Source organism: Drosophila sechellia, chromosome X, assembly GCF_004382195.2.
Source record: "Drosophila sechellia strain sech25 chromosome X, ASM438219v1, whole genome shotgun sequence".
Classification (NCBI taxonomy): Eukaryota; Metazoa; Arthropoda; class Insecta; order Diptera; family Drosophilidae; genus Drosophila; species Drosophila sechellia.
The window spans coordinates 2,442,254-2,559,768 of NC_045954.1; the positions used below are offsets into that span (position 1 = coordinate 2,442,254).

At 46.6% G+C, this 117,515-nt stretch overlaps 15 protein-coding genes and 3 long non-coding RNA genes across 31 annotated transcripts; 9 read left to right on the forward strand and 9 right to left on the reverse strand.

Annotated features, from left to right (window-relative positions):
* Positions 1–303: 303 nt before the first annotated feature.
* Positions 304–25,554, forward strand: LOC6616158 (PDF receptor). 2 transcript variants are annotated; one of them, XM_032725462.1, is made up of 11 exons: positions 304–383; positions 2,308–2,574; positions 19,811–20,267; positions 20,336–20,446; positions 21,349–21,500; positions 21,731–21,988; positions 22,050–22,346; positions 22,413–22,676; positions 22,770–22,930; positions 22,995–23,262; positions 24,494–25,554. In XM_032725462.1, exons 3-11 carry the CDS (start codon positions 19,838–19,840, stop codon positions 24,722–24,724), a joined length of 2,172 nt encoding a protein of 723 aa, XP_032581353.1. In that variant the 5' UTR covers positions 304–383; positions 2,308–2,574; positions 19,811–19,837; the 3' UTR covers positions 24,725–25,554. The 2 variants fall into 2 exon arrangements, with proteins under 2 accessions (XP_032581353.1, XP_032581354.1); XM_032725463.1 differs by lacking the exon at positions 304–383 and having other exon boundaries at positions 2,222–2,574; positions 22,995–23,300; positions 24,494–24,606.
* A 352-nt stretch (positions 25,555–25,906) lies between these two features.
* On the reverse strand, positions 25,907–27,404 carry LOC6616159 (probable V-type proton ATPase subunit D 2). Its single transcript, XM_032725200.1, has 4 exons — positions 27,004–27,404; positions 26,826–26,943; positions 26,398–26,761; positions 25,907–26,341 (listed from the first exon to the last, which is right to left on the reverse strand). The coding sequence occupies exons 1-4, from the start codon at positions 27,042–27,044 to the stop codon at positions 26,115–26,117; spliced, it is 750 nt and encodes a 249-aa protein (XP_032581091.1). The 5' UTR covers positions 27,045–27,404; the 3' UTR covers positions 25,907–26,114.
* A 192-nt stretch (positions 27,405–27,596) lies between these two features.
* LOC6616160 (dopamine N-acetyltransferase) lies at positions 27,597–30,608 on the forward strand. 4 transcript variants are annotated; one of them, XM_032725197.1, is made up of 2 exons: positions 27,597–27,904; positions 29,799–30,608. In XM_032725197.1, exons 1-2 carry the CDS (start codon positions 27,824–27,826, stop codon positions 30,534–30,536), a joined length of 819 nt encoding a protein of 272 aa, XP_032581088.1. In that variant the 5' UTR covers positions 27,597–27,823; the 3' UTR covers positions 30,537–30,608. The 4 variants fall into 4 exon arrangements, with proteins under 4 accessions (XP_032581088.1, XP_002040525.1, XP_032581089.1 ...); XM_002040489.2 differs by lacking the exon at positions 27,597–27,904 and adding an exon at positions 29,222–29,642; XM_032725198.1 differs by lacking the exon at positions 27,597–27,904 and adding an exon at positions 29,222–29,357 and having other exon boundaries at positions 29,787–30,608.
* Positions 30,559–32,252, reverse strand: LOC116802090 (protein GUCD1). Of its 2 annotated transcripts, none has more exons than XM_032725201.1 (4): positions 31,849–32,252; positions 31,527–31,795; positions 31,308–31,447; positions 30,559–31,240 (listed from the first exon to the last, which is right to left on the reverse strand). In XM_032725201.1, the coding sequence occupies exons 1-4, from the start codon at positions 32,056–32,058 to the stop codon at positions 31,137–31,139; spliced, it is 723 nt and encodes a 240-aa protein (XP_032581092.1). In that variant the 5' UTR covers positions 32,059–32,252; the 3' UTR covers positions 30,559–31,136. The 2 variants fall into 2 exon arrangements, with proteins under 2 accessions (XP_032581092.1, XP_032581093.1); XM_032725202.1 differs by having other exon boundaries at positions 31,308–31,393; positions 31,849–32,250.
* Positions 32,253–32,824: 572 nt separating this feature from the next.
* Positions 32,825–35,003, forward strand: LOC6616161 (protein will die slowly). The gene is made up of 3 exons (XM_002040490.2): positions 32,825–33,397; positions 33,624–34,249; positions 34,312–35,003. The coding sequence occupies exons 1-3, from the start codon at positions 33,127–33,129 to the stop codon at positions 34,498–34,500; spliced, it is 1,086 nt and encodes a 361-aa protein (XP_002040526.1). The 5' UTR covers positions 32,825–33,126; the 3' UTR covers positions 34,501–35,003.
* Positions 35,004–35,330: 327 nt separating this feature from the next.
* LOC6616162 (beta-1,4-mannosyltransferase egh) lies at positions 35,331–45,022 on the forward strand. 3 transcript variants are annotated; one of them, XM_002040491.2, is made up of 3 exons: positions 35,331–36,302; positions 42,129–43,424; positions 43,736–45,022. In XM_002040491.2, exons 2-3 carry the CDS (start codon positions 42,624–42,626, stop codon positions 44,306–44,308), a joined length of 1,374 nt encoding a protein of 457 aa, XP_002040527.1. In that variant the 5' UTR covers positions 35,331–36,302; positions 42,129–42,623; the 3' UTR covers positions 44,309–45,022. The 3 variants fall into 3 exon arrangements, with proteins under 3 accessions (XP_002040527.1, XP_032581086.1, XP_032581087.1); XM_032725195.1 differs by lacking the exon at positions 35,331–36,302 and adding an exon at positions 38,562–38,977; XM_032725196.1 differs by lacking the exon at positions 35,331–36,302 and adding an exon at positions 39,270–39,678.
* Positions 45,023–45,545: 523 nt separating this feature from the next.
* Positions 45,546–50,583, reverse strand: LOC6616163 (chromosome-associated kinesin KIF4). Its single transcript, XM_002040492.2, has 6 exons — positions 50,202–50,583; positions 49,455–50,134; positions 49,233–49,384; positions 46,910–49,173; positions 46,325–46,839; positions 45,546–46,264 (listed from the first exon to the last, which is right to left on the reverse strand). Exons 2-6 carry the CDS (start codon positions 50,132–50,134, stop codon positions 46,219–46,221), a joined length of 3,657 nt encoding a protein of 1,218 aa, XP_002040528.1. The 5' UTR covers positions 50,202–50,583; the 3' UTR covers positions 45,546–46,218.
* Positions 50,584–50,729: 146 nt separating this feature from the next.
* Positions 50,730–53,366, forward strand: LOC6616164 (centromere/kinetochore protein zw10). Its single transcript, XM_002040493.2, has 2 exons — positions 50,730–52,194; positions 52,254–53,366. Exons 1-2 carry the CDS (start codon positions 50,845–50,847, stop codon positions 53,067–53,069), a joined length of 2,166 nt encoding a protein of 721 aa, XP_002040529.1. The 5' UTR covers positions 50,730–50,844; the 3' UTR covers positions 53,070–53,366.
* LOC6616165 (histone-lysine N-methyltransferase SMYD3) lies at positions 53,223–55,362 on the reverse strand. The gene is made up of 5 exons (XM_002040494.2): positions 55,013–55,362; positions 54,713–54,954; positions 54,512–54,645; positions 53,804–54,266; positions 53,223–53,737 (listed from the first exon to the last, which is right to left on the reverse strand). Exons 1-5 carry the CDS (start codon positions 55,201–55,203, stop codon positions 53,367–53,369), a joined length of 1,401 nt encoding a protein of 466 aa, XP_002040530.1. The 5' UTR covers positions 55,204–55,362; the 3' UTR covers positions 53,223–53,366.
* Positions 55,363–55,436: 74 nt separating this feature from the next.
* Positions 55,437–55,889, forward strand: LOC116802091. The gene is made up of 2 exons (XR_004362464.1): positions 55,437–55,498; positions 55,597–55,889. It is a non-coding gene; the product is annotated as an uncharacterized LOC116802091 (long non-coding RNA).
* Positions 55,764–56,875, reverse strand: LOC6616166 (eukaryotic translation initiation factor 3 subunit G-1). Its single transcript, XM_002040495.2, has 2 exons — positions 56,767–56,875; positions 55,764–56,703 (listed from the first exon to the last, which is right to left on the reverse strand). The coding sequence occupies exon 2, from the start codon at positions 56,701–56,703 to the stop codon at positions 55,894–55,896; it is 810 nt and encodes a 269-aa protein (XP_002040531.1). The 5' UTR covers positions 56,767–56,875; the 3' UTR covers positions 55,764–55,893.
* A 302-nt stretch (positions 56,876–57,177) lies between these two features.
* Positions 57,178–59,280, reverse strand: LOC6616167 (tetraspanin-33). The gene is made up of 3 exons (XM_002040496.2): positions 58,554–59,280; positions 58,290–58,460; positions 57,178–58,182 (listed from the first exon to the last, which is right to left on the reverse strand). Exons 1-3 carry the CDS (start codon positions 58,969–58,971, stop codon positions 57,857–57,859), a joined length of 915 nt encoding a protein of 304 aa, XP_002040532.1. The 5' UTR covers positions 58,972–59,280; the 3' UTR covers positions 57,178–57,856.
* Positions 59,281–59,282: 2 nt separating this feature from the next.
* On the forward strand, positions 59,283–61,594 carry LOC6616168 (seipin). Its single transcript, XM_032725100.1, has 3 exons — positions 59,283–60,008; positions 60,232–60,719; positions 60,793–61,594. Exons 1-3 carry the CDS (start codon positions 59,725–59,727, stop codon positions 61,131–61,133), a joined length of 1,113 nt encoding a protein of 370 aa, XP_032580991.1. The 5' UTR covers positions 59,283–59,724; the 3' UTR covers positions 61,134–61,594.
* LOC6616169 (polycystic kidney disease 2-like 1 protein) lies at positions 61,579–64,070 on the reverse strand. Its single transcript, XM_002040498.2, has 2 exons — positions 62,994–64,070; positions 61,579–62,942 (listed from the first exon to the last, which is right to left on the reverse strand). Exons 1-2 carry the CDS (start codon positions 63,921–63,923, stop codon positions 61,647–61,649), a joined length of 2,226 nt encoding a protein of 741 aa, XP_002040534.1. The 5' UTR covers positions 63,924–64,070; the 3' UTR covers positions 61,579–61,646.
* A 169-nt stretch (positions 64,071–64,239) lies between these two features.
* LOC6616170 (phosphatidylinositol 4-kinase alpha) lies at positions 64,240–73,072 on the forward strand. Of its 2 annotated transcripts, XM_032725080.1 has the most exons (11): positions 64,240–64,497; positions 64,955–65,168; positions 65,246–66,307; positions 66,813–66,872; positions 67,238–67,739; positions 67,805–68,791; positions 68,880–70,684; positions 70,746–71,662; positions 71,725–71,913; positions 71,991–72,237; positions 72,297–73,072. In XM_032725080.1, the coding sequence occupies exons 1-11, from the start codon at positions 64,402–64,404 to the stop codon at positions 72,680–72,682; spliced, it is 6,465 nt and encodes a 2,154-aa protein (XP_032580971.1). In that variant the 5' UTR covers positions 64,240–64,401; the 3' UTR covers positions 72,683–73,072. The 2 variants fall into 2 exon arrangements, with proteins under 2 accessions (XP_032580971.1, XP_032580972.1); XM_032725081.1 differs by lacking the exon at positions 66,813–66,872.
* Positions 73,073–73,400: 328 nt separating this feature from the next.
* LOC6620798 (protein kinase shaggy) lies at positions 73,401–116,156 on the forward strand. Of its 6 annotated transcripts, XM_032725086.1 has the most exons (11): positions 74,275–74,380; positions 80,277–80,507; positions 80,743–81,222; positions 106,970–107,160; positions 107,230–107,313; positions 108,192–108,302; positions 108,371–108,608; positions 108,669–108,862; positions 109,898–110,087; positions 110,158–110,589; positions 114,044–116,156. In XM_032725086.1, the coding sequence occupies exons 3-11, from the start codon at positions 81,138–81,140 to the stop codon at positions 114,232–114,234; spliced, it is 1,716 nt and encodes a 571-aa protein (XP_032580977.1). In that variant the 5' UTR covers positions 74,275–74,380; positions 80,277–80,507; positions 80,743–81,137; the 3' UTR covers positions 114,235–116,156. The 6 variants fall into 6 exon arrangements, with proteins under 6 accessions (XP_032580976.1, XP_032580977.1, XP_032580978.1 ...); XM_032725085.1 differs by lacking the exons at positions 74,275–74,380; positions 80,277–80,507 and adding an exon at positions 73,401–73,543; XM_032725083.1 differs by lacking the exons at positions 74,275–74,380; positions 80,277–80,507; positions 80,743–81,222 and adding exons at positions 85,938–86,013; positions 97,887–99,780.
* LOC116802049 lies at positions 81,220–82,016 on the reverse strand. Its single transcript, XR_004362444.1, has 3 exons — positions 81,809–82,016; positions 81,371–81,534; positions 81,220–81,312 (listed from the first exon to the last, which is right to left on the reverse strand). It is a non-coding gene; the product is annotated as an uncharacterized LOC116802049 (long non-coding RNA).
* LOC116802050 lies at positions 88,092–89,206 on the reverse strand. The gene is made up of 2 exons (XR_004362445.1): positions 88,815–89,206; positions 88,092–88,573 (listed from the first exon to the last, which is right to left on the reverse strand). It is a non-coding gene; the product is annotated as an uncharacterized LOC116802050 (long non-coding RNA).
* Positions 116,157–117,515: the final 1,359 nt, after the last annotated feature.

Sequence of the window (117,515 nt, forward strand, 5' to 3'; positions counted from 1 at the left end):
CGGGCTGCTGTTGCACATTTGAATTTAAATTTATATGGCACTTGCAGGCGTTGCCGCTGTTGTTTTAAATTCCGCATTTGTTGCATCTTTTGTGCTCATTAGCATTGTGTTCCCCTTGCTGTTTTCCATACTCTTCCTGGTGATCCCCGCCTTTGACAGCCGCTTCAGCCGCTCATTATGGCTGCATGTGTGTAGCAAATAGCTTATAGCTTATAGCTCATAGCTTATAGCTCATAGCTCATTTAATATAGTAAATAGCAGTGGCTGATACTCGAGACAAGTTGCAGTCAGTTCCGATTGCGCCCCCAGTCGCCGGTCGCCCGTCAACGCCGCTTGATCGTCGGACCAAGTCGGTGCCAAGTTCATTCCGCAAATCCCATTCCGTAAGATTACCTACCGTTTGGCGGGCAGGCGGCACAGATTAGACGCCTAATCGGAATCGCCTAGGTGCCGGAGTTCAGGGACAGCTCGCAAGCGCCTGCTACTATTGCTCGCCCAGATTTCGCCTTCTAAACCCAACAGCCGAAACATTTGATTGCATTCAACAAGAGTGCTGCCGCACTATCGCCCATCGATTTCCCATACTCGTTTTTTTTTTTGCTCATTTACGATCTCGGAAAACAAACTTCATCTGAGCCGGGCAAACAAACATCTGCTGGCCCTTCGAGTTATTGTTGCCTGATTTATGAATTCTGCACATTTTTTGTTTGGCCCAAACAAACACCAGTGTTCCATATGCGTGTGTGTGTGTGTGAATCTGTGTGTGCGGCGGCATTTGATTTATGAACGTGTGGAGCACAAGCGTTGCATTTGACCGCATTTCATGCAAAATGGGTCAGTCAGTCAGTCAGTCAGTCAGCCAGTCAGTCAGTCAGTCAGTCAGCCAGATAGTCAGTAGTCATTCATCCCACTAGTCAGTGACTATAATTAAACATAGGCCGACCGATGCTGGCACAGTTTTGCCACAATTTTTCTCCAGCTTTTTGTGCATCTTTTCGTTTGTCCAGTGCAAATTGAAAAGCCAGTGTTGCGGCGGCCATGGCAGGAGTCGCAGTCGGATTACCCTGTAAATAGCTACTGATAACATTCGCATGAATGCGACTAGTCGACTAGTTTAACCCGCACTCGCTTCTTTGAAAGGAGCGGGTATAAACGATTGAGGAGCGAATCAAAACGTGACTAGGCCAATGTTGACGTCGTTGCTGCTGCTACTAATGTTGTTGCTGCTGTTGCTGTTGCTGCTGCTAATGTCGCTGATGCTGCTGCGTGCCTGCAACAGTTGCTGCCGCGGCGCGTTGACGTGGGCGCATCGCCTCGCATCGCTTTTTGCTTGCGACAGCGATTCGAGGCGCACATATGTATGCCTATATATAGCGCCTCATATGTGCCGCCTTGCCCGAGCTGGTCACGTGCTCCGCCGGAGGCATCAGTTGCATGCAGCGTGTAGCTAGTTGCAGCTGCAGCCACAGTCGTGGTGCAGCAGACAAGGATGCAACTGTATGTTGCCTACTTCGCAGCGCGCTGCTCGAGTGGCCTACACTTTGGCGCCTAATAAATCCATTTGCAGGGCATCCATCATTCGTTGTCACACTCGTTTTGCCACGCCAATCATCATTACGGGGCAGAAATTGTCACGGGAATTCGAAATTCATAGACAACCAGGCCAAAATGAATGGAAGTCCGTCGCAATTGTGGCCATTTCATAGTTTAACAGCCATCAGGAAGTAATTAATTTGCTCTTGGCAATTACAAATTTCACATAAATAGGTTACGCCCAGATTTGACATTGTTTTCGCCTTCCGTTTTCCAATTTGATAGTTTGTTTTTGGGACTTGTCAATGCGTGTCGCGGAACCGGAAGTGTCGCTTTCTCCGGCTTCTTGTTGTCACTATTTGGTGTAAATAGCCATTACTTTTGAATGTGTTTGTTGCCGGCAGCGGAGATTTATGCTCACTCACTTTTTTCACGCCCAGGCAGGCAAAAGCGGGAAAGCGGCAAAAGCGGGAAAAGCGACAGAGGCAGCAGTAACAGTAAACAGTAAACAGTAAACAAACAGGCAAACAAACAACAGTGAAACTTGCAGTGCAAATGAGAGGAAAGAGCGAAAGATTTCCCGATTTTCCCTGCACTTGCACACACACACAAACACACACACACTGAGTAAATGACCGAGAGCCGAGCGGCATTCGTGCATTGGCTTTTCCGCTCGGCTTTTTCCGCTTTTCCGTTAAGGATAAGTTGCTCGGCAGCTAGCCAGATTCTGTCATAACGGCTTCGGCACTCGTGGCGTTCGTTTCGCTTTTTCAGCAAAAATTAGCAGAGGCAATCGCCCCATTGATTTCAACCCGCTTTCGAAAACGTTTTTCAAGTTCATACTCCCACATTTTTTTTGCTGTGCTTTCAACGCGAGTTTGAAATAAACAAAAAAAATTAATAAAATTAAAGCAAAGATTTAACACCCAAAAAAAAAACTCGAAAACGCCAAGAAAATACAACACACATTTGAATCGAGTCCGGAACCCCCAAAAAAAAAAAAAGAATTACCACCAGCAGTAGCAGCAGCGAAACCGGCGGGTGAGTGTTAATTGGTTAACAAACACGCTTTCAGCGGGTTAAATGCCACTCGGTGATAAAAAACTTCTTCTATTTGTGCGCTGTTTGCCGGCCTTTTTGTATTCATTCATTATTTGAGCGGATTGTTTGTTTGCTTTAATCTTGGCCCAACGGCTTCATTACGAACTCACAAAGCCAAATGATATAATTGTGGAAAATTATCATATCATTTGGGCGGACGGTGCGGCATCCAACTATTTACTTATTTATTACCAATATTTGCAAGGTCTATAATCCAAAGTAAATGTGAAATAAATATATTATAACACAGAGGTAACTATTTTATTAAAAAACAAGAACAGTACACTTGCAACGAAAACAAAGTTCAAAGATATTTTGTGCAAAACTCATAGAACTTCTTTGTTTAATGAACTCTATTCATCTCAGAAGTATTTGTTTAAAAAGTTATAGTACCACTGACTTTGCTGGTTCAAAATGATGACCAACTTTGGGTTTTATTAAGTTCAAAGATGCGATTTTTGTAAGGAAGCTTTGTTTCGATTTCCGCAGATTTTGACATTTTTTCGAGCTCGTTGCGCATTCTGCAAATGGTTTGCGCAAATGGAAGCTGTGCACCTGCCATATTCTGGTATAAATATTTATGAACCCAAGCGGTGCAGATCCCTCCACTCATACTGAAACATATATCTATCTATCTATCTTTGTATCTATCTATCTATCTATATCAAATCGCCAGCGGTCAAAGTGTTTACACATGTCATACTTTTGATATAACTTCGTTATTGTCTGCTAAACAAGCTGTCCGCCCGCCACTCCATTTCACGTTTTCACATTTCGCAGAAACTTTGGGATGCATTCTCTGCATCTTTGCATCTTTGTATCTTTCTATCTTCGCATCTTTGCATCTTGAAGAGTGTGCACTGCTACACACTCGTACACGAGTATATAGCACCCACAGTATGTATGTATGTAGGTGCATCCATGTTATGTGGACGAGGTGGTAGCTCGTTAGCATTGTACAAAGTGCCGCGTGAAGTGTTTTTGTGTGCCGTGGAGGAGACTTTAAATGTCCTTCACTCGCTCTCTAATGAACTGGGAAAGGAACTGAGTTGGGCGGCGATTCCCAATGGGAGCACCTGTCCATGTGCAACCAGCCCGCCTGCCCACCTGCCCACCTCATTATCGGAACCGGCATCCTGTGGCCAACTTAAACGTTCTTGTAATCAAATTGTGCCACTTGCGGCACAGCCGTCCCCATCTCGACCACATCTGTCCACTTCACCACTTTGTTGCACTTCGAGAAAGTTTCCAAATTGTTGAGTCAATTAAATTGCAAGTTCGCAAGACCTTCATACTGCAGCTAAGTTATAAGCCGCAGGTAAAAGTTTGTGGGCCACCTTTTGCGCTGCTCGGCGAAATTAAATCGCTAATGCAACGCTGCATATTTTTGAAAGTTTAAATAAGTTGCAGCGCGTTCTTATTCCCAGATTTCGTTATGTAATTTTGTCTCATTAATATGCAGTTCGGAGTCATGATAGCTTTGCAACGCCATAATCAGTTGAATGCTTTAACGGCCCAATTTATTGTGAGATGATGTAATTTTCCGCGAATTTTCGCAGTGCAGCCAAAAACCCTTTCCTCGTCTGTCAAGTGCTTCGACCATTTCCCATTTTCCGCCGCCTTTCGCACGACAATAGTTCCTTTCGCTGGAACTGTGTCAATTGTTTTTTTTTTTTCTGTTTTTCGGGAGACAATTGCGCAATGTTTGGACGCGGATGCGAAGGCGAAGGCGAATTTCGATGGGATTTGTATGGGTGGGCATGGAGCTGGGATGCGCTCGGTGGCGTATGCGTAATGTGCAAATAGTGCCAGCGCCGAAAATTTGTTTATCAGCTGCGAGTTTGCCAGCAAGTGTCTAAACAAAAGAGGCAAGCGTAAACAAATGGGTCTATTTCGGAGAGCGATTCTCGGCCGCCGTCGACCGGCTACAGTGAATACAGTGAAGCCCCCCGGCGCGTGGACGGTGGCCCAGAAAAACCGTAAAGGAAACCAAGTTAAGGGCCCTTCATCTAATTATAAGCCCCTGCCGTCTTAACCTGGCCCATAAGCCACTTACGAACCAACCGGTCAATATAAACGCAGAGAGAAGAGATCTGGGCCAAATCACAAGAAATATTCTGTATTCTCTTTCAACATTGCGGTAAAGATATAGAATTGGTGAACACTGAAATATGACTAATTTGCACTCAGATAAGATAATGAAAATAGGAAGATACATCTTTTAAATCTACTTTTTTAGGGTGGATAGAATTCACAATATCCAAAAATCCTTGATTTATTCTCTACATACCATATGTACCTATGAACAATCCAGTGCAAATAATTTTCATATCAAGTTGTAAATATTTGTTCAATTTGCATTTATTTCACCCACGGAAATCAAAAATTCCATAGTGTAATATTTCGCTGAACTCGAGTGCAGCAGGGAGTTGAAATGAAATCGAATAGGCCACGACTTTGAAAAGGGAGTTAAGATGAGCCGGGCACTTCAAAGCTGGATCGCGTGGTATCAAATGGGCTTTCAGGACCTGCAAGATTGATTGAACACGTAAGTCCGAATTTGAGTGGCGAATTTTCGTTAAATCCGATGTGGCAGATACTTTCATCGCTGCGCACTCGTTACAATGTCAAATCATCCGGTTTGCCAGTCATAATTGTCGCGAGTGCTCAAATATCAATTGTTACGTAAGGCAAGTGAATCCGTTTCCAGCGCAACTAATTAATCACTCTTGGCTTCCCATTTAGCTCAGCTGAGCTTTCTGATGTTACGGGCTTATGGGGGCGGCGGCAAGTGAAAAAGGGGGCGTGGCGGATTGTGGAAAATTCTACATTTTGTTTGGCACAAAATGTGATTGAAATGTAACCCTGAGATACAGAAGGGGAAACCAATTAATATCTGCCCTTCACATTGCAGGACCAACAACCGATGTATCTAAAAATGCACATTTATTAATTACTTTATTGTGTAATTTTATTTATTCCTCTTTCTTTCCTCTGACCTCCAAATTGAAATCAAATTGCCCTCGCTTTTCCACTACGTGAAAATCGTGGAAAACGTTTGGCTCTTCGGCGTTCTGAAAGCGCACCAAATACCCTTTCAAAATCATGCAAGAAATTCGGATTTTGAATGAAGCAAAACCTTGTAGATTTTAACAATAATAAGGATAAACATTAGTTGACTTCGACTTGCCAAATCAATTACAATTCCCAAATATTTTGAAACAGAGTAGGCATTATATCGCCTTACTAAAATCACCATAAGCCCATGAAAATCGTGTTTTGGCCGTTGATCCCGAGGAAAAACAAGCGGTTTTCCCTTCTTGTTGCCGCGTGCATTTAACGCTGAATTTAATACATGTGAAAAACAATTTATTGGCATCAGCGAACGAAATCGCATAAAAACAGCCGATGGCGGTGAATTACGGGGGCACAAAAGGGATGTTGTTGAAACAATAAAAAAAACTTCGAAAGTAAGTGAGCACCGAGACCGATCCATGCTAAGTTTATTTTTAATCAGTCGAAAGGAAAGAGGGAATCCATCGATTGACGTCAGTGGGGAAATGTTTCAAATGTTTGACGACGATGCAGTCTGATAATCGAAAAAGCGGCATGAAAAACGCTGCACGAAAATGTAGAAAAAAATTTGGGGGAACCGGAAGTGATTTTCCAACGGAAGCCGGCAGCCATAAAATATAAAATGGAAACCTTCAATCTCACTTGTCCAGTTCGCTGTGACAATCGGTGAAGTAAATAACAAAAACATTATTAAATATAAGTATTCAATATAAAGAAATCAACGGAAAAATGCTTACAAATGATGTAAGAAGTCTGAAGAATGGCATCTATTTGTGTGCTTTACAGTTTATTTATGTTTAAAACGTACTAAATCAATATTATGCAGAAACTCAATGGTTACACAATTGTTTATTCTTGGACTTCAGCGCTTCTTCTTGCAAACACTTAATTATTTGTTTATGTGAACGCCTTCGAAATTGATTTACTTGCATGTTTGGGCATCACTGAATATGGGATAATAAAAACTAAAATTTGCCCACGCCTGTTTTATGGCAACTAGGATGCGCAAATAGTTCTGGGCTTAGTTGCCACTAAAAGCATTTGCTCGAATTATGTCCTGCGGATTAAGGACCCTGTGTGTGGAGATCGCACGACAAAACGCGACTTCGTTCTGCCGAAATTCTGAAATCCCTCAAGTGCGAATTGTAAGAGTTAACTGTCAATGGGCGGTAACCCATACACCCATACACCCATACACAGACATACACACTCGCACCAAAGGATGCCAGGATGTGTTCCGTGTAGTCGTTGTTGCGGCAGTACTTTAAGCTAAATCGGCTTAGTGAAAGACAGACAGACACACACACACACACCGACACACCGATGATAAAGTGGGCGTGGCAATGAAGCGTCACCTCTTAAATTTATTTGCGCATTTGAGCGCATTTAAAACGGAATTCGACGCCCTAGGAAATTGTGTGTGTGTGCAAGAGTGCAAGAGTATGTGTGGGATCCTTGCACCTACGACTAGTCTACGTGACTTTCATAATCCTTCCACTTGCACTGTGAAAATCACACAACCGAATAAACAATATTCCAAGGCTTTACCAACAGCAAAAACAAAAAACTTTTAATTCGGCATATCATATGAAACAGATACAACAATTGTTGTATTCGACATCAAATTTTATTCTGCCAATTTCGAAATATTAAGCGGTGACTTAATAGTTTGAATGGCAACCACAACTCTTGGTGCAACGAAATGCATGTCCATGCAACCGCAAGCCACAAATGCTTTTCATTGCAATTTCAATTTCAGTTACTGCCAATTAGGCCAGCATTCCTTATACACCTAATCAAAGCACAATTAGGTGAAGGAATCACATGTCATTTGGAGATAAATTTCCACATTTCGGCCAGTGCATGCCAAACTGTGATAGAGTCTGTCACGTTACGCGCCATTTTTCCCCCCTTTTTTGAAGATTTTGTTATTGATTTTCGCCCACGTACATCCACACGACATGTAACACATTATTATGCCATACTTTTATTTTTCATTTCACTTTTTTTCCTTTTTTTTTTTTTGGGCCAGCAACTGCATTTGCCTTAGGCCAACAATGAGGGGAAGAAGCAGAGCAAGATGCAGTGAAAACAGAAGAAGAAGGAAAAAGCCAAAGGAGCGCTTCTTCTTCCTCATGTGACATTACATTGCTTGGCTTTGTGTACGCCTGTGGGCATATAAATACAGTCAAGCACACGCCAACATTGGTGTGGCTGCACAGCGAGAAGTTGGGGGTAATGTCGCAGTGTGACCCTGCTAGCGACAGCATGTCGAAAAGTAGGGCAATCCAATGCGTAACTTAGGAACTTAGGAGTGATGTAAATACCCATTTACTGGGTTATGGAACCTAAAAAACCGATCGTAAAGAAATCTAATCAAGCAATTTGCACAGTACGGACTATTTCGTTATGTGTTTAAAGGCCCTAGCGTTGACTTGTTGTCAATTTCATTTGGCTGCCATGGCAATTATACCCCGAGACTTTCTAATTGAATCGACGCCATTAGAGCAGCGACTGTCCCCCACTTTCACCCACTTACAACCCCATTTGTGATCCTTAATTTATGCACATCTCAGTTGGCCTTGCCCAAGTCATGCAGCACATAATTTGCAAATTGCAATTTCCAGGACCACAAAGACGGCGACCGAGTAATGTCAAATGAAAGTTGCTGCCACGACCACTAGTCCTGCTCCGGGTACCAAAGACCCGACCCCCTTTTCTGCTCTTCTTTGAAATTCCCCTTGGTAAAATAAGCTAAGAAGGCAATTAGTCACTCAATGCATTGACAGCAAAATTTAAAGAGTGGCAGAATCTGGAAATCAACAATATGCGAACCCAGTCAACACATAGGGCCATCCGACTGCTACACCCGGGAATAACAGTAAGTCTTAAAGCACATTAATGAAAATTACACACGGATTTGAATAAGGATTGTGGGCAAATTCCGGGAGGAATACGAGAGCTTGGGGCCCACAAAACAGGCAGGGAAGGACATGACTTTTGGGCGGCCCAAGCCGCTAATTTCACTTAACTCGGTGGAAATTTGCATACGCCAGGTGCCGCATGAAACACTCCTGTAGTTGTAAGGCACTTTAGCCCACTCATAACCAATTCCCTTTCGGCCGCAACTATAAACTGACTCTTCAACTTAATTTGGCAACATATTTAAGGGCCAAAGCCCAAAGCAGAGCCAAAGCCAATGGAAGAATGCCAAAAATTCTCTATTCGCCAGGATTTGTTTTAAACTTTTGTACTCAACACTCTTGTTGGCCACTTGACCTTATGGTACTTTAAGCTCAAAATTAATAAAAGTTGCAACAATTGCGTAGGAAAGAGCCCACAAATCGTTTCAATATTTCATAACTTCTTTACAACCTACGTTATATAAACGGATTCTGTGGTCACGCCGCCAAGGGTTCAACGAACTGAAGAAAAAAAAATGTTGAAATCAGAAAATATAACAAAAATGTTTTTTGGTTCCTTTGTTAATAAATAAAGCATTACAAATCTTTACAGAAAATCCCCTTTACATTAAGAATAAAATAAACTTAACCATTTTAAAAATGTGTCCTTTAAAATTCCATCTTCCCATTTATCCACACATGATTGTGAAAGGAGGTAAAGAGCTTGCGAAGAATTATCCTTAATTTATTCTTACATTATAAGGGATGTGCTCTGTAAATTTTTATAGTCTGGAATAAGGGAAACGGCGGAAGAAGAGGGAGAAATCCGCGCAAACCGAGAAAGTTAATTAAATGCCAAAAGGCGAATGGCTTAAGGGACACACACACCATTACATGACGCGGTCAGCGTCCACATCTGTGTGCAGGCAGCATTTATAGTTTTTTTTTACCAAACAAGTGGCAAGGTCAGCCGTGAATTTTGATGGCAGGCCTAGTCGTCGTCGTCTGTTGCAAAATGAGAGGAGATGGCCCCAAAAAAGGGGTGAAATAGAAAAATAGGAGAGCAAACAAGCACAAAAATCACAGCAAGGACAACAAGGAAACTCGGCCAGCGCCATTGGTCATTTTGGCGGCCATTCGCCGGCGTACGAAAAAATACAAACAATAATTAAAAACTTTCCCACAGTAAAATAGAGGAAAATATCTGAGAATAGCTGCTAAGAGAATGCCTCTTTTCGAGTTCAGCTCGCCAAACTTTCCCCACTTCTCGCAAACTTTTCAATTGGTCGAGATTCACAGCTGAATTCCCATCGATGTCCAAGTGGACTTGGAAAAAAGGCATATTTGAAAATAAATGGCAAAGTAATAGGATCCAATAAAGGCGATTCAATTATTGGCAACCATTTCAGAGAAACCACGAAAAGGGAAAAGGTAGTGGAAAGATAGAAATGGCGACGCGGAAAACGAATGCAAATAACAAGGAATCTGCGGAATGCAATTATTAGTCAGCTTAACTTTTCTTCAAAGCTATACTTAAAGCTATTTACTTAACCTTTAAATGCTGGAAAATGGATTAGCAAACACTAGGATAAATTGATATATTCATTTCCTTTGTGCGGAAAAACGATACCACATCAAGATCAAGGTCACACTGCATCTTGCCACACTCAAACGCACACATGGCCACACTCAAACACACATGCTACGTTTTTTACAGCAACTCATTTATAAGTAGAACAAGTGATGCATGGCAGTCGCCGCAGCTTTATATGCAAATCTTTGATAGCCCTACCATCTCTCCCCCTCTTGCACACCCATCTCTTTACCGGGGCAAGTGGAACATTTTAAGCATGTGCAAACACACACAAACACATCGTATCGTGTTTGAGCTCGTTTCCCTCGCTTGCTGTCCTGCTCTGCTGATTAACATAAATGGCAGGCCAAACTGAGGGGACACAACACCCAAAACTAGGGGAAAAATCACAAAAATTAACAGTGAATCGAGATCAATTAAAGTACATTTTCAATGATAGGAAAGTAAATTTATCCCTATTACTTAAACTTAAATTTATTCTTTAGTCATTTGAATTCGAACTCTATAACAGTTAAGCTATAAATAATTTACTACTGATCTGGAAATTTACAAATGTATGCATTCAAAGGATATTTTTGTAGTAATGTTCCAAGTACCGTCTACATTCGTTTCGGAACTTGATATTGTTCGAAAACATTTCATAATCCCAATGTGGTTTTTCATCCACTGTTGCAAGACAAGAAGACTTGAGATATTGCGATTACAGTGGTCTCTGGGTATAACATTTCATTGCCGCATTGTTTGCCTCTCCCCTGCCACGCCCATGCCCCGCGAACTGTGGGCAGTAAAAAAACGTGGCATGTGCCCCGGCTTTTGTTTTGTGTTTTGTGTGTGTGTGCGTTCGTTTATTTTTCCCTTTTTCTCCAAGCGTGTTTTGTGCCGGAACAATGCAACAGTTTTTGGCCTGGCCAACCAAGTCTGGCAAACAAAGCCAGCCATAATAAAAATAACAACAATAATACACATAATACATAATAAGAAGAAAGCCTCCGTTCTACCACCGCCCGCCCCACATGGAACAACCTCTTAGCGTTGTCTGATATTTCGGGCTCTTTTGTCTTCGGCGAAAGTGTGTAGAATGTAGAATGTGAAAAGTGCAGAGCGCAGCAGATAGCTAAAGACTTAAGCATCCGCCCCCCTTGTGGGCGGGGCGGGGCCACGCCCAGTGCGAAGGAAGTTCGGCGATTTTGGCGATTAGCGAAGAAAAAGTCAATCGACAGTTCGATTGGGGAATACAAATTTGTACAAATTAGAAATATGTTAACTGGACTATTTGCTAAGCGTTAAAAGCAAGGCCAAATAAAAACTTATCAAAGAAAATGGGCATAAATTAACATTTCTTTGATTTTTCTTTGAACATTAGGGAGCAGAAATTCCACAAAGTTAACCATGTAGAAATGGAAGTGAAATAAATTGAATACCAGGGAAAACATCCGAAACAAAGCAGAATTAAAAGTCGGTCGTGCAATCAATAAGCACGTAGCATTACGCAATCGAAATCAATTAACCGAAAAATGAGAAGAGATTCTAGTTTAATGGGAGCAGAGCAGAGATTTCGATTTCCCATCGAAGGAATTCGAAATTCAGGCGTAATTGATAATCTAATTGCTGAAAGCGATATGGCATCTCATTTGTGTCCTTTTTCATCGAACGCAAGGCGATATAAATTATTTGATTAACTGATATGTTATTCCGGCTTATATAATTGTTTTTCATTTGATTTCAGGCATGTGTGTGTGTGTGTGTGTGAGCAATCGATTGGTTGTGGCGCCCGCATTGTTTTGCGGTCGCCGTTGCGTATGCGTAATGAATTTTACGACCCATATTAATCATACGCCATGTGTACGGGCTTTTAGTTGTTCTTGTTGTTGTTATCGCCGCGCACTAACTGCACTCGATTCAATTAGTATGCGAAATTAACCGAAGCGCGAATTACTGGACTCCAGCCAAGTCCAATTAGCCGGGAAGTCCGACGAGTCGTCATCCGAATCGCAAGCCCAATCGCAATCCCTTTGACATTGTTGCCAACGGACGCTTATTGTAGTAACTCTAATCAGACAGCGAGTCCTGCTGTCCCGGTTTTCAGGGACATCCTTGCCAGCATTTATCGCCCTGGCAACAGCGCTCTCCAAGGTCTTTCGCGAAGTCAGGTTAGATTTCTGCTTAACACCACGGATTCTTCAAAAAAAAAATAGTTGCACAATTAAAAAACATGGCCATTTTCGAAATTCATAGCCCCATTTGCGCAATAGAGATTTAAATACTATTTAATTGATTCAATTATAGTGAAATTATCACCTATGGTGATGCAATGAGTCAAGCTAGCCGAATTCTGCACTTTAATCCAGCGATATTTTCCTTGCACCGTTTTGCCATATTTTTGTTAACCAAGCAAAAAACAGTGTTTCCATCTTGTCTGTGGTTTTGCCGAAATCCAACCAGCTTCAAACTTATGCTAATCCAAAGTACACTTTCAAAAATAAAGTGTGCTAAAAGTCCCTTGTGGAGATGTTCATTTAATAGCTGAAATATGAAGTGCCACATTTTCGTGCCATTTCACCACCAGTGTAGCAGTGTCCATGCGATTCCTGTAAAAACAAGGCCAAAGGGAAACTTTCGAGGCCAGTTTTTTTTAAGTGTGGAACACGGAAAACTGGGCATCCAAACGGAAACCCAGAACGCCGAAAAACAGAACGCAGGAAACATAACTGCAAAGCGCAGCAAAGTATGCTACATAATGTTTTGCAGCACGATAAACTCGTATATGGCGTAAATGGTGGATGCGGGGGCATCTAGTGGATCTAGTGGGGCAGTAAGCTGCTTGGCCGGCTCAAAGCTCACAAAGGGAATGCCCAAGAAGGCGGTGGCGGTTAAAAGTGGGCGTGGCCACATACTGACTGCCACATGTATGCGAATTGTGTGAATAGTAAAATGCGAAACGCAAAATGCAAAATGCGAAATGCTAAGTGGAAAATGCAAAATGCAAAATGCAAAAAGTGAAATGTGAGCGGAAAAAAGGTGGCGAAAAGCGGCGGTAGGTGGGCGGGCAATTAACCAACCGCAGTCAGCTGTTAGCGGATGACCCTTGACCTGGCTGCCACATCAACGACCCTCAATTAAGAGCCAGCCACCCAGGACACTCAACTCGATTGGCTTAATCCCCACCTGACAGCAAAGTCGAGTCCTTTTGATCCGTAATCCGTAGTCCGGATTCCGCCTCCCGGATTCCATTACAATTTCACATGGCAATCCTGGATGGCAGTGAGTGGGTTAACCTCGCTGCGCACTTTGACAGCGGCTGTCAGTGGGTTAAGTCCACCGAAAAAGTTAAACAATATGCAGCTCTTGGCTTTGACTTTCTCTCGCTCCCTCTCTCGTTCGCTCTCTCTCTTTCTCCTTCACTTCCTGCCTTGCTCGCTCGGCATTCTCCTCTTTCCACTTCCGGTTATTGACGGCAGTTCAGCTCCGACTTGGCCATTAACATTCAGCTGTAGTTATTTCGTATGCCATCTGCGCTGATTGAATTCGAACCGTCCAGTGGAATCACTGGAGAAAAACGGCAGTTGTTACGGCCCAAAAACTCGCTGCCCTCAATCAATGTTGACCCAGTTCTCAGGTGTTTCAGCCATCGTAGCTTTGAGCGAAGACTGAACCCGTTGATAGCTAAAGAAAAAAATTTTGAAATAACATTATTATGCATTATGAATAAAACATCGAAATGTTTTCGAGTGCCGACACGCAAGAACATGCCACTCGTTTCTTTCGCAGCCTTCGGTTTTGAAAGCGTCTTATTAATGGCGAAAAAAAAAAAAAAAATGTGGGAGCTTTTGATGCTGTTCGAAACTAGAAAGCATGTGGTTCACGGCGAAATTCCACTTTAAAAATAAAAGCACAGGTAGCGTTGCTCAATCGTGAGCTAAATAAGTGAACTTCCAAGGAAAGCCATTGCGAAAACACCTCTCGAAATCACTTCACTCACTTAAAACATCTGCTAGCCGGTATGGGATATCCCAACCCCATCCCATCCCATCCCATTCAGCTACATAACAAATCGAACCCTTGAAACCCCTTTCTTTCTGGACACCGATAGATAGGTCTAACAACATTCAATGACAATCACGGGGCAAATTTTCGATTGGTTTGCGAGCAACGGCGACATAGTTACGCGTAATTGTATTGCGAACAATTAGGGCGAATCATTATTATTTTCATGTCATTCGAAACGCAAATCAAAGCCGGCGAAGCAGTTAAACGAGCCGAGAGAACGGTGAAGATACATCTGCGGACGCCGCAGATGTATATATGTATGTAGATTCAGATTCACGGATAGTCGGCGATGCAGGAAGGCTAAAAAGCGGAGGAGCAGGAAGGCAGCGACCACAACAATCAGCCAGCGAACCAAAACGAGAGTTACGAGAATTATTCTGGCAGTCTGCCAAATATATTAAAAAAAAAAACAACAAAGCTGCACTGCGCGAAATGAAGGAGTTACCTTCTAATAGGGGAATATGTAAATCTTAAAAAATTCAGGTATTTAAGATAAGAAACAATGCTGATGGTTTTGGCAATGGCATTCACGCATACAAAACTTTTTTCGACGCCAATGTTGACTGACCCCCCATTTCTCCGAGTGTGCATACCTATGTGTGTGTGTGGTCCTGGGTGGGCAGAAAAGCGCCAGAGCAGCGCAGATCCTGTTGCCTCGTTGTCAAGGTCTGGCTGCGACTTGTGCCGGGCTAACGAGTAAAGAATTTCCTTCGTGGCCAGAGCTTAGTGGGATGGGTCGACCGGGAGTGGGTGGTGGATTACTGGCTGGTTGGCTGGTTATGTCGACTGGGTGGATTGTGGGATGCCAGGCAACCAATTTGGGGCCACTGCCAGTAGCCTGGGCCACAAAACGTCGAGGTGAACGAGAGCAAACAGCGAAGCAACGAACCTTGGACTACACTCTACACTACTCGAAAGATGTTTACTTATGCCGCAGGTTGCTTCCCAACCACTAGGCCTTTTTTTTTGAGTGTACGATGGGTGGGTAGGGTGGTTGGGCGACGGTCCATCAACAGGTGCCCGTTAAAGCCCTGCAAATTTGAATAAACATTATGTAACTAGCTTATTATTGTGCAACGCTGTAACGAATATTTCGAGCTCGTGTTTTATGCAAACTGTTTGCGTAAGTCCCACCCCGAATTAGGTTGGTCAGTGAACTCCTGCGGATGCTGCACGATTGCATAATGTGTCGGAGTTATAAATACATCGTGATCAATTATAAGGCGGCCTAACGAGTGACGCAAGATGTGGGCCATTGTTGGCCAAAAGATGGCATTTATTTAAAAACCCAATTCTGGATTAATACCAATCGTGCGCTTGGACAAGTCAACTACCAACGAAATGGGTTGGAAACCAATTCAAGGGAATTCATTTGGCACGACAACCACTCAAATTCAATTGACATTTAATGGTATTAAGAAGAATCACCAACCAATCGAGGCAAAACGGAGCGGCGATTAAACAAAGCAGTAAACTCTTTTGTGGCCTCGAGAATTGCGAACCCTCTGTCCATTTGGAAGACAGTAATCCATTGAGGATGCTTAATTCATCGATAGCCATGCCGAGCGTCTTTTGTCGGTGGCAATATTCCTGTGGCGTCTCGCATTGACACATTGCACCTGCCACCGGACGGCACAGTGAACACTCTGGCCCAGGTACGGGCTGCCACGGTCCGGGCTTCACTGTGGAGCACCATAGAGCACTGTAACTGTAACTGGCAGTGCCAACAAATGGCAGTAAGTGTTGCTGGGCCAGGCCAGCACGTTCTGTTCCGATGATATTGATTTATAGAGTGTCAATCTGGCAAATTGCACAGCAATAGCGTAATCAGTAATGCAACAGTTGCACACACTCAGCCATTCGCACACTCTGGCATTTTTCGGAATTTTCCAAAGGCGAGCAAAATCGGGGTAAAGCTGTACCGCATTCAACATGGGGCATGGGGCATGGGGCGCACAAAACAACTTGACGAGCTGTCAAAATCTGTTCGGTCTGTCAAACGGATTTCAATACAAAATATCAACATGGAAATCGGCGGAGCGAAATCGTGAGGCCCATTCATTAGAATTTCGCCCCCGGAATTTCCCCTTTTCGTTATGTTTTCTTCGCTTATTCAATTACAAGCCCGAGACCAAGACACTAGCATCGATCCAAGATGCGAAGCGTAACAAAACTGTGGAGAACAAAGAGCGCTCAGCAGCTAAATGCACTGAGCGAAATGGGTGTGAATGGAAATAACCAATGATTGGGTTTCTATGTGGCATACACGATTGTGGAGCCCAGATATTCTTTTTTTTCCAGTGTAGCCAACTGCAAACAGTGGCACTTTCAATGCCAAATTGTATAAGCAGCTGCCGTGGCTCAGCCAAGCGGCAAATGTCCTGCGGTGACAAAAGCAAAGCACCACCCACTTCGGGTATGCTGCAAGATTGTGGCCAAAAGGTGATGTAACCGTGACCCCCCGGCCTCGTCCCGGACTACCGAACTACCATCTACCATCTTCGCCAGAATAGGCTTTTAATGTGGCCACTTGTGTGGCCTCGTTCTTCCTGGGAAGTCCCTAGAATTTAAGATTCATTTGGCTGCTGCTTAAACATTTGGCCATCCAAACTCTCACTCAATTGGAAAACCCTTTGTGGCGACTTAATTGGCCCGGATCCACAGACTACAGTGCGTTTCGCAAACGAAGGGATGCAAATGTAAAGACCACGCTGCAAGATAAGTAATTCAGATTGGTTGCACTTGCAATTAGAAAATCATTTGTGCCGCCCCTAATTGGCACAAACACAAATGCAAGCCAACATTAATGAGCTGCCGACAACGGAGTATGACCAAAAGATTTAGTTTAAAGAGCGCTCTTGAGTATTTATAACTATTATTAAGTGACCCAATTGTTAGGTATTAATGTTTTAAAACATTTGCCGTTCACAATAATTAAAATAGGTTTGTGGAAAGCACTCGAAAGTTTCTTTCGTTTCGAATAAAACTTAATTAAGCCCTACACTCCCGAAACGCACTGTACTTGCTATGGCAACTCTGGGCTAAAGAAACCCCGCAGTGAAAAGTCTTTTGGCTTGTCAAATAGCGCGAAAACTTTTCAAATAGCGTCGCTAGCCGCCAAACCAAGCCCAACCAGTTTTTCGTGCACTTCCACCCGCTTTCCAAACGCTTTCCACCCGCTTTCCACACGCTTTTCCGTCACCCACTTCACCACTTGGCCCACTAGCCTTTTGTTAGCGAGCATTGGCCCATTCAATGCACTTCGTCTCGCTGAATGGCGGCTCTTGAGATTCATTTTCTTTCATTTTCCCCATAATTATGGCAAAGAAATATACGAAAAACACGACCCAACGCCTGCAGATGAGTGAGATTCCCCGTGGCTCTGCGATTTTTCCCGGCCTACCGTAAAGGAAAACACCAAGTCTCGAAACACCAAAAAACTTCGACTGCACTTGTGGGCCGATGAAAATGTTAAAACCATCGATCGGCGAAAGGGCACGCGCATTATTTAGGGCTCAATCAACCCAATTTTCAAGTCGGGCGACGTCAGCTGAAATTACTTTATAATCCTGTTGATTGCTGATTGCACTTATTGCACATTTAAAGCTCCGTCCGACTAACGAATTTAAATCCACATAAATCCTGATTGCCTGTCACTATCCACTGCGAGTAGCCACCATCAAGTGGAATTGACAAGCTATTTGGGGCATTGCAATGCGTGTTAAATAATTGAATTGCTGAGTGTTCAATAAGAAAGTTAATTAATTATTCAAACGGCCCAGCATGTTGGGTTTCGAAATTGTTGTAAACAATCGTTTAGCTTAATTACGAGCGCGAGCTGAGAATCGGTTCGCTGCGGCGATAAGCATCGATTGGCAAATAAGCGCAGAATTCAAGGTCTTAATTACTTAATAATATATCTTAAATATATATATATATATATATATATCGTTGGTTTTTTGCGCCGTGGGAGTGCTTAGTCGTTTTTGCTAATGCTGCACTTCGTCTGGCGCTGACGCTTATGCAACCAAAATACATATTGAGCAGTACAAAGCCAGAGGAATGCCCCCAGGGATGCGGAAATGAGGAAGATGCAGAGATGCACAGATGGTTAGCTGGGGGGAGTGCGGCCGTGTGGGCGGAGCATATCCTGCATGCATGCATTCGTGTGCAGCGACTACTGGCGAAATTGAAATTCTTATGAAATTATATAAAATGCACTCAAAGGCATTTTTGGGGCAGCTTAGCAACACAAGCAACATGGGCGAAATGTGCAACTTTGGCCACTTTGGACGACCGTCCTCCGCATGGCTTGTTTACGCAATTCCGGAAGTGAAAGAAAAAAAAAAACATAAAAAATAAAAAGTTGGGGCAAAAGCAGCGAATGGCAACGTGTTTCCTGTGCCATTCCGCCGCCATTTGCGAGGTGCCCAAGCTGCTGCTGCAGTGCAACCAAGACAGGAAGAAATCATAATTTGTCGTGTGAGATTGTCATTGAAGTAATTTACATTCCGTTTAGCCTTGGCCATAAATGGCGCAGAAGAAACTATGTGATGCCGTCATTAAAATGTGAAATCTTGTTTTTCACGAAACGTGGCACTAATGATAAACAATCTGTGTTTTTCATTGGGAATTACTTCATTTGATAAAAGCAAGATCTTTGGCCGCATCATCAGTAGTTTGCAGGACCTTGAGTACCTCATACAAAGTGTTAGCTGGCCATTTTAATCTGTTCCTTGTGCAGAGATTACACTTCTCCGAACAGAACCTACACGTAAATTGGAAAAGGGCCAGTGCAACTGTTGGAATCCATCACATAGCCAGGCCCGTAGTTCCTCCTCCTGCTGCACAGAAAGAAATTCGTATGTGGCGATCGTTGCCATGCCCGATGGAAACTTACATGGCGCCATGAAAAATATTTGAAATGGGTAAACAAACTCACTTGTTTTCTTTTCTGCGTGTATGCGCTCCTGGCCCTTTGCCATTTCGCCAGACATAATCCCGACAATCGGTGCGATGTGGGTGATACGAGTGCGAGTGCGAATGCGAATGCCAATGATATGTGTATGTACATATGGCGGCGTAGCGTGTGGGCGTGATGTTTGCACTCCGGTGCAGCGGGACTATAAATAAGCCGGGTATTTATTAGGGGCAATCATAAACTGCGTTAACGACGGGCACTCGCTCTGCCAACGAGAATAAGATCCGGTAAACAAAGGCGCCGGTCGACGTACGTCTCATTGTGCGATAAGCTTTCAATTAAATCTGACCCGGATAACGGGGCGCACGGGTGCGGGAAATCGGAAACGAAAACGAAAACGGAAGCGGAAATCGAAATCGAAATGGAAAGAGATCAATTTCCAATTGCAGCCCGTGCATGCATGTCCATGGGTCCAATGCTAATATCCAAAGACAAAGCTCCATGCTCTGGAGGTCGTGTTCGCCATGCAGACTCATTGGTTGGTTGGGTTTGGTCGGTTTGGATTTTGTCATAGAACGATCTAACTCGATATAATGCTGGTGCGTTAATAACAAGGTATCAATGTTCGTTTTGCAGCACATTTACTATGTGGTCGATGGCAAAATGACCCTCCTGTCGAACATCCTCGACTGCGGAGGCTGTATTTCCGACCAGCGCTTCACCCACCTGCTGCGCCAGTCCGGCTCATCGGGACCATCCCCATCTGCACCGGCGCCCGGAACATTTGAATCCAAATCCATGCTGGAGCCGACATCCCCGCACAGCCTGGCGACCGGACGCGTGCCACTCCTGCACGATTTCGATGCCTCGACAACGGAATCGCCGGGAACCTATGTCCTCGACGGTGTCGCCAGAGTGGCCCAATTGGCCCTGGAGCCCACCGTCATGGACGCACTGCCGGATCCGGACACGGAACAGGTCCTGGGTAATCTCAACAGCAGCGCGCCCTGGAATCTAACGCTTGCGTCGGCGGCGGCCACCAATTTCGAGAACTGCTCGGCGCTTTTTGTCAATTACACCCTACCACAAACAGGTACATAAGTCGTAAAATCTTTTAAAAAATTGAAATAGTAATGCAGTATATTTTTCTTGCTGGGACAGGACTCTACTGCAATTGGACCTGGGACACATTGCTCTGCTGGCCACCCACTCCGGCTGGAGTCCTTGCACGGATGAATTGTCCCGGCGGCTTTCATGGCGTAGATACGCGCAGTAAGTAACTGAAATACACTCTAAATATTTAGCAGCCGAAAAGAGAACACAACCAAAATGCGAGTACAATTAGCATAATTAATTGTTGAAGCTGTTTAGCAGCCACAAGCGATTATCTATTTGCCAGCTTTATGACTTTTGCCGGCTTGTTAGGAGTCAAAAGACATGTCCTGCGGTGTTTATCCCCATCCACACGGCACATCTGGCGGTCACAATCATACGGATCATTAGCTGGGAATCGGTTCAAGTGCTGCACGGCAAACAATTACTTGATTCCTTATTCATCGAAAGGATGTCAATATTTACATGCATGACTGGGGCGTCCACTCAACCGCACTCCCAGTCGGGGCCGCCGCCCCTCCTTGGCCCCCGAACAACCTACATATACAATATCCCGACGACGTCACCACGAAACTGGGACGAAAGTGGGCGTGGACATCGCCGGGGGCTGTCCAGGTGTTCCATGTGCACCCTCCGCCAGTTGAGCAAGGTTTAAAACACCAGCCAATCGATTGCTTAATTACGATCCTAAATGCTTGCTACCCCTCCGATGAATTAAACGTTCTGCAATCGGGAATTGCTATTTAATAACCATGGGCGAAATACACTCAGCGAAGAGATTCTAAGTAGCTGACTTGCCACCCAATATTTCACTAACTTTAAATGGGCGCTTGTGGTGCCAAATCTGGTTATATCGAACCATATCTGTTAGGAATTCTTCGAGTGCATTATTGAGCTATGGCCTCATTTCTCCGGGCCATGTCTTGATTTTTAGCCCCAATCTTTCCAACTGGACGAGGTCGTACGCCCATTCGATTGGCATAATTGCACTTGTCAGTCAGTGTGTCAAAGCTCGATTACTGTCATTAATCCGACCCAACCCCCTCTTTTTCGGTTCGCAGAATTCGCCAACCGAAAGTGCGAGCTGGATGGCCGATGGGGCAGCAGGCCAAATGCCACGGAGGTGAGTCCGCCGGGATGGACGGACTACGGGCCGTGTTACAAGCCTGAGATTATCCGACTCATGCAGCAGATGGGCAGCAAGGACTTCGATGTGAGTTGAATTCTTTCATTCCACACTACATAATGCCGGAATCATAACACCTGTTTCAGTTAAAAGTATTGTTTAAATCCCAACCCAAATTCCAAATCAAGGGTTTTGAAATTGCCTAATAAAGTTCTAGATTTTTCAGTAATTTCAAAGGCCTGGTTACATTTGTTGATAATAGTTTATAGTAGTAGTTTTAATTCCATTTCATCCAACTGGTTTGCGATATCCTTTAGGCCTACATAGACATTGCCAGGAGGACTCGGACCCTGGAGATCGTTGGCCTCTGCCTCTCCCTGTTCGCCCTGATAGTCTCCCTGCTGATCTTCTGCACATTTCGCTCGCTGCGAAACAATCGCACCAAGATCCACAAGAACCTCTTCGTCGCCATGGTGCTGCAGGTGATCATCCGCCTGACCTTGTACCTCGACCAGTTCCGACGGGGAAACAAGGAGGCGGCCACCAACACGAGTCTCTCCGTCATTGAGAACACGGTAGGCTTAACAAGAGATCCCAAAATGTGGGTGCTTAAGTTGGATATTATGTATTCTACAGCCCTATTTGTGCGAGGCATCCTATGTACTTCTGGAGTACGCTCGCACCGCCATGTTCATGTGGATGTTCATCGAGGGCCTTTACCTGCACAACATGGTCACGGTGGCCGTTTTCCAGGGCAGCTTTCCCCTCAAGTTCTTCTCGCGACTCGGCTGGTGTGTGCCCATTCTGATGACCACCGTGTGGGCGCGATGCACGGTCATGTATATGGACACCTCGCTGGGCGAGTGCTTGTGGAACTATAATCTCACGCCCTACTACTGGATCCTCGAGGGACCACGACTAGCGGTCATACTGGTGGGTAATATCAACTGTTGATCGCTGTAATCCCCTATTCACCCAACTTAAACCATCCGCATGCAGCTCAACTTCTGTTTCCTGGTGAACATTATCCGTGTGCTGGTGATGAAGCTGCGTCAATCGCAGGCCAGCGACATAGAACAGACTCGCAAGGCCGTTAGAGCGGCTATAGTCCTACTACCACTTTTGGGTATAACCAATCTCCTGCACCAGCTGGCTCCTCTGAAAACGGCCACGAACTTCGCGGTCTGGTCGTATGGCACCCACTTTCTCACCTCGTTTCAGGGATTTTTTATAGCGCTAATTTACTGCTTTCTAAATGGCGAGGTAAGTCCTCAAGTCACGAAGGTGTCTTAAGGTACAGCTTTCACTTTTTCTAAAACCCTTACTATTTCCAACAAAAAAATATACTTTTGTTAGGTTCGTGCCGTGCTACTGAAGAGTCTGGCCACCCAGCTGTCGGTGCGAGGTCACCCGGAGTGGGCGCCGAAAAGGGCATCTATGTACTCGGGTGCTTATAACACGGCGCCGGATACGGATGCAGTGCAGCCTGTAGGAGATCCATCGGCCACTGGAAAGCGGTAAGCCTCCGCTTGTGCACACCTCCGCTTTTTGAAACACCTTACATCAATTAAAAACTCCCAGAATATCACCGCCGAATAAAAGGCTGAATGGAAGGAAGCCGAGCAGTGCCAGCATCGTGATGATCCACGAGCCTCAACAGCGCCAGCGACTGATGCCCCGGATGCAAAACAAGGCGCGGGAAAAGGGCAAGGACCGGGTGGAGAAGACGGATGCGGAAGCGGAGCCGGATCCGGCCATATCCCGCATTCACAGCAAGGAGGCTGGCAGCGCGAGATCGCGGACTCGCGGCTCCAAGTGGATAATGGGCATCTGCTTCCGGGGTCAAAAGGTACTGAGAGTACCGTCAGCGTCATCCGTGCCACCCGAGTCAGTTGTATTTGAGTTGTCAGAGCAGTAGACCAAAACCTAGCCTAACTAGTAGATGTAGCCATAGCCGTAGCCAAATAGCCGTAGAAGTATCCAACGCCATGTAGCCACCACCACAGTAGCCAGCACCCACACATCGGACCGGAAATGCCCCCAAAGATAACCCAGAACCCGACTATTCCTGCATCTCCCATCGACCCACCAAGAAAGCCAGCTGGAAACAGCACATATGTAAATTACCCCAACAAAATATCGCAGTTCTAATCCCCAAGATCATTTCGAACAGAAAGTAAGCTCATTGTTTTGTAATTCTAATTAAACTAATAGACATTTTATTTCAATAGTTATATTCGCTTGCCTTCCTTCCATGCTCCCCTGTAATTATGTAAATACATACATACCTTTATTTGTGTAAGCCAGATCCAAACCCTTTCCAAAATCTAGAAACCCCCTATCCTCTCGAAACCGGCTAATCCTGCAAAAATTTAAATTTTCCCTACAAGTTTTACAAAATATTTTTGATGACAATAAATTTCCAATAGCGTCACCTTCTGTTCTGGACACGCAAATACACTCAAAAACACTCGCACACGGTTCTTACTCGATGAATTTTTCAGCAAAACTTCAGCGGCATGTTCTTTTACTTCTACTATTTATATTTAAATATTAGATTGAAATATTTAAGTGAATTAACACAAACTTGCGGTAACTGCGCAGTGTGGCCAGGCATTGTGAGACATTAGAACTTATTACATAACATAAGTGAATTAGTTTGCCCAAATTGTATTGACATTGTATAAAGAAACTCACCTTTAGTCAACTGGTAAACTTGTTGTTCATCGAATTCCGTTATTTATTTATTTGTTAACAGCTTTCTTATTGGTTGTACTTGTTTTTACTTTCTCTTTACCACATTGATTTGCGTACACTTTCCGTTCCTGAGCTGGTCACACTGCCAGCTACGATCTATCACGTTCACTGCAACTGCCTTGAATTTTGCTAGCTGCGCTTTGTTGTGCAACAAAAACTTTGCCACAATCGATATTTAACTAATGGGGTCCGCAATCGGAGACACATAAATGCAGTAAATATCTTTTTGGCCATTCTCTCCTCCTTGTTTCCCACTCAAAATGCGGCTCTCTTGGCGGACTCTTTTCGTCTTCTTTTTCTTCTTTCTCGCCTTTCGTTCGCAGGACAAATGTGTGATGCCGGGCTCGCAAAAGACGCAGCAAATATTCATGACGTCGCAAATGCCGCCGACGTCGACGCTGGCAGCGGTCGCAACAACAATTACCACAACAACAACCGCAGCGCCAGCCAAAACAACAATAGCATCCATTGCAACCATCGCGACGATAACAAAGTCGAAGGCGAAAGCCAAAGCGATTTCGAAGAGCCATCAAATACAAATGCCGAAAGCCTAGTGCATCTCGCTCTTTTTACCGCTCACACCAGCAACACACACCGAAACACAATATTCACGTCCAACCGCAGGCGCAACTGTTCTTAAACTAACTGAAATGCCACGAAGTATGCTCTCTTTGTGCAAGCAGCGAGTTCGATAAGTCGAATATCGATCGATACACGACACACACACACATATACATATATATTTTTGTATATTTACCAACAGCAGTTGGGCCACAGTTTTTTTTGCACTTGTGTAAGGGAGTGCGCTGATGAATGTAACTGTTAATCTTTTTTTTTCTAAATAAGCTCAATATACATAGATATAACGGTATTTACAAGAGCATAGATAAAGCATACATATTTACATACCTGTTATTTACACGGATGCAAGCAGAAGAGAAATGCCGGAGAGTAGTTCGTACATATAATACGAGTATATATGTACATAAGTACATACATATGTGCATTATGTATGTACACACATAACGAGAGTACAAAGCACATGGAATGGTAACGAGGAACAAACAGAAACAAACGGAAATTGAACGTATCACATCATCTGATCTGCGATCAGTGCGAATGTCGAATATTCATTACCCTAGCTTTAAGCTTACAGTGCATTTTAAGTGGAATATCTTGTGTGTGGAATCGTGTTTGTTTTCAGTTTTTAGTTTTGGTTTCCTACTCGCTTCACGCAATTTCGAAACTAAGAATTCAAGCCGAATTTAAAATGAGAGGAACCTAAGAACCAGATCCCAGTGGTCGTCAATGGCAAACTATTACGTGTATAAGGCTAGATGGAAAATGAATAAACATGATTTTATATGCATACATCTAAACTTCACTCGGCTGTCGTCTACTTTCTTCATCTGGATTTGGGATCGGGCTCGGGATCCATTAGGTGTGCCGTTTTTGGATAGGCACGTGCCGCTCGTGAATCCCCCAATTGGCATGGCTAAATTGGCAATTTCAGCCCAGAAGCAGCTTAGTCCGATGTTTTGATGGACTATCAAATGAATATTACGGGTCAGATAGTGTGTGCTGAGTATTCAACACACGAAGAGATGGGGATACCCTACTTTTGGTTCTCCGTTATGATTCGGATTTGATGACCACTCTAATTGCCTACCTTTTGAATACTTGTCGTCACCTTTACTGAATACTTGATATTTCTACAGATTTCACAAACACAATAGTTAGCTGGCGATAGAAACCACAAACATGGCGTCTACAAAGGTTACGATTACGGATTGTATTTCCAAGAACGACAAGTGGTACAACATCCGGATCACAACGAACGACAAAAATAACGAGTGGGAAGTGAGGTAGCAAAGTTGAGTGATGATTGGGTTGTCAGGTGGAGCACAGGATGGGTTGGTACACATGTGGGTGCTGTTCGTGTGTCTAGAAGAGCAGATCCTCGTCGCCGTCCTCGTCGAGGATATTCTGCACCTCCTGCGCTTCGGCCACTTGACCCAGGAGACGTTGCTCCGCTCGCAGCTTATCGGATGCCTTGCGAGCCTCGCGCTTCTTGTCCTGAATCTTCTTCAGTCGGTAGAACTCCTCGCGCTCCAACTCGTCCAGCTCGCTGATGATGTACTCTATGGTTCGGTTGATGCGGGGGATGATCACTGGATAGGAGAAGCATATCAGATGTGTATCGTTTCAAGCGATTTAGGGAACCCACCGTGCTCGATGGCGTTGACCCGCCGGTTGGTGACCTTGATGACATCGTCGAGGGTCACAAAGGAGGTCTGCAGGGAGGCCAGTTGGACAAGCAGGCGCACGGCGCTCTGGTAGTTCTTCTTGAGCTTGGCCAGCTGCTGGCCACCGCGTGCCAGGCCGGCCAACTCATAGGTGTCCACGCCATCCGTGTAGGGCTCGAAGATGGGCAGCGTTACCCCGGCCACATTGTCCTTCTTGGTGCGGATCTTGATCTGGGCCTTGGTCACGTTCTGCAGCACAATCTGATTGATGTCGCCGGTCGTAAACTTGACCTCGGCCAAGGAGAAGGCAGCCTCCTTCATCACCTGACCCATCAGGGTCTTGGTCTGGAAAACGCGTATGATTGGATAGTAGGCAGCATCTTCGCCACAGTTAGTTACACGCTCTCACCTCAATAATCTTGCCCAGAATCAGACGGAAGCGCATCTGCAGGGCATCCGCCTTTTTCTTTAGCAGACCATGTCCCTTGGTGGCGCCCGCCAAACGCGACTTCATCAGCGTTTGGGCCCTACAACATGGTGTATAGGTGTATAGGGTTGTGGGAGTTCAGCAAGGATTAACTACTCACCCGCGCGACGGGAAGATGGGCAAACGGTCTTTGGCTGCCATCGGAAATCAAACAATATATGCCACTCAAAAAAAAAAAAACAAGAGTACAACACGCACCACGCCAACCAAGTCAAAACTATAAATAACAACAACAAAATATTTACTAAATATACGCGACACAACGAAAATAAAATAGACGACAAAGTGGGCTACAGCGGACAGAACAGCACGACGACAAACTGGGCCAGCGAATGAAGACTCATCGAGCGACCTGGCGAGAGAACGGCGATCTTGGGTAGGCATCGCATCGGATCGGATCCGATTGGATGGTGTGGTGGGGGTAGGGGGATTTGGGGGCTCGGGACTCGATTCGGGCCCATCAGCTGTTCCGGAACAGCTGTCGCCCACAGCGAACGATGATGAGTATGGTATGTCCCCACCGCAAACACCTGTAACTCGGTGGTTCTTGAGGTTCGAGATATGAAACTTGGTATGCGCACTTGAGATACTAAAATATAATCAAATATATTACAAAGAGTATCTTCTGGTCGATGGGGTTCGAGCAACACACTCTCCGTGCTAGTGAACCAATGGAAAACTGTCAGTAGTAACAATTATTTAAGCCATTACGTGAACAAATTAATTATTCGCATTCATAACAGATACGCAGCAAACAATGAAAGGCAATAGTTCCAAAATGATGCCGATGGCATGGCTGGATGGATTCTCAACATGACAACATTGCTTTGTTCGGCACATAGTAAACTTTTTGAATCAAAATTGAATCAAAGATATACTAACTATCCCACTCAAAATTCCAAGTCTGCGCCATCAATAGAATGGGTTTCAAGAAGTTGGCCCGAAAGATCCTGAACCATCCTGGTTTCCGAGGTAGAGCCACTGGGATTCCCCGTTCCAAGGTCAGTTAGTGATGCCTTCCCTTCGATAGTCAATCGATATTGACCGTTAGGGCAGATTGATTTCAATTGAAACTGATTGCCATCAATGGATGGAAAACAAAGAGCAATAGCCACACGCAGCTAAACGCACTGCGTCACTGGCTATGAAATACCTTTGTACTCCGACGACAATTTGGACGTCTCCGGATCTCAGTCTCCGGTCATGGCTACATACCCTCCCGTCCATCCGGCGCAGAGCCACGCAATTTGAATACGGTTCTTGGTGTCGTCATGTGGCCCAATTTCAGCACTTTTGTGCAGAGCGAGAAAATTTAGAAGATTCAGTAATTCGACTATTTATTTGATGCATCGAATTGGTTTCGAGTTAAGAGCTCATGGCCGGCAGAAAGATTTGTTTCCAGTGCACTCTGGGCACGTGTCCGCCACAATTGGTCATAGCACACTGGCTATGGGACAACAGGGCTAATAATTAACGTAATGAATATGCATAGCAGGGAGTTAGTTACGCGGCGAGGAAGGTCAAAGTGGGCGGCACTTTGGGTCAAGCAACAGTTGGTGGCTGTCTAGACTCCACAATGAGGCAAGGTCATGCGGACTACCTATGAAATTCGTCTTCATACCATATGTATCTACTAGTTACCAGTTAAGTTATACTTAGGACGTGTTCAATCCCCTATTTTTGAGTCGTAAGCGACAACAAATATTCATCCCGCCTCTCATATAAGCAGAGGATAACACGGGCTTTCCCCCTCACTTAATGGTGCTAACGGCACGTCCTGGTCGTCGAGAGTCAAAATCTGTATATGAGTGCGGCTCACATTGTGCGGCGGAATCAACAGTTGGTGCGTATAAGCAAAGGGCGGCACTTCGCACGTATTTTCCATGGCAAATTGGGGCGGGGGGACACTCTCGATTTCACTGTGCTCCGGCACAAGTCACGAGCAGGCGGCAATCGCTCCCATTGCTCCAGTGTGCGTATGTTGCGTATACGCATGGCTGTCACTCGAAGGATACGACAACAACAAGGAGAACTCGGCACCCGCTCCATGCCCCACTTTACTTGCACCCCATCCCAGAGGACAAAATTTTTCTTATGCTTCGGCAATGAGGCAAACACGAGGGCGTACACGCAGCGAAAAGTTGGAGTCAATTGGAGTGGGTTGACCTACAAATAACCTGTGAAATAGTATTGATATTGAAAGCCAATCGTTTTCACTTACGTGCGTGCAAAGTAATTTCGATTTCCATTGGTTTGTAAGTTAGTCTGGGTATTTTCTCGATGTGTATTAACAGGAGGATGCTGGCGCTTCGCTTGGTCGGTCGGCTGCTCCAGCTGCTCCAGTCGCATTTCGCATCTGAAAGCGCCCGTAAGTAGGTTACACATTTTTTCGCCGAGCAAAACAAACAGTCCGCCGTCCATCTCATCCGATCCCATTGGCCACAGACGAACTGAGTAAGTGGAACTAACTTCCAAATCCAGCACCGAAATCGATTGGCCACAGGTGACACCGCTTTGGTCGCGGTGCCTGGGATTAGGTGGCCTAAAAAGTCGCGATTCTCGGAAAGGGGGCGGCATTCGTTGGGGGTGTGTCATTAGGCCAACACAAAGCATAGCGAAAGTGCAGTGGGAGCGAGCGAGAGGCAAGAGGTCGAGAGTTGAAAGGACAACCAGAGAGTTGCGACTAATTGTGTTATAGGAAAAGAGTCCCAACACATTCGACGAGCACCAAGCCCACATGTGTGTACCTAGACTTTTGCAAACGAAAATTAAAATTAAGAAATAAATAAATAGTGCTTAAATATACAGTAGGAGAAGAAAACCTTAGCTTATGCGCACTTACATCTTAAATCATCTAGATTTAATAGCAATAATATTTATAAGCTCCTCCCACAGATCTTCATTACCATCCGCAGACGATTCGGCGATTGCAGCTGCTGTGACACCATGGAGTACCAGATGATTGCACCGGAGCACAGTGAACAGGTGCTGGAGCACCTGCGCCGCAACTTCTTCGCCGACGAGCCGCTGAACAAGGCGGCCGGCTTGTGCCAGAACGGCAGCAGCTGCCCCGCCCTGGAGGCACACTGTGCCGAGGCCATACAGCACCGGATGAGCGTGATGGCTGTGGACGCGAAGGAGAAGGGTGCCTGCAAAATAGTCGGCGTCGTCCTCAATGGCATCCTGAAGCCGGGCGACACGGCCAAGGCGCTGAGCAAGCTGGACTGCAACGACGACGCAGACTTCCGCAAGATCTTCGACTTGCTGCACAGGCACAATCTCAAGCACAATCTCTTCGAGCACTTCGACGTGGACTGCATGTTCGACGTGCGCATCCTATCGGTGGACTCCTGCTACCGTGGCCAGGGCATTGCGAATGAGCTGGTCAAGCGGTCCGTGGCGGTGGCCAGGAAGAATGGCTTCCGCCTGCTGAAGGCCGACGCCACCGGCATCTTCTCGCAGAAGATCTTTCGCTCCCATGGATTCGAGGTCTTCTCGGAGCAACCGTACAGCAAGTACACGGATGAGGATGGCAAGGTGATCTTGCCCGTGGAGGCGCCCCACATCAAGTTGCAGCAGCTCTACAAGGCGATCTGCGCGGGTGACCAGGATGAGAAGAAGCAGTCGCTTTAAGGAGTCACCCGGCTGGCTCACATTTGGAACAATAATCTCATTTATTTTCTACATATACATACATGCATAATAGTTATTGGAATGTTTTCGTACTACAAATATGAAAATTAGTTGGGGGGCGTTTAGCGGAATGTTAGCTAAGAACAATTATTATTGTTCTGTGTTAAACATAACTATGAAATAACATTGGATTTTCGGACTTTCCTCCGACGGTTTTTGGAGCGTCAATGGAACGCCTCTATAATGTACGAGTAGACGCTGCCTGGCAAGTTTATATAAATATGTGTGTAATTGTTTTTTGTATGGGGACCAACTGCTAACAATACCTAAATAAAGTACACTGTTGTGCCAAAGTTAACCAGACAGCTATTTCTCTCACCTCCCACTCGAAGGCCCCCCCAGAAGGTCTCCTCCTAAAGTCCTAATATCACAATCGCAGATTCCAATCATCCGTTCTCATCACCTGGCAACCTGGCGACGGCAGGTACTTCTGTTCATTTGTTCATCTGTTCATTTGTTCATCTATTCATCTGTTCATCTATTCCTCTGTTCATATTCATCTGTTCATATGTTCCTCTGTTCCGCTGGCTAATCCATCTACTACTCCCTAGTTTCCTTCTTCTCGTATATGAAAATGATGTCCTCGTCGGTTCCATAGGCGCGCCGTGCCGTGTCCATGGACTCGATGAGGCAGCGACAAATGTCTGTGGAACGCAGCCAAAAGCGAAAATCAATAGATTTTCAAGGACTGCTAGTAACTGGAATACTCACGGCCATCGTGGACCTCGGGATTGTGGTAGAAGAGCTTCTGGGCGGCCATGTCGTATCCGCAGAGTACCACATAGTGTCCGGCATACCTTTTGGGTCCATGGAGGCGTGTATTTTGAGCAATGCAGGGTATGTGAAAACAGCTTTTCATTCGAGTTTGGGGGGTCGTGGGTGTGGATTTAAGGTGGTTTTTGTGAATCGCCGGTGGCAAGAGGAACTCACCCGAACTTCTCCAGGACATTGCGCTTGCACACCTCGCACGTGAGCAGCGAGGCGTTGGTCAGCAGGATGACGGGTCCGTGGCGGGCCAAGTGCCGCAGAATGACCTCCATGTCCACGGTGCGCTGCTCCACGCGCAGTCCATGTGCCCGGGCGTCCTTGAACTTGCGCGTCACGCGCCGTTCGTCCTTGTCGATGATCTTGGAGTAGTACGTGTGCTGCGCGTAGTTGGGATCGATCCCGAGCGTTTGGGTGAAGTACTCGTGGCGCACCTGGCCAAGAAGAGAGTGTCAATGAATACACATGTGCATCATGGCATGCCCACCTGGTAGCGCATCAACAGATAGCACAGGTCGATGGTCCAGGTGCTCGAGCCGAATCCCTCCTCGCCGCACACGGCCTCAAAGTTCCCAAGGAGCTGCTCCCTTTGCTGCGCCGACAGGATCATAATGATGCAGGACAGTCCGCAGTCCCAGTTGTAGCGCTGCTGGTAGTGCGTCAGGTTGTAGTGCTTGCTCGGCGGCAGTCCGTTCATCCTGGCCAGCAGCTGGGCTCTTCTTGGCTTCTTGTGCTCCTCGGGTCCTCGAGTGCTTGGCTCCGTGTGCTTCGCGTGCTCCTGTGCCCGCGGCTGCGCTCCTTTGATCCTGGCGTCCAATTGGAAACTGAACTGGGAATGTTTTGGTCTGAGAATTTGCTTAAACGCTGGTCAGTGTGGCCAGGTGCAGCGGACTGCGAAATGCCAATTGTCGCTCATGTCCAGTTGGAAATAATGCCAATTGGAATTTTTAAAAGAGTGCGGATATTTTGTAATTAAATATTATTTATACATACATTGTAAGTCGCCAAAGGAGTTAGATGTATTGTCCTACAACTGTTGGTTTCTGCTAGAGAATTTTTGGTTTGAAATCTTAAAGGCGCATAAAATGCTCTAACAATATGTAAATATTAATTAAATCTAATAAAGTTGCCACTTCAGTTAGAATTACCTGCAATTTTAAGACTAAATAACTACTGGCAATTGATTTAAATTTAAATGCAACTGTACGCGAAATTTCAAACATGAATGAAGCGATCTGGCAACGTCGAGCTAACTGCATGCAATTTTGCATCGATGTGCCGAAGCACCCCCCTTGATTTTTTCAGCGGGAAACTAAGAGTCCCATTCTAGAATCATCCCCCAAGGACGAAAACAGCGCAAAATCTCCCTAAAATGAACGGGGAACCGAGTAAACACGTTCCACCACCGCTGTGGCAATCCGCTGATGGTGCGCAGCGGTCACATTGACGCGCTGACCAATTTTTAGTTATTAGTGTGACCGTATGCATTATTATTTTCACGTGTGGCACGCAAACGAGCCAAAAAACCAAGCGGCTATTTACACAAACAAATCGCACGCCCAACAGTGAGAGCAGCCGGTGACCACCGGTAACGGGAGTAGCTGCAGTTAATCCGACAGGCCCAACGAATTAGCCCGCTAATTGGCGGCGTTCCTCTAGCCGGAACAACAAGAAGAAGAAGCACGTGTGCGGCGTGCCAAAGAGAAGGGAAAATAAACAAGGAGGCCAGGCCAAGGAGCATAAGCAGAATCCGCATCCGGAGGACATGGTGCCCATCGGAGCCGTGCACGGCGGCCATCCCGGCGTAGTGCATCCGCCACAGCAACCCCTGCCCACGGCGCCCAGCGGCCCAAACTCGCTGCAGCCGAACTCGGTGGGCCAGCCAGGGGCCACCACCTCATCGAACAGCAGCGCCTCCAACAAGAGCTCGCTCTCCGTCAAGCCCAACTACACGCTCAAGTTCACGCTGGCCGGGCACACCAAGGCGGTGTCGGCGGTCAAGTTCAGTCCGAATGGCGAGTGGCTGGCCAGCTCCTGTAAGTACATGCATCTCTATCCACGAGTTTCTGGCGGGAATTTAATGGTATTGAACTGCTAGTGGACAGCTCAAACAGCTCTGGCAGCTCAGTTAATGGGAATTGGGATGTTTATGTTTTAAATAAGCTCTCTGAAAAGAAAATAAGCATTTATAGAATGCACAGGGTGTTCATTCGTTCCATACATACAGCACATGCCTATTAAACTTCCACTTCTACTCCTCAGCCGCTGATAAACTAATCAAAATCTGGGGAGCCTACGATGGCAAGTTCGAGAAGACCATTTCGGGCCACAAGCTGGGCATCAGCGATGTGGCCTGGAGCTCAGACTCGCGACTCCTCGTGAGCGGCAGCGATGACAAGACGCTCAAGGTCTGGGAGCTGAGCACCGGGAAGAGCCTGAAAACCCTGAAGGGCCACAGCAACTATGTGTTCTGCTGCAACTTTAATCCGCAGTCCAATCTGATCGTCTCCGGCAGCTTCGACGAGAGCGTTCGCATATGGGATGTGCGCACCGGCAAGTGTCTGAAGACCCTACCCGCCCATTCCGATCCCGTTTCGGCGGTGCATTTCAATCGCGATGGCTCGCTGATCGTGAGCAGCAGCTACGACGGCCTCTGTCGCATATGGGACACGGCCAGTGGTCAGTGCTTGAAAACCCTGATCGACGACGACAATCCGCCCGTCAGCTTTGTGAAGTTCTCGCCCAACGGCAAGTACATCTTGGCCGCCACGCTGGATAACACGCTCAAGTTGTGGGACTACTCGAAGGGCAAGTGCCTGAAGACGTATACGGGTCACAAGAACGAGAAGTACTGCATATTCGCCAACTTCTCGGTGACGGGAGGAAAGGTGAGTTCATATCTTATGCACACTAAAACATTGAGGCTTTAACTCACAAGCGTCCATTGCAGTGGATCGTGAGTGGCAGCGAGGACAACATGGTCTACATCTGGAATCTGCAGAGCAAGGAGGTGGTGCAAAAGCTGCAGGGACACACCGACACCGTTCTGTGCACCGCCTGCCATCCCACGGAGAACATCATTGCCTCCGCGGCGCTCGAGAACGACAAGACCATCAAGCTGTGGAAGTCGGATACATAGAGTGGCTGGTATCCAGCTGGAGGAAGTGCGATCGGAACACACACATACATTTCTTGGATAATATTATAATTGTAACACCCCCCACCACACCCCTTTTTTTTTGTACGCATAATTTAGAAAAAGAAGAGGAACTCTAAAATTCTACGTTTAAATCACACTTTAAAACTCACATTCTACGGCAAAACGGAAAAATCACAAACAAACAAAAAGAAAAAGTGAAAACAAAAAAACGATTAATGTATAAATATTTATTAGCCTATTGTATTGGCCACCATGCAAACGAGAATATTCCCCCAAAATTGTTTGTAACCTTTGACACAGCCACGCAAACCAACAAAACTTATAATGATCTTTCGGTGACGAGAAAACTAAATTTAAGCGAAACACATACAACAGGTGCTCGGGGCAGAATCCCAGCGCCAGAAAGAATATATATAAAATACGAAATGTAAATTTTGAATAAAAGAAAACACCGTCTCAGCGGCGCCCAAATGTCCTTTCAACTTGCGCGCCTTTTGAGGCGAGACACTTAAATGTACAAATTGCATTTTATTCACTCAATGAGAAGTTTCAATTCTAAAAAAGCATATAGCTAGCAAAGTTACGAAACAAACAAACCTCCATTACGGGTTAGAAGCGACAATAAGTGGGTTTAATATATTACGTTTTTCTTTAACGTAACGTTTTCTTTAAGTTATTTATTTTTAAGTTTTGGCGCCTATTGGAGTGCGACCCTGCGTTGACTTGGCTTATAGAGGGCCACACTGCCCGTTCAGTTTGAACGTTTGCCACTGGATTTCGATAACGGCGCGCGACGGTCACTTGGCGAAACGAATATCGAAAAAACCGACGAATCTAAACTCGGGGATCACGGATTCGACTCACTTGATTCAGAACCTTGCCGAATCCGAATGCCATGCGATGCGCGCGCCAATCCGCTGAACAACATTCGCCCAGTGAATTTTGCAATTAAATTGCAAATCAATTTCGACCCGCCGCCGTCGCGCGCACACACACACACGCAAGCACCCGCACCGCGCACACATACACACACACACACATACACACCGCGACACGCGTAGTGAGAAAAAAAAGTGGCAATAAAAGCAAAAGAAGAGAAAAAATACAACGGTCGTGGTCGTGGGAAAATCGATTTTCCTTTTAAACAAATCGCTGCTAGTTTGGGCTTTTCCAAGCGCCTCTACTGCAATTCCTTTGCTTTTTTTTCTGTGCAAAGTACGCCGAAAGAGCGGCGTGAACCGGTGCAGAGAGAGAGCGAGCGTGAAGAGGTGAGAGAGAGGAAGGTGTTCATCGGCGGAAAATTAGCAAGGCAACAAACGTTTATAAATATAAACACATATATTCCAATATAAAAATCGCAAATATTAATGACGAGACAAGAGCGCCTGCAACAACAGCAACCACAGCAACAACTGCAACAACAGCAGCCCAGCAACCAGGGATTCTAATTTGAAAATAACCCAAACAAATCCAAATCGGTGGGAGCGACAAGGAGGAGAGGAGAGTGCGAAAGAGAGGCGCCAACAAAAGTGTATCATTTAGCAGCGGCACACCCAGGAACGCGGAAAACTCCCGCCCACCCTCGCCACGCCCCTCGCCGCCCAGCACACCCATTACCAATACCAATAACAGCAATAACAACCACAATAACAGCAGTCTGCAGCGAAGAAACGCCGAGGAAGAGGCAGACGGAGACGGAGACAGATAGAAACCCAAAAGAAACCCAAACATTCGGACACTCGCTCTTCTTCTTCCCAATACGTTTTGGCATGGAAAACATGGTGAGCAAAGAAAAGCAAGTTGTTAACTTTTCAGGGGCGTAAATCGACAGGGGCTTAGCTAATATTCATCGACTAAATGTGCGCTTGACGAACTAGTTTAATGAGCTCAACTACCCAATTATTAAAACCATTTAACTGCGCCCTTGGCTAGCCACCCCCTCACCCCACCCCCCCCTTTTCGACGCCCTTGGACCGCCTTTTAGCACATTTCGGTTAGCAGCACTCGTTGTCGCCGTGTGTGTACATATGTATGTGCACAGCGGCGGGCAAGAAAGTAGGACTAAGTGCAAGTCATTATGCAGGGTCATAACTATGTCCTTATTACTTAAGATGAGCAGCATTACCAAATCAGGCATTTGGTTGCCAAGAGAAAAGCCGTGTCTGTTTGGCGCATTGCTCGCGTGTTTTTGTGTAATTTCGTTCCCATGTGGCTATGTGACCTGTTAACTTGGAAAGTTACCCGTTGGAACTCGTGACTCTCGTCTGCATCCAATATTCATAGCCAGCGGCGAATGTCCTTGAGCAAGGGATTGGCCCCCATTTAACTCCCCGACGGGCGCAGCAGGGCGTGCGCCTAACCCTTATGCCGCCGCTCCCTCGATGACGTACAGTCAACACAGCGAGCGAAATAAGAATGCAGGATGTTTATGATGCACATATGCACATGCATAATATAAACATATATATGCTCAATGGCTCCATTGTGGAAGCATTGACAACTCGGCGGTGTAAACAAAGTTAGCTTCGTATTTAGAGCGCAAGAAGGGTTTCCGTTCCGTTTCCTACGGAAACGTAGACTTTAGCAAACAATTGGGATTGTATTTCGGTTTCCTACCTAGGTAGGTTTCCAAGATTCTAAGGCTATACTCTTAGTAAACGTTGATAAACACGAATGGAGGAGCAACGACCATATAATTTCCTACTAAGACAACGCCTACAGCAACTTGATCCGCTGCACTTTCTGGCGAGCTGCTGCAGATAAGGAGAAATGTAGGCTTTAGCTGGTAAACAAACTGGGAAACAGTATAATGTGGCACACCTTTGTGACGAGCCTACTTGGCCGACGAGGGAACTTTCCGTTTAGCTACCGGCTACTAGATGTGTCATTGTGTTTACTCGGCGGACTGCTCTGTGCGGTCCAGTTGTCCAGTTCTTGCCCTAATCGCAGGGATGGGGGCCCACCGTTTGCATGGCCCCCTTTTGCAACTGGCGGCCTGCACTCGAGGAAACCTGCCCACATTTCACTTGTGGCCCCACCATAAACGAGTGCCGATTGTGTGCTCTGCCCGCGCTTATCTACGCACGGACACAGACGCATGTTTGTCGCTGTTTGCTCAGTCCATTGCGATAAGCGATGTGGCTCTCTGCCGCTGGTCTTTTTTCTTTCTTGCGTGACAGCCCTCGATTTGTGGCCAAAATGCTGCTTGGTGGGCTGGTGACATAGCACGCCTGGTGGTGCTCGGTCCATGTCCTTGTTGCTATCTGCCTCACCTCCTGACCTGGCCATGATGTCATGTCGGGGGAAGCACCTGCCTGACCTACTGCTAATGTGCGCTCCTAGTTTTCGACATGCAATTATCCTATCCGTCCATCTGCTCCGCTTCCAGCGACGCCAATGAACTAGGCGTACAACAAACTGCCATCTGATATCGAGTCCATTTGCATGTCCAGCTCCATGATGATGTCATACTGGAACTTATAGTCCGACCGACCATCTGAATAGGTGCCCTTGACTTGGCATTGTCCTCCAGTGTACTCCAAATGTCCTATCTACGGTAGTGTATATAGTGCATCTACAGACAAATATCTGTGTCTTTCGGAATCCCCAATTGCCTGGCCCATGATTCAAGAGGTGGACGGACAGCCGAACTGTGATTACGACGTAATCAAGCAGTACACACAAAGAAATAAGTATGTTTTATTGTTGAGAGCTAAGAACTTAAATAAATATGCTGGTCTGCAGGAAGTGCGACACAATATAGATCACAATTGCTTGAAAAGCGTGCAAATCATAAACTAGATATGGGCACTCCCCCCGAGAAGCCCACACAAAACATTCAGATCAAATTGGGGCTAAAAGCAGCTGGTGAATCACGGAACGGAAACCACTCAAGTGACGTTCGATGCACCAACGATGAGTTGGCCCAGATCAGTGCAGTTCCTTGCCAGTTAGCTGGATCGTGGCCAAGAGCGCTGTGATTGCTGCAGGCGATTCTTCTACGTGTACCAACCAAGTACTTAGTGCCAACATTGGTTAGCGGCGCTCTGCCCTCCGCTGATTGTGTTCTGTGCTTGATAACGTATTTAATTTATTATTATGACTGCGCACACACACACACACACGGACACACACGGGGACGGCGTATAGCGTAGCGTATGGGCAGGTGTACCTGACCGATTTCCATGGAGCTTAGTGTGCCGGCGACCGTCTTCGGAGCTCCAAGCACGAGAGGAGTACTCACAAATCGCGCGTACTAAACGAATCCCATTCAGTCGAAAACGTGCAACGAATCAAAGCGAAAAAAAACGATAAAACATCGAACTATAGTCAAATCGAAAAAGAGAAAAAAATAAAAATAAATAAAAAAATAAAAATAAATAAAAAAATAAAAAAAAATAAAAAAATAAAAAAACAGAAAACGAATACGAATACGAATACGCGCGATTATGGACTGGTGAGCGGGGCACTTCGATTGCGTGGGGTTTGTGGGTTGGTATTGGGACCTAAACACCTGGAACGATCCCCTGTGAAGCGGGGATTTCCCATTCATGGAGCGCGCCGCTGGACTTTGACATTGACTGCAGCGGTGCGGTGCACAGGGAGAAATTTTGCGAGTGGCGGCAAATCGATATTAAATGGACGCGAATCATTATCAGAAATGTGTGCTTGCAGGATGAGGATGATCTATGGGGCAGTAACTTTGTGAGCTATATACATTCGCACGTTGTTATATAAGGTTGGCCGGGCGAAGTTAAGGCACTACTTTAATTGGCTTCTAGGCCAGTCGGCCGTTCGAGAGACGTGCTAATTAATGGGCGAACTATTAACTTGGCTAATGGAAGCGCTGCTCGAGTGGCCAACGCGATGCGACTCAGGGCAGGTGCTCACGATTAGATTTCCCGCGACCAGGCTGCACTTGGAGAGCTGCTCATCGCTGCTTTCAACTGGAATTGGGCCCGGGAACAATGTGCCGCGGCAATTAACCAGTATATCAGTATATCAGCAATGGCATCGCACACCACAGTGGTTATCGCCAGCGAATTGTTCGCAAATATAAGTTATGCATTAAGTTGGACAATCTTTCGATTGGCACTCGCAGGAACCAAGAGCGATAGCATTAGCCAAGAAGGAGGACAACATCTTCGCACCGGAAAGGTAGTGATCACTGGCTCAGTTTCTTGTTCACCTGTTCAAGCGTTTGCACTTTCGATTTTGTTTCGTCCCCACCGCCCAAGCCCATGTGTGCACTAGCCACCCACTGTATTCGATTTTGTGCACTGCCCTGCAATCGCTGGAGCGTTGCATTCATTTTCATTTTCTCGCAGTTAGTTGCGAAAAAAGAAAACAAACAAAGCGAATGAGAGGCGCAATATATAGTATAGTAAAGTGCTATTGTTTAAATGATTGCACCCAGCCAGTCAGCCAGTCAGACAGTCGGGCAGTCCGATTTTGTTTTTTATATAAGCGCGGACCGGTTATCGCGAGCAATCCAAGTTCATTACGGCCACAACAACAAGGGCCCGGGTTAATCTGCGGCTGGGTCTCTCCGGAGTTGCCGTTGAACCCGCTCCTCCTCCGGCCGAATGATTCATGCGGTGATAAGCGCAGCGCGCTGGAGTCATTGGATTTGAATTTGGACGTGGATCCACCACATCCAAGGTTTCCAAACATTTTGGATGGCCTGTCATGCCCGATGGCATCGGCCAGCTCTGACGTACAAACGCATGTATATGGGATTTCGCAATTGTCGAAGGCCGTCGCTTATCGTCAACGGAATTTAAACTGTGTACTCGTATGCGGGTCCGATTCGCCGGGCGAGGAGTTTCTTATCAGGCTGTCTGAAGTGTCACAATAGCCGGCCAAGTACGGTGGCCACCGGCTAGGGTGGACAGTATGCACAGACACTATGGTCGGACAGAGGGGGGATATCTTAAATATATACTCAAGTAGGATGCCTTACATGACAAAGATCACAGTTATATACATACATATATGTATCCATCGAGTACTCACTGTTCCACTCGAAATCGGAGCTCTGTTCCATTTGGAACAGCTCACATGGGCCTCTAATCCAGAGACCCTAGGGAATTTTGACAAACATTTGATTGTTATAGCCAGCCCTCGATATTGTGTGTTATTGCCGCTGAAAACGACACACCGCAAAACCTCCCACGTTTGTGGGTTCCCATTGCTCCTGGGTGGTGGCACCCCTCCGCCAATTGAGGCGATGTGAGTGGATAAATCGATATGGGGCGTGTGTAATCTTTATGTGCCCACCCCACCATTGGACAACGCCCCAGACTGTGGAGTACACTCCCGTGGAACTCGAATCGATGGAAAATTTCGCTGGCACTTGGTCAGATATTTTCGTTATTGGACTTGGACCTGGTTACCTGGTTCCCTGGTCAAGGGCCTCGATTCGTCTCGATTCCAAGTGCATGAGTCAGCCATCATTTGAATGGTATGTGTGTGTACAAAATTCCGACCTATTGTGATTTCCCCTTTGTTCAACTTCCTTTCTTTTTCATTCATCAATATAATACACAGTTGTATATATTGCTATACGAGATTTGAGAAAGTCGCCAGAATCCTATGTTGGTTCACAAATATTTAGATTAGATTAGGAATATTTTCTTTCAATTCGAGTTAATTGGACCACATGAGATTGTCGGTACTCCGATCCATAATTGTGGTTAATTGCTTCTATGGCACTGCAAATTTAAGTGCAAAGTGAAATCAAGTCCACGAATCTATGTTGGAATCTATATGTTGGACTATTTGATAAATGATTGATGATTAGCTTATCGCCGCCTATTTGATTTCCAGCTCCCCTAAATTCACGCGATAGTGCCAATCAAACGCTGCTAATCTGAATACTTCCTGGAATCCCCAGTTTTTTTTTTTTTTTTTTGAAATGCCTCTAATCATATCGCGCTAGTCACGAAATGAACGAGCGGGAAGCGACAAATGGAAACATGTGCAAACACACAATATCATTCGGATATCGATGTATCCAGTCCTAATCCGCGTGGCTGAACGAGATTTAACATTCCCCACCCAAAAAAAATGCCAAGGCAAGAACGATAAACACTCGAAATGATGTGTACCAATTGTAATCAAATCGTTGCCATTTGAACCCGCTCAATTGCTGCCCAAGTTATGATGCGCGGGCTTTATGGAAAATGGATGGAATGCGGAGAAGCTGAATGGCCGAATGGCTGGCTGCTGGTTATGTGATCAATAGTTGTATGGGCCGCCGGGCACGCAATGGTGGAGATGATTAACAAGTTTCCATGGCGGTGGGGCAGGGAAGGCCCGCCCAAATACTCAGTTCTAATTCAATCATACGAGTAAATGTAGCGAACGAAAATGTGACCGATGTGAAAGGTTAAAAAAATTAAGTATACTATACAGCCGGGCTAGCAGCACTAATTCATTTTTAATGCCAGATTACGAGTCACAGCGGCGAGGCGGGATGCCAATTGTTTGGCATATTTGGTGGGATTCTGAGGGCTGATAAGGGCTAACGAAAATGCTACCATGCTCGCTTTTTATCCAGAACTCGATACTAATGCCAAAACCTCTTGTTTCCGTTCCAATCGCAGAAATGTCTGACCAGGAAACAGAGCTGAGAGTCTCAAATGCAAGAAAGCCAACGCCAGCGGCAGCAACCACGTCCAAGTTCACCAACAGCTGAAGAGGAAGCGGAGGAGACGAGACCGCGGAGCAGCACAGCCAGGAGCTGATAGAGCATCCGGAGCACCACACACATATTGACCTGGGGTGCCTGGACCAACCAACTTCCTTTCCGCTCGGCGGCAATCGCTGAGCTTCAGGCACAAACAAACTTACAAACCCTTAGTATCTTTAGCCGGGTAGCTGACTCATCCACCGTCGTTTGAGTCGGGATCGAACGAACGAACTAACGAACAAACAAGGCAGATAAGGATTCCAGATTGCGGAATTGCCAGATTGTCAGAGCACAAGTCTACTTAAGGCTGGAGAACCATAGCCACTTAAGTTACGTTATTACACACACAAACTAAAAACTAAAAACAGAAAAAAGGAAAAACAAAACCAGACACAACCCGCAAACCAAGATGAACTCCACCACAAAGCATCTGCTGCACTGCGCACTGCTCATCACTGTGATAGTTACCTTCGAAGTATTCTCCGGCGGTATTAAGATTGACGAGAACTCGTTCACGCTCGTGGATCCTTGGACTGAATACGGCCAGTTGGCCACGGTTCTGCTGTACTTACTGCGCTTTCTCACGCTGCTCACGCTGCCCCAGGTGCTGTTCAACTTCTGCGGCCTGGTATTCTACAATGCCTTCCCCGAGAAGGTCGTCCTCAAGGGCAGCCCCCTGCTGGCGCCCTTCATCTGCATCCGTGTAGTCACGCGCGGCGACTTCCCGGACCTGGTGAAGACGAATGTGCTGCGCAACATGAATACCTGCCTAGACACGGGACTGGAGAACTTTCTCATCGAGGTGGTCACGGACAAGGCGGTGAATCTGTCGCAGCATCGACGCATCCGGGAGATCGTGGTGCCCAAGGAGTACAAGACGAGAACCGGCGCGTTGTTCAAGTCGCGCGCCCTGCAGTATTGCCTGGAGGATAATGTGAACGTGCTGAACGACAGCGACTGGATCGTCCATCTGGATGAGGAGACGCTGCTCACTGAGAATTCGGTGCGTGGAATCATTAACTTTGTGCTGGATGGCAAGCACCCGTTTGGCCAGGGCCTGATCACCTATGCCAACGAGAACGTGGTCAATTGGCTGACCACCTTGGCGGACAGCTTTCGGGTCTCCGATGATATGGGCAAGCTGCGCCTGCAGTTCAAGCTCTTCCACAAGCCGCTCTTCAGCTGGAAGGGCAGCTATGTGGTCACCCAGGTGAGTAATTCCCTCCGTTTCGTTGCTCGATTTGTGGGCGAATGAGTGGGCCTTTGGGGAATTCCACTCACTACTTTCCCAACGGTCTTTTATCAACCATGACAGCTCAGTAAGCTCTGAACGGAAAGCAATCTAATTCCTGCACTCACGACACGAATGAGAAATCGCAGGCATTTCCAAGGGGCATTCTTATGGCATTTGTTGTGCCATAGGAATGAAATCACACTTGCACAAGGTTTCAATCATATTATGCCCACAAATCGAACTACAACTACATATATGCGTGTACTAATTAATCTTCATTATGCTAGGTGAGTGCTGAGCGTTCAGTGTCCTTTGACAACGGCATCGACGGCTCGGTTGCCGAGGATTGCTTCTTCGCGATGCGTGCCTTCAGCCAGGGATACACGTTCAACTTCATCGAGGGCGAGATGTACGAGAAGTCGCCGTTCACGCTGCTGGACTTCCTGCAGCAGCGGAAGCGTTGGCTCCAGGGCATCCTGCTGGTGGTGCACTCCAAGATGATCCCCTTCAAGCACAAGCTCCTGCTGGGCATCAGTGTCTACTCGTGGGTCACCATGCCGCTGTCCACGTCGAACATCATCTTTGCGGCACTGTATCCCATTCCCTGCCCCAATCTGGTTGACTTCGTGTGCGCCTTCATCGCGGCCATTAATATCTACATGTACGTCTTTGGCGTAATCAAGTCCTTTTCGCTGTACCGCTTCGGTTTGTTCCGATTCCTGGCCTGCGTGCTGGGTGCGGTGTGCACGATACCCGTGAATGTGGTCATCGAGAATGTGGCCGTCATTTGGGGCCTGGTGGGCAAGAAGCACAAGTTCTATGTGGTTCAGAAGGATGTGCGCGTACTGGAGACTGTCTAGGATATTGTGGAACTGGAGAAGGGAGTCATCGAGTGCAGCCATGGTCATCATATCGCCCCCAGAAACCAAAAACCAAATTAAGCAAGGCAAAAACAAACGAAATTTCGCACAATTCGGCCAGGCTCAGTGCGTTGTCCTGGCACAATCTGATTGATTTACTTTATTTGTACATTTTATAAGCATAAGAGTCACTCAACAACCACACCCACACCCACACCACACCATATAATTGTTGTTTCGTTCTAAAGTCATGGTCATTCACAACTTTGCCAAAAAGAAAAAGGAAATCAGATCAGATCATCGTAGTAGCAATCAGCACGGATTACAAGCATACCAGGGTGTCCGACCCAAAGAACAAATGCAATAGACAACGTCTTGGAGCGAGATCTATGATCTAGTGCATCACTCACTAGAAGATGCAACTGCAATACAACAACAATTGGGGCAATAACAATGATGCAAGAGAACCACACGCGAAAACTCTCCATTAAGTGTAATTTCATTATATATATATTTTTTTTGTATAGTCTGTAGTGAAAGAAATGCGCTATATTTATATAAACGTAAATATTGTATGTACATTGTAGATTTATTATTACAATTACGATTATTTAAAAATGTGTACATTGATGTATTGAAAATCTGTTAAATATCATTCACACCGAAACCAAGGTTAAAAACAAAAAGGGAAGCAAACTAAAATGTTTAGACTTATGTACTTACGTGCGCAAATTTTGATGTACTTTGTGAGCAGTTTGGCCTATGTAAATACGTCATTCACCACAGGATGTATGCCCCGAGAGCCGGGAGGATCAGGATCGCCCACTTTCCGCATCCTTCCGAAGATCTTCTTCAGCCCGGAGAAGTCGTGGTGTGAATGATATGATCCTGATTTGAGAAGAGGTCCTCGATCCTCTCGGGGAGCCACCTTCGAATTTCGTTGTTCTTATTTTTTAGTTGGAGTACTCTGTTTTAGTCACATTTCCTTTGTTTGCCTCTGTCATTCTGTTAATCTGTTATCGGTGCTTTGAAACCCACGCCCAAATCACTCACGCCCTCTGAAAATGTGGAGCACGTGAGTTGCAGTCACCTCGTAAACCCCAAAAACAAAAAAAAAAAGAAAAGGCGAAAAAGAATGTCGCGTCCACTCACACACACACACCACCCAATACACACACACATACAACTGTTACGAAAAAAGAACCAAATACAAAAACAATAATAAAATGTCAAAATATAAATGCATATCTTTTATATTCGAAAGTTGGGGTGAAAATACGAGACTTATTTCGAAAAAACAAAACAAAAACAGCAAGGTTCTAATTTTATTCCATGGAAAAAAAATGGGTGATTTTTTTTTGGGAAATCATGTTTTTAAAAATATACCAATCTCTCTCGTAATCATGTATTTTGGCAAAAAAAAAAAAAGAATTTGTTCTGAATGTTTGTGAATCGAAAAAATTTGGAATAGCGTAAGAAAAGATATAAGTAAGTAAGATATAAGTAAGTTGGAATCATCTGAGTTCTGCAGCTAACCGAATTTAAGCTTAGATGACCCAGGAATGAATTGATGCAGATCAATGGATACTATATTGATAAATTATAAAACATGGAATACAGTCTTGGTTGATAAAAAGTTCATAACGATCATTTCCTAAAAGATAACGAACATAGCGAGAACAAAGCGAGTCTAATCTCGCCACTACAATATGGGCTGTCAGGCATTTAGAGGCTCCTCCTTCCTGCACATCTGTTAATGCTCCCCTTTCCTGCACATCTGTTAATGCTCCTCCTTCCTGCACATCTGTTAATGCTCCTCCTTCCTGCACATCTGTTATTGCTCCTCCTTCCTGCACATCTGTTAATGCTCCTCCGTTGACATCCCTGATTGGTTGAGGTTCCCTCCAAATTCAAAAGAATTTCCGCTTGGGCGTGTCAAACGCCAGTCCGGACATCCTGCGAAATGAAAACGAATGCTTGCATTTGGAACGTACAAAATGAAGTAGTCTTGCCCACTTAGCCAACTTGGGTCCATTGAAGTCTTCCCCTGCGTTTGTATCCATCAGCGGTGTGGCCGCGGCCTTCGGTTCCTGCAGCGTTCGCTTCGGCGAAGGCATAACTTTGCCGGGCGCTTCTGGAGTGACGAACTTCACCGTGTTCTCCTTGGCGGTCTGGGGCTCGTCGTCGCCGTCATCATCAGACTTGTCGGCATCCTCCGCCTCGTCCTTCTGGCGTTCTTCGTCAAGCGGGTCATCGCCACCCCCGCAATGCGGAGCTTGATCCTTGAGATTTAGGGGATTGTGGCAGTTGCTCTTGCAAACGCAGCTCTCGCTGCACGCATTGTTGCCCAAAAGGCAGCCGCAGCGCTTGGTGGTGCACTTTGTCCGACACTTGCAGCCCTTGCAGCGTTTGCCATCCTCTGTGGCGGATGTGGAGTTCAGCGATTGTATGGATGAATTGCCCAATGACGTCACGTTGGCATCCTGTTTCTCTGGCGGAGAAATCACAGTGCGGCTATCGGATTGAATCCTCTGCGGCAATGTCAAGAAAATTGTGGAACAATTAGTTTCAAGAGCTTTCGAAAGCCAAATGCAAACTCACCTTGGATTTTGATGTGGATGGCACCCAGTCGGGATCGTCGCTGACATCGCTTAGTACTATTGTATCGTTGCCATCCACTATCTGGAAACTATCATCTAAGTCCTGAGGCTCGGACTTAGCTGCCTTGGCTTTTGACTTGTTCTTGGCTCTAAGCTTGTCCAGCTCCTGCTGCAGTGCCTCCCGGCTGCTGAGCAGCTCTTCGAGGATCTGATTGCGCTGCTGATCCTCCGCCGGTGACTGAGCTGCAGCCCATCGCCGGTTTGCTGTCCTGATTAAAACGGAAACCTTTTCCTCGTAGTCGCGCTGTTGCGCCAGCATTTGCTCTTCATGCTGGACTTCGAGCAGACGAAGGCGTTTGCCTGCCAAATCTTCCTGCTGTTGAGCTTCCAGTAGCTGCACGCGCAGGTCATCCAACGTTGTGCGCTGCTCATTCAAGATGGAGGCCTGTAGACGCCGCTGCTGCACCAAAGTCTTCAAGAGTTGCTTGCTAACCGTCCTGGACTCGCCAAGGCTTTGGACGCCCTCAGCCAAGGAGCGAATGCGGCTATCCAGATCGGTGGGGCAGACTTTCTGCTGAAGATCGGAGATCTGGGCATTGCGCATTTCCAGCTCCTCCTCGAGACTCGCCAGAATGCGGGCCTGCTCTGCGGCTTCGGCGGGATCGTCGACTTTGTCCTGCTGGACCAGATGGTAGTGATTGTTGATTACGGCCCGGTCCTCCATCAGTTGCTCCAGGCTGTGCTCAGCATCTATAAGCGAGAGTATGATCTCCAGTTCACGATCCACCCAGGAATCTGTCTTCGCGTTCGCGTTGGAGGAGCCAGCGGCAGATCCCCCGTTATCCTTGTACTTGTGACGCTGGGCCTGCGCCGAAGCCTGCCGCTCGAGAGCATCCTTCAGCCTCTTGTTGGCAGCCAGTGCCTCCTCGCACTTGCGCTTGAGGACCTGGCGCTGCTTGGAGTGCAGCGTCTGTTGGCGCACAATCTCCGACTGCATTTTGCGGTCCTTGCTCTTTAGTTGGGTTAGCTCCTTTTCGCGAACCATCTTCCATTGGCGGAACTTCTCGGACTCACCACGCATTGCTCGTATGAGCTTCACCTTGGATTCCTTCATGGTGCGGATTTCGGTACTTAGATTCTTAATTTTTTCACGCTCCTTGTCTCGTATCTTTAGCAAGTTGGCCTGCGTGATCAGCTTCCGGCGCAGATCGGAGATCTCCTGCTCCAAGAGCTGCAGGCGTTTGCGTCGCTCCTCCGCCAATTTGGCAGATGCATCCTTGCTCTTAATGTTGCGCAGCTGATCCATGAGGTCTCGTCGCTCCGCCTCGAGGTCATCGATCTTTTGGTTGCACAGCCGCAACTTGACGTCCTCGTCATCCGAATCCAGTCTGCTAAAGTTGCGCATAATACGCTCGTGCAGCTCCTGTTTGAGGTCCAGCTGGCGATTGATGTTGCGCAGTTCGCCAGCGAAGTTCATTTGCTTGTTGGTATACTCCTCCGAATGGGAATGCAGCATTTCGTGCACCTCATCGCCGCCGCCTTCACCGCCTTCTGTATGGGAACGACTGTTCTGTCGCTGGCGTGTCTCATGGCCCTGGGACTCCAGCTCCTCCTGAGTGCGTTGCAATTCTACGTGCACTCGATCCACCAGCAGTGAGAATTCGCGAAGATCATTGTCACCATTTTTATTCTCGTTTCCGAATTGCGCCTGTTCTCTTTTATCCAGTTTGCTCTTTAGCTCCGTTACATGGCTTCGGAGTTTATCGTGGGCCTGCTCGGCGATGTGGGCACGCATTTCTTTCTCGGTGAGATCGAGCAACGACTGATGAAGCTCTTGCTGTAATTTCCTATTCCTGTCCTGCAGGGTGCGCACCTGATTCTTAAGCAGCTGGATCTCGGCCGCATTGGCCATTGAACCAGCTAGTGAATCCTCACAGGAAATGGCACCCAAGCCTACGGCTCCAACAGCGCTGGTTAAGGAACTGCTCATCTTGCCGCCCGCCAACAGCTCTACACGCAGCTTTTGGATGACATCCTTCAGGAAATTAATCTCCGCCGCATGCGGATCGAGATTGACCACTGGCTTGTTTTTGATTTGCAGTGCTCGATCCGCATAGCGTAGGGTGCTCAATGTCTCGGCCACGTTGTAGTCGGCGGGGCTGACGCAAGCAATCATGAGCGTAATGGAATTACCGCCCAGAGAGTCCTGCAGCAGACGTGTTAGCTTGGACTGGCGATAGGGTACGTAGCCAGCGGCCTGACCAGCTGCAATGTATATGGAATTTATGAAAATGGAGACCAGTGGCTAAATGATAGATACTCACATCCCAAGGCATTGATCACGTTGCCCAGGGCCAGAAGACCCTTATTGATGTTTACGCCCTCTTTGAAGCGATCGCCGCTGGCTAGGGTCTTTGAGCAGCGTTCAGAGCCAGCCAGATCCACCAGGTTGAACCTGGACGTGGTGACGGATTGTCTATCGGAGATTGGGGGAAAAATGTGATTAAGAATTAAGTATTCTCGCGAGGTGATGGCGGCCCACTTACTTGCCGTCCAGCTTGGTAGCTACTAGCGTCAATGTGAATATGGAATGGGATCTTGAAGAGGTTTCATTCATAGCCGTGGCGGCCACAGCCCGCCCGGCTGAGCCGCGGATCAGATGATCGGTCACTTCCTGGGCTGATGTGACCTCTAGCTCGGTGAGACCCGGCATGATAATACGGTTCTTGACCTCCCTGATGTCTACGGTGGCCTTGTCCCGAGTTTTCGACGAAAAAAGGTCATAGAACTGCTCCTGGTAGAGCTCCACAAAAGAGCATGTGACAGAAAAACGATATTCGCTCTGCATTTCCGCAATGGCTTGGAATATATCATGAACGGCGCGTGGTATAACGCCCACATGATCATCTAGCACTCCGTTGAAGGCGGTGCCCATAGTGTAGGTCTTTCCGGAACCCGTTTGTCCATAGGCCAAGATTGTGACGTTATAGCCATGCAACAGCTTCTTCACTTTGGCCTGCACACACGTCTCGAATAGATCCTTCTGCGAGTCGCCAATGTCGAAGACATAGTTGTACGTATACGACTCATTCCGGTTGACTGTAACCTGTGGCGCTCCATCCGCTGATCGTTCGACGGCAATCCGGCAGCCGCGATCCAACTCGGACTGCACCAGGGGACGCACGCGCAAGGCCACTGCCACGCAGCTGGGATCCTCGCTGGACATCTGGGGGTTTTGGAAGGACAATCATCACATTCCATCACCCTTACCGACATCTCCACCAACCACTTACCTTCTCTGGGGCACAGCAGATCCGCTCAAGTCCGAATCGGGAAATAGAAAATCGCGCGAAAACTGATCAGATGGTTAGCACTTACAAAAACTTAGAATTTAGGTTGTTCTTGATTTTGGAGCAAAGTGGCTTCTCCGCGCGCAGCCCGGCACTCTCAATGAATTCTTTTTTTGAGTCCTAAACTAAACTAATCCAATGCGACGCTAAAAAGCAAAGGCATTTCTGCCAGTATTTTTAAAAATGGCGTTGTTATCGATTCTCCGCAGATGTCGATAAGTGCCTGACGATGGAGGTGCCGGTGTATAACGATTTCGATTGTTTTGGCTCTAAATAGCATCTGAAAAACTTTTGTTGAACGATTTGTGTACAGCGATATGACTAAAGGAAACATAGACAGTCTACCTACAAACCTATACATAAAAATACAAGCTACCTAGGTCTACATTTATTTTCGCTCCTGCCAGTGATAGTGATGAAAGGCCAATTCTTGTCAACTAGCCAATTCGCCGATAGCCGATAGCAGACAGCCGCACATATCTATCGCTTTTTTGAACAATCGTTGGCAGCAACAGGGAATTGCAGAAACCAGTTGTCTTGGGTTTCGCAAGAATTCAAAAAGGAGGATCTGGTCAAACGGCAGGACATGGAGGAAGAGGCGCCGCGGTTCAAAGTGCTGGAGGAGGCGTTCAACGGCAATGGGAACGGGTGCGCCAACGTGGAGGCCACCCAATCGGCCATATTAAAAGTGCTGACGCGCGTAAATCGCTTCCAGCTGCGCGTCCGCAAGCACATCGAAGACAACTACACGGAGTTTATGCCCAACAACACGTCGCCGGACATATTTCTGGAGGAGTCGGGGTCCTTGAATCGCGAGATTCACGACATGCTCGAGAACTTGGGCTCCGATGGACTGGACGCCTTGGACGAGGCGAAGGTCAAGATGGCGGGTAACGGCAGGCAGCTGCGAGAGATCCTCTTGGGTCTGGGTGTCAGCGAGCATGTGCTAAGGATCGACGAGCTGTTCCAGTGCGTGGAGGAGGCCAAGGCCACCAAGGATTACTTGGTGTTACTGGACCTTGTGGGTCGTTTGAGGGCTTTCATCTATGGCGATGATTCCGTTGACGGGGACGCGCAGGTGGCCACGCCAGAGGTTCGACGCATCTTTAAGGCTCTCGAGTGCTACGAGACCATCAAGGTGAAGTACCATGTGCAGGCATATATGCTGCAGCAGAGCCTCCAGGAGCGCTTCGATCGCCTGGTGCAGCTGCAGTGCAAATCCTTTCCCACATCGCGGTGCGTCACCTTACAGGTGAGCCGGGATCAAACGCAGCTGCAGGATATTGTACAGGCTCTCTTCCAGGAGCCCTACAATCCTGCGCGCCTCTGCGAATTCCTGCTGGACAATTGCATCGAACCGGTGATCATGCGGCCAGTGATGGCCGATTATAGCGAAGAAGTCGACGGTGGCTCCTACGTCCGATTGTCGCTTTCCTACGCCACCAAGGAGCCCAGCTCAGCACAGCTGCGTCCGAACTACAAGCAGGTCTTGGAGAACCTCAGGCTGCTGCTGCAGACGCTGGCCGGGATCAACTGCAGTGTGTCCAGTGACCAACATGTCTTTGGCATTATTGGCGATCATGTGAAGGATAAAATGCTGAAATTACTGGTGGACGAGTGCCTGATACCAGCTGTGCCCGAAAGCACGGAGGAGTATCAGTCTTCCACACTGTGTGAGGATGTCGCCCAGCTGGAGCAGCTGCTGGTAGACTCATTCATCATCAATCCCGAGCACGATCGAGCCCTAGGGCAGTTTGTGGAGAAGTACGAGACCTACTACCGCAATCGGATGTTTCGTCGGGTGCTGGAAACGGCGCGCGAGATCATCCAGCGCGATCTGCAGGACATGGTGCTGGTGGCGCCCAACAACCACTCAGCCGAAGTGGCAAACGATCCCTTCCTCTTCCCACGCTGCATGATCTCGAAAAGTGCTCAGGTAAGTCGCTCGCTAAACGAAACGGTTGATTTCACTAAAGGATTCACTGTCGCCGGCAGGACTTTGTCAAACTGATGGACCGTATTCTTCGCCAGCCCACGGACAAGCTGGGCGACCAAGAGGCCGATCCCATAGCCGGCGTCATTTCCGTCATGCTGCACACCTACATCGATGAGGTGCCCAAGGTGCACCGCAAGCTCCTCGAAAGCATTCCACAGCAGGCCGTGCTGTTCCACAACAATTGCATGTTCTTCACCCACTGGGTGGCGCAGCATGCCAACAAGGGCATCGAAAGCTTGGCGGCGCTGGCCAAGACACTGCAGGCCACCGGTCAGCAGCATTTCCGCGTGCAGGTCGACTACCAGTCCTCCATCCTGATGGGCATCATGCAGGAGTTCGAGTTCGAGAGCACGCACACGCTGGGCTCTGGTCCGCTGAAGCTGGTGCGCCAGTGCCTGCGCCAGCTGGAGCTGCTGAAGAACGTGTGGGCCAATGTGCTCCCGGAGACCGTGTACAATGCAACCTTCTGCGAGCTGATCAACACATTTGTCGCCGAGCTAATCCGTCGAGTGTTCACGCTGCGCGACATTTCCGCACAGATGGCCTGTGAGCTGAGCGATCTCATTGACGTGGTGCTCCAGCGGGCGCCCGCGCTCTTCCGCGAGCCAAACGAGGTGGTCCAGGTCCTCTCTTGGCTGAAGCTGCAGCAACTGAAGGCCATGCTGAACGCGTCGCTCATGGAGATCACAGAGCTGTGGGGCGACGGCGTCGGCCCGCTGACCGCGAGCTACAAGTCGGACGAGATAAAGCACCTCATCAGGGCGTTGTTCCAGGATACGGATTGGCGGGCCAAGGCCATTACGCAGATTGTCTAGGACGTGCTCCATGCGTTTTTGCGAGCGAGGATTGATGAACGGCGGGATACACATCACATTTGAGATGGTAAACGGAGTCTAAATTTGACGATCACCATCATGTGTCCTTACTGAAATTCCTTGAACTGTTTACCACAAATGCCAATAGTAATATAATTTGATAATCTTTAATTCTCCGAAGGGTTTCACTTGTACATAGAGAAGTTACAATCCACAAAAGTCGTTCCATTCTTCCCGCAACGCAACACAATTTTTAACATAAGACTTATTTAAATGAATAAAAACAACTGAATCCCATTAGTGCGCCTCTTGTCGCGCTTGGAGAACGAGCAGGTACAGCTGCTCAGTTAGCAGTCTGTGATCTCGGCCGTGGGTGACGGTTAGGATGCGTTGGGCCTCCTCCAGGTGGTGCAGTGCCTCCTTGGCATGGCCCTCGTAGAGTTGGATCTTGCCCAGCTTCATGTGAAGCAGGCCCAACAGCGGATTCCAGGGACCATGGTATTTCCGAAAGCCTGGCAGCAAACGTTGGCCGTAATCCAGGGCGTCGCTCCACTTGCCCACTTCGATGGCTGCTTCGAATGCCGCATCGAGCGTCTTGACGTACCACACGTTCAGGGGATGGAACACGCCAGTCTGCTTGTCCAGACACACCTTGCACACATCGAGATCTGTCATCGAGGAAGTAAAAAGGTGCTATAGTATGGAGCTTATGACAACTTGGCGCAGCTACTCACAGGCCACGTCCTTCATGTTCTCCAGATTGTGCCGGGTCAGAGTCATCGCCTCGTTGAAGGCATTTCTCAGCTTGGGACTGATGCCCGCGTCGCAGCGCGGGCAGTTGGTGCGGTCCACACTGATTCCCACGCCGCAGTTGCGATTGGGACACAGGGCAGCCAGCATCTCCTTCGACTCCTTGGCATCCGTGCACTTGCTGCACACGCAGAGGAAGTAATAGTGCTCCTTGAGATCCAGACGCCTCTGCTCCGGCGTGTTGAGCAGGTCTATGTAGCTGATGAAGATTTTCGACCAGTCCAGGCACTCCATGTCCTCGATCGCGTGCACGTGCAGCTCGTTGCCCTCGAAGGTGGCGACCGCATTTGGCTGGCAACTGTGGTCCGTAATCGAGACGCCCAGATATATGGCCGTGGCAATTGAGTTCATCTCGGCGTCCAAGATATTGAAGCCGTTGGTGATCAGCTGCAAAGAGCAGAGAAGAAAGAGCATGAGCTCCCGCGTATCTGTGCGCCGGGGAATGTGAACCGAAGCCGTTCCTAGATAATCAATTGACTGGCAGAGCGCCAGGCACACAGCATTGATTGCTATCTAATTTGGGCGACCAGGAGCGGCTGCATACGCAAGCGTCGTGGTTTCTCGATTCAGTACCAGCGCGACGATTCGCCCAATCCGCTCCTGCTCGCTCGCACAGGTGCCTGCACACTTACGCGACCGTAGATGCTCATCAGTTCCGTCTTGTTTGGCACCGTGCTGGGACTCTCGGCCATCATATCGCTGAGGACTGCATGCAGCGAGTCCAAGTGCTCCAGTCGCATGGGGTCGTTCTTGATTTCGGCGTAGTCTGTGCACGTCAACGGGTATTAGCAAGGAATGACCATGCAAAGGGATTCGCCCTTTGGCTTACTCACGGGACATGAGATCGCGGAACTTGCGGGACCCGTGCTCGGTGTAATAGCCGCGGATCAGGTCTCCGCCGTGCTCCAGGCGCAGGATCAGTCGGCAGAGCATTCGGGCAGCATCGGGCACAACTCTGGGATGCACCTTCTTGAGGAAAGGACACTCGTGCTTGTGCTGGGCCCAGGCTTGCATCTGGCAGGAGCGATGGCAGTAGGACACATATCTGCAGTTGGAGCACTTCAGCACCTTGGTCCTGCAACGACGAACCCAAATTAGAGAGCCCACAAAGGCAGCCAAATGGCTAAACTTACGCCTCCAGGCAGTTATCGCACCGCTCCAGGCGGTACTGCGACTTCAAGACGAAAGCGAAGGGTTTCTCCGTGAGGATCCGCTGCCCCCTTTTTATTTGCGGCGCCGGATTCTTTCCGTTCTTGGATTTGGATGAGCATGCGGATGCGGATGTGGGTGCGGATCTGGATGAACCGACGGCCGGGGTGGCCATTTCACCCGAACGGAGCAACAACAAAGACTTTCGCCTGGGGGCCCGTCTCACTGACGACTGAAAATGAGCGCACACCTGAAGATCAAAAATATTGTTTCGAATGCTTTTTGAATATTTTGCGGCATCTGATTTCTATTTTTGGCCACAAAAACAAACACAATTTACGCAAATCGCTGGCAAACACAAAAACAACAACACCATGGTGTTTATTCGCATGCACACGATGGCGTTGCCAGATCGACTGGAATCATGCTTTCTACAGTGGGCACCGCGTATGGTTAACGCAGTGGGAAATGTAGGTAGCTGCATATATTTAAGAAATACGCTTAACATATCATATTTAAGTTTGTTAAGTAACAAATAAAATATATATCTTTTATGTGTTTTTCGCAGTGTCTACGGTTTGGAGGCCTTGCGTCCTTTAAAACGAGGGAGACAGCTATATAGATCAAATGCATTTGTATGTGTTGGTCCGCAAAACCAAAGAAGAGCAAGTAAAGTTATATCAAATATGGAAAAGATACGATACAATTGTAACCTCACGGAGCATAGTCATCTGGTTTTCGGTGCCCGTGGGGGCTGTTTTATGATTTATTTGTAGCAAACTTAGCATAGCATCGGGACAAATTGTGTGATCGACTCGAACGGACTCCTATGAGCAGTAAACGCGGGTAGTGGGAACGGGACTAACTAATTGTTCTGGGGCTTGGACCATTCGACGCTGAGGATCAAGTGGTCGTAGCCGTGTCCGTTGAGGATCTCGATGGCGGCGGCCGCATCCTTGCGCTGCTTGAAGTGCACGTAGGCGAATCCCTTGCAGAGTCCGGTGTTCTTGTCGCGGGCGAGATACATCTTGCTCTGCGGCCCAATCTTCTTCACCAGCTCCTCGAGATCCGCCTCGGTCATCGACTCCGACAGATTGGATATCCTGATGGCGGCCGTGTCGTCGCGTCCGCGCATTCCCAGCGCGCCCTTTTGGCTGTCTTTGAGGAACGGCGGCACATACTTGCCGGACTTGGGCGCATCGACGGCGGCCGCGGCGGCTGCCGAGGCCTTCTTCTCCATCATATTCGTGTCCATCGCCGTGCCCTTGTACGGACAGTTGACCGACCAATGCTCGCCGTTGCAGATGCGGCACTTGGCAATGTTCTTGGTGGGGTCCAGCAGCGGATCGTTGGCCTTCTCGTCCTCCTTGGAGTTGAGGAACTGCATGAAGATCTCCTCGGACACCATGGTCGTCTGCGAGTTGGGGCCGGGCTTGTCGTTCTTCGATTCGCCGAACTTCGTCCAGGTCCGCCGCTTGGCCACTGTCTTGGGCACCACCTGCTTGGAGATCTTGTACGTGCGCACCACTTTCGTCTTCTTGTCGTCCTTGTTGTACTTGTACTCCGTCACGTACTTCTGCCCGTTCTCCACGGTCTCCGTCGTCGGAGGGAGTCCACCATAGTCGAGCTCCACCTCGTCGGCCCAGGAGGATTTGATCGTTTCAACGCCCGGCATCTGAAAGAGATTGAGGGCGCAGTGAGTGGGGCTTCACTGGGCGCTTGCTTGGGGTGCACTCACTCTGTTTTTCAACGCGATTTGTATGCGAAATCGTAAATGCAAATTTCGCCACGAGTTAAGCGGATTTTTAATCAGCAACAAAAGAGTGTTACCCTGCCGCGGTCACACAAACATGCCATGTGTCCAAAAAATATACCGCTAATACCAATTTGCTCTTTTTTGAATATACCATTCGAAATTTCGATACTTTTGGTATTTGATCAAACATTTAAATTAAAAACTGGCTGTTTTTACTTTAAATTGCAAAATAAATCCTATAATTAGGAAAGAACGTATTAAACTTTTGATTTTATTACGCTGGTGATCTGCTGATTTTTCAACTTCCGACCCAAATATCCCAAAAGGTATTTAAAATACCATCAAGACCGCGTATTTTCAAATTTACCATTTACTTTAAATAAATTCGTTGTCTTTGATTTACTATGTGTTTTATTATCATACATCTACAATATTAGGGCTCTAGATTAATAATAAGAACAGAAATAGATCTGGATGAATAGATATTCAAGATTTGTCCGCATTGTGGTTGCTTGTTCCAAGTTACACATAAATAAATGCATCGAATTTCAGCAAGTAAGTCACTAACTAAATATTATGTACATATGGCTTTGTTTGGTCGGCTTGAGATTACAATAATTGAGTGAGATGTTTGAGATGTGTCTACAACTTCATGTACGAGTATATACAGCCAGGCAGTCGATTGCCGCAAAAGTTGGGGAATGAGTAATATGGAATTGAAAATGCACACACCTTGCACAAAAGATGCAAGGATAATAGGAAAAAATATTCAAAAATAATATTGCACCGTGGAAAATTCATCGGTAAGTCTGGCGGGTCTCTTAGTCAATGAATAGGGAGAAATATACGTCTCACTTAAGACTAAGACTATCGTTTAACTATTCGAGCTTATGCATACATATTTATAATATTCGCTTACTACTGGGCTTTTCTTCCATTACGATCTCCGACTTTTCACTACTGGCAATCCTTCCGCACGTGAGTGGTGCACAAAACAGGGTACTGATTCCGAGAGTATGTATGTAGTTCAGGTGCGGTTGTAGGGCCCGTAGAACTCGGGCTGTCCCGGATCTCACGCCAGCCAACGCAACTTCTGCAGCTCGATTTGGCCCTCCAGCGTCTTGGCCAAGTAGATGACCAGCAGCTGGATGAGCGCAATGCCCAGAGCATTGCCGGCAATCACGTACAGATTGTGCTCGGCCCAATCTCGGACGATCTCTATGCAGCCGCTGGTCCAGATCAGTTTCCTGGCCTCCGGAACGGGAGCTTTTTGGACGCCGTAGCCGCACATGATGTTCACCAGGCCGGAGGATATGTCGGTGGCATTGATGCAGCAGCTGTAGGGCACTCCGCACTTCTCCACCGACGGCGAGCTGCAGTTGAAGTACTCGTTTTTGCCTGCAAAAAATAATTATTTGCTATTAATGGCAATTCCTCTGCGATTCAACTCAAGTTTTATGCGATTTTCTGATAATAATTTAACCAATGTTTCTGCATCAACTCACTCCAGTCCTGGTAGCCCGAATTACTGAGGCCACAGCACTTGAACTCCTGCTGAGCAAAGTCAATGAAGTTCTGCAGGTCGGGATCGTCGCGGTACGAGTGGATGATCTTGTGCGTGAACTGCTTCTCCAGAAAGGTGTGCATATACTGCGGGCACACGAAGCAGACGATGGCTGTGGGCGCAGAAAGAGGGGGAGGTAGAGAAAGTTGGTGACATTACGGCAGCGCAACACAAAACCAGGTGGGCACCAGGTGGCGTGACTCACCAATGGCCATCTCCAGCAGGAAGAAGAGCAGCAGGCACATGGAGTAGCACTTCAGCAGGAAGGTGTTCTCGCGCAGGGCGCCCAGGCAGCCGGAGAAGCTGACCAGAAAGATGACCATGCCGGCCAGGATCATCACCAGCGAGATGTTGAGGAACACGTCGTAGAAGTTCTCCAGCCGCACCGATCCGTTCGCCTCCTCCCACTTGTCCTTGAACGCGTAGGCGCCAATGCCCAGGAGCAGGCCGCCAAAGAGCCAGAACACGAAGTTCAGCAGGAAGATCATGTACTTGACGCACTGGCTCACGTAGGTGAAGTGGTGCGGATGCATCATCTCGTGCACCTCGATGCCGCTGTAGCCACGCCCCCCGGCCAAGCCGCCGCCCCCGAGCCCAGCACCCTGATATCGGTAGTTGCTCATCCTCGCCGTTTATCTGTATCCGTATCTTGAACTTCAACCACTCGCTATGCCACTGATTTCACTTTGCATCCGATTCAGTCACCCGTTTATCTTGTTTACCCAATTAGCATTGGCAGTGGCAGTTGCAATTCGCTTGATAATCACTCTTTATTCATCTAATCTCCCTTTAGTAGCGTAGTAATATTGCACGAAAAGTAAAGTGTACAAACAATGGACGCAATCGATGGATTCGTATCGGTCGTGTTATCGATAAACGATAGCGGCGCACAGCTGTTTGGAATGGGGAGCCACTACACTGTGCAGCAAAACTGAGCAACAAGTTGGACAAGCAATCTTTCTTCTGTACTCAGATCAATGAATTTGGCGCCTTGGGATAGTAAACTTAGCAGGCCAATCATAAGTCGTGTTGTCCAGTGTAATCACTATCATTATCACTCCGAAGCCATAAAATTGCAAACAAAATCGTTTCGGCACTGACCTTTGAGCCGCCGGTACAACGTCTGGGTTCGCGGATAGATGGATCACAGCCGTTGCGCAATATGTGAATCAGCAGTCGATAGTGCCCATGCAAATCCCAGTGAGAGAGAGAGGACTTCGACGCGGTGGCCACTATCGTGACTTGGAAACTGGAAATTGGGCACTGGGGATCGGGAAACGATAAGCAATCGCGGATCGGCGCTGATAGTAGCAGAATACAAAATACCTGGCTTGGCTAATTGCTGTTCCAGTTGCAGCTAGTGCTCCACTGCCACCATGAACATCCTGCTGCGCTTAATCGTCTTCGCCCTGGATCCTCTGGGTCTGGGCCGGCGCTTCCTCATCCGGCCGGCCCTGAATGTGGGCTGGAACGTCTACGATCGCGTGCGCAGCAAGGCGGACGAGAAGGTGGGCACGGTGCGGGAGCTGGTCCTCCGACTGGGCCTCATCGCCTTCGCCGTGGTGCTCATCATCTGGCTGGCGGTCTTCATGTATGCCGCCTTCTACTACGTCTACATGCCGGCCATATCGCACACTCGACCCGTCCACATGCAGTTCAAGTGAGTAGCTCCGAATGTGAAGGAAATCGAAGTGGCTACAGGGTTTCTTCCTGTGCTATGTACATGTATCTAAATGGAGGCCATTTGTCCATAAATACAAATGCCTATCAGTCACTGCGATTGGCTATTGCAAGCTAGTTAGTACCTGTGTTATCTCGCCAATTGTCAAGTTGTTTGATTCTAGACTTAGCACCCAATGAAACAATGTCGTTGAATCCCGCAGAACCTGCCTGGAGACCAGCACGCCCTGCACATTTCCGCACGCGCACGTCTCGCTGACCAAGAAACAGCAGCTCCTGATGGTTGGCCAGGCGTACAAGGTGATCGTGAACATCGACATGCCGGAGTCGCCGCAGAATCTCGAGCTGGGCATGTTCATGGTGTGCGCCGAGATGAGGGACTACGACTCGATGCTGAGGGGCCACTCCTGTCGGTCGGCCATGATGCGCTATCGGTCGCCGCTGATCCGCATGATCTCCACGTGGGCCCTGAGTCCGCTCTACGTGCTCGGCTGGAAGGAGGAGTTCCAGCAGGTGCCAGTGGAGATATTCTCGCGCTACCTGGAGGAGCGACAGCATCCCATAACGGACGTCTACGTGGAGATACAGTCGCAGAAGATCCAGTTCTACACGGTCACCCTGCACATAGTCGCCGATTTTACCGGGCTGCGGTACATCATGTTCAACTGGCCCGTCCTGTCGGCCATAGTGGGTATGTTGGCGCATATGCTCCCCCATGCCAGACGCCAGAGAACCGCCGCTAATCCTATTTTTTTCCTTTCCAGCCATTAGCACCAATCTGTTCTTTATACTGGTCGTCTTTCTGCTCAGCTGGTACCACTGGTCCGACGCCAAGTGGCTGCACAGCGTGCAAATCAAGTACGCCCGGCTCACGAAGTCGGTCGAACCCGACGTAATGCTCTCCAAGGCGAGCAGCCTGCGCGACGACGACGACGACCTGGTTGCCTACAGTGATAAGTCCGACATTGCGGACGTGGGCGGTGACACGCTGAGCGACATCGATGCCGACGACTTGGTGCTGGTCAAGAAATCCCGCGGTGGCAAGCGCGAAACGCCCGATGCGCTGCGTAAGCGTCCCACAAAGAAGACCACCGCGGACCATTGAAAAGTGAAAGGGTGGAGTGGAAACGAGATGAGATGGAACGAAGGAGGGACCACCATTTACCACCGAAGGCTAGACCACCGCCCGTGCGACGCTTGAGCCAAAGACTAAATAGATTTAGGACTAAGTTAGTGAACACAGCGACAGCCCACAGCCCACAGCCCACAGCCAGCTGAAGTATTCCGGCGGATTAGCCCACAGAGCTCAAGCTTCAACTAGTTCTTACTTAAGTGGTGGACAAAAGTGTATCACAGTATAGGTATTATTGCCCCAGTTAGAGATTGCCTTGTAGATTGCTGAGCTGTGCATTTCCGATGCAGTTGCTCATTCGTTGTTACCTATGCCCAGTTGGGAACTGCAATCCATTGAGCCATGCAAGTCAATTAGCTAAACAAGAAAGCATTCCATTTGTACATGAAATTTTACTAACAACGGAATTCGAATCTAATGAATTTGTAAACGAACATGAATTGTTTAATTGTTTCTCTTGAGATTTGACAAGGAGCACATTCATCTTTAGGCTTCAGCCTCGTCCTGGGTCTTGTCCTTCGGCGGCGATCCGTCTGGCCCCCAATCGGGCTGTTCCCGCTGCTCCTGCGGCCATTCAACATCTTCGTCGAAGAGGAACATTCTGATCAAGGTGAGCTGCGTGTTGAGAATATTCTGCACGTTGACCATCTTCTCGCCGCGATCCTTGTACTCCAGCAGGGCATCCTCGGCCGATTCTTGTCTACGCACTCGATGGGGCCGCAGCCTCCGCCGCATCAAACGCTGCCTGTCCATGGAGTCCAGTTTCCGGCTCACGTTTTCCGCCACCGTACGCCCGTTGCGGACGTAGTTCCTCCGCCAGCAGGGCAGCTTGCGGAAGCGCCCAAGGACGCCCGAGAACTCGACGAGCAGAAAGTCGAAGAAAGTGATGCGATTCTCCCGTTCCGAGTCCCTGATCATCTTCGCCACGGTGAAGTAGTCGTTGATCAGGGACACAAAGACGTTGATCAGCAGCACGATGATGACGAAGGCCAAGACGCCGTAGCAGAGAATGCCCAGCCACTTGCCGCCGTGGAAGAGCTCCGATGGCTTCACCTGGGCACTGAAGCCGAAGGAGAAGCACATGCACATCACCATGCTCTTCACCAGATTGTTGAAGTTGCTGCTGTAGTTGCCGTTTATGGTGACCACGGCGAAGCAGAAGCCTATGAGGAATATGACGATGGCGATCGCGGTGCTGGCCACCGCTGACCAGGCCAAGTAGAGCGTCCTGGTGAACAGCTTGAAGACGCTGGCGAACTGCAGCACTCGCCACAGGCGCAGCGTGGTTATGCAAATCAGAAAGCCGATCGTGATCGTGGTCAACTGGTGCATGCGCGACGGCCGCCGGAAGTCGATGAACTCCACCTTGCTGGCGCCCTCCACCTTCTTCATCATGCTGGCCACCAGGGACTCGCGCAGCACCACCAGCACCACCACCAGCAGGTTGACCATAAAGATGAACACGTCCAGCTTGTTCCAAACGCTCTTCAGCAGATGCGGCTCGTACCACAACTTGACCGCCAGCGTCTGCGCGAACTGTATGAAGACCAGCACGTAGATGAGCAGGGCCAGCAGCCCCGTGTATGGCATCTGGTCGACGTTCTCCAGCAGCTTGGCGCTCTCCACCTGCACGTCGGGCACTATGCCGCCGAATGGCGTCTTCTCCACGCGCAGCGTGCAGATGCTGAACAGATTCACGTCCACGTTGTACATCGTGAAGTCGATGAACACCGCCGACGTGTTCATCGTCAGCCAGTGGTTCTCCGAGAGGTAGTCTATCACCTGGGGGAAGTTCGAGATGAAGAGATTGTACTAGCAAGTATGCTCGCCCACCTTCATGCTATTAGCCGCGCTCCTGGCCAGCAGGCTGACGTAGCCCGCCAGCTCCGGATAGCTGTTGAGCGAGCCCACATGGTCGAAGTTCATGAGCAGGGCGTCGAGGAACTCGAAGTTCATCTTGATGGGTAACCAGGGCTCGTAGATGCGCCAGTACTTGTCGGAGTAGTGGAGCTTGCGGTAGGGCAGCTGCCAGTCGGGCATGTAGTATGTATCGGAGAACTTCGGTGGGCCGAGGCCGACTTCCGGATTGGACACGCGCAGCTGGCGCAGTCGCATCACGCCCAGGAGCACCGATTGCTCGGCGTGTGCCCAGCCGGGCGAGCCGCTCTCGGAGGCGTTCGAGTTGAAGGCGATCACCAGGGTGGACTCGATGAAGTCGAAGAGCTGGTTGAGGAAGTACACCTCCTGGAGGCCCGTGTAGTCCGTGTGGTTGTACATGAAGAGGTCCGTGATGATGCGCGTGTTGTGGTAGAGGGTCTGGTCCCTCGTCACCAGCACCAGGCACATCAGGCAGAGGAAGTACGGGCCGTAGATGAAGAGGTCGTGGGCGATCATCTTGTACTGCTCGTTGAGCTTATAGTTCCTGTAGCGCGAGGACAGCATCAGATTGGCGCGCTTGCTGACCAGGCGCCGCTTGAGGAAGTCCCTGCGTTCCTCCTTCTCCTCCTTCAAATTCTTGTCACATCGCGGCGGTATGTAGATCCGCGGTGGCCACAGGGCCCGGTCGACGGACAGGATCACGAACTTGATGGGGTCCCCGATGAGGAACTGGAAGAGCAGCACTATCACAATGCTCACCAGCATCGTCTTGAACTTGACGTCCTCGTGCTGGAAGCCGGCGAACACCGCGATGCATATCAAGCAGCCAATTATAATGCCCACTGTGATCGCGAACATGGCCCAATGCGCTTTTTTCACTTTCATTTCGAGCAGTTTTTTATCCCCCGTATTTTAGATATTTTTCGATATTTTCGGCTTTTCAGGCGATTCACTGGCTTACAAATGCTCTCCAAGCAATTCGAGTTCGGAACTACGAGTGGCGTGAGCTGAAAGGCCAGCTAGACGAAACAAAAATAAAATAACTTTGAAAAGAAACGTTTTTCGAATGTGTAACGTATTTTGGTCTGCATAAGGGTTAATTCGAATTTATCGAGACGCGGCTCATTCCCGCGCACTTCGCAGCCAGCGCCACATTTGCTGGTCAATGCGCGCTGGTCACACTGGCGAAAGTAAAATAAAAAAAATTAGTTTTATTTAATTTCTTGCGAGCGAGCCACGAAAATGACGAACGCCTAGCGCGATTGCCCAAAACGACCCACTGAACCAACCGCACCGCACCGCAGCGAACCGTATCGAAACGAACGAACGGAGGAGGAGCAGGTGGCCGCCAGTTAGAGCAGCCATGACGATGACCGCCTCGGATAAATACACGTACCAGCGGACCGTTCTCTGCCTGGCCCGCGTTCTGGCGGGCATCCAGCCCACTCCCTGGGATAAGGTACATGTCCACCTGGCCACGCACTCCGCCAGCCCCTCCGCCAGCCACTGCCTGGCAATCGACTTTTCGCACTGACCTTGAGCGGCGGCCATAAAACAGACATGCGTGGGCGCTGAGGGGGCGGCGGTGAGGCGGTGGGGCGGTGGGGCAGCCTCGCAATTCGCAGGAGCCCCACACCAAACCAACTCAGTTCGCAAAAGTGCCATTGGAACATCAACAGTGCAGCGAATCTTCAGCTGTTGCTCACTGAAGCGCTCACACGAAAGCTGCTGATGATTCAGGCACAACAGAGGTGCTGTAGGATGTAGTTGTCTTCCCATTCACTGAGGTCACCAGCAGTAGAAGCTATTAGTTAGGCGTATATCATGAGTAGAGTGTATAGGTCAAGGAATAGGAATAGCAATAGCAATAAGCACAAGACACTAATCTATGGCTTCCTCTTGCCACACGCCCACAGGTGCAGACCCTGTTCCGGTATTGCCCGCAGGAGAATGCCGCCGGAGTGTTTTGCCTGGACACGCGGGCCCAGGATGCCGTGATTGCGCTGGGCATTTACTTTCTGGAGGGCGGCTGCCAGCACGAGGGCCAGATTGTGCCCTATCTGCTGCGTCTGGCCAAGTGCCTGCCGAAGGCGGTCTGGATTGACGATGCCCGGAGCAACAAAGTGGAACGTAAGTACCAGCTGCTTGCCACAGGAGTGCCTGCCACACCGTTGGCTAATCCTGGCTTCCCCACTTCCCTCTGGCAGGCATTCGCATTCCGTCGGCGGAGAAGTTCAGCTTCTGTTTGAACACCCTGCTGTCCGACATAGCGGCCAAGTGTCCGGATTCGCGCGAGGAGATCATCCTGAACCAGGTGGAAACGCTGAGCGCGCTCGCCAACATAGTCAAGTCGAGCAGGGACAGCAGCTCCGCGCCGCCGCCCATCATCCTGTGCAAGGCCACGGTGCCGCTGCTCTTCGGCCTGGCCCGATCGATGGGTCGCTATGCCAGCAACGATCCGCCGCTGCTGTGCCGCATTTTCCCGCCCGAGCTGCTGCCCATCCAGAAGGGCGGCGGCCGCGACGGCACCGGCTCGAGCAGCAGTGCCAGCGGCACCTGCGGCGGCTCCTTCAGCAGCAGCGAGCGACTGGCGGCCACGCATCACTTCCGACCCATCATACCGCGCTCCATGTCCGGCAGTCTGGCGCAGGCCCAGAACGCAAGCTACGACGATGGACGTCAGCGGTACGCGGGCGGCAAGCCCAGCAAGCCCTCGTTGCACAGCTACTTCTCGGTGCCGTACGATCCGCGGACGCACTTCTTCACGCGCTACGGCTCCAGTTTCAACCAATTCCCCAACATGCGCGTCTGCGAATCGCCCACGAAAGGCGGCCCACGACCTCTGTATCGTGTGCCTCCGTTTCCCATCCAGCATCTGCAGACCATCTTCGCGGTGTCCAAGAAGCTGCTCACCAAGGACACCCTCGAACATCTCGACGAGCAGGCCAGCGACATATTCTCGCTGCACCAAATCAAGGGCTACTGCTACAAGAGCTTCTCGGAAACGCTGAACCTGGTGCTGGTGACCCTGCTCCGGGAACTGCTGCAGCATCAGGTCGACCTGCCCACGCCGTTCACCAAGGATGTGCAGGAGTTCGTCAAGCGGCTCTTCCTCAACGGGCAGACGGAGCTGCAGAACAAGCAGCAGGACCAGGAGCGCGAGCGGCGCGAGGAGAACGGCATCTCGGTGGTCAACAAGTACAAGGTCAATGTGATGGCCAATGCGGCGTGCGTCGACCTGCTGGTTTGGGCCATTCGCGACGAAACGGGTAAGCGCACATCCTCGCCGCGGAGCAAGCGATCTTGAATTCCAGCTCAACGCAAAATGCAAATGCAAATGCAAATGGCAATATCCAAGCAGCAACTTATTGCAAAACAGATCGAAAGAGAGAGAGAGAGGGAAGTAGCTTCATTGCCAGTTAGAAGGAGAGAGTTCCATGATTATACCATTATAAATTAGCTCACAATCCATAGTCATGACCATCCAAGATGCTCATCCATCCAAGCACTCGAATAACTATGTGAGAGCGGGTAAAGGAGCTACTTCCTTCTGGTGCAGCACATTATCCATTATCCATTTATCGTATTTATTGAGTGAATTATGCTTTCCTTGGGTGCTTCTATATCTACATACTACACACGTTCAACTTCCTATTCTGCCCCTCTCTCTTTCTTCAGTAAGTTTCAGTTATTTCGTTTAATCTCTTTTAGTTTCTTATAGTTTGTTTGTATTGATTTTGTTTTTTGGTGGCCGGAACCCGGAATATGGTTCAGTTGACGTCGACTATAATGTGCCATCCCTGCAGAATGGCTTGCAATTTTTATTGAAGAAAGGTCAAGAGCAGTGTAATCCCCAATAGTTTCGATTCTTGCACCCACAAAACTGATCGTTAAGGGGGGAGCCATCCGAAAGAGCTTTCGTACTAATCCTCCAATTGGGAACATATTCGTTTCGATGAACTTCGATTAATTGGCCATAGTTTGCGTGGATTCCCCCTCTTAACTGAAACTACTTTGTACGTCGGTTTTGTGGCTTAATTGTTAATTGCCTGGCCAACGTTCGCTGCATGCTGCAACAGACCCACCTGATCCTCCTGATCCCTTTTTGTTCCTCGTTCCCTTGTTCCCTTGTTCCCTTGTTTGCAAACTGCCAAACGCCGCCATTGCCGTGTACTAATCAATACTTGCCACCCAAACAGAGGCGGACAAGCTGTGCGGCCGGCTGTCGCAGAAGCTGAACCTGGAGCTCAGCCACAAGATCGTGATGGATCACATGCCGCTGCTGATGGTTTGCCTGGAGGGACTGGGCAAGCTGGCCCACAAGTTCCCCAACATTGCCGGCACCTCGATCTCGTATCTGCGCGACTTCCTTGTGGCGCCCAGTCCCATTCTGGGCAAGCTCCACGACCATGCCATGCAATCGCTGGCCCAGCAGAAGAAGGAGAAGGAACTGACGCCCTTCAAGATTGCGGTCCAGCACTCGGACTCGCGGACGGCGGTCGTCATCTACGGGGATAATCAAAAGCCGCCGGGCAGCGGAACCGGTCGCAGTGGTCATGCCGCATTCGAGTCACTGCGCGATGCGGCCATCGAGAATCTATCGATCGCCCTGCGCGCTGCCCACACCCTGGACCAGTTCTGTGTGCCAGCTCTGGTGGCCAACGTCTCCAATCGGCTCTTCACAGCCGAAAAGTCTGGCAGGTGGGTGCAATGGTGCGATATATGTGTATATATAGTTGACTCATCCGACCGAGTCATGTTTTCAGTGAATCGCAAGGCGAGTGCCACAAATCCAACCTGGTCAGCTTGAACATCATCGTGATGCTGGGCCACGTGGCCGTGGCGCTGAAGGACACCTCGAAAACGACGCAGAACATCCTGCAGTTCTTTATCCAGCGCTTCTGCAAGGTGCCATCGGAGCAGAACGCCCTGATTGTGGATCAGCTGGGCTGCATGATCATCTCGCAGTGCGAAACGCACGTCTTCGATGAGATCATGAAGATGTTCTCGCGCGTCACCGTGCAATCGGCGTCGTTGGCGTACACCTCGGATCCGGAGCACCGGAAGCAATTCCATCACGTCTCGGATGCGGTGGTCAATGCATTGGGCAACATCGCGGCCAACATTCAAGGGGATGCCGAGATGCTGGAGCTGCTGGGCAAGCTGCTGGAGCTGTTCGTCCAGATCGGCTTGGACGGCGAGCGCAGCTACGACAATACACCGGGCGCCCAGAAGGCCAGCTCGCGTGCTGGCAATCTGGGCATGCTGATACCGGTGATTGCGGTACTGGTGCGCCGCCTGCCGCCGATCAAGAATCCCCGCCAGCGACTGCACAAGCTATTCAAGGACTTCTGGGCCTACTGTGTCGTGATGGGCTTCACCAACGCCCGCCTCTGGCCAGCGGACTGGTACCAGGGCGTGCAGCAGATAGCGGCCAAGTCGCCGCTACTCATCTCGCAGACCGCCCACAAGTCGGATATGCGGGAGCTCAACTACACGCTGGCCATCAAGAGCGATTCGGTGAACGAGCTGCGTAGCCAGATCCTGGTGCTCCTCGAGCACTCCTCGGACAACGTGGCCACGGCGATCAATAAGCTCTCATTTGCGCAGTGCACGTACCTGCTGAGCGTTTACTGGCTGGAGATGCTGCGCGTGGAGAATGCGGATGAGCCGAGTCTGGAGCCGATCATGAGCTACCTCTGCGACACGGCGCTCCAGAGGGACAAGACGGGCATCTGGCAGTGCGTCAAGTGGTAGGCTTTCTCGAATTAAGGCTTGACTTTCTTTGTGTTCCTAAGTAACCAATCATCCATTCATTTTTCCTTCCTCTGTTCCATATAGCGTTGCCGACCAGGTCTTCGAGAAGTTCCGCAACGTTCTATACGCCCACGACGAGATCCGCGAAAAGGTGCTGGAGTCGCAAGCCACGCTGCTGCTGGTCTACTTCAACCACATCCACAAACCCATCCAGATGGTGGCCGATCAGTACCTCTCCTTCCTGGTGGATCGCTTTCCCCACTTGCTCTGGAATCGCCGCGTGCTGTGGTGCATGCTGGACATCCTCCAGCTGCTGGCGTACTCCCTCAGCCTGGACCCCAACGAGGAGACGCCCACCTTGCGGGTGGTCTCGACGCCCTACACACTGCAGCTGATGGACTCGCTGCCGGCGCGAGAGCTGCGCCTCAAGGACTTCGCCGATCGGTGCCAGGGCATCGTGAATGAAGCCATGAAGTGGGCGCCGCGATCCACGCGCTCGCACCTACAGGAGTATCCCAACCAGATTCCCACGCCCGTGCTGGCTCACCACAGCGGACTGGCGCTGGCATTCGACTCGGTGGTGAGCAGCAGTGCCCAGCACACGGGCACCATGAGCAAGCGGCCGAGCTGCGTCAACTCCGACACGCCCAGATTCGTATCGGTGTTGTGCCTGAGGAGCAAATACGCCGGTGAGATCAGTGGCCTGCTGTCCGTACTTAGCGAGAAGGATAAAGCCGGCCTGGCGGACCGACTGGTCAGCGATGTGTGGGAGGCGTGTGCCGAGAAGAGCGACGCCCGCCATCGTGGCGCTCTCTGGCGTGCCACCGCCTACCTGATCATATGCTCGGAGATCAGCAGGAAACTGCTCCACGCGGTGGCCAGTTCGCAGCTGGAGCTGTTCACCGAATCGGCGATGGAGACCGCCGTTGAGTGCTGGCAGTGGGTGCTGACTGCCCGGCAGGATCTGGAGCTGTGCTTCATCCAGGAGATGGTCAGCGCCTGGCAGACGACATTCGAGAAGCGAATGGGCTTGTTCGCGTGGGAAACGGAGGTCACCAATCCCCTGGCCGCCTACGAAGGCTGCAAGCTGGTTAGCAAGCCCATACTGATCACGCCCCATCTGATTTGGCTGCAGCTGCTCTCCGAAATGGTGGACACAGCCAAGTATTGCAACAGGGACAAGGTGGAGATGTTCTGCCTCCTGCTGCACCGATGTCTTCCCGTTCTCAAGAGTAGCAAGCAGAACCGTCAGGTGTCCACCGTTGGCTGTCGCTTCAAGCTGCTGCAGTGCGGACTGTCGCTGCTGCAGGGCAACACCATTCCGAAGTCGCTCTCCAGAAATATCCTGCGCGAGCGGATATACTCCAACGCACTGGACTACTTCTGCGGACCACCCACGTGTCCCAATCAGAGCAGGGAGCAGCTACTGGAGGACATAATGATACTGCTGAAGTTCTGGCAGACGATGCGCAGTGAAAAGAAGCATCTGGTGACCTCGGAAGTGGGCGACTACGACTTGACAAATGCCTCCGTGAGCTCCACGCAAATGCTGGCCGTGAAAAATAATCCGGAAACGGCATCCCTGATCAGCGGCGGTGGGCTAGTCAACGACTACACGCGCTCCATGAGTGCCAGTGGCAATGCGGTGGGCATGGGCATGGGTGTAGCGGGCGGCGGGAGCAGCAGCGGCTGGTACAACACCATTCCGCACTCCACGTCCACGCTGTCGAAGCGATCGAATCGCTCCAAGCGGCTGCAGTACCAGAAGGATTCCTACGACAAGGACTACATGAAGAAGCGCAATCTGATCCTTGAGCTGCTGGCCGTCGAGCTTGAGTTCCTCATTACTTGGTACAATCCCAACAGTCTGCCGGATCTTATAGTGCCGGGTGAGTTAAAAAGAGTTGGCAACTTCAGTCCAGAACCTGATCGATCCCATTCCCTTTTCAGGCGAGGAACAGATCACGGAATGGCGCAACCGGCCGTACAAGCCGAACGTTTGGCGGGACTACGCGCGTCTCGCCTGGTGCTATAACCCGGCACTGGCTGTCTTCCTACCGCAGCGGATCAAGAACGCGGAGATCATTGATGAGGAGGTGTCGCGGCTGGTCTGCTCCGATCCCATAGCGGTGTGCCACATTCCCGAGGCGCTCAAGTACCTGTGCACCACCAAGAACCTGCTGCAGGAGAGCCCGGATCTGGTGTACATCCTCTCGTGGTCGCCAGTGACGCCCATCCATGCGCTCGCCTACTTCTCGCGGCAGTATCCATCGCATCCGCTGACAGCTCAGTACGCCGTGAAGACCCTCTCCTCGTATCCGGCGGAGTCGGTGCTGCCGTACATCCCGCAGCTGGTCCAAGCACTCCGGCACGACACCATGGGCTATGTGGTGGAGTTCATCAAGAATATATCGCGGCGGTCGCAGATAGTGGCGCACCAGCTGATCTGGAACATGCAGACGAACATGTACATGGACGAGGATCAGCAGCACAGGGATCCCAATCTGTACGAGGCACTCGATCAGCTATCGCAAAGTATTATCGCATCGTTCTCGGGCGCCGCCAAGCGGTTCTACGAGCGGGAGTTCGACTTCTTCGGCAAGATAACGGCCGTCTCCGGCGAGATTCGATCGTTTGCCAAGGGCATTGAGCGCAAGAACGCATGCCTGGCGGCGCTCAGCAGGATTAAGGTGCAGGGCGGCTGTTATCTGCCCTCCAATCCGGAGGCCATGGTCCTGGATATCGACTACAGCAGCGGCACGCCGATGCAAAGTGCAGCCAAGGCGCCGTATTTGGCCAGATTCCGGGTGTATCGTTGCGGCATCACGGAGCTGGAGACGCGCGCCATGGAGGTGTCCAATAATCCGGTAGGATTACCCTTGCCCCACATGCAACACCCAGCTTAGGCTTTCTTCGGTTTTGCTTACAGAACTCGCAGGAGGACGCCAAGATGACGCTGGGCGTGGAGTCGTGGCAGGCCGCCATTTTCAAGGTGGGCGACGACGTGCGCCAGGACATGCTGGCGCTGCAGGTGATCACCATCTTCAAGAACATCTTCCAGCAGGTGGGACTCGATCTGTTCCTCTTCCCCTACCGCGTTGTGGCCACCGCTCCGGGCGTAAGTTCTCCACCTCCCAACTACCTATAGGTATAGTGGCGTGATATCCTAATCATGTTTGCTTAATGTTCCTTCAGTGCGGCGTCATCGAGTGCGTGCCGAATGCCAAGTCGAGGGATCAACTCGGCCGACAGACGGACAGTGGACTCTCCGAGTATTTCCAGCATCAGTACGGCGACGAGAGCTCCAAGGAGTTCCAGGCGGCGCGCGCCAACTTTGTCAAGTCCATGGCGGCCTACTCGTTGATCGGCTATTTGCTTCAGATCAAGGATCGCCACAATGGCAACATCATGATCGACAAGGATGGCCACATCATACACATAGGTGACTCACTTGGTTAGTGCGCTGGGCATATCGTTGTCTACAATACGATTTCGTTGCAGATTTTGGCTTTATGTTCGAGTCGTCGCCAGGAGGTAATATCGGCTTCGAGCCGGACATGAAGCTGACCGACGAAATGGTCATGATCATGGGCGGCAAGATGGACTCGCCGGCCTTCAAGTGGTTCTGCGAGCTGTGCGTGCAGGCCTTCCTCGCCGTTCGTCCGTACCAGGACGCAATCGTCTCGCTGGTATCCCTGATGCTGGACACTGGACTGCCCTGCTTCCGCGGCCAGACGATCAATCTGCTGAAGCAGCGCTTCGTGGCCACCAAGAACAACAAGGAGGCGGCCGCCCACATGCTGGCTGTCATCCGCAACTCGTACCAGAACTTCCGCACGCGTACCTACGACATGATCCAGTACTACCAGAACCAGATACCCTACTAAACCCAAGTTGCAGGCTCCTCGCGTTCGTTGTTGTTTGGCCAAAAGACACTTAAAAAAATACACTCCCCATTAGTCCCAACTGGAAATCAGTACACCCCGTACTCGAATCCTTCTATCCGTATTATCAATGTTTCGTTGTCGTATTCCTTAACCCGTATTTCTCCGAGTGTGTGTTTCGTTTTACCTTCGAGTACTTATAAGATGTTGAACTTTTTCCAAGATTTTACGACGCATATATACGTTATACAATATTTATAAATATTAAATCAATTATAGGGCAATATGTTATATAATGGTAAAACAAGAAACGTATTATTAGAGGGAAGTGGATGTCGTTTTTGGTGGTTCCAATAAATAAAAGGTTTTCCTTCAGAAATTATGCATTGCAAACGATGCGGTTGTTCTATTATATATCGCTTTTAAATAACAGCTCTTAAATGGCATATTAAAAAAATAAAGATATTTTATAACATATTTGAACATAAAATTTCATAATTAAGCGATAAAATCAAATTATTGAATACATTTTCAACAGTCGATAAGTATTATTTCGATAACACCCGATAACAAGGTGGTTAGCGTCAGTATTAAATGGCATTTCTGGTATTCGTGACTGCATTGCGCTCATCTCCTTTTGATAGTTTCTTGCGATTTCTGCGCACGGTCACGCTTTACAGTCGGACTAAAAAAATATACAGATCTTTTGTTGTAAGTAAAAAACTCGAAAAGTAAAATAGAAGCCATTTGGCGAAACTCGCAGCTGCTAAAAAGTGCCAAAAAGTAACAAACAAGTGACCCAGCATACGGCAGTTTTCCCAATTTTCGCCCCACACTTTTTTTTGTGCGAAGCGAATGTGAAAGGTACATATATATATATACATATATACGGAAGCAAGGTGTAGCAAAAGACGAAAAAAAGCAGCAGAGCGTGTTTGTGTGTGTGTTGAGTAAAAGAAAGCAGTCGAAAAATGAAACGCATGAAAATGTCACGAAAAGCGATGAAGCCAAGAGAAACGTATACATGAAAGCGCAAAAACACAAAAGGCGAACATAATATTAATAATTTTTCGAAATAAGTGCTCATGAGCACCGCTCTCTCGACGTGTGCCTCCGTATGAGCGTGTGTGTGTGAGTGTGTGTGTATGTATGTAAGCGTGCGTTCCGTTCCTATTTTTTTCACCCCATGCGTGTTCCTTTTTTTTGTTGTGTTTGCGTTTGAATTGCTAAGGAAATGGTGGAAATTCTAGAGAAATTAATACTGGAAAATTGCGATTTATTTTTTGTAGTACATTGCACACACGCACACACCGAAAGGCGAGGAAATTGCGTTACACAAGCACACCCGCTGCCGGCGTCGCTGCCAGCGTCTCTGCCCAGAACCTCCGCTGTGGTGAACAAGTGTACGTGTGTGTGTGTGTCGCGTGTCTCTCTCTGCGCGAGTATGTGTGCCTGTGTGGGTGTGCGTGCTTCAATAATCAAATAACATTTTTTTTCGAGTGTTGCAAGCCAGCGAATTGAAATAAAATAACAAACGAAACCAAAGTAACAAGAAAGTAAATAAATTGTTGCAGAAAGCAACCAAACACACACGCGAAAAACGAATTGAAACGAAAACGAACGAAACTGCAGCCAAACTGAGCCTCTACGCCTGCGTCGACGTCGACTGCGCAGCCAGCGCACAGTGGAACAGAATTGCAGGTAAGTGGGCCACAACTACACCGACCCCATTAAATTTAAACATAGCTTTGTTTCTGAAACGTTAAAAATCGGCATTACTTGTGCTGCCAAAAATGTAGGTACAGTAAGGCCCCGAAAAAGTGGAAAGTTCTACATAAATTTACCCACAATATTAGATTAGCTTATAGTACCACATGTTCTTTTTGCAAAGTTAAGACCCCTGTTTAAATTGCTAACACAGGGGATATACCCACTAGTGGTTAGGGTAGCTATGCACTGGAAGAGATCGGTGCAATAAGTGCGTCAAGTGCTTTTTCGATCGGTGCGACATTACTCATTTGGATGTTAATTGATTGAGCAGCGAGATATCCGTAACAACGCTTTTCCCACATCCAATGCAAATATAATGAAATATTTTTTCTTTAATCCCGTACAATTACGAATCTCACTGGCGTTGATATGTGCAGTTACTTAAACATTGCTCAGTGCATCTGGCGGTGTCCCCACTGTGCTCAATTTCGACCCACTGTGGCTATGGCGACGTTTCCATGAAATTAACAGTCTGCCTGTCGTCGGTCAAAGGAATTTAAATTAAATAAGACGAAATTGGTGCGAAAAGTCTTTGTGTATGGCGTTGTTGTTGTGGGCTCGTTGCTGCTTGTAGCGGATTGTATATCATTATTTTGACTGCAAAGTGCAACGTTTGCACTGAAAGTGAAGACAACAAGTAAACACCTAAATTCACATGCGTGTGATCGGACTTGAATTTCTTGTGGTTCTATTCTATTCTGTGGTTCGTTCTATTTTCATTTTAGTGTGCAAGCATGGTTGTCAATAAATGTCAATAAATTCTTTGCTCCTGGAATTATTTACTTTGTAGGCTGGCAATTTGACACTCAACTGCGACATTTTATCCTCAATAGAGAGTAATATTTCTTTGCAGTTTGTAGTGCAGTGTTTTTGAGGCTTCCCTGTAGGGAAATGCCTTCGCAATAAATGTCAGCCTGCACGGTGCAAGGGTGGGCCTAGAAAGCGAGAGAGAGAGAGGAAGAGAGCGCAAAGGAAAGAGAGAGACGCGCTATGCGACGGCACGAGATCCGCCCCACCCCTCCTCTCTTCCTTTCCTGCGGCCCACAGGCACATGCACACCAACGCCCACGAACTTTGCAGGGGCACGCACACTCGTGCAACTCCACGCCAGAGTTGTCAACTTCCTGTACACGTGCTCCACTCTCGCCTGGCAACTCCGCTCAGTTAGGGGAAACAAGATTGCGCAAAAGTGCAGGGCACAAAAATACGGGGTGGCAAATGATTGACTTTTCACGTTTCATTTCCAAGTCGGGCTTCTGTGGATCAGCTGTTCTTCTGCCGCACACCCACACATCTGCGCCTGGCTTTGTGTTGTGGTGGCAACACTTCTGCTCAGTGTGTGTACGTGACGATGTCCTTCGCCTGCGCGTCACATTCCGATACTTTGTACACAGTGTGCACGCCGCCAACGTCTTATCGATTATTCCATTAGTCATCGTCTTCTTTTTGGGAACTGGCCGCTTGGAGAGTTATAAAAACATCACATCTTCATCTTTAGTACCGCCACTTAAAGTGCAGGCACTATTAAATTTTGCTTTCCCATTGAAATGATCGTTTTTGTATTACCTGTAGAATTGGCCGAGAAACCGTGAGCGGAATACTAAGTTTATGTGCATATCAACCTGTATTTGGTGGTGGTTTTGCGGCCATTTTTCCGACCGCTAGCCACTAAATCCACTAATCCACAGGACAAGTATGAGCTGTTTAGCCAAGTTGATTTATTTATTTGTCCAGTAGTGGGCAATGAGCTTTTTGGCGCGAAGGAGGCGGCAGGGCTGACATCATTTTGCAGTCGGTAATCGATTGCAGTGGGAATTTGACATTTGACAGTGTTGTAAAGCGGCAGGGCAGCAGCACTAGTTGCGTCGCGTCTCAGTCGCTGCGCTGTCGACGGCGACGTCCTTGCTGAGCTCCTGTAACGGCTCTCTCGAGGCATTTTCCCCGGACTCTCTCTCAGTTTTCCTCTGCCTTTCCCGTTTGGTTCGTCAGTCGAATTCTGCCAGCAGCGGGCTCAAAATCAATGCAAATTTTCGCGCCGCCGTTTTCCACGCTTTTCACAATTATGCTCGGTTCCCAGCCGAGCGGTTTGACTTACTTTATTTTCAAATACCTATTTTAGTTACAGAAACTGGTTTAGATAGTGGTAAAAATCAGCTGATTAGCATTACGTAATTGTGTGTGTGTGTGTCACGTGCGTTGCTCTCTTAAGCGTGTGTGTGTGTGTAGGTGTGTGTGCGTGGGTGCTGCATTTTCTCCTTTTCATTTAGCCGGCAGCCGAAAACTTGGAAACCACTTCCAATCTGAAAACCCTTTTTTCTTCTATTTTTTTGAGTGCATTATGGTTTTCCAACTACGTCATTGAAGAACCGAAAAGAAGTAAGTTTGGATAGCGGAGTGTATAATTATAATCTATAAGAAGGACTTCCGAAGATCCCTTTCGACTCATTTGTTTATCGATGTTAAAGGCAAATAGCTAAAACTAATAAGAATTCCCCTTCAGCGTAATAATCTATTACCACTTTTCGCTGCTGATATCTGCTGATACCATCGAACTGGAAATGTCCTATTGTTCTTGTTATTGTTTTCAAATCATTTCGAAATACGACAAATAATTTAAACTCCCCATACTTGTACATACATACACATACTTACGTACGTATATACTGTGCGGTTCAAACGATAAGATTATGATTGGGTTCTTTGTTGCTTAATTCCATTTGAAAGTACACTGTGTATATCATTATTTGATATTGTTACTGGGTTCTTCCATTGATACTGGCCACAGGTGGGGAATATATAGAAATGACTGCGGAATAATTGAGCTGTGTATTACAAATGCGATCAGTAGATAGGTGGACTGGAAATACTCCGTAATTTGCGTGATCCAAAAATAGGGGGGTTTCCCCTTGAGCTGACCAACCGGCGGAAAAACAATAACTTCAAAAAAAGAAAAATGTGAAAAACCAAATAGAAGGAGAAAATAGAAAGAACCCAACAATGGCAATTTATACGCTCTATTCGAACGTTTCTTTGGTTGTGTGGGGCGCGTGTATCAATAAATAAAATCAACTAAAAATACGTGTGAAACGCACGCGAAAATAGCCGGCAATCGGCAAATGAAAAGAAAAGCGCGGGTAGGGGGGTGGGGTGGTTAGGAAAAGCGCGGGGGGTGGACAGCGGGAAAATTATGACGCGTTCGCGACTTTTGCGCGAAGGCGGTTGGACCCAGCGAACCCCGCCCCTTTTGCCAAAAATAATCATCACCATTGGGGCGACACTTTCTGCGAAACTCACGAATGCAGGGGGCAAAAAAAAAGCACAGGGAAATTGGGAAAATTGGGTAAGGAAAAGTCGTCGGCACGCAGAGCTTCATTTTAAATTCAATTAAGGGACATCAAGGCAGTTATTGAACTGCCAATAGTTAAACGGCTTTGGGAAATCGAAACCGACCGAAAAACATCAAACGTCCGAAAAGCACTGTGAGAAAAAGTCGGTACAAACCATATATGCCTTTCGAAAATAAAGAAAAAAAAAAAGAAAAAAAATATCAACGAATCTGTATTAATATCAATTTTCTGTTGATCTGACTTAGTTTCTGAGAAAAAGTGAAAAAGTAGAATTTTTTTTTAGCTGTTTCTCGGATGGATTTTTGATGAAGGGGGGGCCTTCGTCACCAGCTCGCTCTACCATATCGCCCCGCATTTCCCGCCCGTTTACGGTTGCTGCCAAAATGTTTGCCTTGACGCTTTTAACCTTGATGGATTCGCTTTTGGAGGCGTTGGGCGGTGGGCGGTGGATGTGTGGATGTGTGGGTGGTGCAGAAGTGTTTGCTGCTGGAATGCCATAGCATACTTTCTAGAGTGCGGCCACAAACACAACAGCACACACACACAGGCACACACACACCCGCAAACACCACAGCCCTCGGGTGTGCATTGATTTTTCTGTTCTCCTTGCTTTCCTCATTTTTCCTTGATTTTGTTGTGTATTTACTCATCTTTTTTGGGTTGCCAGGCAGCCACCGCAAGGCTCACAAGAAGGGTCGTCCTCCTGCGCCCGCTGACCCCTGCGATCGATAATTTATAGAGGCGCATCATTGGCATCGTCGAGTGAAATTCAGATGGCGATGACGCTGTTGTTCCTTTGATATTTAAACGGCCAACTAGCAGCAGCACTAGTTTGTATGCGATCAGCTTCATATTTTCTATTTATTAGAGAATTTACTTTTTCCCGGAGCTTCCATTCGAGCTCTGGTCCTTGGTCCTTAGTTCTTAGTACTCCGTCCTTAGTCCAACATTAATTACGCGAATTGCGATGGCTGGCGCGAATTTACTTTGGCCGAACACGCAATTCGCTGGGGTCAGGTCAAGTGACCTTCGCCCCGCTCTCTGGCGCAAGTGACTAACGTTTTGGTACGATTCTGGCCAAGTCAGTCGAATGAATGAGCTAATTGAATGAATGGAAATGAGATGGCGACTAACGCAAATGTGGAAGCCTGCTGGCGGGGTCAAAACCCGAGGGGATGGCTGGGCAGTACGGGAAATTGGAATTGGAGAACCTTTTCGACGCTGCGGCGTTTGGTTTTGTGGGTCAAATGGCGGCAGTCGCATGACGACAGCCACGAAAATGAAACCTACGAAGCGTCCTCGTTGTCGTCGTCGGTGTGTCGCCAGTAGTTCCCTCTTTTTCTCGTCGTCGTCTCTCTCTCTCTCTCTCTCTCGCACTCTGCGCTGCCCTTTGACCCCTTTCTGCCACAGTCACCCCCCTGCAATTTGGCTCCTTCTATTTACACATTGGGCTTATTATTTATGCCCTTTCTGCAGCGGGCCACTTGCATTTTTAACGACGACCTTTGCGGCCCATAAAGTAACAATCTATTTCCAATGCAAACCGATTAGAAAACTCATGTTCATCCTCGCACAGAAGGATCCATCGGGATGGGACGGGGGCGGATACATGATGGGATGTGTTCTAGGATAGGAGTTAGGACTTGGACTTACTTTCTCATGCCACGTACTCTGCTTGTCCTTTGTATTGTACTTGAATTTATTGCATGCAGTTTGGCCGCTCGCGTGGTGGAAAGTCATAAATTGGAGGCTCCCCGCTTTTCCGGCCCCGCCCCTTTCGCGCCGCCCTTGCAGTTGATCTATTTAAAATTAAATGGTGTCATTGCCAGGCGGGCAGTCGTCTCTCTCTCGCTCGCTCTCTGCTTTCCTAGTCACTCTCTCTCCTCGTCCTTTTTTTTTTCCAGCTGCAGGACACTTTGTCGAAGGTCTTGTGGGCCGGAAAAAAAGGGTGGTAATGGATTTGGGCATGCACCACTACTACTACTTTTGGTTTATTTGCACTGCAATATTGCAGATTCAGAGACTACTTCGAAGTGGAAATTTTAAGGATACCCAACTGGGAAATGCCGGAAAAGGTTATTCCACTTGTTGGCTGTGGTCCATGCGCGTGGAGTTCTCAATCAGATCAGTTGCAGTTGGTCAGTCCGATGGACATTGGCGGAGCGTCACTGCAAGTGGGTCAATCAGTGGGCGCCACGCCCTAACCTTTGCCCACGCACCGGGTCCATCTAGCTGAGTGTGCCCACCAGTTTGCTTGTGGCTCTTGGAGGTTTTCTCGGCTGAAACGTGGCCACCCGGCTGTTGCAGCTTTGATTAACATCTGTTTGCAAATTGCGGGGCAATTTATTTTGTTGACACCGTGTGGGGGGAAGGGGGGAGGTAGGTGGTCTGTTAGTCAGCCCCCTTTGTCACTGTGCCCCTTCGATTTCCTTGCAATTTCCAACACAACTAACTGCCAATTTCTCTTTCTTTTGTTGCAGGCTGCAGTGCGCCCGTCTCTTTCGCACCCATTTGAAGAGCTGCCAGTGGGAAAAGGAGCGGATTTTCAAGTGGACTGAGAACTTTGTGTATTTAAAAACATACAATAAAAAAAAAACAACTGAAAATAAACAAAAGAACAAGAGCTGTTGTGCAACTATGAAAAAGTCAATCAAAATTAAACGAAAAACCGGGAATTCGACCAAACTGCATTTGTGTGTGTGAATGAATCGGTAAAATATACAACAACAATACCCCAAAAACCAAAAACATTCGAAAACGAAAAGGAAAACGCGAAAGCAAAGTTTCTAAAATAAAAATTAGGATAATTAACCTATTAACCCAACCAAATGAATTGAGAAATTGAATTCTTTAAAATAAGATATTAAGCGTTTTTTTTTTTTTTTGATTATTCAGTAGGTTACAAGCTATATATCGCTAATGAAATAAAATTTTTAATAATTGCAGCCAATGAACAGTTACAATTGTTGAGCCGTTGACGAGTTTGTGTGTTTGAAAAGAGAAGCCGGAAATACAGAACTAAAGTTGATTCTTGCCAAAATACTCGAAACAACACTGCTGCATGCCAATGGCCTTGCAGTGCAGTAGAAAAACGCAGCAGCCGAAGAAGTAGCTGTAAAACGTGGTTTTTTTTGACATACTCGTTGTTTTGTAGTGGCAATAAAACCGAAATCGCAGCAATAACAACACCGCGGCCACGAGCAACGCAGTTATATCGAAGCCAGCTGAGCTACCAATTAGTTGAGATAATCACCTCAGAACCAACAGCAAGCCAGCTCCAAAGAGTTATAAAAGCCGAACAAGGAAGGAGCACCGGAAGCAAAGCAGCAGCAGGCGTTACGATGAGCGGTCGTCCAAGAACTTCCTCCTTCGCCGAGGGCAACAAACAGTCGCCGAGTTTGGTGCTGGGCGGCGTCAAAACATGCAGTAAGTAGAGCCAGATCCTTAACGAATATCCATCCCCACTGCAGCGAAGGATCCAAAATCCTGGCATATCCTTTCATTCAATTTTACAGCCTGAGAATAACATACATATTACATGGGTGTAACAGCGGTGTAGAACTAGCGCTCGCACCGATTGGGAATTATAAGTGTGCATAGTGGCGCAGTGATAATCGAAATCTTGTTTTCTTGTTACTTCCTTCGTTAGTTACTCAGAATGTAATTTGTGTGCTCCTGATCCGTTTCACAACAAAGCCCAAGATGTTTATTTCAGCAAATTAATTAAGCGACCAGTTGCTGTAAAGTGAAATTAAGCCTTAATTGAGTCGCTGCTTTATTTGTTAGATTTTGTGTTCTTGAGTAATTGAATTTTATTACTCAGCTGTTTTGGGCACACGGCTGTTTTTAGCCCTCGATACGCGAAAAATGCCATCGTATTATCAGTGCTTACCCCGCCCGCCCCTTTTCAACGCTTCTGCTACCACCTGTGTTAAATGTTAAAAGCTTAATTCTTAACAGCGGCTGCTTAGCAGAATGTTCTCTCTCTCTCGCCCTCTCTTCACTCACTTACTCTGCCGCTCTCTTGTGCTCTTCTTCTTTGCCAGTCAATCGATAAATATGTCCAAGTATTCGTATTCGCCGCTCTCTCAGCTGCCTCTTTTTCGCCGCATTTTCGCTGCGCTCGACTTTTGCGCTGGTATGCGTGTCTGCTGTTTTCTGTTTAATTCGCCTTTTTGCTCGGATTCCGCAGCGAAAACGTCAAATTTTTAGTAGCACGAAATTCGTGGCGAGAAGAACGCTGAAATCGAAAAACGCGCGCCACAAATTAAAGTTAATAGTGGAAAACAATAAGAGTAAAACCTTTGAATTTTCCGCTCTGCCGCTGTCACCGCGCTGCCTGCGTCGCTGCCCCCCGCTGCGCTGACGCTGCTGCGAATTTAGTTTCAATCGAGATTCACTCGCTGTGTGTTCGAGTTCTCTGCTCTTCACTCTTCGCTTCGCCTTTGATACCCGAGTTTGCACTAAATAACGCAGGAAAAAAGCGCTGAATAAAACACGAAAAACGCAGAGAAAGAAGCAGAAGTAAAGCACCTCGAAAACACCGCAGAAAAGGCGAAAAAGCGACGAAACTAAGCCAAGAAGGCAAAAACGAAATCAAACGTCACTTTAATTTTGTTCTGTGCCCCTGTGTGTGTGTGTATTTGTGTGCGCGCGCGCTCGTGTGTGTATGTGTGTCAGTGTCCGTGCGTGTGTGTATCAGTAACTGCTGCGCTGCAGTCGACAGCGCGGCGACTGCGACGCCGTTAGCGCTGCAGAAGTTTTCGCCAGCAGAGAACAGAAATAACAAAAGGAAGTGGCTGAGGAAAAGAAGGTCAACAGTTTAAAACCCAAATCAACCCAAAATCAAAAATCCAAAAACCCACCGAACGACCGACCGACCGCCCAGCCACCCACACTTTCTTCGCTGCTCTCGGCGACCGCGACAGCGATAGCGGCGTCGACGTCCAGCGCCTTTCGCTTCTCCCGTTCTTCGCATCGCATCGCCTAGCATTTCTTCACTTCACCTCGATTCAACAGCGCTTTTCCGCTCCGCAACCTCATCGAGTATGTTGATCAACCGCGGCTCCCTACTCGAAGGTAAATCCGCGACAACAACAACAACAGCAGCAGCAGCAGCACGTACATAAAATAAACAACCAGTTGCGGGGAAATTTAAAATAAAATTAAGGAAAATCACACACGAAGCAGGCGCTTTTCCACCGTGCCCTTTGACCCTAATTTCCTTGGCCGTTTCCCAATTGCTCATATAGTTTCTGGAGAGAGACAAAGCGAGAGAGAGAGAGACAGAGAGAATTAATCGTAACAGATTCCAAAGCCAATAGCATCTGTTTTTCGCTGTTAAATGGGTGAACCAAATCGCCATTGTTGGGCTATCAAAGGTGAATCATAATTTACGAATTAATCAAGGTGGAAGCCATCATCTCATCAGCGCTTGGCATTGCAATTTGCAAACGAAATGAAATGAAATGATTGCGCGCGCTATTCCGAATCCATTTACACGCCGCTTTTCCGACTTCTGCTTGGGATGCATTTCCAGCTGTCTCGCGTCACTCCGCACCACCCACCACCCAACCGCTCAATTAATTTCGATTCATAATTCGATTCGCAACAACAGGAGCTTTTTCGTGCACCCGAACCCAGTTTATGCCGCCTATTACGTTTATGCGGTGGCGAGATCGCGAATTTGGGCCAAGTTGGAAGTTTTCGCAGTTGCACAAACACTCCGTTTGATTGCTGGCTGTTTTCATTATTCGATTTTCATTCCGATTAGTAACGCACTAACTACGCAGCTGTAATCGCCGCTCTCCGGCGTAAACAAGATAATGACCTACATAGTGGACGGGGTGTGGGAATGGGTGTGGGTGGTGCTACTATGCGCCAATGCAACGATCTCTGTTGCTCGCTACTTGGTTTCTCATAAATATTTCTGCCGTTCCGAAGAAACGGAAATTTTAGCCGCCACCCTTTTGCTATTTTTATTTATTTAATTTGTACATTTGGTTTTTCTTTGTATTCGATTGCGCTTGGTGTCCTGCGATCGGCGACCCCCAAATGCGTTTTTCGGTTTATATATTGCGTGCACTTGGCGCTTCTCCAAATCCGCCATCCATAATTTATCAATGTTGTTTATAATTGAAGAAAAGCAAATTAAATTTGTCTGTAAATTCGGCTACGAAATTCCTTGCGATCGAGCAAAATAAAAAAGTCGGACTACTGGCAAGGTCACAGACCTCATGTGCGTGCGATACTTTAGCTTAGCGCAGTATCCAAAAACACTTTTCTCAATTAGCTGGTCTGATAAGGCGGGTTGTCTGAATTTATTGTCAAAAATTCTGTTCTGCTTTAAATGCCAAAATTATGTTCAAAATCTTTCGTCAAATATTCCCATAAATTAACTGAAAGGACGGACAGCCACCACTTTTTAGCATAATTGGCATTAGCATCCACTTTCGCGAAACCATCGAGGCCACTTTGATTTGACCACAAGTCCCTAGAATCAGTAACCATATCGGCCAACAAGAAGGCAGCCAAACAGGGCTCCACCCGCGATGTGAAAGTCAAGAGCACGGCCATCGAGAGCGGGTCCTCCAAGCCGCCGCCGGACAAACATCTGGAGCGGCAGTTTGTCCAGTCCGTGAATAGTTAGTGTCCGGCCGCTTCTACCGCTGAAATTATAGCTAATTATTAAGTATCCGTACTAATCTCGAAATTTCTTTTCCATTTTCTTTCCAGGTAAGTTGACTATCATATTACCAAAGTAACTATAAACGGGCAAACGGGTAAGCAAAAGTCTGTTCTCCCACATTGAAGTCTATATATATATAGTAATAACTGCCAAAACCAAATTTATAGATTTGTATCAATAATTTAAGTAATATTTATTTAGAATAGAACCGTTAAATGAGTACGAAAATGTTAAGCTAGTCTAATTTTGCAGAATTTGTATCTAGTATTGCCCAAATGGCTTAAGTTACTTGAGGTTATAAGATAAGAAGGCTTAAGATTTCGATTCTGGCGAACATTGAAGGCTGTGGCCTTGGGACTTGCATACTTTCGGGCGGCGCTCGTAATGAACCGGCTGCATTTTTCGATGCTTTCGCAATTAGCGGTGCTTAAAAGACTTCGCCACCCACCGCCCACCTTCCACATTCACCACCCACTGCATTTTCCACTCTTTTTACTCTTCTCTTTTTGTTTTGTTTTGTTGACTCATCGGCACGAGCGCTCTCATTTCGGCCTCTTTCTTTATCTCTTTCTCGGTTACCTAATTTTTGCATAAGTCGCGCCGACACATGAGAAATTCCGGCGCAGCGTACTAACAAATACGCACACACACATTCACACACGTTCACACACACACACACATGCATGCAGCTAGCACACTCACGCACCGCATGCAAATTAGCTGTCCGCTGACTAGAAATTCTTTCGCGCGCGCTCTCTTTCCCGCCCCCTTGCTCTGTGTGCTCGCTCGCTCACCAAACTCCACACACACGCTCCCCCGGTCCCTCCCTCGCCGTTCGTCGTCCATGTGACGATCAATTTTAGCGCACATTGGGGCACAAATGTGGAGCAAGCTGCCAGCGCTGCTCTCTTTCGGTTGAGAAACAGCATAAATACTTCTTTCATTTATTTCCATTTCCATTTGAGGAGCGAAGCAAAGCTTTCGGCCCACTGTACAAACGTTCAATGCTCCGGTACAGCTGCGGTCAGTCAAATATGTCAAATATTCCTTGCAAGAGTCCAAAAAAGATGTGTCATGCCTTGGTAGAGACAAGCTTACCTAGAAAGGTGGCTACATTTATAAACTACGGTGACATTTATTTAAAGTTGTCGAAATATAGATTAGTTAGGTGGTCCTTCTGTTGCCAGCGCTGCTGTGCTGGGGGACGCCGGCGCAGGCGCTGCTGCGCTGCCGGCGACGCTGTCGCCTGATGTGAATGTGATGTAGATGCCCATGCTTCGACTCGCTCACTCGCGTTGAATCCATCGAGCAGGCGCGTCGTTCTCTCCTCTCGTTCCGCCGCGTTCCATTCAGCCATTCCGCGACTCTATTTGCTTGTTGTTTTTGTAGCTTTATCAGCGACAAAAAAGAAAAAAAAAACAAAGCGAAACTAAACAAATATAAATATAAATAACAACGGCGAAACAAAAAGTGAAACAAAATCGTGACGCGCCTGATTACTTCTTTATTTTTTGTGTCAACAGTGCAGTGTAATGTGTCTCCAAAAGAAAAGAAATACAAAAAAAAAAAAAAAAAAAAAAAAAAAAAAAAAAAAAAAAACTAGTCGTATTTAATATACATTGAAATCTAATTAGTTGCCGCATTGTTGTTTTTGTTTTTGCCGCCTGACACCATTAGAAAATCACGAAAAGAGCTATCAACATGGCCCAAAGTGGCCAATGAATTGGAGTTTATTTCACGGCGTTGTGAAATGTGCTCCAACTTTAACCCAAAAACGCACACACACTCACTGCCAATGTATTTATGTTTTTTTTTTTTATTTATACTTGGGGGAGATATATTTTTAGTGGGGCGAATGTTCTAGAAAGCTCTTTAAAGTACCTCGATTTGTGTGGGAATCTAACGCTTGTTGTGGGGGCACCAACTCGCAATAGTAGTTTGTGGAAATGCTGAGATGTATACGTATCCACGATTTCAGTGCATCTTCACTACCAAATCCGAGATGAAGTGCCTTAAAATTCATCAATGGAAAAGTTTTTGCAATCTCCCCGTCTCGCTCACTTGCTCTGGCCCCCTCCATCGCCGCTCTCTTTCCCCCGCAAGGCGCACAACAAGTGGCAAACCGAAGCGGCGGCGGCGTCGTCTTCAAACCAGTTTTACTGTAGCGCTGTCGTTGCTGCTTCAGCTTACACGGAAAAAAATGCAGTTAATAGATCTTTCATAGAAGTTAAAATAAATTCGTTCTATATATTTTATTAAAACATTTTTTAAAAAGGAATTAATAGATACATACCTAAAAAAGCGCAAATGATGTGATTAAAGTTTGTTTTATTATCACGACACTTAAATTGTTCTCTGTGTAGCTCTGCGGCTGCTGCGTCTCCGCGATAATTGGTGCGGAGGCTGCCCCTTCCGCCCTCCCCCAAACTCCATCCACCATCTACCGTTCCGCCGATCAGTATTTGCTTTTATGGGCAAAAGTTCTTCAATGAGTGGTCACAGCATTTGCGAAAAGGGGATGGGAAGGGGGGGGGACGGTTGCGGTACGTGCATGCAATTCCTTATTGGCGACAATGTTGAAATGTGTGCCTGTTTGAAGGAAAACACCGGAGATCAAACCAATAGCTTTTAAAATTTTGATTGCCTTCTGATTAAATACAATCAATGGGATGTAGAACTTAGTTCCATCCATTCCAATTTCCAAATGAGAAGCGGCTGAGGTCATGCTGAAAATGCAATTGTTCCTCGTAACGTGAATCGGTGAACAGGGGATGCCCCTCAATGAACTTTCAGACTCGCATGCCCACCTTTCCCCGCGCAGTGGGGCCAAAGTCCGAAGTTTTTTTCAGTATGGATGGCAGTGCCTATTAGTGTGACCGCTGGTGTTCGTGGTGGCTTGGGCCAAAAGTGAATTATTCATGTTGTTGCTGCTGTCGCTCTGCCAGTGGAAAATTCCCAAAAAAAAATTCGCATGAACTGCGCCGGCCGCTCCTCCGCTGCCCCACGCTTCTCCTTCCACTCGTTCTTCTTCTTCTTTGAGTGCCCCCCAAAGGCAAAAAGTCGGAGTCGAAGTTACTTGGTGTGTTAGTTGTTGTTGCTCTTGTCCACTCATTCGCCTCGGTTCTTTTTTATTTTCTTTTCTTGTCTTCAACATTTTTTCTTTTTATAAAAATAGCACAGACGAAGAAATATTTGCACACACACACACCACGCACACACGTGTATTGTAGCATTTGCTAATTTTTGTTTTCGCTTGGCGTTTTTTGTTTGTTGATTCGCCTATTGCTTTCCCCCTCCCCCAAACACCACCTCCGTCTTCCCGCTCTCGGTCACTTTTGTATTTTCAAAGACAGCAATTTGTATATTTAGTGCGGGGATCACTTTTCTCTCTTAAACCCGACTTTCTCACGCTCTCTTCTGACGCTCTTTCGTCTCCTTACCCCCCACCCACCCACGCCCTAAATGTGTCAATGGTTCAAGGCGGACGAATGAATAATCAAAGAAGAATTAACTCGGAGCTTTTCACATTAAAAAGCTTCGCAATTGCGGAGCTTTGCTTTCGTCAGACTTTTTTCGGGGGCCAAAACTGCATGACGTGCCGCCAAAATCAACAAACATAGTTTTATTTCGCACTTGGTGTATACATACTGCCACACATGTTTTTCCCATCCAATATATGCAAGATCTTAGTATTGCCAAATTATAGAAAATGGCTTTCCTAGCTTCCTCTGATCTTGATTTCTATGGTTGTCTTCATTATTGAAACCGAATCCATCTCGTTTAATGCGGCTGTCACCGCCTCTAATCTTTGATTTCCCTTCAACATTCCTCCCACTTGCAGGCAGTTGAGTTTGTTTCACTGGGAGCCACGCGTTCCTTGTCGATTTGATCCTCTTATAAATATTTGCACGTCTCGATTTACATTTCAGCTTGTTGTTTTTGTATTTATGGCATAATGACGCTTACGATGACGCGCTTGAATCGACGAAAAGTCGGAATTATATGGTGGCCCCCCGCTGATTTCTCACGCCCATTTTTGGAAGTGAATCGGAGCTTTGGCATTTTTGATAACCAGAAATGCTGTCGCCACTGCAAATACGAACAAAATATACATAATAACATCCGGAATCCATTACTAATTTTGTTGTTAAAGTCCTAAGGCGAATTAATTGTTTATCAATCAATTGTTTTGATACAAAAGCACACATGGGCACAAAGAATCTGCTGACGTCGTCGCATTCTTGTTATCGGTCAATTAACGCTTTTCACTTCAATTTGCAATAGTAATTCTTACGATAATAATGACAGGGCAGGATTGGATTTTACGTACTCGAATCGGTAATATGAGGCAAGGGAAAGGAACACGGGTAAAAATAAAGTTAACGATATGGCAGTAAACAATGTGGGTTGGACACAAGCTGTCCAAGAAGCCGCTCGACGCGACGACTTGGGTTATAAAACTTCGACAACAGTTTTCACAGCACGCGCTGTTCCATTCCGTTTTATTCCTTTCGAAAATTGCTTTTTCGCTCAATTAATTAACTTATTTTTTATTGCACACAATTCTATTAAATGTGTGTTGTCTGTTGATTGGATTGCTGGAATTGTGTGTGGAGCATACAAATCTATTGGGGAATGTGGCCCCCATCATGCTGGCACTAAAATCAACTTAATAGCTGCGCACAGCTTGGGAACATGTTCATTGTGTGGATTTCTTCAGGACCTACTCTTCCTGTATGACGGGAATTAACTCGTCGATATCCACTCGTCGTTTGATCAGTAACTGTCATCAGGTGGTGGTTTCGATGGAATTGATTGACAGCGAGTGACAAGTTAAAACTAATCTTTAAATTGAGTTCTAAACGAAAATAATGTCAATTAAGTAAGGGAAGGGGGTTGGTGCCAGGCGATCGATGCCGCTTGCTTGCTTTATTGTGCCCGTTTTTGCGGAAACTCGTAGCGTAGCACGAAAAACGCAATTAATTTATGCGAGAATGTGGAAATGGCGGAAAAGCATTTGCCTTTGTGACGCACCGCTCCTCCTTACATTTATTTGTGCAAGTGAATGGAATGGAAAAAGGTCTATACTTCTATGACTCGAGTTGAGTATACATTATATATATTATATAGTGTACTTGTATCGCATTGAATGCGCTTTTAACCTTTGCGGTTTAGATTTGGCTTTGGCCATTTGCTGTTCTTTTGTTGGTGGGCTGGCTGTTTGGTGTGTGAGTGCGAGGCCAGTAAACCACATTGAAACCAGTTGTGTGGTGTTCGCAACTACGCCGCCCACCTGCCTCTTTCCCATCGTTCCCGCCCCCCAATTGGCAAGGCCGATTATCGACCGCTGGCCGAAGGCTGCGAAGAAAAAGCAAACAACGAGCCGTTTAGAAAGTTACCAACTGTATAAGTTGCCTTAATTGATCTGTTGCGTTTATTCCTCGTTTCATTTTGCTGTTTCAGGTTAACGGTCGTGCCTGGCCTTGGCTGCGTTCTATTCCGTTGTTGTGCTAACGCAACGTTTGGAATTTAGCCAACTAAAAACTGTGCATTTACCAACTGTAATGATTTGTATTTGTTTTTTTGTTGCGCTTAATTGGTTTCGTTGTGGCTATCACTGTTTCAGGCTAAAGCACATTTGGCCTTGACTGTCGATGTTCCATTCCGATTCGTTCCGCCCGTTCCACTTAGCACATTGCCAGGCGTCAATTAATTGATCAACAGTAGGAACGTTTTGCATCCAAAAATAGACGCCAAATATTATCACTTGCCTTTTGTCTATTTTTAATGCAAATTTTGTGGGCAGGGAATGGGGAGAAAAGGACGTTTAATCAGCGGCGCGTGGCGTCTAACGAAATTATCGCATGACCAAATAATTCGGCTGGTTGCCCCCTCCTCATCCACCGATTACACTGAGATTTTTCGCCGCTCGCCAAAACTTTCCAGTCTGCTGCACAACAATGTGAAACGGAACACGAAACGTTCCTCTTCTTGTTTCACATATCTGTACATATAGACCGACAGACAAACGTATTTTCTGCGTTTCGTTGCGAATCTTTTGGCGCAATTAGCGTGTACAATTAACACATCTCTAGTACTCGTAGCGCCGTCCTTTTCCAGCTCGCTTGCGTGCAAATTTAATTAGCGGCCCATGCCCGGCGAGAAAGAGACGGCAAGATGGGAAGTACTGGATGAATTATTGGATGGAAATTTAATGGCTTCGAGGTGAAGTCTTTTGTCCACGACTCCCAATTATCGATTAAAAAGAGAAAAGAAAGACACACAAATTTTCCACTAGGACGATCTGCAATTAGCACCTCGTTATTTATGCGCCGAATTCATTTTCCGCCTTGCAATTTGCCCACGACAAATATAAACATACAGTATTGGGACTAGCACTTAGCGTGGATCCATCAAAAATTCGCTTATCGCTTATCACGTGCTTCCCCAAACGCCCCCGAGTGTCGTCTATACGAGTATTTGCGATGTCGTTTGTAACTCGCAGTAAATTTCGACCGGACTTTTGTGGGCCCACCGGTGGCGTCTGGACTGAACCGAATCTGACGCAACTTTGCCAAAGTTGCTTGGGATCGATCTTCCGGTGCACTAGCACCTAGGGCGAAATGTGGGTCTTTCTGTTGTTGGATTTTGTCTGTCTGGAGGGAAATCTTATCGCCCACCATATAGAGTTGGGCTCGCCTGCCGTCTGGTGTCATCAAGTGTCTGCGCCAGATACGGATACGATGTGTAAAAAACTACTTGATGGAATCTTGGAAAGTTTATTTACTACCCAGAATAATATTTCTACTCGAGTACTGCGTTCATACTCGCATATTTTGATCAATGAAAAGTACCAATTCGTATCAAATTGTGACTTTTTTCGTTCTGTCATAAGGGACCAATTTAAGTTCGCGCTTTTGCGAAATCATGAAACCTTACTGCATAAACGTAATAATGCATGAAGGCGGTGTGTCGGCGAACTTTGAAGGGGTTATGTGGCTAACTTCTGTGCTTTCGATTTTAAACAATAATGCGGGGAAGCACAATGAAAATGAAACATAACGAGAAACAGAAACAAAAACAGAAACAACACAAAGGCGTTTCAAGAAACAGGGGAAGCAGCGAGAAAGAAGCAGAAACTTCAGCATTCGCCTGACGTAAATGCTGCCACGCATTGCGTCATTGTGGGGCTGAAGTGGGAGCGAGAGGGCCGAGACTGTGCGAGTGAGATGGCTGCATGCGTGAGAGGGAGAGCAGCTGTCGTTCCTTCTCTCATGAGAGCATTTGTCGGCTTTTTCTGCTCATTAATGATTCGATTTTTGTTTTATATTTTGTGGTTTTGTGTGTGCCTTTTGTTGTTGTTGTTTCTGTTGGAGATGACACATGGTTCACTTATTCAACGAGGGGGGTGAGCCAAAAAACAAAAACAAAAAGAGAGGAGAGATTGTCTATAAATAAACCAACAGTTTGGTAAACTTTATACGGTGCAAGCGCTTTTCTCTGTGATAAACTGTGCGTAATTTTTGTGGGAAAAGTGGGGGAAAAATTGGGAAAATCAAAATTTCATGGTGACCTGAATTTTCGAGTTCACTATCTCTAACGATCGCTTATTGAATTGGCTGATGCAATTCATTGATGGCTTGCAAATACCAATTTGGCATTATGTTTTTGTGTTGTATTAATTTAAAAGTTATTTTTTTTGGATTTACTTGATCAATAGCTATAAGGGTTTTTAAAGTCTGGGTTGAAGGCAGTTCGCTGGCTTACTTTTGCATATTTTTTCTTCTTTGTTTTGTTTCTCGGGTTTCTTGGCTCGAGTTTTTGCAGTTGGGGGACAACCCAAGTACTTGGAACTCCGCATTTAGTCAGCGCTCGTTTAATTTGTCTTGGTTTTTTCCTTCGGTCGGCTTTGAATGGGTAAAAATGGATAGTGACTAAGCCAATGCCAATTTAAGTGGCTTAACCCATTGGCGCCGCTTGAAGTCGTAGAATTGTTTCGACAAAAATCACTGTGTTAAGCAACATAAACACATTCAACAACTCTTTCGCTTTATGAGTTGACTCACTGTGTTTTTATTTATATGCAAATTGTAATCCGTTTTATTTTTACAAGCGCAGTCGTTTTGTGACTTTCCCATAAATTCCAAAAAATAAACAAAAATATTTTGTAATTTCTTATCAATGTAGAAAATGCTTCTCCGCTGCCTTGTTTATTTGTTTACATTAAGCAACCCAACATTGTTGTTGTTTGTCATGTAATTATGATAAGCAAGTGCAGTAAAAACGAAAACAAAGAACTTGGCAACAAGAAGGGGTTTTTTCGAGGGGGTTTTGGGGATTGGGATTGGCATACGTTCGCATATGTGTATGGTGTGAGGTTTTTAGAGTGGATTGCCGCTTATCATCGCAAGTTAAGTTAATCTCCTTTCCCAGCTCATATACTCGTTCACGATCATGTACTCCTGTACTGTATGTTCTATATGCATACTTAAATGCTTAAAGGCGACGGGGCCATATAGATAGGCGATACATGATCCGAGGTGCTTCAATATAACCCCCAGTCCCATTTCACTCTGTTCCCCGTTCCCAATTAACAGGGAAAAGTACTTAGCACAACACACACATGACCAAAGTTCACTTTCGGCTAAGCTTTTTATATTATTTTTGGCAAATTAGGCAATTTGCCTGCACAGTTGTTGTAGCTACTTTTTATTTGCTGATAAGATTGGGTCATGAATTGCTACGTGCACGTGTGGTTTTGGCATAAGTCGAGTCCCTCTTCCATGCTTCCGCCCACCAGAAGCAAATCCACTCCAGAATCGGTGCTTTGGTTTGGCGACAACTTGACATTCAGGCCACCAGCCATCCACCTGGTTGGTCTTTGGTTTTGTTGGTCGTTTCGTATTGAGTGCACAGCTAAGGACCGAAAGTGAATTTCAAGTAGGAGTGGGTTTTTAAGTGGATGAGTGACACGAATAGCGTTATTACTTGATTGGTCATAGTTTCATGGAGTGGAGTGGCTCTCTGCAACTGTTTGGTAGTCTAGCAACATAATATGGGCTCCTATATGTACTACGTAGCTTTTCTAGTAACCGATACTATATATTGTTAGCTTTTGTTTGTATCAGGGTTCTTAGTGAGTAGTGCTCTCATTATATTTCCTCGCCTTGGGTTATATTTTTTTGTTTCCATTGTTTGGCCATTATCTCTTGCTGCAACTATTGATTTCCAGCTGAAATTTCTAATCAATTGATAATGGATTGCTCTTAATGTACATTTAAAGTCAGAGTTTCGTAGTCAGAGCGAAAAACTTTGTTCTCCAAGTTTCTTCGTTTCCATTTTATCACTTTGTTGTCATATAAATGGGTTAAACAATTATCATATAATTGCCGTTCTAATGATACGAGCAAACGCATACGCCGATGCCTAATCAACAAATATTGATTGTTTTCATTATACATGCATTCCGTTTACATATAAGTATTTCTGAATATATATTATATATATTTACATGTGCTCTAGACGACGAGAATCAGGTATTATTACCACAAATTATCGCTTTTTGAGCAGCCAGTTTGGACGTTGAGCTTGTTGTTTCGGTTTTTACCAGTTTTTGGTTGTTCTTGCTGCCATTTGTTTTGGACTAGAAAGGTGTGGGTGGTGGTAATTGGTAATTGGGTGGCGGTTGCCACCAGGGTTGGGCATTCACTAATCGCGTGTTGGCTTTGGCACCACCTCCCCTCACCTCACATTTCTCCCATCACCTCTCCTTTGAGTTGTTCGCTTCCTTTTCCTTCAGTTTTCCAGAGATGGCTCGTCTTTTTACCATTTTGACGGCTTTGTGTTGGTGGCTTTGTGACCTGTAACTTTCCTTTTGTGTTAAATGTCCCATTGTCTTTTGTTTGTCGATTTCCCCGGCAAGAAGCAACTACGCGTCGCAATATCAATTAAAAGGGCTTTTTTCTAGAAGAATTTCTTCCAATATGGTATAAGAGAAATGTAATAGGGGAAGAATCTTCTTTGTTTCACTTTGAACTCCATTTCCGCTTTTAACCAGTTTACGTTTGTTTATCGTTATCGCTGTAATCGGTGTTCGCCACCATTGCTATCGAAGTCATATGCCTTTAAGATGGTAATCGACGTCGGTGTGATGCGATGTGCAGCAGTCTGTCATGGGTTAATTGCCTGGTCAGCTCTAATTATTGATTGCCGACTCGGTCATTAGCAGCTGGCGAAGGAAGTCAACGATAGCGACAGCAATGCACAAGCTTTTTCGGTTTCGTTTTATTTTCTTTCCATAGTAGATATGTATGTATGAATATATTTGTATTTTTATTTACCACCCCCTGCGTAGGGTGGTCTTTTGTGTATCACCCCACCAGGGCCTCCCAGTTTTAGTTGGTTCTTTGTTGACTGTTGGTATTCTCAAGTCTTTGGCAAATATGCAGATGCGCAAAATTTCCTGTGGCGCTTTACTCTTCAATTCTCCTCATTTAATGATTCTCCTCCTATTTCTTTCCCAAATGAAATGCAAATGTTCTGCTGTTTGCTATTTTCTTTCGCCTATTTCATCTATTGTTCTATTTTATGCTGTTCTATGCGCTCGTTGTTGTACTTTCACTTTCGCGCGGTTGATGAGGTGGCCAACAGATGGTGCTGGCGTGCAAGCAACAGGCGTTGATGAAACAGTGGAATGGAACGCATTCGATGTATTTTTGGGTCTCCTTTATTCCTTTTGCTAATTATTTGCTGCTTATTTATATTTCACTTTCGATTTCGAATGCCGCCTCTACAGTATTTTTAGTTTCGATTCATTTCGATAGCCTAGACCTCAAAAAGGGGCACGGTACGGTACGAATGGCGAATGTTAAAACATGTTTTGCTTTTTGACATTTTTTCTGCATTCGGAATCAATATTCCCCAGCCGGTATAAATAGCCTGTTAAAGCATGTCTTGCGGCAATTACCGCTGTTAATAATACCAACCACGGCAAATGTCAGAGCGCATTATCGACATGCAAGTTCAAGACCAAGTAAACAAGAACCACAGCCGCTTGGCTCACATGCCCCTCACAAGACCCACAGACCAGCCTTTCTCTGTGGAAACCCCACTACCTAAGCCCGACCCAACTCTTTTGCTATTTAAATGGAAGTTGACTCGAAGCTGGAACCCACCGGCACGTGGGTAATATCGATTGAAATGGAAAAGAAACTGTATTGTCCTGTGCTGTGTCACATTTCAAAATTTTCCGTTCCCTGCGGCTCTAGATGTGATACTCAGAAGCAGTTGTAATTCGATGCATTTCGAAAGTTTTTTTTTTTTTTTTTTAATTTCTTACGTAACTTATTTTCCAGGTGTTTATTAGATAAAGAACCAATTTGTAGATATTTATTACAATGAATTATTTCTAGAGTGGCTAATAAGTGAATGTCCCTATAAGTCACCTTCTGCTCAACCCAACAAGAGCCCATTCGATGGTGTACACAGCAAGTAATACCTTGTAGGCATTATATATTTAAGGATTGGGGCTCTGCGTCTTTTCTAAGCTCCAATGTCAAGTCAATAAACATTAAAGCAAATGACGCAGTGGCGAACGGAATCGGTTGCTATTAGTAGGGGCTGCTTGTAGGCGAAAGTGCAAGGGGAAAGTTGGTGAACATGGGACCGATTGATGTTGGGTATAATCTAAATGATATGATATTTGACAAAGTAAACATCATTATTGTAAAAAAAAAAAAGTATTTGAAAGTTGATCCCCGAGGTCCGAGAGCCAGGTGTGTTGGAACGACTTGTACATTGAACACCCTGTACGAACTACACCACCCTGTAGGTAGCTTTGTTCATCCCCCAACTAGCAGGGTTTCGTGTTTCTGTTTCTTTATCATTATTTTCCCGTTTCTTGTTGTTTTTGTGCCATGGCATGACCTAACCGACTAAGCCAACAAACTGACCCAAGCACACCCTTCACAACTTCCCGTCTCGTCCGTTGTTTGTTGGACACTTGTCATCCGTCTGCAAAACCGCTTTCAACCTGAAACCAACCCGTACGCCGTTTAGGGGAATTGGACCTACGGACGGAGACTCGTGCAATAATTGTGTTGCCTCGTTGATGGGGTTTGTCTTTGGTCTATTGCGCACTATTGGTGTTGACCATTTTTGATTTTTTGTTAATGTTTACCTTCTACACGTTTGCCGTAGTTCCTTGTGTAGTAGTTTTCTTGGCAAACTACTCAATCTCATTTAAATAAATAAGACTTGCGGACTCTCCCCTTATTCGCAGTAATGCGGGTCGATATCTATAGATGGAATCTAGATGGTACGATACCAATTGGTATTGATATTCCTTCTATAATTTCCGTTTTTGATATTGTTCGTTGCAGTACCCCTTTTTTTTTTAGCACATCTCTCCAGATTCCGTTAAGCTGTTGCTTAATTTATAATTCATTCCTGTTTTATTTAACACCTCCGCACTTTAGGTCTCTTGATAAATATGTGCAGTTGTAAATTAATGGGGCCGGCTACAAAAAGATTTCCTACCCGCCCCACCCATAGGCGGCATGCATAAGTAAATAAAAAACGCTGTTGTTTTATTATTGTTTCTGTTTTTGGCTTTTAGTGTAGTATTTTTAATGCTGATAAATGGCAGTTTAAAGTAGTGATAAGATTAAGGTTTTTACGGCCAGAGGAATAATGGAAGACGAAGATACCAGGAGCTTATCACATTTCTGGTTGTGCCAGAATTGCATCTGTGTTCCATTCCATCGCGTTCCGGTCTCTGCAGGTGTTTCGCTGCCAAAGCGTTACACACATTTGACCGAGGAAAGTTCCGTGCCCCTCTCATTGTTCTGTGCTCTCCCTTTCTCTTTCTGTCACTGCGTTGTGTTACATTCCCACTCGTTCCTCCGTCCATCACATACACATATGTGTGTTGGCGTGCGTCAGCGATAATAATTTGGAATTTGAGTTGTCGTTTTCGCTCTGTTTCGCTCTTTCTCTCTGCGTTTCTGTTTCTCGGTTTCGTTTGAGCTTCTCGAGTTCTCAGTTCATTCGCGAACTTAAAGGCGGCCGCACATGTTGCACGCTGAGAAAAACGGACCAGACCAGAACACAAATAAATAACCCAAATAGACAGTAAAATATTGAAAATCACAAAGATCTCCCCATTTCTGTTTTTTTTTTTTGTTTTTATTTCGTGAGCGTGTGTTGTTTAAATTCGAATGCTTTTTGTTTGGCTTTTCTCTATGGTTTTTACGGTTTTAACAAACCGCAGTGCTAGGCTAAATTTAGCCAGAAATTCAAAATAGAACAAATTGGTTTTTGAAAATGCAGCAAAAACAGCAACAATTCGTGTAACAGATCGAAAACAACCACTAATTTGTTTACTTGATTTGAATAATATTAGGCAATGTGACTGTGAAGCGCCAACACTAAATAAAAAAGAATCGAAACTAAGCTAAAATCAAGTGATTTAAAATACCCAAAAACAGAAAAACTGTGCCGCTTTAGACGCTTTGTAAGTTTCAAAGAACCGAAAAGGAAATACTCTAACGCCTAGAGTATTTAACAGACCATTAAAAACCTGATGGCAACAACAACAACCACGCAGGCAGCAGGAGCTGCACCAGCTCTCAATTTATTGCCCGCCAGCAATAACCACATAAATAATACACTGAACAACAACAATAACAATAATACTAGTAACGGTAATAATAACAACAACAACGTAATAAGCCAGCCGATTAAAATACCGCTGACCGAGCGCTTCTCATCGCAAACATCGACGGGCTCGGCGGACAGCGGTGTAATTGTTTCCAGTGCATCGCAGCAGCAACTGCAGTTGCCACCACCACGCAGTAGCAGTGGCTCGCTGAGCCTGCCGCAGGCGCCACCTGGCGGCAAGTGGCGGCAGAAGCAGCAGCGCCAGCAGTTGCTGCTCAGCCAGGACAGCGGCATCGAAAATGGTGTCACCACCCGTCCATCGAAAGCCAAGGACATCCAGGGTGCGGGAAAAGCCAGTCACAATGCCACGAGCTCGAAGGAGAGCGGCGCGCAGTCGAACAGCAGCAGCGAGAGCCTGGGCAGCAACTGCTCCGAGGCCCAGGAGCAGCAGAGAGTAAGGGCCTCCTCCGCCCTGGAGCTCAGCAGCGTGGATACACCCGTGATCGTGGGCAGTGTGGTCAATGGCGGCAACAGCATCTTGCGCAGCCGCATTAAGTACAAGAGTACGAACAGCACTGGAACCCAGGGATTCGATGTGGAGGATCGCATCGATGAGGTGGATATCTGTGATGATGACGACGTCGACTGCGATGATCGCGGATCGGAGATCGAGGAGGAGGACGACGGCGTCAATGTGGACGACGATGTCGAGGAGGCCGACAACCAGTCGGACAATCAGTCGGGTATTATAATAAACCTCAAGAGCAAAACCGAACAAGAGGAGGAGGTGGACGAGGTGGATGCCAAGCCGAAGAACCGACTTCTGCCACCGGATCAGGCGGAACTCACAGTGGCGGCGGCCATGGCACGTCGACGCGATGCCAAGAGCCTGGCCACCGACGGCCACATATATTTCCCGCTGCTCAAGATCAGCGAGGATCCGCACATTGATTCGAAGCTGATCAATCGCAAGGATGGCCTCCAGGACACCATGTATTATTTGGACGAGTTCGGCAGTCCCAAGTTGCGGGAGAAGTTCGCCCGCAAGCAGAAGCAGCTGCTCGCCAAGCAGCAGAAGCAGATGATGAAACGGGAGAGGAGGAGCGAGGAGCAGCGCAAGAAGCGAAACACCACCGTGGCATCCAACTTGGCGGCCAGCGGAGCGGTGGTGGACGACACCAAAGATGATTACAAACAACAACCACACTGTGATACTAGCTCTAGGAGCAAACATAACTCGGTACCCAATCCACCCAGTGGCCACCTCCATCAGAACCACAACCATCTCGTTGTGGATGTGCAAGAGGATGTGGCTGATGTGAATGTGGTTGCCACCAGCGACGTGGACAGTGGTGCCGCCAAGATGCGCCGCCACAGCCACGACAACCACTACGACCGAATCCCCCGGAGCAATGCTGCCACCATCACCACCCGCCCTCAAATCGACCACCAGTCCCAGAACACCGAGGACGTGGAGCAAGGAGCCGAGCCCCAAATCGACGGCGAGCCAGATCTGGACGCGGATGCGGATGCGGACAGCGATGGGAGTGGCGAGAACGTTAAGACTGCCAAATTGGCCAGAACACAGTCCTGCGTCAGTTGGACCAAAGTGGTGCAAAAGTTCAAGAACATACTAGGTAAAATATATGCCCTAAGCTTAATCGGAAGCTAACTATAGGATAGTAATTAGTACTATATAATATATAGACTTCAAAGCCCCAGACTTTGCCCCTTCATAGAGATTTTCCACAATGGATACAAGCAGAAATAGCAGAATGTCTCTTATCAATTGTTTTAAACTGTGATTTCTAAAGTCTTTCATTTCCTTTCTTCTATTTGTAGGTAAGTGTTGATTGAATGGAAAACACAAATTCCTCATAACTCCCGAGGGGAGTTAGGGGTTATCGTATCGGGTGAGATTGTTCTATGTACACACACATATACACGCATAGATAAGTATTCTTTATACGTTTATGGGTGCGGAAAATTTTCGGAGATTTAATGTAAAGTGATAAAGGTCTGGCTGTGCTCTCTGCTTCTATTACTCGTCGTTAGTCAGCGAACGAAATGATGATGTATAATGCAAAATAGTTTGATGAAACATACGCACTTTGTTGCATATTTTCTCTCTCTGTTGGGGAAGTTGGGTCAATAACCCAGCAACGAGTACATTTTTCCATTTTTCCGATAGTTTTGTCTTCAGATAAACGAGGGTGGAGATGATATGCGCCTATATGGGATCTTATTCTCCCTTTTATTGCCATATGCACATGTAAAATGTGATCTTGGCTTTATTGTGGAGCGCCGACGATAAGGCAAAGCGGAATATTCTCGCTCGGTCTCTACATCAGGCCATTTCTCTGTTGTTGCATTTGCTCGTTGATAAGAAAAAATCCGACGATGGGCAGGGCAGGGCAACAGCACTGACTTACGCCAGCTGATGTTGATTTCTTCGCCAACTCATCTACATAGTATACTTTATGACTGGCAAACTTTGGATTAAGTGTATAGTTTATAATTATAACGACGAGTAGAAATTAGTGCGCACAAAGTGGCCGACGAGTTTTAGGACTGACTTATGGATAATATAACTTTTCCGACGAGCGATCCAGTTACCTGCTGCCCACCTGTGTCATACGATAGCGTAGTTAGTACTTGCAGTTGGTTGTTTTTTTTTTAAGATTCCACTAAATGGTTGTCAGTTGCATCACTTGGGAATCTTGGCCCGTGAGCTTAGCTAGCAAACGAAGCGTTAACGCCGCGGTGCGAAAAGTGGTGAGTGGCTAGTGGCTAGTGGCATTCCCCTTGCTGGCTGCTACGATTCCAGCGTATTGAAGGCACTGTGTCACGGCGTGCTTGTCACCTCGGTATCATCACCATATCATCATCAGCCCAAGGCATCGTCTCAGTTTTCATCCGGCAAGTCGTAGAAGTGATTTGCAGCTTTTAGCAGATGCTGACTGATAGCAGGAAGGTTGGCGAACTATATACATATATATTTTTGCTTTACTTCACTCCGCCCAACTCCCTCCCCCGGTTTCTCGCTGTGTAGAGGTTAAGTCAAAGCTACGGCAGGCTGCCTGATCAGAGATCGGCAGTAAAGAGATCAAGAGGCACGCGGCTATACTGCTAAAGCGCTGATTATATATAGCCATATATATAGACCCGATTCCCGTCGAGGGGGTGGCAGGGCAGAGAATGGGAAGACGGGAGGAATCGGGGATTCGGGAGCAGAGATTACGCCGTGTTAGCTGCTGCTGTTGTTTTTTTTTTTGTGTTAACGCTCGACAATCACGCGCTCGTTTCATAAAACGGATGACAGAGCAAAAAACTTTTCCAAAAATATCAAAGCCCAACAACATGCATATATTGAGCAGCTTGTGAAATGTATTTTTACGTATATGTGCATATATGTATTATATACATTCGTATATTCACTAAATCTGTGACCAAACGGAGGCGTGTCTCTGTCGTCTTGTTTTTTTTCTTTCGTTTTTTATGCCGCCCTCTCACCTCATTTCCTTTCTACCCTGCCCTGCCTCACTTTCGATTTGGGATTTGAAATGGAAAAATATGTTTTTGTGTTTTTCACTAAGTATTTGGGAATATAATATATATATATTTGCAACTGGGATTATTATTTGGGGGAAAAGAGGAGGGGGAATCCCTATAACCTGTTGATGCTGACTATTGAAGAGTAAGAGTAAATGTGGGCTTGTTGGATATTGATGGATATCTGATTAGTACAATACTGCAATTTGTGTATTTGTATTTGCACACTGATAGCGATGCAACAGGTGATTAGTGATTAGTGTTGCTATTTTCGTCAGTTACAGCGATGGAAATGTTTTATTTAACATTTGCCCAGCTTCCATTGCCGATACGCGTCTGCTTTTATTTTAATTTGCTTTAGTTGATTTTATGTTATGTCAACTCGCATTCAATACTCGTGTTTGATCAGCTGCGAAAAGAGCATTTTCAATGGGTTCTAGTTACTTACTAGATACCAGATATCAGATACTAGTAGTTCTCTTTAAAATGCACCTCACGAACTATTGATTTCTCTTCGGCGAAATGGCTTCCTCTGCTCCGATTTGTTTGTGTTTTGCATATATTTTCCGCACTTTGAGGTCTTCTAACGATTGGGAATGGATGGGGAGGCATTTGGACGTTCCGTAGATACAAAAGAGAAAAGTGTTGCCCGATTTTATTGGTGGCATTCAAAAGTATGCTATGGAAAGTTCGGCTGATGCAGCCAAAAGACGCTGCGATAAAAGAGACCGATGATAATGATGCAGGTGACAATGGCTGGTGGATTCATTTCTAGAAGGTTGCCAAGTGCTGCAGATTGTGGGGCATCTCGTGATCTCCGCCCGCGTGGGTCGTCATCTGGCATCCCTCTTCCACCGCCTCGCTTATCGATTTCTGGCCTCTCTTTTGCCCAAAAACCGTGATCGACAGATAGCTTTCTTAGCCAATAAAATAAAATAAAATCAATTCGATTCAATTAAATGAAGTCTATATATGCAAACTATATATACTGCATATGCATTAGCTACTAGCACACAGAAAAATGGCACTGATAGAGTACATTTTTTAATAGTCAGCAGCGGCAAGGTGAAGATTGCGAATGAAATATATAAAAAATAGTCTAAAAAACAAGGGCTATACGTACTCGTACATACATTTACCCTTCAGACGTTCCAGTCTTGGCTGATCTCAAAGGGTTTATTGTAAGTGTTCTTCTTATCCCTCAAAGTAGTTGGGGAAATCCAAGTGGGGATTATCGTTCTACATCCTTGAAATAAAACTAGTTGGATGTTGGGTAAAGGTTCTCATTCAATTCAAAAGCTCAACTCAGTTGGGGGATAGCCTGTTCTAATCGTGGGCATTTTGGGCGTGGTTCAACTGAACCCAAAGTTCGTGCGGCGATGACTCCACTCCACACAGATATCTATCTAATGGTGGGGTTGCAAAATGCCAGTTTTTCGGGGTAGATCCCGATTATTGTTTGGTAATGCGCTTTCCATTTTCCTTTATTGCTCCATCCGTCTGCGTTAGCTTCCTCCGCCTCCGCCGTTCCGAATGGAGGGTGTTCGCCCCTTAACGTGGTGGTACTGCGTCATGGCATTTTGCATGCCACCGCACTGCGCCGCCCACAACCGCCCACGCCCCCTTTTGCGACTGAGTGGTGCCAAATGCTTGTATATCGATTAGTTTCCGTCGACGGTGGCGGCGGCACAACAAATAGCTTTGCCGCTCGGACAGCTCCAACTGTTCCACCAGCAGCAGCGGCCCATGTTCCACCTTTCTGAATGTTTGGCCAGGGGGAGGGGAGCAGTGTGTTTTACCCATTGATAATTTGATTGATTTGGTCGCAGTCCTGTAGAAACTCAGTTGATTAATGTGAGAATGGCTGCGGAGGAACCAAAACAGAAACGATTTACAATTGATGAATCGATCAAATCGATAAATGCACATTGAAATATATATAACTGTATGCATATTGATCCTTTGCGATTCTTTCGAAAGTGCGAACGCCACATCGTCGTCTGGCAATAATTTGTATATCGATTGACAAAGTTTATGGGCCAATAAAGTAAATTGGTTTATAAGCTAGCACGCAAATATTTTATTATCAATTTTATTATCATTTACTAAAGCTTTTCAACTTTGAGTACCATGCTAACATTTCGCATATGGATCTTATCTGTTCGCCGTTGCAGATGCAATGAGAAACAATGTCAATGCTATTGGGGCTTTAATTTTCGTCGCATTTGTGATTCTAATTGATTCATTAAAATAAAATAAATTTGATTTGCACTTGCATGTGCTGCGTGGTGTATCCTTTGATTGGTCTTCTCCGCCGCATTCTCTTCGAATTCTTCTGGCGAATCTTCGTTCTCCGCTCTGCCTCATTCTTCTCCGCCGCCGCCGCCGCATTGAACTGTCAGTTGTCTGTCGTCAAAAAAAGGCAGGGGCCATAAGGGGGCGTGGCTGTCGCATGCTTGACCACGCTTGGCTGCCACTGTCTTTCTTCTGTCGACTGTCTTCTGTCGTTCTGTCTTCTGCGTCTCCGAACCAGCGTCTTCTCTGCCTTGGCCTTATCGCAATTTTCGCTCAATTAAAATTTTCCCCAAAACCGCAACAAATTGTACGCGATTATTATGATGGGGATGGTCTAAGATTAGTAGGCTTTTGCATTTTTTCAAGCGCGTTTTAAACGATCGAAGAATCGGTGGACCGCATTCGTGTGTGGGTCGCGTGTGGAACCCACCGATCGCCCTTCGTGTGGCATTCGAGTGCGATCTCTGGGTTCTCAGCTGTCGTTCGTCGTTCGTGTTGTCCTCTGCCTTCTTCCATTTTTTGTCGCCAATTGTGCAACGGTAGCTCGAGCGATCGGATCGTTGGATCGAAAGCGGAACGAAACGGACGGAACGCATCGGATCTGATCGGAGGAGGAGCACTCCTCTTCTCTCGCTTCTTCTTCTCGCCCCTTCTTCCTAAAAAAACACATCCGAAAAATCGAAGATCGTACTATTTCGGTTCGCAATTTTTTTTTACTGTGATATTCCACTTTGTTGTTGTTTTCGGTGGTGCCGCGTGTTTGCATTTTTGCTATTTGAAGATCGATCGATCGATTGATCTGCACACAAAGCGAACGAAACGTCAAGTGACCGAAAATAAAAACTAGGCCAAAGCCTGCCATCGTACACAGAGAGAAAAGCATTTAAAGTTTGTATGCAGTGAACCAACCACATTTGGCATCGCCTTAAATAAAGCCTATATTATTTTGCATTTGAAACTGGAAAATTGGACGTTAGATTATCCATTCTGAAACACAAGCACTTGGTGCAGATACATTTTGTATCTGTGAAATAATGCTCTTAGGAGTGAGCTTGCGTAATATGTAGGAATTAAAGCAATTGCTTACGTATGTGTATACACTTCGTATATTCTCCAAGATATGTTGCTTAAATTCTATAAATTCTCAAATATGTTTCATCCAAATAATGAGTTTCGAATAAAGGTTTGAACTAATTCAGCTGCCGTTCTGCGCAAGCTTTGATTTCATATATACATACATATACATATTTTTTTGCCGTGTAAGGCAGGCAGAGCGCTATACCCACTCTACCGCCACTCGCACGGTGGTTCAGTGGATCAGTAAACCAGTGGTGGCCAGTACTCCCCGCTCAAGGTGGATAAGTCACAGGTGGTGCCCGTGGCGGTGCCGCGCGGTGTCCGCAAGGTGGTGCGAGTGGTTCGCAAAAAGAAGCTGGCACCCGGCAGTGGGTCAGTGAACGAGGCCAGTGAATCGGATGGTGCTGGCTCTGGCACCACCACCTCCGGCAGGCAGAACTCCATAGACGCCAGCAAACCGCCCGCCAAGGTCATCAAGAATAAAAGGGGCTCCCTGGGCGGTGGTGGTGCAGCGCCACCCATACCGTTGGCCACCAAAAAAAAGAACAAACGTCGATCGTCCAGCGATGAGGAGGCGAGCTCCTGCAACGAAAGCCCCACCGAATCCGAGCCGGAATCCGGTTCGGGCAGCTCCTCCAGCGCAGGCAGCGAATCCGATTCGGACAGCGAAACCACCAGCAGTAGTTCCTCCACCAGCGAGTCCTCCAATGCGGATCGCAAGTCGAAGGCGAATGGCAAGCACAAACCCCTTTCCGCCGCGGCCAAGGCGGCCCAGTCCGCCTGCTCGTCGTCCTTGGTGGTGGCCGCCGCTCTGAAGAAAAGCAAACCGCCGAACCGGAGCGGCAGTGGGGCCAGCATCGCCAGTGCCGGCGGAGGAGGAAAGCAGTACAAGGACCCAAGTACAGAGATAGGACCTAGAAGAAAACCCCCAATATCCCAGATCCCAAAATGTGAACCACGCACACACCCGACATCCTTTATCGATGTAGATATAAAGATAAAACGATAGAACGATAGAATTTGTTATGGAAAAGCGAAAAGTACGAAACATCTGAAGATGTGTGACCACCAAAATCGACAATGATGCGAGAGGCAGTAGCAGCTGCCCCATCATCATCATCATCGTCGTCATCATGAGCATGAACATGGCATCGGCATCTTTGGCGCCAATGCCAAAATTAATTAGCAACAAAAATGCAAAGGGCTCGGTCGCAAATTGCAGGGAAAAATCAGGCACTTAGTTTAGTTGCTATCTTATGCTAAATGTATTTAATTAAACCTAATCAGTATGATTAGAGAGATAGAGATGCAGGTGTGACATAACTTTAATCTCTTTTAATACTCTTTGACTTTCAATTCTGAAAAGACTTTATTTTGCAACTTGTACCGCGGAATACACTATCTACATCCTTTTATCTCTGTTTCTCGTACTCCTAACCGCCAACTTGCCTTGTCCCATCAATCCGAACTCTTCTGTCTGTATCTCCAACTCGTGTTTGTTTAGTTCTTCACCCCCGTGACTCTTCCATCTTCCCTCCATTCCTCGTTCCGCTGTTTTCGTTTCGAGATGATCCCTGCACAGGGACGATGACTGATCGTTATCCTGACCATATCTTGTGTGATTCGCGTCTGATTTGTGTGCAGGCATGAAACAACTGATCGGCAAGCTGAACGACCTGTGGCCCGAGCACAGTGTTGCACTGTCCATTCCAAAGGAGGTCGATAGGAGCAAGGAGAAGCTGGAGGGCGCCTGGGAGACGACAGGTGTATAAACCATCAATATTTACTATTTATTATATATATGTGTGTGTGCCTAGGATGAGGGAATCCAACTTGCTCCCAAATACCAAATACTTGAACTAACGAAATATCATTTTGCTCTTGTGCCCCCAAACCAAACAGGTCGCGATGGTTCTAAAATCACAACAGTTGTTGCAACACCCGGCCAAGGCACCGATCGCGTACAAGAGGTCTCCTATACAGACACAAAGGTCATCGGCAATGGCAGCTTCGGCGTCGTGTTCCAGGCCAAGCTCTGCGATACCGGCGAATTGGTGGCAATCAAAAAAGTTTTACAAGACAGACGATTTAAGGTGGGTGCATCAATTGAATTGAATCACTATGTGTTGGTCCTGACTAACAATGGCACTTTCTCTTCACAGAATCGCGAATTGCAAATAATGCGCAAACTGGAGCATTGTAATATTGTGAAGCTTTTGTACTTTTTCTATTCGAGTGGTGAAAAGGTAAGATCTGCTTGCCGAAAGTCAAGTAGCTGATCAAGTAGCAACCTTTTTGGGGGAGGTGGACTGCTGAAGTTGCCAGCTTTGGTAATTACTTAGTACGATTTCAGTTGAAAATCCATCATCCATGAGCGAGTGGAATTCGGAACAAAAAATGTGTAAATAACAGCTGTGCTGAGTTTTAAGCCAATTATGTTGATGGTTAAACCGTACTAAGTATTTATTTTCAGCTGAACTGAGCTTTAGCTTAGCACTTTTTGACCGTTTTATGAGTAAAGCGATTACCGAATTGAAACGAATTTCTTTCACTTGCATATTGAAACTAATACTGACCGAACCGAACCCGTTTCGAAACTGAATCTGAATCCGAATCCGAATCCGAATCCAAAACCGAACTCGAAATCGGTCACTAGCTGGCCGAGTTCCCCATCGATTTGGGCATATTCGCGAGTGTGCTGAAGCCCCAGGTATCCCAGATCTCAAAGTTATCAGTTCTCCAGCTCAGATCATTCAGCGACTTGCTACTTGCTCTCACTCGATCTTGATCTTTCTCTATCTCTCATAAACGAATCCGAACGAATCCCCCGCTATCTATTAGAGAAATGTACAATGAAACGTGCAGAAGATCACACCGCATGGTACTCGTACAATCTCCCGTGAATCAATGATATCCTGCTGCTATGCTAGTTTGCTAGACTCAGTTAAATGTCGCCGACTGTACAACCCCGATCAAATAATACGCATGTTGACAGCTCGCAACTGCATCGGTCAGCTTCCTCCAAAACCCAGACTCACATACGCATCCACACATGGATCATTTACGCCCAAAACACTCTGATATCGCATCCTAATCGATTCTCTCCCCCCTCCCCACTTTGCAGCGTGATGAAGTATTTTTGAATTTAGTCCTCGAATATATACCAGAAACCGTATACAAAGTGGCTCGCCAATATGCCAAAACCAAGCAAACGATACCAATCAACTTTATTCGGGTGAGTCCTCCACTGCACTCCGTGTCTACGCACTCGGCACTAACTTCCCTGCTCTTTCGCCCGTTTAGCTCTACATGTATCAACTGTTCAGAAGCTTGGCCTACATCCACTCGCTGGGCATTTGCCATCGTGATATCAAGCCGCAGAACCTTCTGCTCGATCCGGAGACGGCTGTGCTGAAGCTCTGTGACTTTGGCAGCGCCAAACAGCTGCTGCACGGCGAGCCGAATGTGTCGTATATCTGCTCCCGGTATTACCGCGCCCCCGAGCTCATCTTTGGCGCCATCAATTATACAACAAAGATCGGTGAGTATACTATATCCTCATAGCATCCCATACCATGTAATCCTAATATGCATTTTTCAGATGTGTGGAGTGCCGGTTGCGTTTTGGCCGAGCTGCTGCTGGGCCAGCCCATCTTCCCTGGCGATTCCGGTGTGGACCAGCTCGTCGAGGTCATCAAGGTCCTGGGCACACCGACAAGAGAACAGATACGCGAGATGAATCCAAACTACACGGAATTCAAGTTCCCCCAGATTAAGAGTCATCCATGGCAGAAAGTAAGTGGCCAGTTGCCAGGAAATGAATTGGATCGATTATGATTTTCGATTTCCCTCGCGCTTTTCTCGCGCTCATGTTGACCGCCCCTCAGCATTCTTCTCGGGGGACGAAACTCCATTTTCCCCTGGAACAAGCACCCAAAGCACTCATTGTTAATTTGCCACAAGTGTTTCTAACCGAAAATTGTGTGTACATACAAACTCGTTGCAGTCACTACTCGAACGCACCCAATTTCCAAACGCCCTAAACCAGAAAAAACGAATGCGAGTAAGCCAAGAAACGAATTGAAAACATCAAGCAAAAAGCGTTAAGCAAAATGACCAAATTAAATAAGCACAATGCCCATCGCAGCGACATTTGCTCTTCAAATCATGCAGGGTCGTATCATGACTACTCAAGTGATTGTGGGCGCATCCAGATCCAGATTCGCATTCTTGCTTGTCTTGATCTCCCAACTGATAAGCCTGGTTTATCCCAAAAGCTTTCGGGGTTCAATCACTCAGTTCCGTATTAACTGCGGGAGCCTACAGATGCAGCCGCCTCAATCAATCCGCATTTCATGCTCAACTGCAGACATTGGGATGGGTACATGTATCCAGATTCCGCTTGAGATGCAGTTCCATGGCTTTCGGTTCATGCTTAGCTTTTCGCCAGCCCTCCCAGCTGTACAAAGAAGTTATACATTTGATTGATTTATTGGATTTGATTTGGAGTTGAATTTAATTGATTGTTTTGGTTTCTTGCCCTACTGCCTACTGCCGACGTTTGTTTTGATCCGTAAAAAATGAAGAATGGTCGGTGCTGTTTCGTGATGAATTCCGAATCGCGTCGATCAAATATCTGTAAATACGAACGCTTAATCTGTGTTCTCGTTTGTGTCCTGTCCATATCTACGATGATTGCGTCACTGCCCGCCCCTTTTGCCCTCCAGCCCAATTCTGTCCCACCAAATTGTTGAGTCCCGCACGAAAGTCCGTGCAAAGATGTCCGGTGGTTGAAAACGCTACTTAACCGAATGCTCCTCCCACTCACAGGTTTTCCGTATACGCACTCCTACAGAAGCTATCAACTTGGTGTCCCTGCTGCTCGAGTACACGCCCAGTGCCAGGATCACACCGCTCAAGGCCTGTGCACATCCGTTCTTCGATGAGCTGCGCATGGAGGGCAATCACACCTTGCCCAACGGTCGCGATATGCCGCCGCTGTTCAACTTCACAGAGCATGGTGAGTGACCAGGTCGATCAGCCAGGTGAGGCAGAATCGTTGCAACACTAATGTCGCCTTCAATCCGCAGAGCTCTCAATACAGCCCAGCCTAGTGCCGCAGTTGTTGCCCAAGCATCTGCAGAACGCATCCGGACCTGGCGGCAATCGGCCCTCGGCCGGCGGAGCAGCCTCCATTGCGGCCAGCGGCTCCACCAGCGTCTCGTCAACGGGCAGTGGTGCCTCGGTGGAAGGATCCGCCCAGCCACAGTCGCAGGGCACAGCAGCAGCTGCGGGATCCGGATCGGGCGGAGCAACAGCAGGAACCGGCGGAGCGAATGCCGGTGGACCCGGATCCGGCAACAACAGCAGCAGCTGCGGAGCATCGGGAGCGCCGACCGTCGTGGCTGCCGGAGCCAATGCCGCCGTCGCTGGTGGTGGTGGCGGAGCCGGTGCGGCGACCGCAGCTGCCACAGCAGCTGGCGCTATAGGCGCGACCAACGCCGGCGGCGCCAATGTAACAGGTGAGTAAGCGGTTGGCCATGCAGCTCCTCCCGCCTACTGCTCCCTTTCAACTCCTCTCCTCTCGTTCCCAGTCATAGCATCAGTATTGTATCGTATCGTATCGTACCTTCAGTTTCTAACTTGTGTGCCATGTGACAGGCACTAATTTTCCAAATCAAGCCGATTTCGATTTGCAGTACAGTTTCCATATTTGCAATAAAAAGCAGCATTTAATCACGATACGATACTTTGATCTTGGCAATCCGCTTGCCACACACAGCCCCATACTTCATCCATTGCCCGATCCTTAGCTGGTGACCATCTCATGCTGAAGCAACATCGCAAGTTGCCGTTGTCGGGGAAGCCCTTCCAGCGCTATACGTCCAGCATTTGATTCCAAGCTACCCGAGCACCGTTCCTGTATCCATCCATTAAAAGCACCTCCCGAAACCCAAGCAAACCCAGGGAAAGATACGAATAGATCCAGTAGTAAAGAAGCCGTAGAAGAAGCATGCTATATGTGGACAAAGAGTGGAAATCATGAGTCAAGAATTTAATCAAGTATTACGAATCAAGAAAAATAACATTTTGCAGACTCAAGAAGATGATCTCAAAAACAAATTCTTGATGTACTTACATTTTCAGTTAAATATAAATCAGTTATTCCCGTCACTTCAGTGGGTGTTTTGTTAATGGTTCTTAAAGTCGAGATCTTCATTAGATTTCTTCGGGGTTGCACTGAAAATGTCTTTCCAAGGTGTGCCTACTATCCACGCACTGAAAATCCTTTTCTGCAATTGTCCTTTTCGCCATATTTCGAATCAATCGGGATATAATGATCGACCGGCTTTTTATGTCTATCTATCGCTATGGAACACTTGATAATAGAACATTGTATTTCATTCGACTTCATTTGATTTCATTAAGTCATGTTTACTTTGGTTTTGGTGTGTCATTAGACGGCTAAAGAATTATGATTTTAATTTGTTTTTTATTTCCTTTTGTTTTATTTACAGATTCATAGGGGAAATAGTAACATACATACACACACTAATATATATCCAGGCATATATATATATAGTAATCATTATATATAACACCTACACACACAACAACAACAGCAATTATATATAATAACCATAAACAAGAATGGAGCAAGCCAATCCAATCCAGCAATCACAGCAAACTAAATACACGAGAATAATTAAATTAATTAATGCAATTGATGAAAGAACAGCAGCAGCAGCCGCAGCAGCATCAACCGCACTTTCAAAAGAACTAGAAACAGCAAAGGCAGAAAATATAACAAAAGAAATATTTTACTTAGGTAAAACATTAAATTTATTTTAAATCTAAAATAAACTAATAAGCATTAAATAATAATACATGATAATGGTAAATAAACACAATAATTATAATAGTAGAGCGAGCGCTGATCGATTGTCATTTTATTGCTGCCGCGCGTGGCGATATATATCTTTTAATTAATACTTTAAGTGAACCTTTCCGCCACTCTCTTCGTTAATTATTGTACCCTCCTATTTTTTGACGCCTTAAAGAAAAAAAACGAAACATGTATATGTATATTGAAAAGAGTCACTGCATATTTTTTTTACAACACCTTGATTTAGTACGTTTAACTTATGATTACTGATGGTAACACAATGGCGGGCGAGTTTTGTGTGGTTAGAGCTAAGATCTAACTAACTAAGAGTTTGCGTAGGTTAACCAGGGCATGGTCGTGCAACATGCAGTATGCAACACACTCACACACACATACACACACGACCCTAAGACAGCTGAAGAAGGCAGAAGATTGCAGAAGAGGAGGCGAAGATGAAGTAAAGTGGAGGAGAATGAGGAAAAGAGGAAGGAACAGAAACAAAGCAAAGCCCCGAGCATAATGTTAATGTTATGTTAAAACCTAAATTTAATGAAAATTATTAACGCAGAGAAAACGAAAGAGAAAAGAAAACAGAAAAAAGAAAAAACGCAAAAAAACAAAGCAAAAGCGAAAGCGAAACTGTTTAAAAACTATACCTATATAATATATAATCATTATGAATATAAACTATATTTTTTTTTTCAACACGCATTATGTATACATACATACTGAATAAATAAATTATTTTTATTTTTATTAAATAATAACTATGATTATTGAGCAACAAGTAAAACTCGATTCACAAGCCGAGAAAGCAGATCGAGCAAGCTAAGAACCCCTAATCGTATATATTTTTTTTCGCACTAAAATATATATGTACAGATACCATTATTTAGCCAGTAGATGAGTTAATGACCACATACGGACATACAGATCGGAGGAGGAAGAGAGCGCAGGCGTGGAGCTGGCGCCTGAGAACCGGCGGCTTAGTTGCAATATGTAGATAAGGTCCAATTACCGGGTTCCCGCCACCGCAGAGCTCCATTATTATTCGCATACATAGTCAGTGTCGTCCTGCCTCGCCCCAAAAGCTCCTTCCCCGCTCCCCCCGCTCGCCACACTTTCCGCACAGAGCTGCTACTGAATATTATTAACAATTTCTTGCTCAGAGTGGCAGGAGGAAGAGAAAAAAGAAAGAGAAGAAGAAGGAAGCGAATTGCATATGCGAAATAATGAGAAATGAGCAAAACACTTATATTTATTTCTATAGCTTATTATAATCGCCCTAAAACTAATTATTACGCTAATTATAAACCATTATTGAATACACACACATGCACACACGCAGAATAAAATACATTTTCCTAGTAACTTAGGCACACGCGAGTAAAAAAGAGAACAACTGGAAAATCTTGAAAAATAAAAAAAAAAAAACCATGCAAAATTAAACACGTTAGCTTATTTTTAGACTCGCTAATTACATAACACAATAACACACACACACGTGCATACACCGACAATTGTATATGTAATGCTGTAATAATCATGATAATATTTAGATTCGTTGATGATAATGAGCACAGAAGCCGTAATGATAATGATAATAAATGAATACAACAAAATCCAACAAATAAAAAGAGAAACAAATACAATATTTAAACAAAGTAAAACCTTCTGTTGTTGCCTTTCCTTTTGACCACCGTATCCACAGTATAATTTTGTTCAGTGTGTCGGCTGCATCTTCATTTTCCTCCTGGAGCAAAAATCTCCGAAGTAATTGGGCTCTTGAAATGGTTGGGATTCCATCGATTCTAGTGGTGTTACCTATTCGCCATACTTAATGTTTAAGTATAATTATTTGCATTTTCAGTTAAACATGAGTTTTTAAATCATTTCCATATTATTTCTTACTTAAATGGCTAGTGTGCATTCTGATTGAGCTCCTAGGAAATGGCTTGAAACTGTGTGAGAAGGTTGGGTCGCTCTGTTTGGGCCTCCCAAGCGCATCACCCCCAACATAAAGCTAATGCATACGAATAGCAATCCACATCTGTATATCTTTTTCCTTCTTTGGCTGAATCGTTTTGTAGGCTCGCAGTCGAACAGCGCCCTCAATAGCAGCGGAAGTGGCGGAAGCGGAAACGGAGAGGCAGCCGGCTCGGGTTCCGGATCCGGTTCGGGCTCAGGAGGCGGGAACGGCGGGGATAACGACGCTGGCGACAGTGGAGCAGCCGCATCTGGAGGCGGAGCAGCAGAAACCGAGGCAGCGGCGTCGGGTTAGCGCGAGCGAGGAGCTCTTTCAATGTAATGTTATTAGCAGGTTTTTCGCTCGGCCCGGGGATTCAGTTAACCCATTTCGGCCAAGAGCGAGATGACAACAGCACACAGACACACACACACACACGCAGCTACACTCGAAATATGAAAGAGATGTCGGATGTTCCCCAGCAGAAGCTATGAGTAAATGAAATGAGACAAAGGAATTCACACACACAAAACGCCCAGTACCCTTACACACCCACACAACAATAAACCCATCCCCACACACACACACACACACACACACACACACACATGTATGTATGTATATCTAGCTATATGCATTGGGCGCAAGCAAATATTTAGCATAAAATCGAAACAAAAAAAAATCCACTTTAAACTATGCATAAATAATTAAAATAACTATCTGTACTATTAAAGACAAAGAAAAATCCCGGATGGAATGTTGAGAAATAATCGGAAACCCCTCGCCCGCGTCCCAAACCTTTAATATAGTAAATAACACTTAACAACCAGCTCGCGGAACGTAATATAACTTAAGTAAAAATGCAGACGAAACTTGAATGAATACTTAGTGAAATAAATCAAAATTTTTGCCCATTTAACGTTTATATATATGCGCGGTTATACAAATATATAACGATCACAGCAGTTAGCAATCCATAGTAAAAGTAAACAATTAAAGGCGGCAAGTAAGAGGAACTAGCAAAAGGGCGGATACAACATAAACTAAACTCGCGCAAGTGCATCTATATGAATACGATATAGATATTATATAAACATAGATATATATATATATATATACGAGATATTAACAAGAGTAGTAGTCCCAGTAGCAACCCCCGACCCTCGAACCCCACTCAAACCCAATCCTTGAACCGGAAACTCCCCAGATAACGAGAAAAAGAAAGAGAAAGAAAGAAAGAAAGAAGAATAACAACTCTCCACGAATAGCAACATTTTCCGTGGCCTGTTCTTATGTAACGTATAGCAAGTACGATTATCTAAGGAAGCGATCGTCAAAATGCAATATACACTAAACACTATACATAAATACAAGAAATATAACAAATTGAGCAACAAGTAAGTGAATGTATGAATGAGTAAAACGCTTTTAGCGCGCGACGCCACCCATTAACTTAAATAAACAATGCAAATAAATGAGGTAATGAGATAGTGGAGCCACAATCTTGATATATGTAAAAGTAATCGACAAAGGACATTTAGCTGCAATTGAAAATTTAAACTAATTTAATACAAATTGAAGTAAAATACAATGAAACCGATGATGGTTTTAGTACGTAAGGCCTTAGATCGATCAACCGGAAACTCCTGCGCAACTATAGTATTGGTTCCAATCTATCTACTATATATACCTATGACAACCACCCAGTTAAACTGCTTAGAACTCGTTTCCAAATTATGTCTGCGATTATGTCCCAGCACTTTTACCCATTTACAAGCAACTAATTAAGCAAAAAAAAGCGAAAAAGAAACCAGAAGGCAAAGGGCAAAGGGCAAAAGCAAAACCAAGTCTATTTGTATGTATTTCCATAGAACTCCTTATATATTGTACGAGAACATATTTTTTTTTACTAACTAAATGATACATTTATACAATTAATGAACGTTGAGTTTTGTGGCATCAAAACTAATTAAATTTAACTATATACATATATGTACACACCCACACAAGAACACAATCGAGCATTCAGACATACTCACACGCACATACGTCTATAATTTCAAATAAATTAGAAAGAAAAAACCGAAGATTTCCAAACTAAGCCCCAAACATTTTAGTAATAATCTAAGTAAACAGCAGACAAGTTATATAAATCTTTAAACACACCCACTCACACACACACACACACTGTTTATTTGTATTTGAAAATGTCAGCAGATGGAAAATGACAGCCCAAATCAATATATATTCAAACATATATATGCATAGAAAAACCAACTTATATATGATGAACAACTTCAGCGTTTCGCTTTAATTATGAGGCAACCTCATGAGAAATTCAAACCGAACATTAACTTAATTAACAAATAAACACAAAACTAAACTAAACAATAACAACAGGAAGCCCCAAATTCAAAGAGGAAATGAAAATGAACACGAGACAAATGCGTAAAGAAAACATTAATTTAAAAACAATAAAAATTACAAACAAAAATATATACAAATGCGTATTTCTTCAAGTCGGTGGTTTGGTTGGCAAAATGTAGTATACTTTTGGGGTGCGGAAGGATTGTGACAAATGTCTGTTGTTAGCTGAAATCCCACAATTTTCAACTTACCTTGGAAAAATTGACATATATGATTCCTTCTTGATTCTCAACACCAGACCACCATAATCAGTAGCGGGTGTCCAGTGAAAACCAACTAATCGGTGGTCACCTCCTGGAATTCCAGTTCGCCTGGTAGTTTAAACCGAAAATCTCTAAATTTGGCTAACAAAATGCGCATTTTTGTCGAAAATTTGTGGATTTTTCGATTTTAGATACCAGGCAATTATAATCAGTAGCTGGTGTCTACTGAAAACCAATTAATAGTTGGTCACCTCCTGGAATTCCAGTTCGCCTGGTAGTTTAAACCGAAAAATCTCTCAATTTGGCTAACAAAATGCGCATTTTTGTCGAAAATTTGTGGATTTTTCGATTTTAGATACCAGGCAATTATAATCAGTAGCTGGTGTCTACTGAAAACCAATTAATAGTTGGTCACCTCCTGGAATTCCAGTTCGCCTGGTAGTTTAAACCGAAAAATCTCTCAATTTGGCTTACAAAATGCGCATTTTTGTCGAAAATTTGTGGATTTTTCGATTTTAGATACCAGGCAATTATAATCAGTAGCTGGTGTCTACTGAAAACCAACTAATCGGTGGTCACCTCCTGGAATTCCAGTTCGCCTGGTAGTTTAAACCGAAAAATCTCTCAATTTGGCTAACAAAATGCGCATTTTTGTCGAAAATTTGTGGATTTTTCGATTTTAGATACCAGGCGATGATAATCAGTAGCGGGTGTCTACTGAAAACCAATTAATAGTTGGTCACCTTCTGGAATTCTTGTTCGCCTGGTAGTTTAAACCGAAAAATCTCTCAATTTGGCTTACAAAATGCGCATTTTTGTGCAAAATTTTTGGTTTTTTCGATTTTAGATAGCAGGCGATGATAATCAGTAGCGGGTGTCTACTGAAAACCAACTAATCGTTGGTCGCCTTCTGGAATTCCAGTTCGTCAAAAATCGATTATTTACAAACTCGGTTTTCTCCATAAC

Bases quoted from the DNA above. Each gene is read 5' to 3' on its own strand.
- LOC6616158 (XM_032725462.1), top strand. From the start codon at position 19,838: ATGACCCTCCTGTCGAACATCCTCGACTGCGGAGGCTGTATTTCCGAC. The intron at 20,447-21,348 runs GTAAGTAACTGA...TTCGGTTCGCAG, and splicing joins TCATGGCGTAGATACGCGCA to AATTCGCCAACCGAAAGTGC. The intron at 21,989-22,049 runs GTAGGCTTAACA...TGTATTCTACAG, and splicing joins TCTCCGTCATTGAGAACACG to CCCTATTTGTGCGAGGCATC.
- LOC6616159 (XM_032725200.1), bottom strand. From the start codon at position 27,044: ATGGCAGCCAAAGACCGTTTGCCCATCTTCCCGTCGCGCGG. The intron at 26,762-26,825 runs GTGAGAGCGTGT...CGCGTTTTCCAG, and splicing joins TTCTGGGCAAGATTATTGAG to ACCAAGACCCTGATGGGTCA. The intron at 26,342-26,397 runs GTGGGTTCCCTA...TCTCCTATCCAG, and splicing joins GGTCAACGCCATCGAGCACG to TGATCATCCCCCGCATCAAC.
- LOC6616160 (XM_032725197.1), top strand. From the start codon at position 27,824: ATGGGTTTCAAGAAGTTGGCCCGAAAGATCCTGAACCATCCTGGTTTC. The intron at 27,905-29,798 runs GTCAGTTAGTGA...CTCCTCCCACAG, and splicing joins CTGGGATTCCCCGTTCCAAG to ATCTTCATTACCATCCGCAG.
- LOC116802090 (XM_032725201.1), bottom strand. From the start codon at position 32,058: ATGAACGGACTGCCGCCGAGCAAGCACTACAACCTGACGCACTACCAG. The intron at 31,796-31,848 runs GTGGGCATGCCA...CTTCTTGGCCAG, and splicing joins ATCTGTTGATGCGCTACCAG to GTGCGCCACGAGTACTTCAC. The intron at 31,448-31,526 runs GTGAGTTCCTCT...TCGAATGAAAAG, and splicing joins AATGTCCTGGAGAAGTTCGG to CTGTTTTCACATACCCTGCA.
- LOC6616161 (XM_002040490.2), top strand. From the start codon at position 33,127: ATGGTGCCCATCGGAGCCGTGCACGGCGGCCATCCCGGCGTAGTGCAT. The intron at 33,398-33,623 runs GTAAGTACATGC...TCTACTCCTCAG, and splicing joins CGAGTGGCTGGCCAGCTCCT to CCGCTGATAAACTAATCAAA. The intron at 34,250-34,311 runs GTGAGTTCATAT...CGTCCATTGCAG, and splicing joins TCTCGGTGACGGGAGGAAAG to TGGATCGTGAGTGGCAGCGA.
- LOC6616162 (XM_002040491.2), top strand. From the start codon at position 42,624: ATGAACTCCACCACAAAGCATCTGCTGCACTGCGCACTGCTCATCACT. The intron at 43,425-43,735 runs GTGAGTAATTCC...TCATTATGCTAG, and splicing joins GCAGCTATGTGGTCACCCAG to GTGAGTGCTGAGCGTTCAGT.
- LOC6616163 (XM_002040492.2), bottom strand. From the start codon at position 50,134: ATGTCCAGCGAGGATCCCAGCTGCGTGGCAGTGGCCTTGCGCGTGCGT. The intron at 49,385-49,454 runs GTAAGTGGGCCG...AATCTCCGATAG, and splicing joins GCTACCAAGCTGGACGGCAA to ACAATCCGTCACCACGTCCA. The intron at 46,840-46,909 runs GTGAGTTTGCAT...ACATTGCCGCAG, and splicing joins CATCCACATCAAAATCCAAG to AGGATTCAATCCGATAGCCG.
- LOC6616164 (XM_002040493.2), top strand. From the start codon at position 50,845: ATGGAGGAAGAGGCGCCGCGGTTCAAAGTGCTGGAGGAGGCGTTCAAC. The intron at 52,195-52,253 runs GTAAGTCGCTCG...TGTCGCCGGCAG, and splicing joins TGATCTCGAAAAGTGCTCAG to GACTTTGTCAAACTGATGGA.
- LOC6616165 (XM_002040494.2), bottom strand. From the start codon at position 55,203: ATGGCCACCCCGGCCGTCGGTTCATCCAGATCCGCACCCACATCCGCA. The intron at 54,955-55,012 runs GTAAGTTTAGCC...TCGTCGTTGCAG, and splicing joins TGCGATAACTGCCTGGAGGC to GACCAAGGTGCTGAAGTGCT. The intron at 53,738-53,803 runs GTGAGTAGCTGC...CCTCGATGACAG, and splicing joins GAACATGAAGGACGTGGCCT to ATCTCGATGTGTGCAAGGTG.
- LOC6616166 (XM_002040495.2), bottom strand. From the start codon at position 56,703: ATGCCGGGCGTTGAAACGATCAAATCCTCCTGGGCCGACGAGGTGGAG.
- LOC6616167 (XM_002040496.2), bottom strand. From the start codon at position 58,971: ATGAGCAACTACCGATATCAGGGTGCTGGGCTCGGGGGCGGCGGCTTG. The intron at 58,461-58,553 runs GTGAGTCACGCC...CTGCGCCCACAG, and splicing joins CCTGCTGGAGATGGCCATTG to CCATCGTCTGCTTCGTGTGC. The intron at 58,183-58,289 runs GTGAGTTGATGC...TATTTTTTGCAG, and splicing joins TTCGGGCTACCAGGACTGGA to GCAAAAACGAGTACTTCAAC.
- LOC6616168 (XM_032725100.1), top strand. From the start codon at position 59,725: ATGAACATCCTGCTGCGCTTAATCGTCTTCGCCCTGGATCCTCTGGGT. The intron at 60,009-60,231 runs GTGAGTAGCTCC...TGAATCCCGCAG, and splicing joins CCCGTCCACATGCAGTTCAA to AACCTGCCTGGAGACCAGCA. The intron at 60,720-60,792 runs GTATGTTGGCGC...TTTCCTTTCCAG, and splicing joins CGTCCTGTCGGCCATAGTGG to CCATTAGCACCAATCTGTTC.
- LOC6616169 (XM_002040498.2), bottom strand. From the start codon at position 63,923: ATGAAAGTGAAAAAAGCGCATTGGGCCATGTTCGCGATCACAGTGGGC. The intron at 62,943-62,993 runs GTGGGCGAGCAT...AACTTCCCCCAG, and splicing joins GCGCGGCTAATAGCATGAAG to GTGATAGACTACCTCTCGGA.
- LOC6616170 (XM_032725080.1), top strand. From the start codon at position 64,402: ATGACGATGACCGCCTCGGATAAATACACGTACCAGCGGACCGTTCTC. The intron at 66,308-66,812 runs GTAAGCGCACAT...AATATGGTTCAG, and splicing joins GGCCATTCGCGACGAAACGG to TTGACGTCGACTATAATGTG. The intron at 72,238-72,296 runs GTGACTCACTTG...ATTTCGTTGCAG, and splicing joins TGGCCACATCATACACATAG to ATTTTGGCTTTATGTTCGAG.
- LOC6620798 (XM_032725083.1), top strand. From the start codon at position 98,067: ATGGCAACAACAACAACCACGCAGGCAGCAGGAGCTGCACCAGCTCTC. The intron at 108,303-108,370 runs GTGAGTCCTCCA...TCGCCCGTTTAG, and splicing joins TACCAATCAACTTTATTCGG to CTCTACATGTATCAACTGTT. The intron at 108,609-108,668 runs GTGAGTATACTA...TGCATTTTTCAG, and splicing joins CAATTATACAACAAAGATCG to ATGTGTGGAGTGCCGGTTGC.